Genomic DNA, 144179 nt, shown 5'->3' with positions numbered 1-144179 from the left:
ATCTGGTAAAAGTTTGGTCTGGAATTGCGAGCGTCTTTTAGAGGGTGCTTCTCGTGTCTAACGACGCACCTAAACTTTGGGCCATTAGCGTCCCATGGCTGTGGATAGGGGTAGGAACGCGTGTGTGTACCTTTCTCTGTTTCAGTTCCGTTTTCTTAGCTCTTATTCTTGTTGCACTCACTAACGGGAATCTCACTCTCTCCAACTTCTCCTCGCCTGTCGCTCTGCTTATCTTTCCCCTGGAAGTTTTCAACCCTCCATTTATGTGAGTGTGCACGTGAGTGAGTGCTTGATTACGTGACGGCGAGGTGTAAGAGGGAGAGAAAGATAGGTAGACAGACAGGTAGAGAGAGAGAGAGAGAGAGAGAGAGGAGGGGAGGGGAGGGTGAAATTTAATCACAGACAATCAGAGTATTATTTGTCATTCATCGTGACGCAAAAATACAGAATAGTCTGTCATATGACACAAAAAACAGAACAATATACCTTATCGTCAGTATCTTGATTAGCTTAATACGGGCCGCCTAGAATTCTTCTCTCGTGCATACGTCTCGGGGTTACAATTGCAAGAAAATGGCTCTGAGCACTATTGGACTTAACATCTGAGGTCATCAGTCCCCTAGAACTTAGAACTACTTAAACCTAGCCAACCTGTGGACATCACACACATCCATGCCCGAGGCAGGATTCGAACTTTCGACCGTAGCAGCAGCGCGGTTCCGGACTAAAGGGCCTAGAACAGCTCGGCCACGGCGTCCGGCCTGACAATTGCATCTCACACCTTCATTTATTTGTTGACTGTATTCCAATATCTCTCTTCCCCTGCAGTTTCTACTTTTACGGTTTCCTCTTATAGCTTATTAACTTGTCACGGTCGGGATTCACACTCATGAAGAATTTTTTGAAGGACATCGTATTGGCCGTTGAATGTAGAAATATCTTATTTCGCAACTGCAGTTTCGACCTTCGGGCCATTTACAAAACCCAGAAGCTAAAAGAAAACAAAAATGAAACACAGAATGCATGTACAGAAGAGTGACGGATTAAGCAAGCGTGGGGGCCTAGAAAATCCTAAAAAGATGCCCTTTATTTGCTTTGGGCCTCAGGCTTTAAGAAAAAAAAACGCTTTACTTTGGTCCCAAAACGACATGCACATCTTCTTTGGTTGTCGTTATACGTGCATAGATACATACATACGAACGAGAAAAGAGAATCGGATGAGCCGGCTCTCAGTCAGAAATTATACACTAAGCAGCGGACATCAATCATAAAACAGCGCAAAATAACATGCAGCCCTCTTGTGATACGCTCCACGGTCGGTGTTTGATCACTTTTCCGGTATATGGGGACATTTAGCTCACCAGACACTGTGTCACTGGTGCGTATCATTGTTGTGCTCTATATTATTTTATGCTATTTTATGTTTGACGTCCGTTACTCAGCGAAGTATTAAGGACTGTGAACGCCGGACCACCCGATGATGCAGCTACAACGGAGCAATTGTGCGAAAGCCGTCGTGCCTCTGAATGAAGGAGTGCGGCGGTGCCATTTTCAAAATGATATAGCCAGGCCTTAGCTCTCCTAACTAAAACGTCTGCTGCATAAACAAAACAAATAAGCTTACCTTACTCATCAGAGCTTCTCGTTTTCTAGTAGGCGAATTTCACAATTAGTAGATACAGTCATATTGAAATCTCTTCATATGTTCTAGTATTGTGACGCAGTAGTATTGTATCATATTGAGCGACAGAGTCCAGAAAAAAAATCATGGCACCAAAGAAAGCCAGGAAACGTTAAAGTACAACACATTGAAACTTCCTGGCAGATTAAAACTCTGTGCCGGACAGAGATTCGAACTCGGGACCTGTGCCTTTCGCGGGCAAGTGCTCTACCATTTGAGCTACATAAGCACGACTCACGGCCACTCCTCACGGCTTTACTTCTGCCAGTACCTCGTCTCCTACCTTCCACACTTTACAGAAGCTCTGCGAACCCTGCAGAACTAGCACTCCTGAAAGAAATGATATTGTGGGGGCATGGCTTAGCCACAGCCAGTTAAAATAAATACGTTATCAATTAATTACTTTCTTATTGGTAACCAATAAAACTCTGTTCTAACTGATCGGATTAGGGAAATTTCGCGCAAGTCTTGCGGTATTGTCAAAGTGCTTCACAAATGGTGTAACCGTCGCTAACTTTAAGAATTGAGCTACAATTGACACACTTACTTGTAAATTTGGGCACCACTGTCTTTCAATCGGACCGTAAGAAGAATACCATTTACACCCTCACTTGACAGACTTTTTGTTACTAAGTCTTCCTATCTAGAAATACGTCTCTGTCTACTAGGGCCAACATACTATGATAATTTGACTGTTCATTCAGTTCAACGAAACCTGTAATTCTCCTGCACTTTCACTGAGCATAGCAACGTCATCAGCTTATCTAATCAAAGGTATCCTTCCGCGCTGAGTACTAAGCCCGACCTTGGTAAGTTGATTTGTTTTCGATATTGTCGCTTCGATGTATAGTTTGAACAGTAAGCCCGAAAGAATCCACCCGGATCTTACATCCTTTCTAATCCGAGCCCTACTTTCTCTCTCTTCCATTCTTAGTCTTCTGTCTTCGTTTCTGTATTTTGTATATTCCATAAATCACTACAGCTTACTTCTGTTTTTTACAAAATTTCAATAATCATTCGAATCAATACTTAGAGAAGTTATTTGTTGCACATTTCCTTTGCAGCTATGTTTCCAGACTGTAGGAGCGCCATGCATGAAATCTTTCCACTCTAAATCGTCTTACTGGACAACAGTGAATGATGTGGTGTGCTGTTTTCTTCATTGCATCATACTCCTTGCAAATATTTTGTGCAGTCCCACAGTTATAACAGGATGTTTTGCCTCTGACAGGCCTGGTTGTGATGTGCTGAGACGGCTCCACAACTTTGCTTGGTAGCTGCGTGTTCGTAAGAGGTGCAGCCGCGACAGCCCGACTCGCCGTGCCTTGTCCGACAAAAATAGTCGAATTAGATACTCAGAATATTTCTGAAAGGCAAGGAACAGATAAGGGAGGGCTATGGAGATCAAAAATTAGTTCTTTTTATTTGTGTCTGACGTGACTCAAGTAAGAAAGCATCTCGTTGAGTGATTTTCTAGGAGCTGATATATTGTAAACTTCACTCTATTCTCGATCCAATACCTCACGTGATTCGGGGATAAATGCAAGCGTTTCTCGCTCTAGTTTGTGTCCGACATAATGGCACCGTTTATCAACTGCCGTTTTGTGTCGTTACCAGCTGTCTTAAGATGTTAATAGGAAACTAAGAATTGAAAACTGCACATAATCTCTCAGCAGTCACCTACACTTAGTGCGACATTACATACACCAACTGTTCAGGATACATCCTGCAAATGTTATAAATCCTTGATTTAGATTTAATAGCAGCCACCATTACAGAACATTTATTCTGATGTTTCCATATTAGTTTGTGTTTTGGGTGCTACACGTATTTAGCTATTTGTGATGCTTATTGTCCATTGGCCTGTTATCCATTGGGAAGTATCGAATAGGTCTCGTTATAATTACTTCTGAATTCTGGTATTTGGGGTTAAGCTAAACAAAGTTTTAAATCCGTCAATTAATCAGCATAATATTTCAAAACAATACGGTCCGATATAATTGCCATACGAAATTGCAGCCTAACTGTATGTACATTTATTTAGTAATAGCGGATAGAAATGTCAGCAGTTGATTGCAGAACTCGTTTCTGTCGGTAATAACAGTTTTAACGTAACAGCTCAATGTCGATACCAAAATTATTTAACTCGGTCGCAGGAAGTCCTACTGGCAGACCCAATTTACTGATTTTTAGCCTTTAATTTTGTCTGTCGAGCTTCTGTTTACGTGTGCCGCTACTGTTACTGTAGACAGAATCTGAAACCGGTGTGTTTTTCAGTTTGGACAGAAAACGTCAATACTGGTGCAGTTTTTATTTCTGCATCAGGTGGAAGACAACTCTCTAGCCTCCACACTATCATTTGGAATGACATTAAGTACTTCTGGTTGCCATGATAAAAGCTGAACTCCCTTTCCTTACTGAAATACCTGCACGACGCAATGACAGCAGTAACCAAGTGGGTAGTCCTGTGTAATCGTAATTAAGTAATTATTTGCTAGTGAACAATATCCAGAAAATGTACTCATAATAAGAAACTGTGTCGAATCACATGAAGATAGTAAGCTTTAAATAATACTGTTCACAACTGGTACTTCCACATCTCAGTAACTTAATTTACTGGTAGGCTCCAGGGACTTGGAATACTACTGCCACAGATAACAGATTAACTTAGCCGTATTATCAAAAATAAATAAGACGTTATTTCGAACGAAAGGGACCGTGTAAAATCGTGCTGTTCAGCTCGTCTTATGCTCCGGTACTATATATTGTAGTGAGTGTTCAGCGGAATCCATTCCTTTGATGTACACAGAATAGAATACGCAAATAGTACATAAATTTTGAATTCTGATCCTTATTTGCCATTTGAATATCTACAAATATATCTGAACACTGGACTAAATTTGTCAGGAAAGTTGGCCGTATGGGATACAAAGATAAATATGTTTTCCAGTGCATTAACACATTTTCACACTATGTACACCGCTATTTTTATCTGTGAATTACAATTTATTACACTCGGACCCAATGGCCACTTGCAGCTGCCTCACAGTGGTAGATAATATTACCAGAACGATCACTCTTCGGCGCGAAAATCTACGTCTGAATCTACCTGATTACTCTACAATTCATTGTTAAGTTTCTGGCATAGATTTCATCGAACCACTTTCAAACTATTTCTCAACCGTTACACTCTAGAACAGAACATCAATGGCAAACAGTTACACAGTTCTGTGCGAGATCTGATTTTTATTATTATTTTGTTGTGATCATCATTCTATCCTTTTGGCACCAAGAAAATATTTCAGACCCTGAGGAGAAAGTTGGTGATTGAAATATCAAGGGAAGACCACGCGTCAACCATAAACGCCTTTGGTTGAATGATTGCCAGCCAAATTCACGTATAATATGGGTGGCGCTCTCTCACCTACGTCACGACAGCACAAAACGAGGCGCACTTCTTCGAATTTTTGCGAAGTCCTCCGTCGATCCGATGTGGTGGGGATCGCATACCACACAGCAATACTCCAGAAGAGGACGTACAAGAGTGATATAGTCTGTTTCCATAGTAGACATGTTCTATTTTCTCAATGTTCTGCCAATAAATCGTAGTCTTTCATTTGCTTTAGCAATAACATTATCAATGTGTTCGTTCCAAATTAAGATTATCGTAATTGTATTCTCCAAATCTGTAACTGAATTAGCGAGATTTATTTTGTAACCGAAATTTGGAGGAGTTCTTTTGGTAGCCATTTGGATGACTTTACACTTTTCGTTATTTAGTCACTTTTCACTTTTCGAACCATCCAGATATCCCGCCGAAATCATTTTGCAATTCGGTTTGATCACTTGATGACTTTGTAAGACAGTAAATGTCAGCACCATTTGTAAACAGTCTAAGAGTGCTACTCAGATTGTCCCCTTAATTGTTTATGCAGATCAGGAATAGCACAGCACCTGCTACACTTCCTTTGGGCATACAAGATATTGCTTCTGCTTTACTGGATAACTCTTCGTCAAGTACTACGAACCGTGGCCTTTCTGATAGGAAATCACGGACCCAGTTGCACAACTGAGACGCAGTCCATAACCAGCCAATCTGATTAGAAGTCGCTTATGCATTACAGTGACTGTTAAATGTGGAGCTGTTGTATCAGCATTCTGTGAGAGGAACGTTACAGGCATACTGAAATAACCGGAGGCCTTTATTAAGTATTTAAGCTCGGTTGCTACACCGACGATATCTGCATTTAGTTACTCATATTGGCAGTTGTTCTTGGTTCGAATCTCCGAATATATACTTCGTCTTCTTTGGTGAAAGAAGTTTAGAAAACAGCATTTAGTAACCCTGCTTTAATGGCACTGTCGCCTGTAATAGCACCATTTTTACTGCACAGTGAAAGCATTGATTCAGTCTTTCCGAAAGTGTATTTTACATACGACCAAAATCGGTTTAGATTTTCTGAAAAATTTCGGGATGGAATTTCGTATTCAAATGTATGAAAACAATCTCGCTTTGAAGTACGTGCTACATATCGAGCTGTTGTTAGCACTTCGTCAGTATAAGATACCTTATCGAAATAACCAGCCGGCTAGCTGAGTGTTCAGAGCGGTTGACTGCCTTGTGGAAGACACGGGTTCAAATACCGGCACTAAGTAGGATACATGTTTGATGAGAGACGTTGAAGGGGGTACGAGTACACTCAGCCTAGTGGTGCTAGTTAAAAAGTTACTCGACCGACTTTTAACGGCTTCAAATCAGTAAACCTAGCAAAGCCCGAGAGGACGATGTGCTACCGCACACACCTCTATACCTCATCCAATGAGGCCATTTGAGGCGGATGACGCTGCGGTCTGTCAGTGCCGATGAGCTTTGCGCAAAATAAACATAGTGTGAAGTTCAGAAACTTAGAAAAGTCAGTGACAACAGACCATACATTTACGACTAGATATCAGATTGTCTTTAGCAGGTCACATCTCGTAAGTGTTAAAAGAAATGTATATACCTACCGTCAAGAGATGCAAACAATTTATATTGGTTTTTATTACTTGTCTTTACTTTCGCCATTCTTGCATTTACTCTCAATCGACAGTCCATTACCAGTAGACAGTTCATTTCATTCAACACATCCCGTAATTTTTCTTCACTTCTACTAAGGATATCAACCTGTTCAGCAAATCTTATCATTGATATCTTTTCACCTTGAGTTTCGATCCGACTTTTATTTCAGTGAGGCATTCTTCAGTGTATAAATTGAAAAGAAGACGCAAAAGGCTACATCCTTGTCTTACATTCTTTTTCATCCGAGTACTTCCTTCTTCTTCCCCCCATGAACCATGGATCTTGCCGTTGGTGGGGAGGCTTGCGTGCCTCAGCGATACAGATAGCCGTGCCGTAGGTGCAACCACAAAGGAGGGGTATCTGTTGAGAGGCCAGACAAACGCGTGGTTCCTGAAGAGGGGCAGCACCCTTTTCAGTAGTTGCAGGGGCAACAGTCTGGATGATTGACTGATCTGGCCTTGTAACACTAACCAAAGCGGCCTTGCTGTGCTGGTACTGCGAACGGCTGAAAGCAAGGGGAAACTACGGCCGTAATCTTTCCGGAGGGCATGCAGCTTTACTGTATGATTAAATAATGATGGCGTCCTCTTGGGTAAAATATTCTGGAGGTAAAATAGTCTCCCATTCGGGTCTCCGGGCGGGGACTACTCAAGAGGATGTCGTTATCAGGAGAAAGAAAACTGGCGTTCTACGGATCGGAGCGTGGAATGTCAGATCCCTTAATCGGGCAGGTAAGTTACAAAATTTAAAAAGGGAAATGGATAGGTTAAAGTTAGATATAGTGGAAATTAGTGAAGTTCGGTGGCAGGAGGAACAAGACTTCTGGTCAGGTGACTACAGGGTTATAAACACAAAATCAATTAGGGGTAATTCAGGAGTTGCTTTAATAATGAGTAGGAAAATAGGACTGCGGGTAAGCTACTACAAACAGCATAGTGAACGCATTATTGTGGCCAAGATAGATACGAAGCCCACACCTACTACAGTAGTACTAGTTTATGTGCCAACTAGCTCTACAGATAACGAAGAAATTGAAGAAATGTATGATCAAATAAAAGAAATTATTCAGATAGTGAAGGGAGATGAAAATTTTAAAGTCATGGGTGACTGGAATTAGGTAGTAGGGAAAGGGAGGGAAGGAAACGTAGTAGGTGAATATGGACTGGGGCAAAGAAATGAAAGAAGAAGCCACCTGGTAGAATTTTGCACAGAGCACAACTTAATCATAGGTAACACTTGGTTCAAGAATCGTAAAAGAAGGCTGTATACATGGAAGAACCCTGGAGATACTAAAAGGTATCAGATAGATTATATAATGGTAAGACAGAGATTTAGGAACCAGGTTTTAAATTGTAAGACATTTCCAGGGGCAGATGTGGACTCTGACCACAATCTATTGGTTATGACCTGTAGATTAAAACTGAAGAAACTGCAAAACGGTGGGAATTTAAGGAGTGGGACCAGGATAAACTGAAAGAACCTGAGGTTGTACAGAGTTTAAGGGAGAGCATAAGGGAGCATTTGACAGGAATGGGGGAAAGAAATACAGTAGAAGAAGAATGGAGAGCTTTGAGGGATGAAGTAGTGAAGGCAGCAGAGGATCAAGTAGGTAAAAAGACGAGGGCTAGTAGAAATCCTTGGGTGACAGAAGAAATATTGAATTTAATTGATGAAAGGAGAAAATATAAGAATGCAGTAAATGAAGCAGGCAAAAAGGAATACAAACGTCTCAATAATGAGATCGACAGGAAGTGCAAAATGGCTAACCAGGGATGGCAAGAGGACAAATGTAAGGATGTAGAGGCTTATCTCACTAGGGGTAAGATAGATACTGCCTACAGGAAGATTAAAGAGACCTTTGGAGATAAGAAACCACTTGTATGAACATCAATAGCTCAGATGGAAACCCAGTTCTAAGCAAATAAAGCAGAAAGGTGGAAGGAGTATATTGAGGGTCTATACAAGGGCGATGTACTTGAGGACAATATTATGGAACTGGAAGAGTATGTAGATGAAGATGAAATGGGAGATACGATAATGCGTGTAGAGTTTGACAGGGCACTGAAAGACCTGAGTCGAAACAAGGCCCCCGGGGTAGACAACATTCCATTGGAAGTACTGACGGCCTCGGGAGAGCCAGTCCTTACAACACTCTACCATCTGGTGAGCAAGATGTATGAGATAGGCGAAATACCCTTAGATTTAAAGACGAATATCATAATTCCAATCCCAAAGAAAGCAGGTGTTGACAGATGTGAAAATTACCGAACTATCAGTTTAATAAGTCACAGCTGCAAAATACTAACACGAATTGTTTACAGACGAATGGAAAAACTAGTAGAAGCCGACCTCGGGGAAGATCAGTTTGGCTTCCGTAGAAATGTTGGAACACGTGAGGCAACACTGACCCTACGACTTATCTTAGAAGAAAGATTAATTAAAGGCAAACCTACATTTCTAGCATTTGTAGACTTAGAGAAAGCTTTTGACAATGTTGCCTGGAATACTCTCCTTCAAATTCTGAACGTGGCACGGGTAAAATACAGGGAGCGAAAGGCTATTTACAATTTGTACAGAAACCAGATGGCAGTTATAAGAGTCGAGGGGCATGAAAGCGAAGCAGTGGTTGGGAAGGGAGTGAGACAGGGTTGTAGCCTCTCCCATATGTTATTCAATCTGTATATTGAGCAAGCAGTAAAGGAAACAAAAGAAAAATTTGGAGTAGGTATTACAATCCATGGAGAAGAAATAAAAACTTTGAGGTTTGCCGATGACATCGTAATTCTGTCAGAGACAGCAAAGGACTTGGAAGAGCAGTTGAACAGAATGGATAGTGTCTTGAAAGGAGGATATAAAATGAACATCAACAAAAGCAAAACGAGGATAATGGAATGTAGTTGAATTAAGTCGGGTGATGCTGAAGGAATTAGATTAGGAAATGAGACACTTAAAGGAGTAAACGAGTTTTGCTATTTGGGGAGCAAAATAACTGATGATGGTCGAAGTAGAGAGGATATTAAATGTAGACTGGCAATGGCAAGGAAAGCGTTTCTGAAAAAGAGAAATTTGTTAACATCGAGTATAGATTTAAGTGTCAGGAAGTCATTTCTGAAAGTATTTGTATGGAGTGTAGCCATGTATGGAAGTGAAACATGGACGATAAATAGTTTAGACAAGAAGAGAATGGAAGCTTTCGAAATGTGGTGCTACAGAAGAATGCTGAAGATTAGATGGGTAGATCACAGAACTAATGAGGAAGTATTGAATAGGATTGGGGAGAAGAGAAGTTTGTGGCACAACTTGACCAGAAGAAGGGATCGGTTGGTAGGACATGTTCTGAGGCATCAAGGGATCACCAATTTAGTATTGGAGGGCACCGTGGAGGGTAAAACTCGTAGAGGGAGATCAAGAGATGAATACAGTAAGCAGATTAAGAAGGACGTAGGTTGCAGTAGGTACTGGGAGATGAAGAAGCTTTCACAGGATAGAGTAGCATGGAGAGCTGCATCAAACCAGTCTCAGGACTGAAAACCACAACAACAACAATTTCCTTCTTTGTCTTTTAATCTTATTGTTTCCTCTAGGTTCATGTGCGTATTGTATCCTACACGTCTTCTGATACAGAGCACAGCGGCTTTCCACAGTATTTCCAACATCTTGCACCATTTCACATTGTCGAACGGTTTTTCCAGACCGACGCATTACTTTAACATGCCATGATTTCTCTTCTTTCTTGCAACTATCTGCAACGTAAGAACTTCCTCCCCAATGCCTTTGCCTTTCCTAAATCCCAAATGAACGTCATCTAAAAGATCCTCAGCTTTTTTCCAACCTTTTGTGTGTTATTCGTGTCTTCAACTTGGATACATGAGCTGTTAAACTGATTGTGCGTCAGTTCTCGCATTTATTGACTCTTGTTATGTTTGGAATTTTGTGGATAACATTTGTCTGAATGTGAGACGGTACATCGCCAGAGTCATACAATGTTCACACCAACGTGAATAGTTTTATTGCCATTTCCCCCAACGACTTTACAAATTGTGAAGGAATGTTGTCGATCTCTACTGTCTATTCTAAATTCTGCATCTAATACTGGCTCCCCTGACTTCTGTTCCTCATTCTATCACGTCATCTGACAAGTCCTCCATGTCATACAGGCATTGATTGTACTCCTTCCACGTAACCGCTCACTCCTACGCATTTACCAGTGAAATTCCAATAGCAGCTTTATGTTACGGCCCACGCTTTTAATTTAACCAAAGTTTTCTATGTCCTCACTCAGTCCTTCCACCATCATTTCTTCTTCGATTTCTTAATATTTTACCGTAACCTTTTCCACTTCGCTTCCCTACACTTACAATTTATTTCATTCCTTATTGACATATTTTTCAGTATTCCTGAATTTGCCTGAATAGTTTTGTACTTCTTTTTTTGGTAGATCTGCTGAAACAGTTCATCAGTCGTCAACGTCCTTCCGCAGTTATCGTCATTGTACCTATGTTTTCCATTCGTACTTCATTGATTCCCCTGTCTATACATGACCGTTCCACTTGAACTGAAACGCCTACTGAGCTACTCCTACACGCAACATCTATAGCCTCAGAGAATTTCGAGGGTATGCGTTCATTCGTAGTAGTCCCGGATCTCACTTTCTATGTGCACTAATCTGTCCTGTTTAGTGTTTAAAACGCCAGCCTATTCCTCATTGTTACCAAATAGTAATCTGAGTCTGTTTAAAACGCCAGCCTTTTCCTCATTCTTACCAAACAGTAATCTGAGTCTATATACATTGTTGAGTACGCTTGATAAAAAATATCTTATTTCGTAATCTGAACCTGTCTGTGATATAATCCAACCTCAATCTACCCATACGTTCCTGCCTTCTACGAGTATACTTCCTTTTTGTGTTATTCTTCAACGGAGTTATTTCTACTGGTGGCTACAATTTGCTGCAGAAAATTTTTCCCTTTTCTTCTGTCTTTCCTACTACAAAGCTCACTTTCTCCATTGACCAATTCCTCAATTGCTGCCCCTTCAAATGTATGCCTGTCTTCCATGAATGGTGTATTTTCATCTTGTTTCGCCTACTGAATTACTCCTTCACTATTCTCGTATGCTAGTACTTTGTCTTTTCGTTTTCGGCTTGCAAGGCCTCCATGTTTACGTGAACTATTGTTGCCGGTATCGGTTTTCGTTACGAACGTTGTTAATACAAGCTCAACACCGATTGTAGAACTATTTCATTTTCAGATGTTCGTTTCAAACAACAGTTTTGAACGATTTACGAGGGTGACACAAACGAAGGTGACACGACATTCTCTCCATCGCGGACCGTCGGCGCTCTTGCGATTAGTGACACGCACTGCCGATTTGCTGCGTCGTTGGAACTCCGATGAAACACCTGCCAGGATCTCCTCCATGCAACATGAAACAGAAGACACCAAAGTTTCCCTGTATACATCGTTATCAATAAACATTTTTAATTAATGCGTATACTACTATGACTTAGCTGAGGTCGCTCGAGCGTAAAAGGACAGAGCTGATCACTAAATATGGAGCAACACATATCCTTATTCCGAGATGAGCGACCTCTGATTAGATTTTATCTATTGGGAACACCACACAGGACATAGAATAACGGGATTCGAACAGTAGGATATAGAGAGAGTTACTAATGAGATTAAATGTATTCGCAATTGCGCATAATGACAACCGTCAGCTGTAGAATGGATTGACGACAGTGAAAATTTGTGTGTCGGACCGGGACTCGAACCAGGATTAGAAGGACAATGAATGAAATTAAAAATGGGAAATGTGATAAAAATCAAAGTGAAAGGAAATTTATGACAAGATTCGCTGGTGATAATTCAATGCTTTGTGAAAGTGAGAACGAATTGGTAGATGTTAAAGTCGAGTCTGCGAAGAAAAGAGGAGGGGAAAATATCAGTGGACTGTTGTTAGTAGCTGATGAAGGTCCACAATGAGATTTTCACTCTGCAGCGGAGTTGATAGAGCACTTGCTTGTGAAGGGTAAAGGTCCCGAGTTCGAGTCTAGGTCCGGCACAGAGTTTTACTCTGCCAGGAAGTTTCATATCAGCGCACACTCCGCTGCAGAGTGAAAATCTCATCTGGAAACATCTCCCAGGCTGTGGGTAAGCGATGTCTCCGCAATATCCTTCCACCCAGGAGTGCTAGTTCTGCAAGGTTCGCAGGAGAGCTTCTGTGAAGTTTGGAAAGTAGGAGACGAGGTCCTGGCAGAAGCAGGGCTGTGAGGACGGGGCATGAGTCGTGACTGGGTAGCTCTGTTGGTAGAGCACTTGCTCGCGAAAGGCAAAGGTCCCGAGTTCATGTCTGGGTCCGGCACACAATTTTAATCTGCCAGCAAGTTTCAGCTGATGGAGATGTTTCCATTCAAGTGAAATAATTCACTTTTGATTAACATGATTATATAACTTAGGCCTCGGACAGGCAAAGCGGTATTTTGTTTCTGACCACATCCCGCAAGGTAAATCTTAACTGATTACTATCTCTGTTACTGGACACAATAAAAATATACATTCATCTTTGAGAAGAAGTTCCATAGATCTATTGTGGAGTTTAGCTAATATCACAGGTTCAAATCACCTATCGAAAGCATCTTCAATATTTTTCTTTTCATGTCAGCGCCAAGCTGTGGTCAAAGCGTAGTCTCAATTTGTCTGTTACAATAAAAAGGTACACACACACACACACACACACACACACACACACACACACACACACACACACACAGACACCATAAAACAGGAAAAAATATATTCCGCACACTGCACAACTTCAGGTAGTCACACTAGTTATCTCTTAAGTAAGCGTCTAAACCAAGTAAAAACAACCGAATACGCCGCAACAGCAGGTAATGGAGTGATTTTTAACCACGAGAAAGCTATTCACATGATTCCACACCGGCGTCGCACAAGTAGATCGATTAAAGTCTGTAAAAAGCTGATCGAGAACAACGGGATGCTGTTTACCTTATAAACTCGAGATTCGTACTTTCTGTTGGGCTCAAGTTACTCCAGTGTCCACGCAAGTGGGGAGTGCCCTAAAAGACCCTAGATAAGCCAGTGGTGGGCATCCTCCACATCTACATTTACATGGATACTCTGCAGTTCATATTTAAGAGCCTGGAAAGGGGTTCATTGAGCCACTTTCAAAATATTCGTCGAACGTTCGACTGTATAACAGCTCGGAGGAGAAACTAACATTTAAATATTGTCAAGCGAGCTCTGGTTTCTATTATTGACTGTAATGATTCTATCTCACTACGTACATAGAGTCAAAATATTTTACTATATTTATATAGAAAAACGCTGGTGACTGAATTTTCATGAAAGTATCCCGCCGCAATGAAAAACGCCTTTATTTCAATGATTTATCACTTCAACACTCCCTTCCCTATTTCCCGTTAACACATAACGAACCGGCCTTCTTTGAAGATTTTAGATGTCCTTCATCTATCCTGTCTGGTAGGTATCTCACAGCGTACAGCAATAATCTGGCAGAGGACGAACAAGTGTAGTGTGGGCATTATTTAAAACATGCGGGCTAAGAGGCCGTGGCCGAAAAGCAGAAATTCTTCCACCTCACGTTTCGTTGCCAACTGAGAGCAGCATCTTCCGTTCGCTCACTTCGGAAGATGTTGCCCGCAGTAGGCAACGGAACGTCAGGAGAAAGAATTTCTACTGTTCGACAGCGACCTCTTAGTCCGGAAGCTCTAATTTACGAAGACGCCGGCCGCGAAAGCCTACACATAATTCTGTCATTAAAACGTAGTCTGTGGTTTGCTTCCCCCATAATATTATCTATATGATTAATCCAGTTCAAGCTGTACATTACTGTAATTCCTAGGTTTTCAGTTCTACTGACAACTTTTAATTTTGTACGATTTATTGTGTTACCTAATTATAACCCATTCCTAGTAATACTCATGTGTATGACCACGCAGTTCCATTTATTTACGATCAACTGTAAATCTAAATTATTTTGCACTTCAGTTAGATGTTCTGAAGCCTTTACTAGATGGTAAATGGCAGCGTAATCTCCAAACAATCTAAGAGAACTGCTCAGAATGTCTCCTAAATCATCTACATTAGAAACAGCAGAGGGTCAATAACACACTCTCGAGGAACGTCACACATTATTTCCGTTTTACTCGATGACTTTTTGTCAGTTTCTGCGAACCGTGAGCTCTCTGAAATGAAACCATGAAAACAGTACCACAACTGAAATGTTATTCCATAGGCCTGTAATATTATTAGAATCTTCTTGTGAGGTTCAGTGTCAAAAGAGTTTTTCGAGGATCCCCTGTCCATTGCAATCATTCCTTCATGAGAATAAGAAGCTAGGTATGTTTCACAAGAACAGTATTTCCGAACCCATGCTGACTGTGTGTCAGCATATTATTTTCCTAGAGGTAATTCATAAAGTTTGAACACAGTGTGTGTTTCAAAACTCTACTGTAAATCCATGTCTCTGTTACGGTTATGTAATTCCTCAAATACTCCTACTTTCTTTCCTGAATATTGGAAAGATCTTTGCCACTTTCTACTCATCTAGTACGGATCTTCCGTCAAGCGAGCTGTTGTATGTGGTGTTAGGCTCTGTGCTGTTGAATCAGCGTACACCATATGGAATGTAACTGAAATACATTCCGAAGAGGAAGACTTCCTTTACTGATCATGTTGGCTGCAGTTCTTGCTTCGAATTCTGGAATACTTATTTTATATTATTTGTTAAAGAAATGTCGCAAAACCGTACTAAGCAACTTCACTTCAGTTGCATTGTCATCGGTAACATTACCGACGTTATCACGCAGAGAAAGTATTGATATTGCCTTGATAGTGTGGTTTACATACAACCAGTGTCTCTTTTGGCTTTCTGCCAGGTTTTGACACAGGTAATCGTTGTGCACACTGTTAACACATATCGCACTGAAATTCACATTAAATACTGAGCTTCTATAAACCTTCGCAAATTCTGGTATTTTGCATTCTTTTATGGAATGCTTTTTGCTGTGCTTGTGCAACGGTGTTGTCTGGTGTCTTGTCGACTAGTGGAGAGGAGAAGGGGGAAGGTAGTTCATTTCCGTTTCTTAATAATTTATCTAGTGCGTATCTCCCAGTTGCTGTCGATTCTTTTTTTTTCGATTAAGGTCACAACTGATCTACACATTTGCAGTTAGTTTGGAAGGAATTGAGGGTGCCTGTCTCTTAGGGAGGTGTCAACGAATTTTTATCTGCTTCTCTAATTACATAAGTTTTGCGTTTATTTTGGGATTGTATGGATATTACTTTATTCAGTCTCGCTACAACCACCATGTGGTCACTCACACTCTATTCTGTCACAATATTCCGTATTTGCTCTGGAGTTCGAGCATATTTTCACAAACATGTACACCTCGAATGGGCTCCGGAACTAGTTGTTCAAAATAAGTTGCGGAGTAAGCATTTTGTATGATTTCGAAAATTTGTACCTTACAACCTACTTTAAACATGTGTTTTCACCAATTTCTGGAAAGCTGATTTAGGTTACCACCGTCTAGAGCTGTACGGATGGAGTTCCATTTTGAAATGAAATTCAAGTTTCCTTTTAATTGTTCCGCAACTGTATCTTCTGAGTCGGGAGGTCGGTAAAAACCACCAATTATTAGTTTATTCCGGTTGTCAAGTATTACTTCCACTCACAGAACACAGGAACTGTCTACTTAAATTTCACTACAACATGAAGTTCTTCGAACAGTAACAAACACTCCACCGCCAACTGCATTTAATTTTTTTCTGAACATCGTTAGATTCTCTGTAAAAAAATTCGGCTATACTTACTTACATCTTTAGCTAGTTTTCAGTACCGTTGAGGAGTTGAGCATCATAGCTTTCTGTTAGCTCCTGGAACTCTAGTTCTTTCCGAACACACGTATGACCATTTAATATTATAATACCTATCGTTTCTACATCACCCACGCATTATGTCAGAATTGCACCCTTTGAGATAGAAACCCTTTTTGTTATTACCCGAGACCCTCTACGATCAAAAACCACCCAGACCACTCTATACAGCCTGCAGTGTCCGTGTAGTATTTTGTGTGTAGTGGACATCTCACCTGTTAAACGGAACACGAAACCCCACGAAGTGACGCAAGTCGAGATATCTTCAATCTAAATTGTTTCAGATCTGTCTGGGCTTCTGATTCAGAGCCCCCAGTGGGCTCTTTACCATAAGTCTGCTGTCGGTCCTGCCAACGGGGCTGCAGATGGTGAGCTCTTCCATCATCTCGCAAGCAGTTACTAATGCAGCTAGCCGCCCGAAACCAGACAGAATATCTTCCTATCCAATGCTGCACTCGTCAATAGTACCGACAAGAGCCATTATCAGGACTTTCCTGCACCTCATGCTTTTCATGGCAATGGACCCGTTCCACATCTTGGATGATTACTCCCAATATGCACACAGGATGCACACTAGATTCGTTCCCTTCTTGGCAGCCACATTCCTAACGGGTCCCATTAGGCTCACAACTATCAGCAATCCCACACTCTATAAATGCCCGGATTTTGCAGGCTAAGAGCTTCCTATAAAATAAGAAAAGCGACTGCATGTGTCTCAGGACTGACATAGACAGGACCATCAACTTGTATGTCATCCGAGCGGGTAGGCTTTTCGGTCGACAACTGGGGAAGTCTTTCGCTTCCTTCTACACTATAGGATTATCTCCAACTTGACAACTGTTGAAATATCAACTTCACTTTTGGGGTAACCGAGGCATCAGCAGTAGTGGACCGACCGGAAGACACGGGACTTGTCGGACGTGCGACTCCCTACCCCCCCCCCCCCTCCTTACTAATTCCCGTTGGCACTAACCTTAAGCCGAGTGACCAAAGTAAGCACTGCCCAGAGCTGTGATCTAAGTACCACCGACTCGGCCTGCTTCCGAAAACAGCAATCACTGCACCATCCGTACTAAAGGCTGTGGAAATATACGCAGTTATTAATACGCTAGACTGTGCCCAGTAATCACCAACACACACACACACACACACACACACACACACACACACACACAAGAAACAAAAGAATTATACTAACAACCGCATCGTTACTTAAAAAGTAGTCGCTCTTGCTTGGACAGTTGACAAAACCTGGCCAAGTAGTGCTGAAGGCAATGGAAGGGCATAGTGTCCTTTTGCTGTCAGGACTGCAGTGCAACCCTCTGCGTAACGGCAAAAACTAGCGCCCTTTTCACTCGCTTCTTCCGAAACATTACTGTCACTCAAATATATGTGCTGTCAATAACACAGTGCCTCAGATGATAAAAGAAATTATTGGTGAGGGGGACTTTAATGGGGTTTGTATCCTCTTCCGCAATTTACGGTTCACACGAGATTCGGCGACTAATTTAGATATTTAGGCACAAACTGTTCAATGAGAGGACGGCAGCTACTCTTTCGCTTCTTGTTAATGAACAGTCTACCGAGCTTAGAATACGGATTAATACTTAACTAAAGGAAAACATGGAGAATCACAGAAATGAGCTTAGCGACAAAAGCAGTCTTGTCAAAGAGAGAACCAACAGCAGACAGACCGCAGCAATTCTCTTTCCTCGAAAGGCAAATAACACATGACGGACGAATAAAGGATTACATGAAAACCAAACTCCAAGAAGGAAAGAGAGCTTTCAACTCCAAACGAAATCCACTAATATCAACCTAGAGACAAAAATGTCTGATTATTTATTTCTGTAACACAGAATTGCATGGAAGTGGAGTATGGAACGTCGGCAAACAGTTACAGAAAGACAAATACTACCACGTTTTTGATGTGGTTTTTTACATTGAAGATGAAAAGTATGTGAACTAATAAGAAATTAATAATTTCGAGAAAGAAAAGAAATTTGTGAAAATAATAACTATAAGAAGAGATGGAAGTATGTGGCAGATACTATGATATCAAGGAGTACTCTCCACTGTATTAGCAGGAGCTGTAGATGGCACAAGTTGTGGGAGGAAACATAGATTTGAATATATCTCACAATTAGAAAATGATTTTCAGAGACTGCTAACACTCAAGAAATTGCTTGATTTACTTAAATTACTCAATGAAGTGTTATGTTGCGTGGTAGAAGTCTCAAATTCAGCCTATAATGACAATACAAAAAACAGTAACAAAAGCACACATTGATATAAAAGTCTTTCCTGGAAGATTTGGACATGTGCTGCGGTCATCCTGCGGACAAAGAAGGAGAAAACCTGACATGAAAGAATATCTGTTGTTTTGAAGATCTTTCTAATCATCATTTTAAGCAATCACTCATGTTTTTCAAACGTAATTGATGACCTAGGGTATAAGCGATTTTAAATAACTACTCAGTTTTATATCTAAGGACTCTGGGTGTAAGTTCCACTTTCAAATGAACAAGTATACTCTGGAGGACAAACCATAGATGAAGCTATTTCACACAGCAGAACGACATTGACCAGAGGAAAACTAAAAAATTAAAACAAAGTTTGAATCAAGTATCAGTAATATTAAACATTGAGTAACGTTTAAAAAATAAAAATATTTTTTCCTGAAGTGATAATTAAAAGTTCATGTTTGTACTTTGTATATAGTAGGAACTGGATTATGGGAAGGAATTTCTGAGTTTTCAAAGTAGTAGTCCCAACATTTGTATATGGCCAATGGTCAGCTTTCGTTTGATAAGCTTTGCAGTATTCTGGACAGTACGTTTCCCCCTAGATACAAAATGGGGAACGTCAACCATTATTGAGAAGCACTGTCCAATTCTACTGGGCAGACCAAATTCAGATGCGTGCGATGCTCAACGTAAGTCTTGTGACCACAGGAATATTAATCAACATGTGTTTAGACAACAATATAATTTTTGCGTAAGGCTGAGGCGAAAGAAACAAATTGGGTTATTAATTGACCGTGGAGTGCTTAGGCGATCAGATTCAGTGAATTTAAACTGTACACTAGGGAAAGCTCATGCTATTCTACCCCATTAGAAGATGAAAAAACATGATGTTACTCATCTATGTCACATCGGTAAGAGAATTGTCCAAAACAGTGATTTAAATTATCATGCAGTTACTAGCCAAATGCTTGTGGCGTCGCAACTAGTGCGAGCGCACAGTTTTCTATCAAATATTTACTGTTAAATGTAGACAGACTGTAAAGTAGCCATCAGATGAGCATATGTCCTGTAGCGGGCAGATTACCGGTGTCCGTTCGTCTGACGTCACGACCATATGGCATGTCTGTACCGTGAGAATGTAAGACCTGTGCGCTAACTAGCCGCGTGTATAACGTGGAACTTTCATCTTTAATAACTTCTAACTGAGGAACCTGAGGAAATTAAAAGTTAATATACTAGTTTCTGTTATGAATAAAAATAAGTCATCCAAATTTGAGCTTTGAAACCTGCATATTTTGGAAATTAGAAAAATCTTACAGAAAACGCAAATTTCTACAATTTTCGAGTCTAAATAAATACCATTATGTATAGATCACCTTCAGTGACCATCCAACTATGAAACAAAATCACCTTCCGTGCTTTTGTATTTATTTTGAGAATTTTACTTTTAGAAATTCACCTATAACTTTGTTAAAACCATAAATGTTTTGAATTTTTGTGAACAGTTATTTTATATGAGTAGGTGAGAGTGAATGAGTGTGCCTGAGTGAATGAAAGAGGGACATTCGCCATTCTTTGCAAGTGTATAAAATCTAGGTTGGAACTCGCAAGTGTTCAGACGATGTAACCGTGGGAACAGAGTCGCCAGTGGTTCCCCATCTTAGTGAATGTCGGATGTCCAAGAGTGTATGGTATTGTACAAGCAGCCAGAACGTTCGCGAGTATTTAAATAATTTCTGGAAATAAAGTAAAGTCTAGTATTCCTTTCGGTTTGTTAAATTATACAGTAAATTTTGTGTAACAAGAAATCATGACGTAAATGATTCAGAAGTCATGATTGGTGCGTGCTAGATTTTGGCGCGAGGCGCACCCAAAGAGTTAATTCTGATTGGCTGTGTGATGTGTGAGCCAATGAGATGCGAGGACGGTTAGCAGACTAGGAGAGTGAGTCGCGAGTGGATGAGGAGTCGCGAAGGAACTGTGATCGAGAAGAGACATGCTTGATGTGTCCTCGCGAATAATGTGTAAAATGAAGTCATAAAACGGCTTCATCGGTTCGGTACTGTGCGATTTGAGACTGGAAGAGTCCAGTAACGCGTAGTGTGAGTTTGAGCGAGTTGTGACTTTTCGTTCCGCGAAAGACGCGAGTAACTTTAATAATTAAAAGCGTGGCGGTACTTCGTAAACTTTTACTAAGTGCTTATGGCGAGCATTAACGTTAAAAAACGAACTATTATTGAACATCGACTGCAAACGTGTATGTTAGAAAATCGTCTGTGTTGCAGTTAAGTAAATTCCGTAACTTTGAAAGTTAATTCTGGCGGGGTTTGAGTGTGGATAGAATTGTGAACTGAACTTTCTTCAAACGTAGATTAGCGGGCTGATGATCAGGCTTAAAGACAATAAAGAGCTTAAATAGAATTACCAACTTCGCGTTCTCGTTTGAGTAAACAATTACTACCATTCCAATAACTCAATTTATTTAGGAAGATTGCTCATAGATTGTATTTCAGCAAACATGTATCGCGGCCTCCGGTGAGCGGCTATTAAATTGCAGTTTCTTCAACACTGCTTTTCTGCAATTTTTCCAGTAGCTGCTATCAGGAGAGGCGAGTGCAGCAACTACCTAAGAAACGAGGTAGGTGGATTTTCTTTCAGGGAAAGGAAACTGCGCGATAAGAGCCTGACCCGTCGCAAGTGGTGCACCGGCCGGGAAATAAAAATAGTAAATTCCAGTGAATTTCAAAAAAAGCAGTAGTGACAATTACCGGACAATACAGAAGTGCTCGCTATGTGTAGGAACTGTGTAACGTACAAATTGATATCGCCACGTGAATAGGAAGGACAGTGAAAGTGTCCGTGAACTGTAATGTGTTGTACGGAACGGAAGAATTTTTCGGTGACTACGCGCCGATTGGAATAGCAGTCTACGACGGCGTCTGGCAGACGACGAGCTACGGAGACTACGCAGAGGCGACGACAGCAGTGGCAGTTGGCAGCGCTGATTCGAGCGGGGGCCCGGAAACTGGTACAGCATTGCAGTGTATGGTGAACGGACCCGCAGTTTCATCTAGCAGCAACGCAGCACGCCGAAGCACAAAGTTAAGTACAGTGCTTTTGAAAACTTTGTGTGTTTGTGGAGTCAAACTGAGAAAAATGGCTGAGTTTCAACCAAGTGACAAAAAGGCGGAACTAAGTTGTGATAGTGGGATGGAGACAGGGGAAAATGACCCCATGAATTTTAGTTTAGACGTGTCTCAACCCAATTTCAGTAGTAGTTTGACTGATTCATCCTATGTTAATTATAGTTTGGAGTCAGATCCAAATATGTCAGTGCCCAGTGAGTTACAGTTACCCATGCCGGTAGTTAATGTTAATAGGGACATTGTATCAGCAAATGAGGGGGCGAAGGATAATGTCGCCAGTATGCTGATGAATCTATTAACTAAGATGAACGTGTTGGATTCCAATATGTCAAGTAAGATGGATTCCAGTATGTCAAAAATGGATTCCAGTATATCAAAATTGGAAACTAATATGTTACAAATGGATTCAAAAATGTCTAAATTAGGATCTGATTTAAGTAATGAGATGACTAAAATGGGCGCTGATTTAGATTCCAAAATATCCGATCTCAGAGACTGTTGGAAGCAAGATTTAGCAGTGCTCAGTAGTAAAGTAAATGTTGAAATACAGCAGGTTAAACTAGAATGTACAGAAAATATTGTTCAAGTGCAAAGTGAATTGACGACACGAATCGAACAGGTTACTGAGGATCAACAGCAATTTAAATCCCATGTTGATGCAGAATTAGATAAAGTATGTGAGCACATAAAAGTGGTAGAGAATTCCAATGAAATTAATCATGCCGCCTTAGAATATAAAGTAAATGATACCAAAATTCGGTGTGAGAAACTTGGAGAGCAAGTTGTAAATAAGGTCAATAATTTAGAGACTCACATAAGCCATTTCAGTGAAAGTGTGAATGAGCAACTTTGTGGGCATGAATGCAGACTAACCAAAGTAGAACAGTGTGTTTCTAACCATAGTGGTAGTATAATTTCCAGTGGAATAATTGAATCTACCGAGGTTGCGTATGTTACCCACAGACAGTTTTTAAAATTTGACCCAAGTAAGAACATGCACCCCAGAGAATTTTGGAACGATTTTGAAGACGTTTTGCCGAAAGTATGGAGCGATAAACAAAAGATAGGCTTTATCACTTCAAATTTGATGGGAGAGGCCAGAGTATGGGGGAATTTAGCCTCTGAAAAATACGCGAAATTGTCAGAATTTAAATTAGCGTTCTTTGAGGAATACTGGGGAAAGAGAAAGCAGATGGATGTTCTTAATCGGTTCTGGTCGGGAGAGAAGTATGACCCCAAGAGAGAGGGCATCAAACGATTTGTTCAAAGGTGGGTAACAACTCTGTCCTACCTTAGTAATAAGTTAGAAACAGAACAGATCATATTAGGGGTAGAAAATAAGCTACCGTGGAACTGGAAAACTAAGATCATATCTGCGCCCCGAGATAACATTGACAAGTTCGTACAGTATTTAGAAAGGGTTGAATCCATCCAAAAAGAAGAAGAAAACATGAGGAGGGAGCATCGCCCGCCTGCTAGGCAGAATGACAATCGCGCAGATGTAAACATTAATAGGATGGGTGTTCAGAGAGGCGGCGGATACCGTGGCAGTTCACGTGGTAGAGGAAGAACATATGTTAACAGGTTCAATGAACGCGAGCAGTATGACAGCGGCCGACAGATGTCAGGAGGTGAGGCGGTCAGCTGGAGGCATAGTGATGACGCACCGCGCTCGGAAAACCATTAATTGTCTACGAGTGTGCTGGCGATCGTAGGCAACAGCGTTTAAAGTTAAATCCGCTGGCAAAACCATTCATAAGAAAGCAGCCTGAACGACCACCTAACATAAATGTTGTTGCTACAAAATTTAGGGAGGATAACGTAAAACAGACAGAGATAGTAGCTTTAAGTCAAGTGGAGGTTAATGAACCAATTAACTGTAAGAATAATCATAAGAAGCCACTTATTGAAGAACTAAGTACTAGTTATAAGGGTAATAATCAGAAAGACATTATGCACAGTAAAACTAATGAAGAGCTGTCGGATAGGGGTGAGAACAGTAATAATGGCAGGGTTGTGACTGTGCTTGATAAGATAATTGATGTTGTAGATAGTTACGAAGAAGAGGATAGATTAGAGGAGGAGGTAGAGGTTAATGACGACGCCTTGGATAGGGTCGTAGAAAAGGAGGTTAATGAGAAAGAGGGGGAAACATTGGAAAAATGTTTTGACTTAGCAATAGTGGATAGGCTAATAGGAGCTGCCACTAGAATTGAGGGTGATAATAAGCATGAAATAAACCCTGTAAGTGTGAATGTGATTGCCACCCAAAAGACAGGCTTCGAAAGGAGAGAAATTGTGCAAGATTTATTGGAGGAAGCAGAACCCAAAATAAATAAAGAGTACTTAGGGCAACCGATAGTAGAGCTAAGAGTATTAAATGAACCAGTTAAATGTTTGATAGATACTGGATCGGAAGTCTGTGCAGTATCCCAGAACTTGGTAAATGAACTCCCTAACAGTAAACAGATTGTTAAGATGCCAGTAAGTGGCTTGAACATTGTAGTAGCAACCGGTAAGACTAAGAAGACAGTAAAACAGGAAGTGTTTCTACCCATAGCATTTAAGGAAGTAGAAATAAGACAGAACTTCTTAGTTATAAATGGACTGAGTGTAGACATATTGGTGGGGGCTGACTTTTTGAATAAATATGAAGGATGGGTGAATTTTTCTACCAATGATGTTATGGTAAAAATTAAGGGTAAACTAATTACTATACCTTTCATCGGTAAGCAGCTATGTGAGGATCCTGAGCAGAATGATTTTCCTATATGTATTTGTAAAACAGAGAAATTCTTGGAGGGCTATAATGAGTACGTGGGCCCATTTAGAATCGTAGAGAAGCCTCACCCAAATGCTTATAGACTGGAGTTTGTGAAATCACATAAGGTGTTAGGGCTTAGGAACATTGTGGATTTGAAAAGATATGTTCAAAAGAGAGACGTGGCCAGGAGTGAGTAGATACCTCAGAGAGCTTTGCACTCTTTGCAGAGCTAAGTGCGTGACGAGCACTAGGTCTCGAGTCGTTTGACAATATTTCTTCCACTTTCTTTTCCGTATTGTCAACCTACCTCTTCTTTCATTCAGAACTAAAATTCTATCGTCTTTCCTTCTTCTCTATCGTAGTTTTTAAGTGATAAAGTGTTTAAGTAATGAGTAGGAAAGAACCTCAGTGCAGTATAGGTTAAGCGTAAGGAATGGGTGTAAGAGAAAATCAAAAAGGATTAAGATACCTCAGATAAGTAATAAGTCTCAGTAAAGTAAATGTTTGGCCTAAGGTGTGAGTAATGCCCTTAGAAAGGTAAAATAACTAAGAAATGTAAGAGCCTCAGAAAATATGGTGACGAACATTGAAGCTGTTTGTTAAGTAACAGAACGATATGTTAAGACGTAGCATTAAGCTAATGTTTAGGAAAGGAAATGGAGCAGTACAGCAAAACTGTCTGTTCAATGAAGTCAGAGCCTCAGGAGGTGATTTAGTGGTAAAATGAGTAAAGGTACAGTGCAACAAGGTTGACTGTCAAAGGGGTAAAGGAAGTTAAGTTAAAGGGACAGTGCAGCAGGACTGACTGTCAAATGAAGAGAAATATGTGAGAAAAGGAGAAAGAATGAGCATAGTGTTTGGCTAGCTCGATATTAGGAAAAAGTGAGGCTACGAAGGTGAGTAAATAAAAAGCTTAATGTTGGTAACCAGAGGTGGCGTTTGTTGGTAAACAGAGGAGATGTTTGTAAACAAAAGGAAGTGAGGCTACGAATGTAAACAGAGCTGAGGCGACGTTGGTAACTCAGGAGGTGGATGTACGTTAGAAAGTATGGGTAACGAGGTTTCGCAGATTAGTAGGAAACGCTTTAACAAATACTAACCTGAGTGTGTGAAGTATGAGTATGAGAGTTGTAAATTAAACCCGAATGTGACTAGAGAAAACCTGATGTTGACAAGAAATTGAAGTAACTCCAGATATGTGAGATGAGGAAAGTACCCATGACATCGATTCCATTTTTGACCAGAGACACACAAAGCTCCCCAAGTTTGTCGTAGAGATTAGTATAAGGATTGTAGTGTTGATAAATGAATAAGTAAATATGTATTTTTCAGTGTTTAATTTATGATACAGGACTACAGGAGATTGCCTGGAGACAGAATTGTAATATTGATAATTTTGTGTATTTTTATATTGTTGTGTATTGTACAGGAACTGGAGAGTCACCAGTGCTGGCGGAGATTTATTATGTATTTGTGAACTATTTGTAGGAATTGTTTTTCTTAGTATTTCTTATGTAACCATAACTTGTTTGATTATGAGATGAAGAAGTAATTAAAGAGTAAATGTGCCACTTCGGTACTGCATTAGGAAAGTCAATTCATTTTTCACTTAAAAAAAAAAAAAAAAAAAAAAAATTGAAAATTGTACATACTGTAAAGTAAATTTTATCAAAAATATGAGACTTTAGAGTCAAGCAGATAGCGCCATTTATCGCTGCTGTAGGTTAAGACGTAGCAGTTAGAAAGGGAACTGAGGCCAGCTGATGTTTCAGGTGCGCCGAAGTAAACAGAGGTGGTAGCACGAGACTTGAAATGGACCTCCCAAGCAGGACCCGGTCGAACTACGAGTGCTATCAAAATCTTAAGTGTAAGTGGTAAAAAAGTGACGCTCACCATAGCGATAGTAGTGTTAGTGTGCGTGTGACGTACATCAAGATAGTATTTAGGTTTGTTTTCTCTTTCAGGAATTTGTAAATAGAATTTTGTAATCTGAAAAATTTTTTTGAATGATGATAAAAGTGCATGTTTAGATATAAGATGTTTTGTAGGTCGTCAGCCCTAGGTATAAGTGGATGATTGATGTACAGGAACTATAAATGTTAAATAGCTGTTTGGGTAAATCTTTAATAGAAATTTTTTTTAGAAAACTAAAAGTTTGTCATGAATGAAAAAATTTAGTTTCCTCAGGAGGTGTGTGGCGTCGCAACTAGTGCGAGCGCACAGTTTTCTATCAAATATTTACTGTTAAATGTAGACAGACTGTAAAGTAGCCATCAGATGAGCATATGTCCTGTAGCGGGCAGATTACCGGTGTCCGTTCGTCTGACGTCACGACCATATGGCATGTCTGTACCGTGAGAATGTAAGACCTGTGCGCTAACTAGCCGCGTGTATAACGTGGAACTTTCATCTTTAATAACTTCTAACTGAGGAACCTGAGGAAATTAAAAGTTAATATACTAGTTTCTGTTATGAATAAAAATAAGTCATCCAAATTTGAGCTTTGAAACCTGCATATTTTGGAAATTAGAAAAATCTTACAGAAAACGCAAATTTCTACAATTTTCGAGTCTAAATAAATACCATTATGTATAGATCACCTTCAGTGACCATCCAACTATGAAACAAAATCACCTTCCGTGCTTTTGTATTTATTTTGAGAATTTTACTTTTAGAAATTCACCTATAACTTTGTTAAAACCATAAATGTTTTGAATTTTTGTGAACAGTTATTTTATATGAGTAGGTGAGAGTGAATGAGTGTGCCTGAGTGAATGAAAGAGGGACATTCGCCATTCTTTGCAAGTGTATAAAATCTAGGTTGGAACTCGCAAGTGTTCAGACGATGTAACCGTGGGAACAGAGTCGCCAGTGGTTCCCCATCTTAGTGAATGTCGGATGTCCAAGAGTGTATGGTATTGTACAAGCAGCCAGAACGTTCGCGAGTATTTAAATAATTTCTGGAAATAAAGTAAAGTCTAGTATTCCTTTCGGTTTGTTAAATTATACAGTAAATTTTGTGTAACAAGAAATCATGACGTAAATGATTCAGAAGTCATGATTGGTGCGTGCTAGATTTTGGCGCGAGGCGCACCCAAAGAGTTAATTCTGATTGGCTGTGTGATGTGTGAGCCAATGAGATGCGAGGACGGTTAGCAGACTAGGAGAGTGAGTCGCGAGTGGATGAGGAGTCGCGAAGGAACTGTGATCGAGAAGAGACATGCTTGATGTGTCCTCGCGAATAATGTGTAAAATGAAGTCATAAAACGGCTTCATCGGTTCGGTACTGTGCGATTTGAGACTGGAAGAGTCCAGTAACGCGTAGTGTGAGTTTGAGCGAGTTGTGACTTTTCGTTCCGCGAAAGACGCGAGTAACTTTAATAATTAAAAGCGTGGCGGTACTTCGTAAACTTTTACTAAGTGCTTATGGCGAGCATTAACGTTAAAAAACGAACTATTATTGAACATCGACTGCAAACGTGTATGTTAGAAAATCGTCTGTGTTGCAGTTAAGTAAATTCCGTAACTTTGAAAGTTAATTCTGGCGGGGTTTGAGTGTGGATAGAATTGTGAACTGAACTTTCTTCAAACGTAGATTAGCGGGCTGATGATCAGGCTTAAAGACAATAAAGAGCTTAAATAGAATTACCAACTTCGCGTTCTCGTTTGAGTAAACAATTACTACCATTCCAATAACTCAATTTATTTAGGAAGATTGCTCATAGATTGTATTTCAGCAAACATGTATCGCGGCCTCCGGTGAGCGGCTATTAAATTGCAGTTTCTTCAACACTGCTTTTCTGCAATTTTTCCAGTAGCTGCTATCAGGAGAGGCGAGTGCAGCAACTACCTAAGAAACGAGGTAGGTGGATTTTCTTTCAGGGAAAGGAAACTGCGCGATAAGAGCCTGACCCGTCGCATGCTGAATGAAATTTTAGGGGCAGTGTAACAACAAAAATTATTTAACAACGTCTTACTTCTCCTGGCATTTAACCCTTACATTTGTCGGCATTTTAACACAGATTTCGCAGTGTCAGCGGCAGTCATGTCCGATACCCTCCACGATGCTAGCCCTTACGCAAGGGTTAAAAATCCTGTATCCTATCTGTTTGCTGTTTGTATTATCCACGGGAAAACAAAAGAATGTTTTATTTATAGTAACGAACCTTGTAACTAAGGAAGGACGCGTGTACAAGTCCGGCATTCACCTACTCGATGTCACTCAAATCGATGTCGGCAGGCACACCGGCCATCGTCGTTAATCCTATGCACGGATCGAACCGTGTCGGTGCCATCCCCAAATGGGATGAGACGGGCCAACATGAGCTGCAGACCGGACGGGTCGTAGTGACTGTTTAATACATGAACGGTAATTCCTTTGTGCGGTAAATCCAATCCGAATTGTAAATAATTTAGTTTCTAGCTAAGAGGAAACTGCAATACGAATATATAACTTTAACAAACCGACACGAAGCTGAGAGTGCCAATTATGTTTTTTTATGTGTTCTGAGATCGTTATAATTCCTAACACCTTTCTCTGGAGCATGCCTCGTGTTAGTTTTTTTAGAATATTCGTGTCATCGTCGCGTATGACATGCTAGCTTCTGTTACCCACATATATTCATTAAGACAGTCACATATCTGGGAAGATAGTACTTCGCATCCAGTGTCGGCTATCGGCTGCGGATAACACAGCAGTCGATCTTTTGACAACGGCCTAACCTCAGTGATAACACCGGTTCGTGTAAGGTCGCCGAAGTTAAGCTCTGTCGGGCTTGGCCAGCATTTGGATTCGTGACAGTCCAAGTCTGCCAAGCGCTGGTGGCAAGCGGGTTGCACTCAGCTCTTGTGAGTCTAGTTGAGGAGCTGCTTGAATGAAAACTAATTGTTCAGGTCACGAAAACTGACAATGTCCGGTAAGGTTGACGACATGCACCTCCATATTCGCATCCAGTGTCGGCTATCGGCTGTGGATAACACAGCGGTCGGTCGATACAGCTGGGACTTGGAGGATTGTTTGGATGGGAATCGACGACGTGGTACAAAATCGAACAAATTGTAGAAATGAAGAAAAATGGAACCCACATCTAGTGTCTGGGAGACTTTTGTGTATGAATATTTTAGGCACTGCTCCTCTTGAGGGTTTTTTTCTAACTCTGTCCCGAATTTTTGAATCCAGCTTATTTTCCTCCAGTCAAAATATTATGTTTGGTCTTAGAATGTATCCTACAAACCCACTGTAGTAAAGCAACTATATGGCTGTAAATCTATGCCTCCCTATTTTACTACATTTTGTAACCTGGAATGACCTGTGGTCCTTCCCAATCACGAGTGACGATGCACTTCTCAAAACACAGTCGGTAAAGATACTCACAGGAAAGTCACAAGAAGTACATGTACGATATAAACTGGCTCTGAGGCTTTGAACAGAATGCGACTTAACTTCTGAGGTCATCAGTTGCCTAGAACTTAGAACTAATTAAACCTAACTAACCTAAGGACATCACACACATCCACGCCCGAGGCAGGATTCGAACCTGCGACCGTAGCACTAGCTCGGCTCCAGACTGTAGCGCCTAGAACCGCACTGCCACTCCGGCCGGCCGACTTAAACTAAAGCATCTGAAAGTTGATTATTCAAATTTGAAGCCAGTCGCATAAGAGTGTTGCTAATAGTGCCAGTATGAAGATGCAAATCGTGTTTGCACTTATGACAATACACGCCGTGCGGGCGTGAACGTGGCAGCGGTGTTCACGGGAATGTACAGCAAAATAGGCTCTGGGCGGCCACGTGGCAGTACCGACAGGGAAGGCCATTGTGATCTGTGTAAGGCTTTGGCGCATCATACTGCATCAGCAGCAGCCATTTGAGCACAACGAACTGTTACAAATTCTGTACTTCAAGGACAATTCCGAGACAGAAGCCTTGTAGCGTGCATCACACTAAATCCAAACCACCACCAGTGATGTGAAACGAGAGCGCACTGGCGAGAAGCGTGGAAATCTGTTGTGTTTTCTGATGAAAATTGGTTCTGCATCGGTGCCGGCTATGGCACTGTGTTGGCTAGAAGCAGACCAGTCTGCAACAAACTTGTCTGTGCACTAGACACAATGGACCAACATCTGGAGCTATAGTCTGATGTGCAATTTGCTAGCCAGCAGGAGTAGTCTTGTGGTTATCCCACGCACCCTGGCTGAAAATATATATGCCAATCTGGTGATTCGACCTGCTGTTCCGCTAGTCATGTACAGCATTGCAGGGGATGATTTCCAAGAGGGTAACATTCTCGCCCATAGCGCTGTTGTAGCCCAACATGCTCCACATAGTGTCGACATATTGCCTTGGTCTGCTCTATCACCATTTCTGTCTCCAGTCGAGACGTACTGAACATCATCGGATGACAGCTTCAGGGCCATCCACAATCCGCATTAACCGACCCGGTATTGACCGACTAAGAGCAACAGGCATGCAACTCCACCCCAAAAACTGGCATGCGGCACGTGTTCCACACAATTCATGTATCTTTGACTGCTTTCATTCAACGTTCTGGCACTTACATCGGTTATTAATGTAACCTCCCTCCTAACAGCCGTGAACCACAAAGCTGTAGAGGAACGAAAGGTTCCAAATGATGAGAAATGAGCACAGGTAGTCCCAGTTATGAAGAAGGGTCGTCGTGCAGATGCACAATACTATAGGCCTATATCTCTGACATAGATCTGTTGTAGAAGTCTAGGACATGCTTTTTTGCTTGCGTATCATGTTATTGCTGGAAACCCAGAATTTACTCTATAGGAATCAACATGGATTCCGGAAACAGCGATCGTGTGAGACCCAACTCGCTTCATTTGTTCATGAGAGCCAGAAAATATTACATACAGGCTCCCAGGTAGATGCTATAGTCCTTGATTTCCGAAAGGCGTTCGATACAGTTCCGCACTATTGCCTGATAAACAAAGTAAGTGCCTACGGAATATCAGACGAACTGTGTTGCTGGATTGAAGAGTTTTTAGCAAACAGAACACAGCATGTTTTTATCAATGAAGAGACGTCTATAGACGTTAAAGTAACCTCTGGCGTGCCACGGGATAATATTATGGTACCACTGCTTTTCACAATGTATATAAATAAGATAGTAGATAATGTCGGAAGTTCCACGCAGCTTTCCGCAGATGATGCAGTAGTATACAGAGAAGTTGCAGCATTAGAAAATTGCAGCGATATGCAGGAAGATCTGCAGCGAATAGGCACTTGGTGCAGGGAGTGGCAACTGACCCTTAACATAACAAATGTAATGTATTGCGAATACATAGAAAGAAGGATCCGTTATTGTATGATTATATAATAGCGGAACAAACACTGGTAGCAGTTACTTCTGTAAAATATCTGGGAGTATGCGTGCGGAAAGATTTGAAGTGGAATGATCATATAAAATTAATTGTTGGTAAGGCGGGTGCGAGGTTGACATTCATTGGGAGAATCCTTAGAAAATGCAGTCTATGGACAATGGAGGTGGGTTACAAAACACACGTTCGACCTGTACTTGAGTATTGCTCAGCAGTGTGGGATCCGAACCAGGTAGGGTTGACACAGGAGATAGAGAAGATCCAAAGAAGAGCAGCCACTTAAGTGGCAGACTCTGTAAGGGAGGCGCTCTGATCGCCGTGTAGCTTGCTGTCCAAGTTTCGAGAGGGTGCGTTTCTGGATGATGTATCGAATATATTTCTTCCCCCTACTTATACCTCCCGAGGAGATCACGAATATAAAATTAGAGAGATTCGAGTGCGCACCGTGGCTTTCCGTCAGTCGTTCTTCCCGCGAACCGTACGCGACTGGTAAAGGAAAGGGAGGTAATTACAGTGGCATGTAAAGTGCCCTCCGCCACACACCGTTGGGTGGCATACGGAGTATAAATGTAGGTGTAGATGTAGATGTAGCTACCCGTCTTTAAGATCTGCTATAGCTTATCTCCTGCTTACATCCATCTATGATCTTGCAATGTTAATCAGTTAGGTATGTTACCTATCAAATGTATTTCCGAAACTCCTTCCCTCTAAATTAATTATGTTTTGGTGTTGCAATTTTTTTCTGTCAGTCGTATGAACTGGAGTAAGACCTAACCATACTTCCGTTAGCACCTGTTGTCTTATTCGTTATAAGCGGACTTACGATGCCACAAGGCAATAGAAACTTTGTAATATTTTATGTTTATTATACGTGAAGTTCGTAACCCAAACATCAATCAGCGATAGCAATTCTATGCAAGTCTCAAAAATCCTCGTAAAATTAGATTTTTTTTGAACTATGGTAACTATGGAAAGCGCAGTTGATAGACAGATGGCCTCATCCCACGACCAAGTGCTTGACTGCTAAGTGGACTCGATTGCAGAACATTACAAACTATAAAACAGATATTCAACGAGAATTTCTCTGACAGATAAAGTACATAAATATGACCAAAATTAATTTTATTTTGTTTTAAATTCTAGAAGTCCTTAGTGACAGACTTCTAAATTTATTAATCGGTAGCTAAGAATAGGAAAATTAGATTTTTGTGCATGATGTTAAATCATAATAAAAAGCTGTGTATATTCCTAAAAAATGACAGCTGTGTGTTAATTACCGCATACTTGATGAATTTTATAATTAAAATAGAGAACCTAGCAATGCTTCCCAATCGTTAAATATGCATGGGAAATGGACACACATCGCCCCCCACCATCTTTGCAGTTTCGTTCTCCCATCTCTCTTTGTTCATCTCATACTCTTCCTCCCCTTCTCTCCCTTCGCTGTGCAGCACCTCCTCCACCCCCCCCCCCCCCTCTATCTGTCTCCTTCTCCTTTCTCCCCACGACAATTACCTCACCCACTTTCTGTCCGAATCACCATCTCTCATCTCTCTAACCTTTAATCTTGGGTATCATGATTACAAATGAATCCTTGAGTGGGAAATAAAACCCTTTAAAACGAATGATTAGCTTTCTTGGGATCCTTGATATACAGGCTGTGAGAGAAACCTTTCCTATTGCTGCATAATATTAATTTGTGAATGGGTGGTGTTTCAAAGTTTCACACGATTCAGATTTTGCAGTGATGTTCTAGTTATAAACCAACAATCCATGAACACAATGTTCTTGTCTTTTGTGAAACGGAAGGTGAGGAAGAAAACCAAACAGCACATTTTTCTGTGTTAATTTTTTTCTGAATTATATGTGAGATGACAGAATATACAGGGAGAAACAATTTGCTCTGTGGTTAACACGCACTGCTGTTACATTTCAAATTGACTGTGAGGAATAAAATTAAACCAGACATTTTCAGTACACGGCACAGTTTTCTTTCTCACAGATGGTTTTCACAGAAAACGCTCATATCATAATTTTTATATATAAATATATATTTTGTGTGTATGTCCAAATGTTCTTTAGAGCTTCGTGTAAATATTTGAAGTAAATCACTCAAGAACTCAGATATTTTGGTAACAGCGGTTCCTCATAGCATATTACACATACATGAGTATTTATGAAAATTAAATAAATAAAAACTACGTCTTTCTGAATGTTCATTAGAGTATAGTACAAAAATATAAATGTGACAGGTGCAGAGGGAGAGTGCTATTTATTAACCTAAGTGACGTAACGAATGTGTACAGCAATTTGTAAGGACTGAACCCTCTTGAAGTACTTTGTAGTCGTCGAGTCACTGCTATGAGGTAATGACGATTGGAAGACGTTGATGATTTCTGAAAAATCTAATGAACGTAGTTGTCATACATATTCTAGAAAAAATTATTTCGTAATATGTCACAGTGCAGCAACTGGGAGACTATGATTTCAACAAGGAGGAGAAGGAGAGTGTCAGTGGATATTACATGTACAGTTAGCTTACATAAAAAGATGTGTAAACGACATTTTGATGTTTATAGAAAATAAACTTGGAAAACTGCTGTAATTTTAACAGAATTCAGTATGATTTCTTGCTCATGCAAGTGATGGTCTCTTTAGGTAAATTTCGCAAATTACCTTAAGTTTTTCATGGTAAAGTATTTGTTTTTAAGTGTACTATTGGAATGAGGATTTTAATTTGCTGGACGAATGTCTACTTGATGGACCTGATCCTATTAAACTCTGCTGCAGGTTTGTAGAATGGAAAATTATTTTTTGCAAATTTATTCAATTGTCTGCGGTATTACCTCAGTGACTGAAATGTAATGGCTACGAATATTTACCTATTATGGACGACCTACATAGACGGATATTTTTTTTACTAACCACTCTTTACTGTTCATATAGATCAATTAGCTGTAATTTTGTGAAATGAAAAATTGGTAGATTCTTCTTTTTTTAGAATTTTAACTATTGTATTGGGTGATACTAATAAGCACAAATATGCTCATAGTTCTGTCGATACTGGTGCATCTCACATGCTCATACTGAAGCACATAAGGCATCGGAATTACTGGTATAAATTTTCTCACAAGTATTTCAATGGGTAAACCTTGTAAGTGTTGTTGTTGTTCTTGTTGTAGTCGTCAGTCCTGAGACTGGTTTGATGCAGCTTTCCGTGCTACTCTATCCTGTGCAAGCTTCTTCATCTCCCAGTCCCTACTGAAGCTTACATCCTTCTGAATCTGCTTAGTGTATTCATCTCTTGGTCCCTCTCTAAGATTTTTACCCTCCCCGCTAGCCTCCAGAACTACATTGGTGATCCCTTGATACCTCAGAACTTGTCCTGCCAACCAACCCCTTCTTCTGGTCAAGTTGTGCCACAAACTTCTCTTCTCCCCAATCCTATTCAATACTTCCTCATTACTTATGTGATCTACCCATCTAATCTTGAGCATTCTTCTGTAGCACCACATTTCGAAAGCTTATATTCTCTTCTTGTCCAAACTATTTATCGTCCATGTTTCACTTCCATACATGGCTACACTCCATACAAATACTTTCATAAATGCCTTCCTGACACATAAATCAATACTCGATGTTAACAAATTTCTCTTCTTCAGAAACGCTTTCCTTGCCATTGCCAGTCTACATTTTATATCCACACTACATCGACCATCATCAGTTGTTGTGCTCCCCAAATAGCAAAACTCCTTTACTACTTTAAGTATCTCATTTCCTAATCTAATTCCCTCAGCATCACTCGACTTAATTCGACTACATTCCATTATCCTCGTTTTGCTTTTGTTGATGTTCATCTTATATCCTCCTTCCAAGACAGTATCCATTCCGTTCAACTGCTCTTCCAAGTCCTTTGCTGTCTGTGACAGAATTACAATGTCATTGGCGCACCTCAAAGTTTTTATTTCATTTGCATGGATTTTAATACATACTCCGAATTTTTCTTTTGTTTCCTTCACTGCTTGCTCAATACACAGATTGACTAACTCACTTCGAAACCACTGCTTCCCTTTCATACCCCTCGACTTCTATAACTGCTGCCTGCTTTCTCTACATGTTATATAGCCTTTCGCTCACTGTTTTTTACCCCTGCCTCCTTCAGAATTTGAATGAAAGCATTCCAGTCCATAAAGTCAAAAGCTAATTCTAAGTCTACAAATGCTAGAAACGTAGGCTTGCCCTTCCTTAATCTAGCTTCTAAGATAAGTCGTAGGGTCCGTATTGCCTCACGTGTTTCAACATTTCTATGGAATCCAAATTGATCTTCCCCGAGGTCGGCTTCTACCAGTTTCCCATTCGCCTGTAAAGAATTGGTGTTACTATTTTGCAGCTGTGACTTATGAAATTGGTAACTCGGTAATTTTCACATCTGTCAACACCTGCTTTGTTTGGGATTGTAATTATTATATTCTTCTTGAAGTCCGAGAGTATTTCGCCTGTCTCACAAATCTTGCTTACCAGATGGTAGTGTTTGTCGGGACTGTTTCTCCCAAGGCCGTCAGTAGTTCCAATGGAATATTGTCTACTCCGGGGGCCTTGTTTCGATTCATGTCTTTCAGTGCTCTGTCAAACTCTTCACGCAGTATCGTATCTCTCATTTCATTTTCATCCACATCTCTTCCTTTCCCATAATACTGTCCTCAAGTACATCTCCTTTGTATAGACCCTCTATACACCCCTTCCACATTTCTGCTTTATCTTCTTTGCTTAGAACTGGGTTTCCATCTGAGATCTTGATGTTCATACAAGTGGTTCTCTTATCTCCAAAGGTCCATTTAATTTTCCTGTAGGCAGTATCTATCTTACCCCTAGTGAGATAAACCTATACATTTGTCCTCGAGCCATCCCTGCTTAGCTATTTTGCACTTCCTGTCGATCTCATTTTTGAAACGTTTGTATTCCTTATTGCCTGCTTCAATTACTACATTTTTATATTTTCTACTTCATCATGTAATTCAATATTTCTTCTGTTATCCAAGGATTTCCACTAGCCCTCGCTCTTTACCTACTTCATCCTCTGCTGCCTTCACTACTTCATCACTCACTCTTCTTCTACTGTATTTCTTTCCCCCATTCCAGTCAACAGTTCCCTTATGCTCTCCCTGAATCTCTGGTTCTTTCAGTTTATCCAGGTCCCAACTCCTTAAATTCCCACCTTTTTGCAGTTTCTTCAGTTTTAATCTACAAGTCATAACAAATAGATTGTGGTCAGAGTCAACATCTGCCCCTGCAAATGTCTTACAATTTAAAACCTCGTTCCTAAATCTCTGTCTTACCATTATATAATCTATCTGAGATCTGTCAGTATTTCCAGGCTTCTTCCATGTATATAGCGTTTTTTTTTTATTCTTCAACCAAGTATTAGCTATGATTAAGTTGTGCTCTGTGCAAAATTCTACCAGGCGGCCTCCTCTTCCCTAGCCCCAATCCATATTCACCTACTACGTTTCCTTCTCTCGCTTTTCCTACTACCGAATTCCAGTCACCGATGACTATTCAATTTTCGTCACCCTCTACTATCTGAATAATTTCTTCTATTTCATCATACATTTCTTCTATTTCTTCGCCATCTGCAGAGCTAGTTGGCATATAAACCTGTAGTACTGCAGTAGGTGTGGGCTTCGTACCTATCTTGGCCTCAATAATGCGTTCACTATTTGTAGTAGCTTACCCGCATTCCTATTTTCCTGTTCATTATTAAACCTACTCCTGCATTACCCCTATTTGAATTTCTGTTTTTAACCCTGTAGTCACCTGACGAGAAGTCTTGTTCCTCCTGCCACCGAATTTCACTAATTCCCACTATATCTAACTTTAACCTATCCATTTCCCTTTCTAAATATTCTAACCAAATGCGCGATTAGGCGATCTGACATTCCACTCTCCGATCTGTAGAACGCCAGTTTTCTTACTCCTGTTAACGACATCCTCTTGAGTAGTCCCCTCCCGGAGATCTGAATCGAGGACTATTTAACCTCCGGAATACTTTACCCAAGAGGACGCCATCATCAATTAATCATACAGTAAAGCTGCATGCCCTCGGGAAAAATTATGGCCGTAGTTTCCCCTAGCATTCAGCCGTTCGCAGTACCAGCACAGGGAGGCCATTTTGGTTAGTTACAAGGCCAGATCAGTTAATCATCCAGACTGTTGCCCTTGCATCTACTGAAACGGCTGCTGCCCGTTTTCAGGAACCACGCGTTTGTCTGGCCTCTCAACAGATACCCTTCCATACGGTACGGTTATCTGTATCGCTGAGGCACGCAAGCCTCCCCACCAACGGCAAGGTCCATGGTTCATGGGGGGAGGTTTGTAAGTGTATGCCACACTTTTCTAAGGCAATCCATAAATATACTCCGAATATCCAAGACAATCGTATATGGCACATTGAATGACAGAGGTCACACGCATTATGGTTCTGAATGTAGTTTCCTGAAAGAGAGTGCATTGTGTGGTGTTCTCATTGTAATATATTTTAACTGTTCTTGAGTAGTCAGTAACACCCCTTATATTTTTAACGTTGAACAGTCATTTGTTCTGAATTCTGACTTACGTTGTACCATTCTCACTCCAAAAGCGCTACTTCCTTGCCCCTATATTGTTCATTTCCAAACATTACCGGTAGAGTCCTACAGGAGTGGAAGGGATGAACAGTACATCATAATTTACCATAGTTTATCTCACGAGAACTGTTTATCTTCTGCACCCACAGAGTACAGCTGGCCCACAGCTAATTGAAGTGTATCATTCACGTTAAGAGAGCCTTTCATGTGCTTCTGTTGGAGAAACCCATATTCACAGTTCTAGCACAAAAGTGAACACAAAGTGAAAACTGTGAATCTCAAAAAATATTGCATTTGCATCAGAGCCTGCTGGAGTGGCCGGGTGGTTCTAGGCGCTTCAGTCTGGAACCGCGCGACCGCTACGCAGGTTCGAATCCTGCCTCGGGCATGGATATGTGTGCTGTCCTTAGGTTATTTAGGTTTAAGTAGTTCTAAGTTCTAGGGGACTGATGACCTCAGATGTTAGGTCCCATAGTGGTCAGAGCCATATGAACCGTTTTTGATTTGCATCAGAGTTACTAGTCAGAACAATTAAGTGAACTTACGATAAATAGCTATTGTAACAACTTCAGACGCCGTACATGCTATTAAGCAGGAAAACATAGTCCACTGCAGAACTGAAAACGTTAGGAAACTGGTAATTAATGCCGTCATATAGACTTAAAGTAGAAGAAAACAACGACGAAAACATGAGAACCTGTATGAGCAGTACGTGTGCAACACCACTGGTAAAGCACTATAAGACCCAGTAGGCTAACATATAAGAATTTATCAAAGAAGCCTCAAGTCAAAGAAAAAGATCATAGTTCAAAGAATCTGTTACATAATGAACGTACATATAGTAGAACCACAGAGAGATACAAAAGCACTCAAATTACATTAAAGGAAATACAATAAAAGAAGATGCAGTTGTGTATGAATTTCTATTATATTTCGACACATTGAAGCAAACCAAGCGCTGTATCATGCATGAGATACAGTGGCGAGCGAGTGCGCCGGGACTTACCCCAGTTCACTGCTTAGTAGCGCCGCGTCTCCTTAACGTGTCTGCAGGTAGCGTACAAGTATTGCACCTCAAGTTAGTAAGAAATTAAAAATAAAAAATTATTTTTAAATATTTGTTAAATTATAGTTTAGTTAATAATGTTCCAAATAGCAAGTCTTGATGTTCTAAACTTAATAGTTTACAGATAAATGCCGTTTTAAGAGAAAAATCAGAGGTGCTAAATAATGACGCTAGGAAGCCAGAGTTTGGTCACAAGGTGCAGTTAAAAGTTATCAGTAAGTGATGCTGGTTTCTAAAACCATAAAACAAAAATTAACGCCAGAATCCAGGTTTTTTGGAAAAATCAGAGGCGGTAAATAATGGACTTAGAAACTTGAAAATTTGTTTTATGCTTCAGTACACCCCAAATATAATGACAGAGTGTCCACGTTAACCTATTTTGTAAATAAAATTTACGTAAGTGTGGTAGATTAAGTACTGGAAATTTTAATGATGGAGGATTTTGGTTAAACCAGATGTTCAAATATATCAAATAATAGAGCTACAACAAGTTTAAGACTTGTAACGTAAATAGCAACTGATAGAAGTCTTAGCAAATGTATGGTTCAAAGGTAACCATCTATTGTTAGTTCTACTAAATAAATTCTATTAAGCAACGTTTTCATTCTAGAGAGCTGAAACTTTCTAAGTTTATCTGCGTAGCAGCAAACATTAAGACGTTTCTGGAGTAATTGGTAACTATATTATTAAAGATAATGAGCCCGAAATAGCGGTCGTTTGTAGACTGCCGCCGTAGGCAAATAGAAAGAGAAAACAGATGTTTTCTCGGTAGTCCGCACCGGCACCTTATAAATACAACCCCTGATGCAGTAGGAAGGTTCACTTCGCTCTCAGATACTGTGAGGCCCACGCCAGTTAAACGTCTGGTCGCGCTCTGCCTAGGATGACGTCAGAGCCGAACTGTGACTAGCGCGTATTTGGCAGTGAAAATGGATAGTGAGCTCGCGAGGACTGTACACCGTCCTGGATCGTTTAGAATTCGGTATAATAACTGTTAGTGTGCCGTCCGTGTGAAATTCAATTCCGCGTCGCAAGTGGTGAATTTATTTCCACTTTTATAGTGAACATTAATTTTTCAACATTTATTGCGAACTACAATTGAGTGATGCTAGCCAGGGCGAAAAACAATCTGGTAGGAAGTTACCGTAGAGGTCGCCTCTGAACTGCTAAAGGTGCTGTTAGATTAGGAAGACATGTTTTCAATTGAACATAATGCAATTTTAAGTGTTGTTTGTGAGAAACTTTAATTAAATTAAATCTTGATTGTAAATTTAAACTTTTACTGAAGTCATAGTCCTGATCACGCCAAGAAATGGGAAACAGACACGTTTCTTTCAGTAGGCTTTACCGGAATGTGGCCGTGCAGACTGGAAACTAAGGTCAGTATGTTTCCCTTCTCTTTCTGACTGACCACAAATTAGTTGCCAGGCTCACTTGATTAAAGACGGCATCAAAACTTTAAACCAGTGAAGTACATTACTCGCCGCCCAACAACAATATTATGCAATATAGTAGTCACACGACACAACTACAATTTTATGCGATATTACAATATGACATAATAACAACAAACTAACCATTTGCTGAAAACTAAGACATACGAAAATATAACTATACTTGTTATTACGTCACGTAATATTTACATGATGCTATTGTGAAACCATTATACTATTAGGTTGTATTTTTAATATGTGTCATGCATTGTCATTGAAGGCCTAATACTACCATGACTCTGTAAAGTGAACTCTGACACTGGTAAATCAGCTGTGTTATGTATGAATGAGCACACATCAACAGAACTTAGAAATTTTTCTTTAAAAGCGACTTATACGAAATACCGAGTGACCCCATACACAAACTGAAGCCCAGCTAAGGAAACTACTGAAATCTTCTCTTTTCCTATTATCTGATTCTGATGTACTAAAATACCTTGTCACACATCTGACCACTCCAAAGCTACATTCACAACCTAAGCTTCAGAGGCACGACTGTCACATACATCCTGTATTTAACACAAGGAATACTTGAGTATACTGTATCAACCAGAAGCTAAGAGACATCTGCAATAATTTTTATGCTTATAAAAAGAATTTCTCAATAATGAATAAATATGATTTTATAGAAGATATGAAAGATGTCGCAACTGGTGCCAAATTTCCTTCAGTGGATATTGTAGGCCCTTACACCAACGTACCTATCCATTTCACCCTCCAGACAAGTAACAACTACCTATTAAAACTCTGACATTTATCCAAGACTGAGACAATAAACTCACTGAACCACTAAGACTAACCTATTCACAAAACTATTTATTTCTTAAACCGAATTTACATGCAAGAAGATGGTCTTTTAATGGGCAGTAGTCTGTCAGGAATACTTTCAGATATATACACTAATCATGTAGGTACTCCGTTCTTCAGCATAGAATGTTTATTTAAAGATAAAATAATTCATTATAAAAAGTATGTTGATGATAGCATTATACATACAATGGTACATCTGAAAAACTGAGTACTTTACAAAAGATCTCAATAGCATGCACAACGTTATCTCCACTGCAAAATGATACGTGGTTGAAAGAATCAGTTTTCTTGATCTTACAATCTCTAATATAAGCAACAAACATGCTTTTCGAACTTATCGAAAACCCAAAACCAGTGATAATCCCATAAGAAACTTCTGTCACCCAACACAAAAAGAAGTGGCACTAAGCATATATGCACTTAATAGATTATAAAAAATCCCACCCATCCTTCTTGAAGGTCAAAAAGAGATAAACGTTTTCATGGAATAGCACACAGGAATGGACACAACCCAGATATAACAGAGAAACATCAAAAAGAAATAAAAAATAAACAATTTACACCTCCTAAATCAAACTCACAACTACAGATGTACACATGTGATTGGATCCTGCTTACAGGAAAAGTTTTATTCCAAGTAGGGAACCTTTTCGTGTCAGTGGTATTCAGGTATCTTTCAGCACTAACAACAAGCTACAACAGCACATCATTTAGCATAAATAGCCAGTATCACATTTATTTACTTACATCTGGGTGACAATTGTTCACAATTCTACATAGGCCATACAGGAAGTTATTAGATACCAGGAGTACATGGATACTTTCGAGCTCAATAATTCTTACAGATCCGCTCCTGCAACGCATATGAAAGAACATGACCTCTCAGTCATAGTCACTAAAGACGACCTACTGATATTACACACTATCAGCAAAGAAAGAAACATGAATGTCTTCACGAACTCGAAATTTATGTCCATAGACCCAAATCACCACATCTCTCAGTTAACAGCTTGACCATCTTGACAAATCTTCAAGAAATTTATTTTGCGAAAGACTTACGTTAAGATTTCCTCTCAGACCTCGTTGGAAAATTGTCACTGGATTTTCACTTATTGGTACTTGCCATGGTTAATATTTCATGTGTATGTTTTTTGATATTATTTATTGTGAAAGATGACATAAACATTCTCGGTCTATGATTGTGGTTCGACAATGTATTAAATGTTTTAGTTTGTGAGCTCTACTAGGCACCTTTATTACCACAATAGAGTGCCTTTCCTGATTTGTATGACAAATTTAGAAGTGCTAAGTCATAACACTTCCTTTCAATTACATACTGCTGTAATTTTTCATTGTTGCAGAATACGTAAGTGGCATTTTCCACGTTCTGGCACTCATAATTTACTGGTTGTATGAACTGGTGTTTTAACTGTATAAATGATTCTCTGCGATTCTATTTCTTACGCTCAGTTATAGTTCTCTACTACATATTACTAGTAACCGTTAATATGAAGAGGAAAACTTATTAAATTGATTAAAAGCGTAAAAAATATTTGATTAAGTACCGTGACTTCTGTTAGCAGTTTATGAGAACCCAGGGCGGGTCATAAGTTGATCGCTGAGCAGCCAACAGGATAGCGAAACGAGGACGAAAACATGTGGGCTATGTGGCTGACGATATGGGGTGCAGTAACCGCGTTCTAGTTACATCAGCCGAGGACATTGGCCCCTGATGAGGATAAGAGCAGACATGAGAGGAGAGGGAACCATATTTAACCTCAGACTAGCCCGTCATTGTCGAATGCCGCTGGGCAGTCGAGTAACGCACCACCTGTGCACCAGGCGCCACTGCCATCTAGTACACCGTGACGGAGCTTCGAGCATCCGACACCCGCCGGCCCGTCCGCCTGGCCGCCATCTACGGGGTGGAGCGCTGACCCGCTCACAGCCGTTGACGTCACGCCTCTCCAGACCGCCCCCAGCGCGATAGCCGCGCCCGACAAAGCTAGCGTCCGCGGAAGCTGACCCCCAGTCCATAGTCGTAATGTCATATTCCTTCCATTTATAAGCTGCTGTAATCTTTCAGTGTTTCAGAATACGTAATTTATATCTCCCACGTTCTGGTACTCAGTAACACGCAAGCGCGACAGGCATCTCGCTTTCAGCCTCCGTCCCCGGCGGTGTATTGCGAAAAGATGAAAATTCTTTCCGAGAGAAAACCATCTATTGTAATGACTTGTTACTGAAATAAATGTTTTGTATTTACCATCAGATGTCGTCTGCTGTGCGCAACCACCCACCTCCTGACAGAGATCCCTCGATCCTGACAGTCACGATTTATGCATCTCCTTTTATCCAGACAGTCACGATATGTCTGCCTCCTTTTACAATTACTGTTCCAAAGGCTGCAGGAGGACAGTTATCTCAACAGCAGAACCATATCTCACTTATCATCCTGAAGTCAAAGCTATGTAATTAATACAGTTAGTAAGAAAATCTTTTTGTTGGTTAATCTCACAGATATTATTGTTTTAGGATGAAGTGTTGAAACACCTTTTCCAAGTTAGTATAGGTTTATTATTTTGACATCGATATACGGACTGTGGCAGCAATGTATTCCAGTTCCTGTGTCGGTAGGTGGTGGCGCTTACATTGCTAAATTGGAGCGACAGTGACATACTTGTTTTGGAGCGCCGAACGTCTTCACCAAAAAGCGTCATGTTGTAACCACAATAAAGTCCATATCCGGAAACAGGGTTCTCAGTGAAAACAACACTCAGCACAGAATGAATCATTATTATAAACAACAAAGTACAACCGAAACAGAGCTGACCTACTGGACGGAAAGTGCAGCTATACATACAAACATGGAATATAGCTCAATTGGTTGGGCTGCTCTTCTATTTGCTGTGTGGGAACGCCAAGCTACTGTGAATAAGGTCCACTAATACGATGATGATGATGATGATGACTGTAAGAGAGGCACACACGTTACTCCCCATGAATAGCACCGAGGTGGCTTCAAAGCTTAACGCCCTATCCAATGGACCGACCACCATCAACAGTATCATGTCCCTTCGCATTGTCAGACACTGCAGAATGGTTTCGTATTTAAACGAGGACAATGGCGCATAGTATGGGGATCGTGAACTTTCCATCAACTCTCATCTCCTAGCAGTCCAAATACTGAGTGTGTGCTGGCAGGATTTGAACCGCCTTGACCCTGGGACAAGTTCAACCAGACAAGCGTGCATTAACTATCTCGTCCATGGCGGCTCGATTTTATACATTCGCATAAAATATTCTGTTTACACAATGTATATAGTACGGCACTAGAGGATGCACTTACGTTACACTAATCTTGACAGACTATTACAGTGACCTAAAACTTTGTATTTGTGGGGTCCACGGCCTCTAGATGCTTATGGAACGTAAACATAGTCAGCAGTACGCGGTTAATTGTTTTTTACTTAATCATGTGATTAGCTAATTTCGACTACTTGTCATTGTCAAGCATTTGAAAAACCAACATAGAAAAGCACTACCCTGTCTGGATACATCGCCATGTATACACAACTCTTCAACACATTACACACCTCAGATTAAGATAAAATATTGCTGTACAAATTTCACGTGGTAAGTGCCAGCAGCTGGTAATTAGCTGTCACAGAGTCATATTCATCCAAAGACTTTAAGATCACTGATAGCACATATCATAGGCACATTACTAATATTATTTCTAGACTTACTTGACGTCATTTATAAAACAGTAAGCGACCAAAGAATACATTAAGGGCGTAGAAATGGACATAAAATATCACATGCAGCACATGGCATATCACCGAGAAAATTACATTATTTAAAACAACACATTAACAAAATATACGTGAATTACGTATAAAATTACACAAAGAATAGAAATAGAATACTTCATCAATTGCTGTCTTGCAGGTATAATGACTAGCTTATATTGTAAGTCATCAGTGGCTGAAATTTATTTTCAGAAAGCAGACACTTGATGTTCCAAATGCTGGATCATACATTTCATAACGCAGGTGACACTTGGTTTCAACCTTTTCACACATTGCGTGATGGTTGCTACTTAAGAAAATTCTGTGTTTTATCTTTCCATACAAATTGTCAGGTCTGGCTTCTGCGTGTATAGAAAGTTTTCAGGCACAGATAACTTACGATATAAGACAGTCGATATGCCTGGCATTCCAGGAATTGATGCAGCATTCTATTTCTATTTTTTGTGGAATTTTGTATGTACCTCATGTATATTTAGTTGAAATGATGTTTAAATTATGTAGTTTACCTGGTGATGTCTGATGTACTGTCTACAACACTTTATGTCCATTTGCATATCCTTGAAGTATTCTTTGGTCACTGGCTGTTCTTACACATGGCATCAACTACGTCTGCCACGGAAGCAGTATATGTAATGTGGTATCAAAGATCTTAAGGTCTTCGAATGAATATGAGTCAGTGACAACAAATTACCAGCTGCTGTCAGTTACCATGTGGATGTAAGAAATGTTTACTTTTATTACAGTCACAGTAGAGTGATATCAATACTGTGTGTTTCAAGTAATTATAGTCCACTAGCACTCACTCAACATCTCTATAAACGGGAAATTTTATTTAGTATTGCATAGTTGGTCTGATGAGATTTACGTCCATAACCATTAGCTTTTTTTTAATATGCCATGAAATTTTTCACCACTTTGCTACAGTTTTATTCTGACAAATTCTTTTAGGTCGGTGAGAGATTATATGTGTTGACGAAGTAAATATATTGAGTCCTATTTTCGATTCAGGTAACATGTTTGTTCAACGCGTTTATAGGTCAGCTGTTGTGAGGGCATGAGCATATAGTTTTAATTTGATGCAACCTGAAGGTAATCTTTTTCATAGCAATTTGTAGGTTAACTCAGAGGTGTATAATTCAGTGTTACTATCTAACATAAGAGTATTCACAACTGTTTTTGTTTCTTAACAAATGTTAGTATCCATTCTCTTACAGTCAATGATAGTTCAGGCTAACATTCAGTGCAACGAGTTATCTCACTACGTTTAGTGATAAACGTCGTGCACAGGCAAACTAGAGTGCTACATTAGCAGAGCTCTGTCGTTCTACGATGCTGATCGTAACTCGTATGTGTAATTAAGCTGTGAACGGTGTTGGAAGGAGCACACTTCGCTTTACGGATGCATTGCCATAGGCTATGAGATGTTGGTATCATGCGTTATTCAATCTGCAGCTTCCTATTTCATGTGGATTGCTATTGTAGTTTGGAAGTGTCGCGAAAGCATTCAAACCCAATTGCTGCGTAACACATACCAGTATACAGCTAAACAGACTGCTTCACTGCTTAGCCATTGTTCTGAAATTCAGAGCTCGGCATGTCAGCAACGCCAAAATTGCCCAGTTTGTGTGATACTTACGTACTACTTTGAGCGAGGAAATATAAGCGTCCATCTCACATCTCGTCTGCTCAGCTATCATTGTACGGCAGAATGCAAATTACGTGGATTTATCACTTGCCACTAACAAGTAGAGCTAATGTCCGTGTCAATGTGTTTCATCACAAACTACTGAAAATACGCTGGTATAGTCCAGTACAAAAAGGCTTAATGCAACCCTTAGAACGTGAAACTTCGTCCTGAGCGTCAGGAACCAATAAATTGAAAACAGGTGCTAACAACGAGAAAAAGTGCTTGCCATTGAATATTGGGTATTTAACGTTGCACCACTTTAAAGAGATGCTCAAGCTTCTTTAGGTACAGTATTTTACAATATGGTGTTGCACACTTTTGAGCATAAGAAATTGTGTTCAGATTACTCCTTTCCGGAAAAACACTCAATTTCATACATTTCATCTTTAGTATATGACTGTTTCTATGTACCACGTAAGCCATATCGCTGACCTATTGCCCTCAATTGGACCACAAAATTATCTTTGCTCAACTGGCTACAAACCTGCTGCTCCACCGATGTTGCGAGTTATGTCCTCTGGACTATCACTATTAGTTTTGTACTATATGATACCTATATAAAGATGGAAGCGTCCTTCCCCAGGTTTTGGTTAATTCCATACGGGATTTGGGCGAATTAAAGGATGTAGCCCGGTCAACCACACCTCGGAGAATTCCCACCATTCGCCAGTATGAGGGTGTGAAGGAAAATTTATTTTGTAACTTACAAGTCACCTCCTCTGAGGTATAGTATACAAAATATTTTTACCTGAGACACTAGAAACACTGTAGCAGATTAATCATTCGACACTCACTATCATGTCAAAAATACTGTCATTTCAAATGATCAAACAGAACATTTATAAATAGATAGACATATCTGTAGTTTTCAATGTAACTGAGTATTAAAATTATTCTTTGTGCCATACGACGTAAATATTTGTTGTGGAGTCATGCACACATCTTCACCCACACACCAACCCACACACCCACCAACACAAACACACACATACACATACATATATGTACAAACACACACACACACACACATACACACACACACACACACACACACACACACACACACACACACACACACATATATATATATATATATATATATATATATATATATATATATATATATATATATAAGCTGTACAATTAGGTTCACTAAGTAACAACACAAATTACTTCAGTGCTGCAAACTTTGTGTAACACTGCATTAGGTAAAACTTCCGGCTGAGAGGCCGTGGTCGATCTGTAAGACTTGTTCTTCCTGATGTTTTATTACCAAGCGCGGGCAAGAGCTTCTGAGGTGAGTCAACGACTGGCTGCAGGTCATGGAGGTTCCGTATTAAAGAGCGCATAGATGGCGCGGGGCCGACTGTAAGTCTATTTCTGATTAATGTCGTTGTTCTCGGTTGACGGTAATGGATTGTCACGTCGTTTGTGCAAATTCGACTACCTTTAAGCCTACCGCTTTTATATTAAAATTATTGTGGTGTTTCTGAATATCTATAGCCTCTCCATACATGCGTGCATAATAATGCAATTTAGGTATGCAATACTGTTAAGCAAAGGCTGTTCTGCTAGGCAAGCTAGAAAGCTTAGCCACTGAGAAAAACACACTAATAACTGTAAAGTTTAATAGCCACTAGAAGTCAATGTAACAAGAAATAATCCTTCCTTCGTGGGGTGCCGCCATCATACACAATTTTTGAAAGAAATTTCTGCTATTTGCCTCTTAACTATTCATTTATCTTACACAATCATGACTTTGACTTCATACCTATTCTCAAGTGCGTGTTCAAGTGTTAAAATATGTCTTCTCTGTCTGTCGCACGCCATTGTCCAAAAACCACATTTCTCGTCTTATAGACCAGTGGTCGTGTCATGGTATAGGCGTACAGATCGAAGATATATAACGCGGCTGACACGGTGCACAGTGAAAAATCCATTATCACAGAGTATGGTGGATTTAAAAGTTAAATATGTTACTGTGACCTGTATGTGTCACTTCTCTTCATCATGACATAAGTCGCAAACAGGAGACAGGTCAGACGTATTTTAACATCTCGACATGCACTTGAGAATCTTGATGTGAAATCATGACTGTGAAATGCGTGAAAAATTTACAGTTAAATGTTAGAATATATTTCTAAGAAACGAAAAAAGAAAACAGAAAGTACCCAACTGGATGCAAGAGAACGAAGCTCAGTCAGGCAGTAGAAAGTAAATTATCGCACTTGGAACAGCAGCAGCACACATGAAGTGAGTTTGCCTTCCATGCAGTCATGAAAGAAACTGACAAATCCATCGGTGCCATTGTTTCTACTCAGCTTAAAAGCACAGAAATGGAACACGAACCTTGACTGCACACCATAGAAACTGAAGATAGTGATGTAAGGAAATCTGTCGACCAGCACACCAAAGAATTGCGTGAAACTATGCTAAAAGAAACTAACACAGTACAACAAGAAAGACAAAATGAAAGATCAGGTAGAGAGTGATAACTCACGTATGATATCAGTAAACCATGTATTCGAGCCCATCGGTACTTCTGTGCCACGAGGAGGGCATTAGCCAAACATTCCTATTGACACGCTGTAACGATTAGGTGCAACATCTCTCACTGCAAGTACAGTGTTAGTGGGAGACATGATTCTCTATAGGCAGTTCAACGTGTTTAAGCAGGAAATGAATTCCAACCATCCCATGGCATCTATTCAGTCACTTACTGAAATATTACCTCAGCAATGAAGTGATACCCAAAAGATGAAATCTGTCCTTGCGTTCACTCCAAACGTCGCAGCTCTATGGGACATGGAGGAGGGGCATACAAGAATCGTTACGGAAGGAAGTATTTAGGCCGGAAACTTTTGAAAACAACAAGGACGTTGTCACCAGTAAGTCGAAATGTATATACGGTAAACAGGCTACTAATATGAAGCCATTACGACTCACAATTTATTGTGAATACTGAAACCCAAGTTAGAACTCATCCTGTGTTAGAAACCACAGAATGCGCCAGAGGAAGATCTCGATGCATTCCTATTCATTATTGATAATATTGATTTAATGCACAAGGGTGCGAGAGCAGCAGAGAGCACGCAGCCTCCACAGACAAATAACAATATTCCAGAGTTTTACACCAACAAACCACATTCCTGACCACTACTGCAGGTGTGAGTGGTATCCGATCAAACAAATTTCAATCAAGCATTCACAGCACATTTTCTGAACGTATGTAAATCACAATGACCAGCGCCATATGGTCAGGTGAGGATGAAATAGCGATTTCAAATAGTCAAACCGACGTTAGTACAAGAACTGATTGAGCTGAGAAGGTGACTAGTCTTGAAGGAAAGAATGTGAACATTGCGATGTTCACTTGCATGATGTTCCCATTAAATGATCATACTTGATTAAAACGTTTGTAGACCCTCTGGTTCAGCTTCACTTAGTCATTGGCTTAGGGAGCGTGGGTTACATTACTTAAAATTCAGTTCTTACGAACACATGAGTATGGAGTGGCCGAAAAAATTTCGAGCTCAAACTCCTAAAAATTATCCACAGTGAATGAATTAATTCTTAAAAATTTACTTACACCTTTGAAGTTGAATGGTATCAACAATATTTTACGAGCACATGCCTAAGATTGCTCAAAACTATAATTTCGAAAGTAGCAAAAGTATCTTACTTACTTTAAAAAAAAAAACTTACGGAAACGTCCCTCAACGACATGAAAACTTCCTTAGAGCTCATTCTGCATCAGTATCACTTCTACTTCGTAAAACTATCTCAGTAGGAGAACAGTTAGTAATTTAACTGCACACTCTCATGAAACAATTAACATATGTAACTGAAATTAATTTATCTTTCACGTTTTATTCTATTAACCGATCATTGCGCTTACCTGTTGAAATTAAAACTGAAAATGTGGACGTTACGGTTCAAAATTTAGAAAATGCATCCACCACAGAATACATTTTACGTGTGAGAAAGTTTTCATTTAATAAATCTGCCACCTTGGATACCCGTCCTGTCACCTCAACGGGTGTGCAGTGATATCAACGGATGTTTAGAAGTTACGACTTAAAGTAACTTTCGCATAATGTATCACTGCCAAGTAACATAGCTAAATGAAACTTGGATCTTATGTATACAAGGAAGTGCTACGGTTTACAGTACATGATTATTAATATAAATAGTTATTAGGTTAACATAAATGACACTTTTATCAAAACAATAATGATACCGAACTCATCGCGATTTGTGATTCTCCCCTGGACATGACAACAAGTGGGACATGGTTATTGATAAGATGTGTGATCACCACGAATGGAGATGCTTGCTCTGCAAAGTGCTCCCACGACGGCCGTGAAGGTCTTGCGGTAGGCCGTTTCATTCATCCAATAACGCGGGTGACTAACTCTGTCTGATCGTTGGTGCTCTTGGAAATGCTATAATATATTTTTTTTTATTTATTTCATATTTAGCCTGACCTCTTACATGTGATCTACAATAACATTTACCAAATATATTAAAAAAATGGTTAACAGGATTAATAGTATAGACAGTAGTAATAATAACGTTTAAAGGTGTTAACAATAATGAAAATAATAGTTGACACTGGTAATAATAATGATAGTAACAGTAAAGGGTGTTGAGGATGATATAGATCAATTCAGCACATTTGAATACAGGTTTAGTATTACAGAAGCGGAAGGAATAAAGAAAGAGAAGAAGACTGAAATTACTGGGACAGTGGCTTTTAGGGAAGAACAGAGTTTAAGAACTCTACCAGTATGGGGGAGGGAAAAGATGTGGGAGAGTGGAATGTGATGAGATTCATTTGCAGAACAGTATAGGATAGATGGCTGTTGTGACAGAAGGTGGACCATTGACTGTCTTTTGAAGTCTGGAAGGAATTTAATGTTGAAAGCCTCGCCCATGCACTCCATGGAGTTTAAGGCGGCGTACGGACACACCAGTCTAGTCGCCTAATGTCGTCGCTTTCCACGGGCACATTTCGTTGCAGTCGAGTACTACCATCCATAAAAATGAAGTTATTGCTGAATGCAGACTTGAAAAATCACGCATGGAGATGCATTGCATTGTCACAATGACGTTGGCATGTGAGCGTACGTTGTTTAAAAATTTAGGTGTCAGAACATTACAACTCCACTGACAAGAACACTTGTATCATTAAAACGAAGTAGTTCAACAATGCTCATAGCTACAGGGAGCGATTCAGTCTCTCGCCATATTACATGGAGTCCAGTGTTGTGGGGCATGATCGTTTTGGTAGTACAATGATGAAGCACCTATTACTACGTGTGGCTGAAATTCGTCGAGCGATGTTACTTGGCAGTGACACATCCTGCAGATATTGCTCTCTTCCTTACGTTTAGCACACCAGCGCAATACCTTACACTTGCTGTTAGCTGGCTAGCTTATTTATCTGAAATAGGGACATTGGTTATTCTCAAAAGTGGGTTCAAATGGCTCTGAGCACTATGGGACTTAACTTTTGAGGTCATCAGTCCCCTAGAACTTATAACAACTTAAGCGTAACTAACCTAAGGACATCACACACATCCATGCCCGAGGCAGGATTCGAACCTGCGACCGTAGCGGCCTCGCGGTTCCAGACTGTAGCGCCTAGAACCGCTCGGCTACCCCGGCAGGCGGTTATTTTCATATGTGATCAGACTTATATCGTGATATTCAACTGGTTGATGATTAAATCAGCCTTCTTATTATAAACGTTAGGGTGTATTTCGCACAACTGTTTCATTTTTTTATATTGTCCTATTTACATTTAATATCCTTAGAAATTTTATCAGCCGGTATTGTTTCACTATAACTGCAGACTGAGAGCGTACAGTCTCCAGAATACGTAATATATCGACCTGTATTAGTAGAATTAGTACAAAATGATGCTTTGACAATACTGTTCTCGAAAATTAAAATTAATGTTATGTTCAACGAGGCCCATCTGCTTTGAAAAGAGGGAAATCAAGTTTCTGTCTGTATAGCGCGCTGACAATGTCAGATATAATAAGGGCGCTCACTACAGACTCCGTAATGAGCAGGACACGACACTGCCTTTGTGCCTGCCTCCCGATCCGTCGCTAGCTAATTGTGTTGCCTGGCCGAATTAAGACTCCCCTCTTGTCGTTCAATCCGGAATAACGAGGCTAGCGTACTCTTCGAGGGCACACTTTGGTCCGTTTTGTTGTCATCATTATTACTGAAGCGTAGAACATTTTATAGTACTACAGGATTCGTCAATCCTTTTGCTTTGTTGTGTACACCCAAATTCTTTCCGTTAACTTGATGTATAACACTTCTTTCATCTTCAACATTTAAAAGGGAACTAAAAATGCCTTTCTTGCAAAGCACTGATCAACGACGTGCACCGAAAAATGAAGTTGGAATCACTGGCATGTTTAAGAAGAAACGTCACACTGAAACACTTGCATCGAGTATGAGGAGAGAGTACTATAAATCTTCTAATGAAATATTTGTATGGCGCAGAGTGATGGTTCATAATGAATTTTCCTTCGAAAATAAAGTAGTAATGCCCTAGATGACATTTCATCATTTTTGGTAAATACTGTGTGAACTTCATCAATAAGCCAACGGATGTCGAAAGGAAACAAAGGGAAGGCGGAAACGTTATTAAAAATAGTGTGAAAAATCTTAATTCTCGTGAATTTTGTAAGTACGAGAAGTAAAAATGACGATAGCTCTTAAAATGTTTCTGCAGGCCTGGAGTAATTTATTTTGTAGTAGGTATAGGCGTCATGATGCGAAATTCCGTGTGAATAACACAGTCGTAGCGGACAGTAATCATGATCACAAGAAATTCAACACTGCAATATAACAATCTAGAGTTTCTTTTGAAGTGATTCTTATGGAGGGCTCTATCTTTTAACATGGGCTGACGGGTGGTCCTAATGTAACAGACACGCGAAAACGTCTCACGCTAAAACTTGCGGGTGGTAGTGGCCCTTTTTGTGTTACTGTAAGATCTATAGTGTTTTTCTGGAGGGCTCTAGCTTTTAACATGGGCTGGGGGGTGGTCCTTGACGTAACAGAGACGCGAAAAAGTCTCACACTAAAACGTGCGGGAGGTAGTCTTAGCGGTAGGCTACCGACGGTAGGTATCCAGTCACGGAATCTATGGCCTGATACTAAACAACAATTATGTAACGGATGAACCCTATCGATATGAAGATTGCTCCCTGTGACTCAGATGTGCTGTGACAAATTGTTCGCAATGGAGACTAGCTGAGTCGTTGGTATGGGTGCTGGTGAGCTTAACGGTGATGGGAACAATAAGGGGGCTCATCAACACACATATACTAAACACAGGTCTACATGACAGAATTTTATTTTAAAAACATTCAACAGCGGATACATCACATAATTAATAAATACAATTGTTAACTCTCTCGCCCAAGGAGACGACTGGAAGGTGGAATATAATATCCGTATGAATAGTTCAGTTGGCAAAAACTGAGGGACAATGTCCTTGTCTATGTCCACGCCATATAATGTAAATCAATGAAATACACCATTACTCAACGGTAATGATCACTGCGTCGATTTTTAGGGTGTATCGTAATACATGCACAGATCCCAAGCATGTAACTAAGTCACGGGTAAACCATCAAATGCTATCCGTAATTTGTAACAACGTTTGCAATTAGTTTAATTTAAACACGCGCCAACTGCTGCGTCATTACTAAAATCTCACCCCTTTGTGTTGCCAAAACCAATCAAAACTGTGTCGCGAGAATGTGTGGGCAGCTAACTCAGCAATCGCAGATGAAGGCCGCACGGCAACTATTGTCTCTGGCTGGTCTCCATCCAGAAATCGGTATCGAAGTGTCTACATGAAGCCAGGAAGTGTTCTCTGTTTCGCGCCGATCCCCGTCCGCGAGTGAAGTGCTCTTTAAACGATGCCCGCCATAGTTGTGTGTTAACAGGTGCCGAACATTAAATGGCACTTGGCCACTTTTTGAAGCACCTTACAGTCAACACATGGCGAGCTTCGTGGACCAACGCTCTGACCAGTAACCTTCCATTCTTGGTTACATTGTGTCCCGGTGGTGAAATTATCAAAGCGGGCCTCACTTGTGGATATTTGCACTCACACGTCCCTCGCAACACATTATCTGCACAACAGACCACTGGGACGCTGTTCTTTTGTGTCTTGTGCCCGTTCACTCATCAGCAGTCTCCGCATGGGCAGTTTGGTGTAAGAGAAACTCTGCCATTATGAAACGCACAGGTCTCCCACAACTTTGTCTTTATGTTCAAGCCGTTGGCCAGCATTTCGTGTGAGAATGAAGACGCTACCGCTGTATATTGCATCAGTCGTTCTGCGAGATAGGTGGGACAGACTGTCTGAAGGTATGGCATTAGGTTTAGAGAACACCAAAGCCTGAGGAGTTCAAAGTCGGCTTTAAGTGAACACTTAGGTGAGGTTGGCCACTCCGTAACAGGTGTATCTAAGCGTTTCAGAGTCTTACACAGATAAGTAAAGGGGTAGACCTGAAACATTGCTGGAGAGATAGAATTAATGCGGAGTGTAAAGTTATACCCCCACCACAACATTTGTACATATATAACTAGGCAAAGTTAAGACATTACAGTACACTATCCAACTCTGTATGACTATCGAGGATGTAATGTCATATTAGAGGGTAGTAAAGGTCCGCAACTCAACGAAGCGACCGCTGCCCTCCGTTTGGACATCGAAAACGCAATTTTAGACTGCTTCATTCTAAACATTCATGGTGGTATCTGTTTGTTCTATATCGTGTCTCCTTACCACTTTCGCGCAACGACGCTCTGAGCGTGTTTTGTAGGGAATTGACTAGTTAGAACCTGGGACCTGTTGCTGGTAAGGAGACGCCAGACCACACATGACATGTAGAGTTCAGAAGAGTTCAGTGAAACTAGCGATGATATAACCAAATACTAAATGATCTGAGCGTCAGCTCCACTGCACTCCCTCTAAAAGAATCTTAATACTAACTAAATATAGTAGAAAGGGTTCAAGGCTTTCCTATTTTTAGTTAGCTGGTAAAATAACGTCGAAAAAGCAGTTACGTTTAGCATTGGATATTTTATTCTACTCACAAAACATCGTTTATAAATTGCACCATTGATAAAAGGAAATGTTTTAATACAGGATGGAAAAAACCAACTGCGTTCAACAAAAATGTGAACTAATATTCCCTGAATGGTTTTCCAAGTTCTACAATCAATCGAAGGATGACCTATGCCATATCACATTTATAATCTAGGTTTATTTTAAGTTTCACAAAAGAGAAAACTATCAAAATGGTCTACAGTGACCCTCAATTATCTTTAATTACTTAACTAACTTGTAGTAAATTACAGTGGCTGATGTGGCTTCTCAATAACTATATAAAAGAAAAATCATCGCGTTTCAGATCTATTCTTCAAGTGGCAAATGTGAACACCATGAGTTTTAATTAACGATCGACACTAGTATTACGCAAAAAAGGGGGTGTAACTGATGAGACTTCTGCAGTTCTGAGTGTAGCCTTATGCGCTCAAAAATGCGGCATCGTGTGCGTTCATTGCCTTGTCGGTGTTTAGGCAGCGTCAGGGCAGCGGCGGGCAGCACAGCTCCGCTCACCTCGCCATCTCGGAAGCAACTCCCCTCCTTACTGCTTTACTACAATTTACAGAAGTTGGTTTAAAAAAACAATCTGGCTGTGTTTTCATCTGACCAATCAGGGTCTCAATGTTAACCTTAAGCTCCGCCTACAAAAATACTGTCTATCCAATGAGAAACATTATACTTTTCATGATGTGGTAATGTTTTTAAAGTTTGCGACCTATCAGCGATGAGAAAAAGTCTCACCCTAAAACCTGCAGCTGGTGTGGTCCTTTTAGCGTTATCGTAAGATCTGTACTATTCTTCTGGAGGGCTCTATCTTTTAACATGGGCTGACGGGTGGTCCTAATGTAACAGACACGCGAAAAAGTCTCACGCTAAAACTTGCGTGTGGTAATGGCCCTTTTTGTGTTATCGTAAGATCTATATTGTTTTTCTGGAGGGCTCTAGCTTTTAACATGGGCTGGGGGTGGTCCTTGACGTAACAGAGACGCGAAAAAGTCTCACACTAAAACGTGCGGGTGGTAGTCTTAGCGGTAGGCTGCCGACATAGGTATCCAGTCCGTCTCTTATCGTAGGGCCTTCTAGCTTAACACGGTTCTGCTCTCGGCTTCTTTTCTCGTTTCTCCCCTCGGAACTGCGTCGGTCTCACAGTGGGAAGGTACGACATGCATTTAGGCGTTCTTGTGTTAGTCTGTGGTATTCCATTTGCTCACTCGTTACTTGTATTACTTTCGTTAATTTAATGTTACGATTTATTCGGAGCTATGTGACATACTACTGGATTTGCTTATCATGTCAGGGTTTTCATGGAAGGTGTAGGATTTGCCTGACACTTTACATCATTATTGGTCCTGGAATTGTTGCCATATGCTCTTCACCTGGGCTGTTGTGTTTCATCTATTTTTCGTGGTGACATATTTAGCTAGTGTTTGCCAGGGAAGCTTCAGTCTTTCTCATCGTACTTGGATACGAGGGCAAATCTTTGTGTAATGCTGCTCTTACGTGTGGTGGCACTAGCATCCTCTGCCCTCACACACAAGAGTACCCTATCAATGTGACCGAGAACAGCGAGGCTACTGGAAAGATGCTGTCCGCCGGAAATGAGTTTTCTTACCGGTCCTGCTTTCAACGTTACTATCTGTTCTTTTCGTTGTAGGTCAATGTGGTTTTAGTACGGTAGCTTTGCAACGGTGAATTTGATCTGTGACTTCCTGACTTTTGCGGGTAACCAATTAAGTTTGAGAAAGATATGTCCCACCCCCTTCCCATATTATCGGCTTCACACTGACTTTTGAATATTTCCAACGAATACTTCTTACGAATACACGCTTCCAATGTGCGTCCACCGCGATGTCGCCTGGATGTCATGTGGCTTAAATTATGAAGATGTGGAGTCATGCGTTGACCACAGTACCAGGTGCGTGACTTACGTCCTATCGATACTTACCTGAAAGAGATAATATGAGAAATACACTACTGGCCATTAAAATTGGTACACCAAGAAGAAGTGCCGATGTTAACGGGTAATCATTGGACAAATATATCATACTAGAACTGACATGTGATTATATTTTCACGCAATTTATGTGCATAGATCCTGACAAATCATTACCCAGAACAACCACCTCTGGCCGTAATAACGGCCTTGATACGCCTGGGCATTGAGTCAAACAGAGCTTCGATGGCGTGTACAGACACAGCTGCCCATGCAGTTTCAACACGATACCACAGTTCATCAAGAGTAGTGACTGGCGTATTGTGAAGAGCCAGTTGCTCGGCCACCATTGACCAGACATTTTCAATTGGGGAGAGATCTGGAGAATGTGCTGGCCAGGGCAGCAGTTGAACATTTTCTGTATCCAGAAAGGCCCGTACCAGACCTGCAACACGAGGTCGTGCATTATTGTGCTGAAATGTAGGGTTTCGCAGCGATCGAATGAAGGGTGAAGCCACGGGTCGTAACACATCTGAAATGTAGCGCCCTCTGTTCAAAGTGCCGTCATTGCGAACAAGAGATGACCAAGACGTGTAACCAATGGCAACCCATACCATCACGTCGGGTGATACGCCAGTATGGCGATGACGAATACACGCTTTCAATGTGCGTTCACCGCTATGTCGCCAAACACGGATGCGACCATCATGATGCTGTAAACAGAACCTCGATTCATCCGAAAAAAATGGCGTTTTGCCATCCGTGCACCCAGGTTCGTCGTTGAGTACACCAGCGCTGGTGCTCCCGTCTGTGATGCAGCGTCAAGGTTAACCGCAGTCATGGTCTCCGAGCTGATAGTCCATGCTGCTGCAAACGTCGTCGAACTGTTCGTGCAGATGGTTGTTGTCTAGCAAACGTCCCCATTTGTTGACTCAGGGATCGAGACGTGGCTGCACAATCCGTTACAGCCATACCGATAAAATGCTTGTCATGTCCACCACTAGTGATACGAGGCCGTTGGGATCCAAGACGGCGTTCTGTATAACCCTCCTGAACCCACCGATTACCTTTTCTGCTAACAGTCATTGGATCTTGACCAACGCGAGCTGCATTGTCGCTATACGATAAACTGCAATCACGATAGGCTACAATCTGACCTTTATCAAACTCGGGAACGTGATGGTAAGCATTTCTCCTCCTTACACGAGGCATCACAACAAAATATCACCAGGCAAAGCCGGTCAACTGCTATTTGTGTATGAGAAATCGGTTGGAAACTTTCCTCATGTCAGCACGTTGTAGGTGTTGCCACCGGCGCCAACCTTGTGTTAATGTTCTGAAAAGCTAATCATTTGCATATCACAGCATCTTCTTCCATTCGGTTAAATTTCACGGATGTAGCACGTCACATCCGTGGTGTAGTAATTTTAATGCGCAGTGGTGTACGTAATACTGTACTGAGAGGATTCGTCTTATCTTTTGTTTTCTTTGAATCTGACTGTCTACGTTCACACTGACATCACCATCAATCGCATTTAAACGTTGTGCTATTTTGAACTTATACTTAAATACACTGTAACAAATGCATACATTCTGCTGTTGTGAAATCATACTTAAATACACAGTGACAAATGACACCAGCTCGAGACACATTCAGTCTTTTCAGCAAAACAGTTTTTGCCTTCTACAGTTCAATCTAGTATTATGGAAATCATTTCCTCACTGCTTAACAGACGTCCTATCATCCTGACCAGTCTCCTTATCAGTGTTTCCCGCATGTTCCTTTCCTCTCCGATTCTGCACAGAACCTTCTCATTTCTTAACTTATCAATCCACCTATTTTCAACATTCGTCTGTAACATAACATCTCAAATGCTTCGATTCTCTTTTGTCCCGGTTTTCTCACTGTCCATGTTTAACTACCGTACAATGTTCTACATTCTCCGAAATTTATTCCTCCAATTAAGGCCGATGATTGATATTAGTAGACTTCTCTTGGCCAGGAATGCTCTTTTTGCCATTGCTAGTCTGCTTTTGATGCCCTCCGTGCTCCGTCCGTCACTCGTTATTTTACTGCCTTATACCGCTGTCCTCTTTTCTGCTATTTCTCATTACCTTCGTCTTTCTTCGATTAACTCTCAATCCATACTATGTAAACATTAGATCATTCCATTCAAAATATCAATGTCATCAGCGAATCGTATAATTGATTTCTTGTCACCTTGAATTTTAATTCCACTTCTGAACCTGTCCTTTATTTCCCATCATTGTTTCCTCACCTAGCGGTGTGGCGCAGTGGTTAGCACACTGGACTCGCATTTGGGAGGACGACGGTTCAATCCCGCGTCCGGCCATCCTGATTTAAGTTTTCCATGTATTCCCTAAATCGCACTAGGTAAATGCCGGGATGGTTCCTTTGAAAGGGTATGGTCGACTTCCTTCCCCGTCCTTCCCTAAAACCGATGAGACCGATGACCTCGCAGTTTGGTCTCTTCCCCAAAACAATTCAATCCAATTGTTTCCTCGATGTACAGGTTCAACAATTGGGGCGAAAGACAACATTCTTGTCTTACACCCCTTTTAATATGAGCACTTCCCTCTTGGTCGTCCACATTTTTCCCTCTTGGCTGAAGTAGATATTGTATATGACTCGCCGCTCCCAATAGGTTACACCTACTTTCCTCAAAATTTCTACCATCTTCTACCAACTTAAACTGTCGAACACTTTTTCCTTGTTGACAAATCCTATGAATGTGTCTTGATTTTCCTTTAGTCTTGCTTCCATTGTTAACCGCAACGTCATAATTGCGTCTCTCGTGCCTATATCTTTCCTAATGCCAAACTGATCGTCACCTATGGCATCCTCAGGTTTCTTTTCCGTTCTTCTGTATATCATTTTTGTAAGCAAGTTAGATGGATGAGCTGTTAAGCTGACTGTGGGATAATTCTTGCACTTGCCAGCTCTTGCCGTCTCCGGAATTGTGTGGATGACGGTATGTCGTCAGACTCATAGGCGGCCGCGGTGGTCTCGCGGTTAAGGCGCTAATTCCGGAACCGCGCGACTGTTATGGTCGCAGGTTCGAATCCTGCCTCGTGCATGGATGTGTGTCATGTCCTTAGGTTAGTTAGGTTTAAGTAGTTCTAAGTTCTAGGGGACTGATGACCACAGATGTTAAGTCCCATAGTGCTCAGAGCCATTTCTGAACCAGACTCATACATTTTACACAACAATGTGAATAGTCATTTCGTTGCTAATTCCCCCAACGAATTAGAAACTCTGATGGAGTGTTGTCTATCCTTTCTGCCTTATTTGATCTTAAGTCCTCCAAAGATCCTTTGAATTGTGATTCTAATATCGGGACATCTATCTCTTTGTAAATCAAGTCCTGTAACTTCCTCTACCACATCAGGCAAATTTTCCCCCTCATAGAGGCTTTCAATGTATTCTTTCCACCTATCCGTTCTCTCGTCTGCAGTAGTGGAATTATCGTTGCGCTCTTAATGTAACCACCCATGTTATTAATGTCACCGTAGGTTGTTTTGACAGTTCTGTATGCTGAGTTGGTTCTCCCAACAGTCATTTCTTTTTCGATTTTTTACATTTTTCATACAACCATTTCGTCTTAGGTTCCTTGCACTTCCTGTTTGTTTCATTCCTCAGCGACTTGAATTTCTGTATTCCTGAGTCTCCCAAAACCTTTTTGTACTTCGATAATTTGAAGTATTTCATGTTACCCACGGTTTCTTCGCAGTTACCTTCTTTGTACCTATGTTTTCCTTTCCAACTTATCTTATCGCTCCCCGTAGGAATATCCATTTTTCTTCAACTGTACTGCCTACTGAGCTATTCCTTAATGCCGTGTGTATAGCTTTAGACAACTTCAAGCATATCTCGTCATTCCTTAGTACATTCGTATTCCACTTCTTTGCTTAATGATTCTTCCTGGCTAATGTCTTAAACTGCAACCTACTCTTCATCACAACTATGTTGTGATCTCAGCCTGTATCTGCTCCTGCTTACGGCTCACAATCCACTATCTGATTTCGAAATCTCCGTCTGACCATGATGTAATCCAACCGAAATCTCCCCGTATCACCCGGCCTTTTCCAAGAGTACCTCCTCCCTTTTGTGAATCTTTATCAGAGTATTCGCAATTACTAGCTGAAGTTTGTTACAGAACTAAGTTAATCTTTTTTCTTTCTCTTTCCTTGTCCCAAGCCCATATTATCCAGTAACCTTTTCGTGTACTCCTTCCCCTACAACTGCATTCCAGTCCCCGATGACTATTAGATTTTCACCTCCCTGTACATTCTGTATTACCCTTTCAGTACACTCACACACTTTCTCTATCTCTTTATCTTCAGATTGCGGTGTCGACATGTACATCTGATTTAACGTTGTCGGTTTTGATTCCCTGTCGATGCTGATAAGAATAACCCTATCACTGAGCTGTTAACAGTAACACAGTCTCTGCCTGGACTTATTATTCATTACGAATCCTAATCCAGTTATATCATTTTCTGCTTCTGTTGATATTACCCTATACTCATCTGACCAGAAATCGTGGTCTTCTTTCCACTTCACTTCACTGACCCCGACTAGATCTAGAATGAGCCTTTGCATTTCCCTTTTCAGAGTTTCTAATTTCCCTACCAAGTTCAAGCTTCTGACGTTTCACGCCCCGACTCGTGCAATGTTATTATTTCGTTGATTTTTCAATCTCTTTCAAATGGTAGCTTCTCCCTTAGCTCTCCACTCCTCGGATCCGAATGGTGGACTATTTCAGAGTCTTTCGTTAAAGGAGAGATCATCTTGACACTTCTTCAATTACAGGCCACATGTCCCGTGGCTACACGTTACGTTTCTTTAATGGAGTGATTTCCATTGCCTTCAACATCCTCATGCCGTTGATCTTTTGTAGATTCTTCGGCCTTCAGGGACAGTTTCCCACCCAGAGTGACCTGAACCTCTGTCCACTCCTCCACCTTCTTTGACAAGGCCATTGACAAAATGAGGGTGACTTCTTATGCCGGAAGTCTTCGACCACCACTGCTAATTAATAATGAAAATTTAAGCAGCGGTCGGATTCGAACCCGGGGCCGAAGGTGTCTTGATTATGGATCAAAGACCCTACCCAAAGCTCACGAATCATATACACATACAAGGCCATAAACACTTTCGTGAAATCCGCATGTGACTCGCAGCAAAATCTCGGCAAATCCATGTTGATGCTGGCAATCATATAAAGATAGATGTACATCAAGTTCCATCATTGCTCCATAGGCAAGGGCGAGGAAGAGGAGTGACAAAACTAGTAAATCCTGGTCTTAGGATGCAATCACCTACCATCATATCAGAAGGTAAAAAATTTTCAGACAGTCACGTAACGTCCCTAATGCATGGGCTCTTCTTTTGACGACAAGAGTGCAAACTACAGATTAATTATGATACGCCTCATACTCAATCTGCGCCATTCCTCGTATTTTTTTGACAAGCTAATCTGTAGCTGCTCTATAGCCCCGGACAACCGACGTTTAATGTTCTCAGACTTTTGGCTCATTCTGTCTTCTATTTCCTGAAACTAATTTGCTATCATTTGTACTCAGTCTTCCCGTAAATTTGAGGCTGCTTAGTCTCACCAAATTGTTGTTGCAACTGGGGACTTGGTTCACTTGCGGGCAATCCCACCAGCCCTTCCCCCGGTTTGGCTTACATTTTGTTTGTAGCTTTTTCTCCACCACTGCCGACGTTTCCTTCATTTCTAGACCAGCCTTTGTTACTATTTCTCTCGCTTCTTCCTGCACATTCTTCATCTTTCCTATTCATGATGCTTCTTTGCCCACATTCGTCACCATTTAAATGACTCCATCCTCTATATTATTGTCATACATATTGTTCACTATTCCTTCCATTTTTTCTGTCCATTTTCGTCTCCAGTTCCTTCGTTCCTTGTGCTTCACCTAGCGTTTCTTATGTCATGCTTCGTACCCTGTATCACAGGGGCCTCTTCCTCTATGAGGGCATAGCGGAATACGTACCGGGCTTGTTACGTAGAGCCTAGCACTACTCTTTAATCTTAAACTTCAGGATGTACATCCACACTCCCAGCATTCTTTTCCACTCATGTTCATGCAGTCATCCATTTGTTCCCCTGGGATACCATTATTGCCATTCAACCTAACTAGAGCTGATGATTCCTCTAGATTAATGTGTGCCAGTCCAGCAGTTTCAGGTATACAGCTTGCACAATGACCACCCAGAGTGCATCTCGACTGACCACCAGATAACGGGCATATCTACTTGTTCAATCTCATGTTCAACCAAGACATTTCCCAAGATTCTAGAGCAAAGAGGCAGTATCTTCTGCATACTGCACAAAAACCAGGCGTAAAGTGATTTCATATCGCATCAAACTGCACAGGGCACAGTGAAGGATCCACAGACCATGCTCAATTACTCTGGTAAAACCTCTAAATTCCTTATAGACTCCGTCAAATTCTTTATCAATGGCTCCTAGCTTCAATCTTCCGTTACTTCAACTTCTGTTCTGGGTACAGTCGTAAATGAAGAATGAAACTGACAATGATACTGTTCTCTCAATATAAACAGCCTATCAAAGTATATCCCGTACATTCCATCACAAGATCAATATTGCAAACCCTGAATGCATTATGAGCGCCGGACAGACTATACAAATCGATAAGGCATCAGCACATCAAGAAACGCCAAAAAGAAGCCAGCAAAATCACAAATGAAGTAAATGAATGCACCAGCCACTTAAATTATTTATCACCCTGAAGCGAGATTCTGCAATAAAAAACTAAGAATTACTTTGTCTTTTAAATAGAATATCATTAACTTTATATAAAATATTTATTACTTTGAGTTCCTTTAATAATTCTGGAACCTAAACCTCTGGTATATGCAGAGGTAAAGACATCTTGGTAACCATCCTATCACAATCATCAAGTCAACCATACAAAAACTACAGCAATCGTTATATACGAAAACTATAAAACTAACATTTGTTAAATGCAACAAGACTTCCCTGACTAAGTAACAATCGATTTAATACAACTTGCGCCTTCTCTGCTCGATTGGAAGAGTGCCTATTGGAGTGAATACTTAGTAGGGTCTCCTAATTAATGCAGGTTGGCTGATACCGTGGTATCGATATATTGTAAGGTGGCGGTACTGCTCTGATCTGAAGCTCTTTGGCACGCAACGACGGTGCACTAGTTCAGGATGGACTGTCCCGAGACGTCACGCGAACGCAAGAGAGAGCATAATAGGGCTCAGGTGGTACATCTGAGGGAGTTATCCCGCAGCCACACGTAGTTCCAGCTTGTAAGCAAGTTTACCTGTTTGTAGGTGGCTGCATAATGGACAGCGGCAAGTAAACTCTTTAGTCCGTCAGTGCCATTTACTTATTACTTTGGAGCATTTGCATGAGGAGGGCTGCTTATAATTCCACCGGAAGTCACTCATGAGCTCCCATGTACTGTATTACATCTCAGTGGATGACAAAGTATATGAACTTATTTTCCCCTCATTCTATGTTGACACTGTTAATGGAAGTTTAGTTGCCTCAGAATTTGAGTGTACCTTTGTTTAGAGTTTCCACATCGCACTGCCAGTGATAACTTGTGTGTGACTCGGATGTTTCTAGTAACGGAAAATCTGAACTGTGTGGTGGCACCTCACATTATGCTGTTTTGGTGCTCAATCGTTTGATCTGGCACTGGGCTCACTTGGTAGATTCATTTACATCCTCAAAAGGTAGGTGGAAAAGGGGTGAAAACTGGCTCCTTATCTAAGGTTATATGTATTTACTTAAGATGCTATTTTATGTATCTTAACGTTGTTGCTTTTCTGTTTAAGATCTCTAAATATTACCCTTATTCCATTCATTTAAAACTAGTGTTACATTCTCTGGCTTCCGACGCAGGACGTAAATACCGTGCTGCGATCAAGTTTTCCGGTTGAGCCCTCTGAGTACTTCTTCAGTAATCACTAGCTTGTAAATTAATTAATTGCACTGTTGCTGTTTATAAAAATAGCGTCGTTTTACGGTGCATTTGTAGTATTATTGGAAATTTGCATTACTGGTGTCTCTAAAGTAATTCTGATAAGTGGTCTAATCAATTTCGGGTGTATTTAAATACCAATATCGCCAAAGTGGCTCCTCTCAGGTACTTCGTAATTACAGTTGTTTTAAAAATAATTTCCAATGTGAGATCTGAGGTCTTAATATTGTTTTTTATCCGAAACCTGCAATAAATTGACTTTTGGGACATTACAGCGCAGTAACTGTATCACTTCAATAAAGGTTCTCATGTTACCTGCGATTGTGCTTCATGTACGGTTATTGTACTGAGATGAAATTGCTCAATTCTTCGCCCAGAAGTTTACCTCTTCCAGATATCGACATAATGAACGATTTCATTTGTAGCAATTTCTGTGGTTTATCAGTGAATGAATGATTACACATGCTGTTAATGAGAAAGTGTTGTTTTCTGTAACATTCCTTTTACTTTTTTTACATAATATATGGTCGTGATAATAAAAAGGTCCTAAGATTAATGCAATTAAGGAAAGCCTCTTTGCAGTATGAGATCTGGGGTAGGCAAATGACAATGGTTGATGTCGGCCGGTATGCATTTCAACTACTCGTCCCGTAAAGCTTGCCATGGGGAAAGTTGGTGAGGTAAGTGCAACATATTCCGCTTCAGCACACTGCTCTCTGCTGTACAGCAGTACAGCAGAGTGTTAGCATGTTAGTTTATGCCTCTCCATCTCACAGGCAGATTTTTCGCTTACAACTGCTCACGGATATGTGTCTGGTTAATATAGATGCCACGATTCTGCTGGACATTCAGGCATTGCAAGATAAAGTATTGCTATTGAAGCAAAGAATTTCGTTTATTACCTGTCATTCACAGAGTGAAGTAATTAACATTGGTCATAAGAAGAATTTAAATTCACTCTAGTGGCTGAGTAAAAAGCTGCTATGTGGAAAGAATTTAGTAAATTCCCAAACCCACTGATTGTGATGATTTTGATTGTTCAAAGGTCTTCTACTTAAAACACTAATTTTGTTGGGGGGATTACTGGGGTTAACCGTCAGATTGCATAAACAGGCTTGTGTGATGACAATTCTGCATGGCATTGCGTTCCAAGTTACTTAGCCATTAGGCGTTTCCCGAGTAAGCCTTCTAATGGCTGTAGTTCTGCAGATTAATTGCTTGCTAGGTGAGCTCTGGAGGAAAATTTGGGGACCTGTAAACCATAGGAATCAATGTCGACATTTTTCCATGATGCAGGTGGTGAATGACTCTTTAGCTGATTGTATTGAGAGTATATTTATGAAAATGATGGCTCTCTGCTTACATTTTTGGGAAGACGAGACGATGATTGGTGGGGACGTGAGCAGAAGACGGGGAGAGGGTTCTATTTTCTAATGAGCCACACACGTCTGTTCATTTAGACAAAACGATTGTCTTCATTGGCAATATCCAATTCAGTGAGATATTGGGAGGCTTAGTACTTTCATATTTTGCTGTCGCATGGTAGGTTATTGGGTTAAACTGTGGAGAGCCGTTGGATTGCCGCTCAGGAAGCTGATGCTGCACCTTTCTTTCGTTTGCACAGCCCTCATTTTGGAACCAGTTTGTACTATGCGTGCCGGCCGGGGTGGTCGAGCGGCTCTAGGCGATACAGCCTGGAACCGCGCGACCACTACGGTCGCAGGTTCGAATCCTGCCTTGGGCATGGGTGTGTGTGATGTCCTTAGGTTACTTAGCTTTAAGTATTTCTAAGTCCTAAGGGACGGATGACTTCAGAAGTTATGTCCCATAGTGCTCAGAGCTGTTTGTACTATGCGTGATTCCGGCAGTATTTTTTCTTCAATTGATTACCACTGGTACTGCAGTTATTGCAGTGGTATAGTCTGTCACCCAATGAGATGAATGGAAAAATCGGAGTATGATATCAGTGTTATTAATAAAATTGGCAAAATCTGAGCAGCAGAATCTGCCATGAAGGGAAGAGAATAATCCACTATCTAACTCCTGATACAGCCTAAATACAGGGTGTTTCAAAAATGACCAGTATATTTGAAACGGCAATAAAAACTAAACGAGCAGCGATAGAAATACACCGTTTGTTGCAATATTCTTGGGACAACAGTACATTTTCAGGCGGACAAACTTTCGAAATTACAGTAGTTACAATATTCAACAACAGATGGCGCTGCAGGTGTTGTGAAAGATATAGAAGACAACACAGTCTGTGGGTGCGCCATTCTGTACGTCGTCTTTCTGCTGTAAGCGTGTGCTGTTCACAACATGCAAGTGTGCTGTGGACAAAATGGTTTATTCCTTAGAACAGAGGATTTTTCTGGTGTTGGAATTCCACCGCCTAGAACACAGTGTTGTTGCAACAAGACGAAGTTTTCAACGGAGGTTTAATGTAACCAAAGGACCGAAGAGCGATACAATAAAGGATCTGTTTGAAAAATTTCAAGGGACTGGGAACGTAACGGATGAACGTGCTGGAAAGGTAGGGCGACCGCGTACGGCAACCACAGAGGGCAACGCGCACCTAGTGCAGCAGGTGATCCAACAGCGGCCTCGGGTTTCCGTTCGCCGTGTTGCAGCTGCGGTCCAAATGACGACAACGTCCACGTATCGTCTCATGCGACAGAGTTTACACCTCTATCCATACAAAATTCAAAAGCGGCAACCCCTCAGCGCCGCTACCATTGCTGCACGAGAGACATTCGCTAACGATATAGTGCACAGGATTGATGACGGTGATATGCATGTGGGCAGCATTTGGTTTACTGACGAAGCTTATTTTTACCTGGACGGCTTCGTCAATAAACAGAACTGGAGCATATGGGGAACCGAAAAGCCCCATGTTGCAGTCCCATCGACCCTGCATCCTCAAAAACTACTGGTCTGGGCCGCCATTTCTTCCAAAGGAATCATTGGCCCATTTTTCAGATCCGAAACGATTACTGCATCACGCTATCTGGACATTCTTCGTGAATTTGTGGCGGTGCAAACTGCCTTAGACCACACTCGAACACCTCGTGGTTTATGCAAGATGGTGCCCGGCCACATCGCACGCCCGACGTCTTTAATTTCCTGAATGAATATTTCGATGATCGTTTGATTGCTTTGGGCTACCCGAAACATACAGGAGGCGGCGTGGATTGGCCTCCGTATTCGCCAGACATGAACCGCTGTGACTTCTTTCTGTAGGGACACTTGGAAGACCAGGTGTACCGCCAGAATCCAGAACCAATTGAACAGATGAAGCAGTACATCTCATCTGCATGTGAAGCCATTCCGCCAGACATATTGTCAAAGGTTTCGGGTAATTTCATTCAGAGATTACGCCATATTATTGCTACGCATGGTGGATATGTGGAAAATATCGTACTATACAGTTTCACAGACCGCAGCGCCATTTGTTGTTGACAATCGTAACTACTGTAATTTCGAAAGTTTGTCTGCCTGAAAATGTACTGTTGTTCCATGCATATTGCAACAAACGGTGTATTTCTATCGCTGCTCGTTTAGTTTGTATTGCCGTTTCAAGTACACCGGTCATTTTTGAAACACCCTGTATATCGAATACACAGTTTCACATCGCTCAGTTTCATTGCCTCAGTCTTACAGGGTACAGAAAGTTTCATGCAGGAGTGTCAAGTACGCATGTGAGCCATGCGTAAATCATCAACTGCCCATGCGTAAGTTGAACCAACATCTCCACCGACTCGTGTATCATTACTAACATTTCGTGTCGTTTTGCTGTCTGAACTCACACCAATGTTTCACAGGAATATCGGCTACTACGTTAACAAACGCAGGAGAGATGTGCATTGGAAGTAGTGCCTCAAGCCAGTCGCCATACAGGAGTCGAATTCGAAACCTCTGCGTCAAGCCCCACGTTCGAAGTGTTCTCTATTCCGCGTCGTTTCCCGTCCGTAAGAGAACTGTTCCTCACACGATGTACGTCTGAGTCGTTTGTGGGGGATCGTCTATACTGTCAATGGAATGGCACATGGCAACTCTCTTCCGATAAGTTTATTATTACCGGTTCTAATGTCTTATTTCTTCACCGTCCGGAGTGGCCGTGCGGTTCTAGGCGCTACAGTCTGGAACCAAGCGGCCGCTACGGTCGCAGGTTCGAATCCTGCCTCGGGCATGGATGTGTGTGTTTTCCTTGGGTTAGTCAGGGTTAATTAGTTCTAAGTTCTAGGCTACTGATGACCTCAGAAGTTAAGTCGCTTAGTGCACAGAGCCATCTGAACCATCTTATTTCTTCGTGTCAAAAACTTTCTAAAGCGAAGACCGTACAAATATTTCTTTATTTTCAAACAACCAATTCCGACAGACGTCGGTGTTATCTTCTGCTCTTCAAAAATTATGATTATAAAACGGGTTCATTCGGGTTGGTAGCCACTCCAATTTGATATGTAGACAGAATTTTATCGTACTGAGAGATTAGAAGGTGCGATGTGTTTCACTTGGTAAAATAAATTTTAAGTGAAGAGCGCCAAAATATTTCTCTTCTTACAAATAAACGGTTTAGATAGGCTTTGCTGCAATATTCAGGTCTTTAAAAATTTTAGTTTCACTTTAGCAACCATATTGTAGGAGGCCCCTGCTCCGGAAAAAGTGAGAGACTGGGCCAATGAAAGAAAACTCATGCTTCCTCGTCTTCGAAATGCGATGCTGACGCTCCCACTCTAATTTTTATGGTACCATTCAGACAGAGCTCGAGTCAAGAATTGCCCATTTTTGGCAACAAAGGGCGGTGTCAGTGAAATTTCAAAACAAACCTGTTTAATGCGTGTTTGTGCTCCCACATCACTCGCAAGATCTTATCTCTTTCTGTGACGCAATATGAAATAGCTGTAAGAACATATTGGATGCTTAGATGGCTTATGACTGAGATTTATTTCCACTAATTTCTCCTCACGCTATCGATCAAAGTATGTATGGGTACCAGATTTATTTGCTGAACATTTTTCTTCCACTTACATGCCAAACGTTTTCATCTAATCATTTATGCATCAGTTTTTGTCAAGTCGGTGTTGCACTTTCTCGCTGAAAACCAGTTTTAATTAGACAAAGACAAATGGAGGGATTGATGATAAGAATTAGTCGATGAAAGGTTAAGTGATAAAGCATCATAGTCACACAGATAGTGATATGAGATTGAGGAAGTAGTTCTTGAACGTGATCATATTGTTGGTTGAGAGAAGGATGTTGAAGCAAGTCGGCCGTGCCCTTTCGAAGGAATCATCCGGCATTTGCCTGAAGCGATTTAGGGCAATCACGGAAAACCTAAATCAGGATGGCCGGATGCGGGTTTGCACCGTCGTCCGGCCGAATGTGATTCCAGTGTGCTAACGACTGCGCTAGTGCTCGAAAGGACAACAACATTGCATTGGGTGCGAGACATTCACCATGTTAAATGTAAATTGACATAATATTTTAAAATCGATGTTTTCTACACAAAGCACGCGAGGAAAGACGACTAATGGACACCCCTAACAGATGGACGCTCATATTAGTGGGACGTCTGCTGTGGCATCCTAGATAAGTTAAGGTGTACCTCGACGGAGGAGCAGGGGGAAAATTAGTAAGGGCAGACAAATATTAGAATTTGCATAACGGAAGTTACGTAGAGATGAATAGATTATCACAAAGCAGGGAAAACACTGATGCATAATTTAGGTACGACAGCTGCCATCTTGTAAAAGCAAGGTTCCCCACGATGTCAGATTAGCGAGTAGCAAAGTGGCACCAAATGGATAGACTTTCATTGGAGATCCCCACGAAAGGAACATCTATGTTTGTGCGATAGCTACACTGCCAAAAGAAGTAGTACTTTTTTGAAACCCCATAGTTGTCTCCCCCTTTATGTCGGTAATGGGAGTGGGAGGGCAGCGTGGAGCTGTGACTGGTCTTTTCCCCTTGCTAAAATAACTTTACTTTATTTGAACCACCTTTAAAGATTTATTTGCCCATAAAGTAAATTTAAATAAATTTTTGATCAGTTACAGTGGCCAGAAAGAGAACAAGTTCACTACTGATTAGCAAGTCAACTCCGTAGCAAAAATAGCCAGATACTGGGGAAATAATTCAAAAGACTTAACATACCTGTACACGATAGACGAAGTAACAATGGTCTTCTCAATTAAGAACAATTAAAATTAAATTCACTGTAAAAGTTACTCAGTACATCATTTCAATCTTGACAAAAGAATTCCCGGAAGACTTTACAAGTGCCGCAATAGAATATGTCTGCGCAAGGAATTTACAAAAGAGTACCAACACAACAGCACATGCTTAACCAAACACGGGGCTGTTAAACACTCTGTAATAACTTGCTCAAAATGTGTCTGTAATTTTCATCAGACATGAAAACCACTGTGCAAGGAGCAACTTTTATTTAAATTTGTAAAATGAAATGCACAATAATTTGAAAAAGAAGTACACAGTAGTCCAGGTAAACGACACCTGACTACACAGGAAGACATGAAATGGAGCCCCATAGGAAATGTGCAAGTGGTCAAAATCTTTATTACTGCAGCCGCTGCACTAGGAAACCCATGGAAAACTACAGATAGAGCTTGACAATAAAATAATGAGTAGATTGATTACAGAAAACTTGGGTAAAAGATAAGATGACATCAAACTGAAGTGAGGCCAAATGAATTGGCAACTGACGACCTTGGATACTTCGTCTGGACAGTTCAGACACGCGTAAACAAATCAGATAGCGAATGCAGGTAATACAATGTGAGTTGGTCAGTGCAAGGTACCTTTAGTAGAAACAGCAGCCGACAACTGACATATTGTAACATAAATAGACACTGAATCAGCAGAAAATTCTTCCGCCTTACAACACACTCGGAAAGGCAAATACGATGTCTCCGATTTCTGTATTTGGAAAAGACCATCCAGCACGCCCGGAAGCAAAGCGCTCTCAGCCTCGCCGAGTGGTACGTATTCCGCGGGCTCGCTCTTCCTTGTTGAAGTCCACAGCACTTCGTCTAGTGGCTAGGTCGCTGCCTTAAGATGACGGTGTCCGGGTTCGATTCCCGGCCGGGTCAGGAATGTTCTCCGCCCTGGGAGTGGACGTCTCTGTTGACCTGATCATTCCATTATCGTTCGAGAGAAGTGACGTGACTGGACTGTGAAATGTTTGGGAATTGGTACGGGGGCGTAACACCCAAAGAGATTTCAATTCCACATTGGCAGTGGAAGCGGCAAATGTTGTTGTACGTTGAAATTTAACCGTTTCTGTCTATTTAACTGTTAACGTCAAAATGAGACATTGTGCCGAAATCGCGATGGGGCTCGGCAGTTGTGGATTCCGTCTCTCTGCCTCACTTACGACTTCAACATCGAAATGCTAGACAACTGAATGACATGCTCGTTGTATATTATTTAAAACAAATTAATAAAAATCTCCGAAACATTGTCACCTGCATTGCAACGAATATTCCGTCATAGTCATAAAAAAATTGATATGCTAATAACTAAATATGATTATGATTTAACAGTAACCTAGTTAGGTTACAGTGTACAATGTTAAGGTAAAAGGGGCATATGTTAATGGTGCAGGATACCTCCACAGAGTTTTCTAAGCTCAGAGGACTCATTTCACATGTAAATTTATCGATGTAGAGAATTCAAAGTATAAAGGTTTTAAAGGTCGGATACTGGTTGATGTACTACAAGATACATAGTTAAACGTAATGCACCAAGGACCATAAGTAATAAAATTCCACAGTCTCACAGAATTATTCGAAAGAAAGTTCCGCCATTTGACTGTTAAGTGTTCATTTATTTTACAGAATCATCATTTTGGCCCTTGGAACCATTGTTAAGTACACGTTGAAATGCTAGAATATGTCTGACCTGTCTGTGATATGCCATCGGCGAAAAAACAAACGTCGTGTTCTATCAGGCCAGAGATATGTGTTTTCGACCTATACAATAGTGGTTTCAAGGTACCTTTCCTTGTTTTTCACAAGGTAAGAAGAGAAGTTCACTGTGTTTTTTTTTTTTTTCGGGTGGAACCGCACCCCTTAGATGCACAATTCCTTCCTGACACGACTCACCTCAGATTGAGCGAGGCAGCGCAGTGATTAGCACTCCGGATTCTCATGTTGGAAGACGACGGTTCAAATCCGCGTCCGGTGATCCAGATTTAGGTTTCCCGTGATTTCCCTAAATGGCTTAAGGCAAATGCCACGATGGTTCCCCTGAAAGGGCACGGCAGATATCCTTCTTCGTCCTTTTCTAATACGAGTTTGTGCTCTGTGTCTAATGACCTCACTGTCGACGAGATGTTAAACATTAATCTACTCCTCCTCCCATGATACTTCCAGAAAACACTTTATGGCGACACTAGCTTATAAACATCATAGAACAACTACCTTGCTGTTGCTACGAGTGTCAGTGCCTCAATAAGAACCTTTGCAGATGATGGATTGTGAGAAGGGCAGGAGCGCCGGCGGGGTTCACATGGTATCCTGTAACGGCTTTTGAAGGAAAGTGGTGGAGGGGAAATCCATTACCTGCAGCCTGCTGCCTCGGCCCGTTCTAAACGAAGAGCCATCATGCCATAAAGCCATAATGGAACTGCTAATATCCTCCCGTCCCACTCCCCTTTTCGCGCCAAGGTGCCCTTAAGGAAGGCTCCCGTCTGTATATCTCTATCTGAGGTTCTGTGCACCAGACGGTAAATTCGTCACACATGGCAGTCCTCTGGAAGCTAGTCTGAAACTCCTTTCAAAGGGGAAAATCGCGTTTGTAGACGAAATTGGCGGCCAAAGGCTAACTGCAGACGCTTCCGCGAAAAGCATCATCTTCCGCGCCAATCTACTCTCACTAGAGCTCGCTTCCCACCAAGGCAAACTGAAACTGGAACCTTTCTCCAGAGCTAGCCACCCTTGTGCTTTCCACAAACCTAGCTAAAAACGTAGCAATTGTGTTTTGTTTCCGACTAAATGTTTTACATTACCTTTTACGCGTAAAGTAGTTATCAGTAATGGAAATTAACAACAAAACTTACTACCCATTTTGTAGAGACGTAATTGTCTGTTTACCAATACTATTTATATAATATTTTTTACCAGTGGCTCCCTTGATACCACCAAATTTTTGTCGAAATTATAAGTCCCTGTACTATTCTAGCTTCACAGGGTGTCAGGATTTCCTGAAACACTCCAAATGCCTTTTGGCCTTTTGTCCAAAAAAGAAAAAGAAACAAAATAGGAAGTAGCTGAAACTACCAGGTTGGAAATTAACTATCGTAACTGCCTTTCTTTCAGCTTCTTTCAGTACGAAGATATAAACGGCAGTACCGCTTTTCCAATTAGCACACTACCTTTCGTCTTCTGTAATCCATCGTCTCTCTCTACAAGACTTGTTCAAAAATCTATCATAGCGCAGCATTCCCGTCCATATCTTATTACAAACGTTACAGAGAACTAACTTTGAATCTACTCTACTGGCCGACAGTTACTTGGGCTGACCTAAATAGTCCACTTGCAAGAAACAAATGGCTTTATAACGAGAAACGACAGTGGACATTGAGCCTTTAGTTGAAGGTTGGTTTGAGCACCTGCTATTGCACCAAAGAAGAGAAAGTACAAATGATAAATAATGTTTACAAGTACTACAGTACTCTTCTACCTGTACCGGTATTAGTGAGACGCTAGTATGTGAAGGGTTTATTTCAATAGTGGTTCAAGGCCACTATCTCCACTTTTCTGTCTATAATACTTCTGAAATTAATGAGCCAAACAAACAGAAAGAAAGGTTCATCTCTGAAGCCATATGCTTGAATATTTCTGGTATCTCAACTGCAGACTTTTCACCGCTCATTTAACTTGAGGACTCTGTATCTCAATATGAATAAAAATGGAGTTGTACCACTATTGAAATAAGCCCTTCATATATTCTCCGTTGCTGCAGTCTACACTCACACAAACCTTCAACTGAAGACAGGTGGCTGAGTGAACGGTGGACGTTTCTTGTGTAATGACGAAAAGTCATAACAACGACAGAGAATAACCGAAAATTATTAGAAAAATTACTGCACTATTTCCCGACTCGTAGCTTGAGACAGACGACCTAGAAACTAACTCTAAAAAAGTCACAGATAACATGTAAGACAAATGTAGGGTAGTGGCCGAGCAGTTCTAGGCGCTTCAGTCCGGAACCACGAGGCTGCTACGGTCGCAGGTTCGAATCCTGCCTCGGGCATTGATGTGTGTGATCTCCTCAGGTTAATTAGGTGTAAGTAGTTCTAGGTTCTAGAGGACTGCTGACCTAAGATATTAAGTCCCATAGTACTCAGAGCCATTTAAACCATTTGAAATTTAGGATAAGACGCCTACAGTTCCACAGTCACCTGTGTGGCATGAATGAAACTTGCTACTTTACCAGCAATCCTTATTATGCAGGCAATATTAAAATAAAAGGGATAACATCTAGAGTGCTTTATTCATGTGTTGGTAATTATGTGAGATTTCCATGAAAGTGTTTAGTTTCGTCCTTCGGGTAATCTTTTGTACGCCGCAGGTCCTTCTTCTTCTCCCCTGAAAAACTGTTGATGCAATTAAAAGCCTGCAAAAGGAAGATATATTGTATAAACTCGTCATGAAAGCATTACTCTCTGTCCACTACTCCCAGTCTACTGTTCAAATTCGTTGAAGCTTGTGCGAGTCATCTCTATTACAGATTTGCACGTAGTAATTTTGATCCACTGAACATTGGAGATCTGAAGTGGAAGTTTTAAACGATATTCTTTAGAAGCCGTTTCGAAGTCATATGGCTCAGGTGGGTCCATTACAATTGCAACGTATCGATCGTCAACTCTTGAGGAAGCTATCACTTTCATTAAATATAAGGGTACATGAGAGTTTCCAGAGAGTTTGCGTTTTCAGAAAGGGACAAAATGTCGATCACAGGGTAAAAGCACAGCATCTGACTGTCTGCTTTGGTAGCAACAGTGTAGCCAAGGTAGCTTTCTCAGTCAAGGCAAAGAGATTTGTAATATATCGGTAGTCATTCGACGGAAGCTAAGTTGGATGTGGGAAGAACCCCTCTGGTCTCTTTCGGCTGCGTGTGGGAAGTTCGTTGCAGGGAGATCTTTCTCTCGGCCTTGGTGTGTAATGAGGTAAAATTAAGAGCGACTCGGCGCTGGTGAGTATGATGGGGTGTAGTTATTCCAACTTACGCACACACTTGATCTGATAGTTCATTTTTAAGTTCGTTGGTCGAAATGTTGATGCAATTAAAAGCCTGCAAAAGGAAGCAATATTATTTAAACTCTTCGTGAAAGCATTTTTCAGAGATATTTTGCTGTAAGTAGTAAATTTCGCGTAAGCACAACACATTGTGTAGGAAGTTCGTTACTCCAGCTCAGGTTTAAAATTCAGTTGTCTGACTTCTGTTGCAACTGGAATATATGTGTGAACCTTGTGTCTGTGTGACTTATTTCTTCTACTGTCCATTTCGTTTAAGTTTTAAGATTTCGTAGCTTTTTTGTACCATGTATGGTAATTTCATAGTGTGTAACTTCAGTACAATCCTGAATAACTTTTATTTTTAATTACGAGTGATACTTTATTGCCATTTGTGTAAATGTGTTTTATAATTGTATTGTTGACGTTTTCACGAGTAGAGATAATTTTGCTTTTTTCATGAATATTGTGGGAGTGTTTCACGCCAGCTTACCTTAGTTTGATGCAGATAGTTCGACGCACCTTACGTGATCAGATAAATTTCTTTGTCTGAAAGCGTTCCACAGTATTCCTACTCACAATAACTCACTCATAGTGATACGTATGAACCTCAAAGCCTCTGACTTTCTGTGAATGGAAAATTTTTTTTTATCTATATTTTTGTGTTTGAATAGAGTATGTTTTACCATGCACCCCGAAGATTTCCTTTTCATTTATCACCGTAATGTACCGCAGTACTCAATAATATAATGACGTGAGTTAATCAATTACATAAGAGGCACAGACTCATCATTGTTTAGAAGTATTTTGTGAATTTTAAATATGATATTCCATTTTAGTAAACTATGTTGAAGTGTGATTATTGTTTCCCCTTGTGTAAGATTATTTTTAATACAACAAACCAAGTGTTTCTGAAATTCAAAAGGCAGACTTTTATCTGTAGACTTTGTCTGATTATCTTATTATTTTTGTTGAGGTTTAAGCTCCTGCTTGCTCATAATTATTTGATTTAACGGTTGTACTTAAATTGTTCCCATATTATCATTCCATATATTAACTGTTTCACTTTATTAATATTATCACGTTAGTTATTCTTTCAAATTCAATGTTTATTCAGTTAATATATTAAATTTTCCCTATTTAAATTAAATTTGGTGGCGCCCCAGAAAACTTTTGTGGCACATAAAACTTACATTAGACTGCAGAGTTCAACGATGGCCAACTTCTCCCAGTTTCTGTTTGCAGATCACTCTCCAGATAATCACTCGTCGATTAATAATCATTTATTATTATGTGCAATATTGTAGTCACTTCGCCTCTTTCATAGTCTAGCTGTTTAATCTGCTGGTCAGCCTTACACAGCTAACTTCAGAAACAGTAATTTTAATACTTTCATAAATACTAACAAATAATATTAATACAAATGACATAAAATTGTCGACTGAAGAGCCTAAAAGCGCTCGGCCACAGCGGGCGACTGTGTCTTTTCTTTTTCTACTACGTACGTTCAGTATCACTCATTTTTTAATAACAACTCTGTCCGGTATAATAACTATATTTGGTGCTCACAGTATATATTCGAGAAACGAACCGCCTAGCTTACTGCAAAAATGGCACGGCCATTCTCGGGTGTACAGAATTCTATAGCACAAACAAGATGTAAAAGAGGAGTGCGTTGGCGGAGCTGTCATTTATACACACATGAATCATGTGAAAAGGTTTACGACGTGATTACGGCCACACGACTGGAATTATCACATTTTGCATGCCGAATGATAGTTTCGGCAAGACGCACGCAACATTCTACTTCGAAAATGGTTAGAAAAATCAATATTTCTAGAACCACAGTGTCAGGAGCGAGCCGACATTATAAAATTTCAGGCCTTACCCTTCACTACGGACAAGGCAGTGGCCGGTGGCCTTCAGTTAACAACCAAGAGCAGGTGCGTACGTGTACAGTTATCTGTGCTAACAGACAAGCAACACAGGATGAAATAACCGCAGAAATCAGTGTGAGACGTACGACGGACTTACCTGTTAGGACAGTGCTGAGAAGTTTGGCGTTGATGAGCTATGGCAGCTGACGACCAACCGGAGCGCCTTTGGTAACAGCATCACGTCGTTTGCAGCACATGTCTTGGGTGCGTGGTGTTGCCGGTCGGAGTCTAAACGACTGGAAAACTGGGGCCTGGTAAATGATCCCCAATTTCTTTTGGTAAGGGCTCATGAAATGGTTCGAATGGGGCACACACCCAACGAAACCACGCATCCAAGTTGACAACAAGACTCTGTGCAAACTGATAGTGGGTCCAGAATGGTTTTGGTTGTAATTACATGTGATGGATTGGGTCCTCTGGTCCAACGAAACCGATCATTAACTAGAAATGGATATTTTCGGCTGCTTGGAGCCATTCATGGACTTCATGTTCCCAAACAACGATGGAATTTTTATTGATAAGATTTAGTCAAGTCACTGGGTCACGATGTTCCGCAATTGGTTTGAAGAACATTCTGAATAATTGGAGTGGATGATTTGGCCACCTAAATCAACTGACATGACTGTCATCGAACGTTTATGGCATATACCCAAGAAAACTCCTTCACTGGTAACACCGTCTTGATTACTGACGGCAATAGAGAAGCATAGCTCAGTATTTCTGCAGGGCACGTAAAGTGACATAAAGAGTCCATGCCGCGTCGAGCAGCTGCGCTACGCCTGAAAAACGAGGTCCCATGCAACAATAGGAGGTTCCTATGGCCTTCGTAACGTCATTGTTACATTAGGCCTTGCTAGTAACTAAAGGAAATGAACATGGCCCCATATATCTGGGAACAGCGTTGTTCGTCGGCACACGCAACACCTTTGAAAACGTTTCGGAAATTCTTAGGTCTGGTGTCGATTTTCCCGGTTAATATGCAAATAACTGTTATTTTGTATGTCAAAAAATTAAGATCTTTGTTTTTGTTCCAAGAATGAAATTTTCACTCTACACCGGAGTGTGCGTTGATATGAAACTTCCTGGCAGATTAAAACTGTGTGGCGGACCGAGACTCGAACTCGGGACCTTTGCCTTTCGTGGGCAAGTGCTCTACCAATTGAGCTACCCAATCACTTCTTTGAAGTTTTGAAGGTAGGAAACGAGGTACTGGCGGAATTAAAGCTGTGAGGACGGGCTGTGAGTCGTGCTTGGTTAGCTCAGTTGGTAGCCGGCACGGTACCTGAGCGTGTTCAGTCAGGGATCTGCTTGGCCTCTGTAATGAAAAGAACTGAGTGGAAGGATCAACAAACCAACTTTAACGAATGTCATGTGACGTCTGTACCGACCATACCCAACGATCAATAATAAAAAAAAAAGTTGGTGGTGCACATGTCCACGAAAGGCAACGGTCCCGAGTTCTAGATTACGTCCGTCACACAGTTTTAATCTGCCAGGAAGTTTTATATTTTTATTGCTTGGCACATCATATATTAAAACTCTTCACATGGCCCTTTCTCACTCTCCTGCAAAGGAGTTTTGATCTACGTTAGGCTCTACGGGATTTATCGCACACAGAATAACAAGAAACGATCTAAACGTTTAGATTCCAGACAGGAGCGACTGCAGAGGGAAACAAAAAGAGGTCTTCCGACTGTTATCTTAAAGCTGATGGTATGCTTTACATCACCGCAAAAGAAAGAAAAGGAATACAGGCGCTTTTGCCAACTTGCTCAGGAGCTTCGTCCACTGCTTTCCAGTGAACATTTATTCCGCAGTTGAACTCGCATTCTCCCTGAAAGAGGAACTATGGCGACAAAGAGGATTAATAAACCACGCAAACGTTGAATTGTGAATTCGTAACCGCGCTCGTCGGGAGTTTTAGATGGCGCTTTTCCCTCGCCCGACGGTGGCGGGTAGACACAATGGCGGCGGCAGGTTTTGCACGCCGGCAGGCGCGGACCGCGGACTGTATTTCAAGCGCAGCGCCCACAGATAAGGCCTCCTCCTCATATGGCGCCGGCGCGACCACGCCGTGATTGGTGTTCGAGGTCAGCGCCGCGGGTAGCCTAGCGCCGCCAGGAGCAGGGGCCGTGCCGCGGGCAAAACCCGCTCCAAGTTCCTGCCGCCGCGGCCGCCTGCCCGATAAACGGATTTATGGTTCTCGTTCACACGCGGCAGCGCCGCTCACCTAGCTGCCCGCACACCACCACACACGTTCCCTCTCCCACCGCCAACCCCTCCCTCTGCCTCCTCCCCCCTCCCAACTTCCGGCCAGAAAACAAAAAGCAGTATCCGGCGAGCGAGGCGCTGTGCTGCGCTGCCGGAAAAAGTGGACACCGCCCACGCCGCGCTACACGCCACCCCGAAACCGCAGTAGCCTGTGTCGTCCGTGCGGAGTCGCGGCCGGTAGAGGGAAAACCTCGATACTGCACGACGAAATGAAATGGCCGTCCCGTGTTGCTCGTTGGCGTCCTCAACGTGTATTTCATCCAGCTACACTTATTGAAATTCCTGTACCCTTCTCCTCACTGTGACGTACCTTGTGCTCATTACTCAGAAAAACGTTGCTACGCACTTATGAAGAAGAACGTGAGCTAAACATTATATCATAAACAAAATTAGTACACCATTTTAGAGGTTTCCAATTCGTTCAAGTTTTATTGCTGCAACAGTGCATATAGGGTATGTGGAGCGGCGGGTGGAAAATTTATATCTCCTATTATTTGCCGTTCCCAACACAGGTTCTCCAACTACAATGCTGGCAAGCACAAAGTGATTACCAAAAACGTCATGCCTGCAGTTAAAGTTCACTGTGCCCGCTCTGATGGAGATTAGAGTTATTGATCATTGAAATTCATTACGCTAAGGATATAAGATGATGCCTGGGATTAATAGAAAACGCAGTTTCCTATAACAATTTTCACTATATTCTGAAAACGATAAAGAATAAAATTCCAGACAAATGCTACTATCAGCTACTGTACTATCGGAGCTGTTCAGATTCTATTGCGCAGATCCTATAATTCCTAGATAACGAAACTGTTCAATTGCCGTTATCGATGTAAATGTTCAAAGTGAATGCTCGCCATAATTTGATTTTAATACTCATCAAATGCCACGCTAGTAATAATAGAAGGTCTGTCCTGCGGCGACATGTAAAAATACGGCATACGCAAACTGAGAATAAATCACTGGAGTCGTTCCGCAATTAACACTTCACGCCAATGCGAACTCATAGTTACGTGCATACCGAGTTACGTAAATACGGCATCTAGGCTGTTGCTTGCAACCGCTCAAAAGCGACGCGGCTTCTAACACGGAGTGCGCTCTGATACGAATCTAGAAGAGCACTGGGGTCTGGCCTAGCTCGCAGTGCTCTTATTTATATATCCGTGGTGCGGACTGCCAAAGCGCAGCCAACAAAATTTGTCTTTCTGACCAGCCGGACGGGCTAGTAAAGCACCACTTCAAGTTACTAAAAGATTAATTGCTTCACTCGCAGCAGGCCAATGAAGCTCTCAATTTAATTGAGCCATCACCACACCGATAAGTATCTATAATAATGTTATGTGGCTACGTTAAATACTTTTGGCGAGAGAATTATTTTAGTTGCACTTGCCCTTTGCAGAGATGCTAAAGCTATATTTTTATAGTTACCTTTAGGAAACTTCTCACATCTTTGTTATTACAGCGTATCTCAATTCTACCAGAATCTAAACATCCTAGCTTTATCTAATCACTTACTTAATCTATCTTGCTTCCTTACTCTTAGTACACAAAAACAGAAAATCATGAATTTCAATCAAAATTTTACTTTGTGAGATCCAGCATGCTGTTTCTATCAAATTACAGTGAAAAAGGAATCCGAATATAAATTTTGAAGTTTCTACCTCCTTCTTGTTGCTCCGATGGTGTTAACATAAAATGTCCTAATTTCGAAAATTGTTAAAGTTACTAACCTGAAACTTAACACATTGTCATTTTAGCATCATCCCTGACATGCTATTAACTTTTCACATTATTTAATTTTCTTTTAAGGTATTGTGCAACATTCATGGTGACATAGCTAGTTACAGTGGACTGGGTTGGCACACAATGTAAAGAATATGTATTCTATGTGGTGTGAGTAGGCTGCTTCCCTACAAGTACACCAAATTGTTACATTTAGAGATCAATAGCACAATCCGTTCTGAGGTACTAGGCAGCAATCCATGCTACAATATCCATAAAAGCACATGTTGTAGCCTAAGAGCGGCACTAGGCAGGTGTTGGCATCTGTTCTATTGTACAGGTGGCGAATGCTGTCCTGGGATACGTTATGATGTCCCTGCTCGAACAGTTGATGTAGTTCTGTAAGAGTTGTTGGTTGACGAGCTGCATGAATCACATCTCGTCCCATGGTGTCTCACATGTTCTATGTTGGTGATTTGTGCGCATATCGTGCTGCCAGGGAAATTGATTAACTTCATGCAGAGCATAATATCCTGTTGGAACAACGCATGATCTTCCTACTCCAAAAACTGCAAATGAATGGGTCTAGAAACATCCTGCACATACTGAGCACTGATTAGCGCCCCCCCCCCCCCCCCCCCAGAAGCAAAAAAGGTAACGAGAGTTGTAGCTTTTCACCTTATCGCACCCGAGACTATAAGACAACAAACACGATGTCTATGACGTACGTGCAAACTACCGCACTTGCACCCAGGCTGGATCTTCTGTAATCGTTCAAGATCACGGTGCATCATTCCATCTTTCAAGTGAACGTTTGACGGCAACAGTCGAGCTGTGCACGTAGATGCTGTGCCATAAATGAAAGCCTGGCTAGAGCAGTGAGTGACCATAGTTCCATTGCTATTAACCAGTTCGCAATAGTTAGTTTTTACACGTCTGGACTCGCAAACCGTCTTATGTGTGCAGCCTTAACTGTACGATATGCCACTGCCGCCCTCACAGTATAACGATACTGGTGGGCATCTGTGCTGCGTGGACGCCAGTATTTCGTCCACGGCTGTTACAAGCTTCACGTAAATACTGACACCAGCATCTTTGCTCAACTGACGCAGCAGTCCAATTTGTACGGTAATTCTCCTAAAGGACTCTCTCGCCACTCGTAAGGCCAACGTTTGACGCATTTCAATTTCTTAGAGATGAGAGTAGGAACAACGAGTGCGTCTCCGTAGAATGGATACTTCGTTGCTGCGCACGTTTACACCGCACTGAGCCTTCTGGCTGTGAGAATTCCCTGCTGAAGGGTATGCACAGATGGCGCGTTGGTAGCTGTGCCACTACGCTATTTGTTGGTAAATGACATTTAAAGTATCATGAGTACATATGCCGGTTTATGCCGGCATCGGTTCAAAATGGACGTCGTCTTTCGACGTGCACTAATTCTTTTTCCCGACAGTGTGAAAGTGTTGTTAGTAAAAATTCCCTATTTAAACAAGACTGAACTGCATGTGAATGCTTTAGTCTTTAATAAAACCTGCATCTGACTGCGTATTTAACTGAACTGAACTTTATTTGACTGCATGAAAATGTTGTTGGAAAATTAATACTCAAAATACTCATCTGACTGCATGACGGTTTAGTGGTAAAAATAAATGAAAGTCACCAACCTGCATCTGACTGCGTTTGTGGACTTAGCTCGTGCACTCCTTCCCGTTTAGCCGGTAATAAAACATATATTCAACTCAGCCGTAGTGCAATGGCATAAAATTGTTATTTTAGATAACCGTACTCATTTTGGCCCTGTTTGTTACTTAATAAAAATTATGTCCTGATCTGAATAATTTGCCAACTGTACATTAGCGTATAGAATATTTTACTCTAATAAATGAAATTATTAGCTTCACTCATGGGAACTTTACTTTAACGTACCTTTTGGTTCAATGCAAGCACAAGATACGGAGAACGACATAAGGTGTGAGATAAAACTCTAATTTTATCTAAGAAATGTTTATTGTTCAAACTTTTAAGGCACATGTGAAAAAATAAAAAATAAAGTCTATAGCATGGATTTACGAGAAAGTTTCACAAAACGCTTATTGCATCAACAATGGAATTACTATCTAGCTTTTAGACATTATTTAATTAATTATTCTAGTTTCCCCAGGTATGTGCCCAGTTTCGCTCAATATACAGGTTATTATGTGCGTAGCGCCAATTCTTACTTTGATGCTGTCACGACCCGGCTGCCTCCTTTAGGCATCTAGCTCCGACTCGAAACACGTCTGCTGTCTCTGCGCATCTCCTCACCACTGATCAAACTTTTACCGCATGCACCTAGCTCTGTTAGCTGTCAAAGATCTTACTACTCGATGATGTACTACTCGTCCAACCTTGCTGTTGTCTCTATCCTGATCGAATCTCAGCACATACCTTTCACAGCCCTCTGGTCTGATGGACCAGAATTTTATGGGAGATCTGTGCAGTTAGCACAGATTTCCCCACGAAATTAGTAAAAAAATTACAATGGAAGATACAATATAAAATATACATATTGTTCTCATGAAAAGTGTATTACAGAGCAATGAAATTGATCAATATTTCTAGGATGTTAAGTAAAATGTATAATACCATGAGATTTGCTATTCACAGTGAAACAATTAACATCAAAATGTACAAAACGAAAACATCTCTATACAGGACAAAAACATCACACATATAGGGTATTAAGTGAGGCGTATAAAATGAAACTTTACCAACAATCAAGGTTTGCAAATCACAGTGACTCAAAGAACATCGAAATGTACAAAACTGAAATACCTGTTACATAATACCAAATGTTACCAAACACAAGCAGAGACATACGAGGGATCATACCTCACATAAAATGAAACTCTACCTAACAGATATGTAGAATGTCAGAAAAAATACGTAAAATAGCGAAATACAAGTGAATCATCAATGTCACACAATATAAATGTTAGAAAATGGAAACATAGAAATATAAGGAAAAAAACCTCGAAAAATATCAAAGTTTACCTAATAGTTACATCATATAAACTTGAATGTTACCACATGGAAGTATAGAAATATGAGGGAAAAATACCTCAAATCATATCCAAATTTACCTGATAGTTATATAGAATACGAGAAAAAATACATAAAATATGCAATAAGATACTTTAATTAACAGTAGACTTAACTATTACGTCTTTGTCACGTTAGTTGACAGCATAAACTGACTTTCAGTCACAATCATTATCTTCGAGTAAACCTCAGATACATGTTGACTGTCTTTGATAATAGTGAATAAACGGCATCGGGAGATCAGACACCCTGAGACCTAAATTAGGTCAATTGAATAGGACAGGTCACATCAGGTGGGAGACCACACTGACTTATTATTGAGCTGTAGTGCAAGAAAACAGAAATATGTGGCCTCAGGCGATGGGACACACTGAGAAACCGATTAGGTCCATGTACACAGCATGTCACGTCAGCTGATGTAACACACTGATCCCAACAATGAACTGTAGTACAAGAAATGAGAAGAATTCAGGTGATGGGACACACTGAACCACTACTAATGTACATTGTACCATCTTGTCATGTCAGGTGATAGAACACATTGACCCCAATAGTGTCGCCAATCTCTGGAGTCGTATCACTATTTGTCCATATGTGGGTAAGAAACAAAGAATGGCGTCAGTGTTACGTCTGATGGGAGCTGAGACTGAATGAAGTTGGTTTCGTTAATATCTTGTTCTGCTTCGACAACTGTTTGTGGAAGTCCGTAAAGAAGCAAACTCCATCATCACCGAGACGAATGAAATTATCTTCAAAATCTAATATTGCTTTATACTTGTTCACAAAATCGATCCCCAAAATGACGTCTGTAGTGAGGAGCGGAACTATTAAAAATGTTGCATAAAGACGGTGTGTGTCAACTTGAAATTCCAGAAAACATTGTCGTCTGATATCTATACTCTTGCCAGGTACAGCACCACTGATCTCGGTATGCGTAAGCGGAAGTGTTGGAATTTTTGAAAGGCGGCTTCCCTGATAACAGAAACGGGAGAACCCGAATCAAGTACAGCAGAGAATTTTTGTGTGCCAGTCGAAATGTGAATGACCGGATGATGAACAATAGGTGGCAATTCGGTTTTTTCCAGCAGAAGATCCTCTAGTATATCATCACAACGGGTAACGTGTGACGTTGAATTTTCTGAAGAATCATGGCACCGCCCGCTCTGCGGAGAGCATTAAGTAGGCGGAGCAGTTAATTGCTATTGTGTATTCTGTCTCACGCTTCGTATCTGCATTATTATGTGGGTTTGGTGGACGAACCTCTACTAACTGTACGGTTCGACCGAGTGAATTGTTGATATCTGGTCTGGGGTGGAACTGGGAATTTGGTTGATGAAATGGTACACGTCCGTCACTGTCGTAATTCTGTCGGCTGTCACTGGTTGGTCTCCGGTCCTGATTTGCTTAATTATAATTACGATTTGGGAAATTCTGTGGACTGTGCTGATGAGTGGGTGGATGGTTAAGGGTTTGTCGTCGTTGGTAGTCATTATGGTTTCCGTACTTTTGCTGGCGGTTCTGGTGGCACATTTGGTTTCTTTGTACGAAAGCAGAGTAGGATTTATTCCGCTGATTATCCCATGCTCTCTGACTATTACCTTACCGCCGATTATCTTGTGGGGTATCATTGCGGAATGACATTGAGGGAGAGGTGTGATAATTTTGATTCCTTGATGAATAGGCATTTACATCATTCTGCTGATACTGGGATTGAGGAAGAAACTGTCTTGCATTTCCATATTGCGGTCTGTTATTCGGAAACTGCCTACCGTTATTACGGAAACGACGGTCTCTATTCTGTTGCGTTTCCGCGAAAGAGTGTTCACTAGATTGTGAATTATTAGTTTTGTCTAGTTCAAGAAGCTGCAAGACGTTACGGAAATTTTTCAAGTTTTCCGTGCGACTCCCAGTCAGCAACGGTACTCGCAATGATCTTGGTAATTTGAAGATACAGAGCTGAATGAGACCAGGCGGACTGTAAGGTTCTGTGAGATGTTGGTTTTGTTGGATCATGTAATCAAAATATTGCGTCATGGTGCGGAATTGTAAGTTATGGAAAGGTGGCATATTTAACAACTGATCTCTTACTGCACGCTGTGAAGTGGGATTCCAGTAAGCATCCAAAAATTGTTGTTGGAATCATTGGAAAGACAAGCATTGTCGAGCAACGTGTCGCATTCTCGTTGCAGGTTCACCCTCCAAGAAACTACAAACAAGTTCTAACTGATGTGCGACTGGCAAATTCAGAGGAACCGCGAAAGTAAATTGCTGAATCCAATAAAGCGGATGTAAATCGTTCGGGTTATTCCGGAACGTTTTGAATTTCTTAATTGATATAAAGTGTTTATAATCGACATTGTCCTGGCGGGGAAAGGGAGAAACATCATGGGGTAGGGAAAAACTGCCTGGGAAGGTACTACCTTGTTGAGGGTAATCCTGTGAAAATGGAGCCTCTAAAGATACGAAGGGGGCTGTTGTTGAAGATAAGCACAATTATTTCCCTGGTGTTCTGGGACCAAATTACGAGGCGCACTGTCGTCCTGGAATTGTTGCTGAATATCAGAAAGTGTATTCCGAATTGAGTTGAGTTCTCTTTTTTGCTGTTCGTGAATAGTGACTTGCTTGCTCTTAAATTTGGCCAGGGCTTGGTATTCAGTTGTTTCTGAAAAATGAACTGGGGTTATATGGTCTGATTCATTATCTGCGTGCGTTTCCAAAGCAGCTGTTCTTTCGGTTATGTTTTCTAACTGAGATTGGACTTGTTCACCCTGTTCACGGACCTTAGTTTCAAGTTGAGTGACGTCAGATGTCAGGGATTCTGTACATGAGTGTAAGACCTGTATTTGTTTTGAATGAGTGGCAGACGTTGTTTGTAACTTGTCAATAACCTCTATTGGAAATACTGCATTGATTCTGGTTGTAAGATCAGTCATGTCACGGTTATGTGTTTCAATGATATGCTGTAATTTCCTGGCATTTGCTTCCTTGTATGTTTCAGTAGTGTGTGTCAATTCCTGAGCACGCTTAGCATTGTCAGTACACAAGGCGTCTAATCGTCCCGTTAATGTTTTTCATGTTCCACAATATCTGCACGGAATTGCGCAAATTGTTTGTCACGCTTTGCGTTCTGTTCTTCGCTCTTAGCGTCACGTTCCTGTAGTAGTCGAAAATAACGGTCAAATTTATCTGCATTTGTCACTGGGGGCGTCGCCTCAGTATTTGAGTATGGCAACCGATATTGCTGGCTAGGGTTACTAAGGACTGTTTGAAAACTCTCAGATGGAAGAATTTCTCTATCTGTAGAAGAATTTGGTAAGAGAAATTGATTCTTGGAGCCAACTACATTGCTTGTGCAGGTTGATTAAGCCAAAAGGACTCATGGGCTCATGGGAAACTGTGGCGTACTGTGTTCTGAGTATCCGAACCCAGAAGAGGAACCGATTCGGAAATTTGTGATTCTGTTGCATCTTTACTAGCTACAGTTTTATTCGCAACTTCTTGATCGGTTTGTGCCGTAGGTAGATTAAGGGGCAAAACTGGGTCAATGTCCGGTTGTTGTAGCTTATGCGAGTTTGACGAACTGCTTAGTTTTACTTTATCGCCCTGTCTATTTGTTTCAGACATCTTGAAAGAGGCAATATGGCTATCGACAATTTTAAAATGGACATAAGTCACAGGACGGTATTTTAGAGACAAAAATAAGAAACATTGTTTAGGATGGACACACGAAATCCAAAAAAATGGAGAAAGAAAGCTGAAATGAATGTTCACAAGCGTAGCAGCAAACACAATATTACGAAACTAGCAATTGTAGCACACAAGCATAGCCGCCACAGTAATATTACGCAACTAGCAATTGTAACACACATCTGAAAGAACGGTGGCAAAAAGGAATGCTCGAAACCAAAGCCCACAGTTACGAAAAAAAATGTCCAGGAACTTCACCACAGAAGATGACACAAAGTGAAAGTGTTATTAATAAGAATTCTCTATTTAATCTAGACTGAACTGCATGTGACTGCTTTACTCTTTAATTAAACTTGCATCTGACTGCGTATTTAACTTAAGTGAACTTTATCTAACTGCATGAAAATATTGTTGGAAAATTAATACTCAAAATACACATCTGACTGCATGAAAGTTTAGTGGTAAAAACAAATGAGAGTCACCTACCTGCATCTGACTGCGTCTGTGGACTTAGCTCGTCCACTTCTTCCCGTTCAGCCGATAATAAAACATATATTCAACTCAGCCGTAGTGCAATGCCATAAAATTGTCATTGTAGATAACTGTACTGATTTGGGCACTGTTTGTTACTCAATAAAAATTCTGTCCTGATCTTAATAAATTGCCAACTGTGCAATGGCATATAAATTATATTACTCCAATAAATGAAATTATTTGCTTTACTTATGGGAGTTTCACTTTAACGTACCTTTTGGTGCAATGCACGCACAGGATGTGGAGAACGACATAAGGTGTGAGATGAAACTCTAATTTTATCAGAAAATATATTTATTGTTCAAACTTTTAAGGCACATGTGAAAAACTAAAAAAAAAAAAACATCTGTAGCATGGATTTACGAGAAAGTTTCACAAAACGCTTATTGCTTCATCAGTGGGATTTCTATCCAGCTTTTAGACATTATTCAACCAAAGAAAACGTATTTTATTAATTATTCTTTCTAGTTTCCCCAGGTATGTGCCCAGTTTCGCTCAGTATACAGCTTATAATATGCGTAGCACCAATTCTTACTTTGATGCTGTGACGAGCTGGCTGCCTCCTGCAGGCATCTAGCTCCGACTCGAAACACGTCTGCTGTCTCTGCGCATCTCCTCACCACTGATCAAACTTTTACCGCATGCACCTAGCTCTGTTAGCTGTCAAAGATTTTACTACTCGAAGATGTACTACTCGTCCAACGTTGCGGTTGGGAACTATCGACATTTTTCACTGGCTCTATCCTGATCGAATCTCAGCACATACCTTTCAAGTGTATAACAAAAACTTATAAATAATTAATATCCAACGAGAGACACCATGCATGACGTTGGAATATGCAGAAAATTGGAACCTCCTGGCAAGTTAAAACTATGTACTCGATGGGACATGATCTAGAAAGCTTGCATTAAGGATGCTCACTCTTACTTTTACATCCATCGATGGCTGTAGTCTATCCTCTTATCACCAAGAGTTTTGCTTACATCGGCTCAGTCATTCAGGTCAGAACACAAAGGTCAAAAGCTCCATAAGATGGTCTTTTTCGATAGTTATATTATGCTACCTGGGAAGAGAATATTGCAAGATAAACTCTTTTTTGTGCTTTAAAGAATAAAAAAGGTCGTTATTCATTTTAATAAAAAGTTTCTATGTCAAAAACGTAAATTTATTTACTTTCTTGGGACTATTACTCACCTTGGGATCTAATACTTTATGTTGTTGTTTATACGAAAAAATATGTTTCCATTATTACTCAATTCTCGATCTAATACTATATGTTATCGTTTATAAGAAAGAATGTGTTTCTTAGTCTCGTAATGATAGTTGCTTGTGTCTGTAAAATAAAATGACATGTTACACTGTAATAAAAATTTTCAGTTCCTGGTGTTGCTACTATCAACTACTGGGAATCAGATAAATTATATATCTAACAAACATTTATTTATTGATTTTTGTTACACGAATAACAGCTTAAAGCCATATTTCCACAACTTACTAGCTCTCCACTCCTACAGTTGTCCTTTACTCTTCACACACACACCGGATACACACACACATTCACATTCACACACACACACACACACACACACAAGCGCATGCAAGCAAGCGCTTACAAATGCCTTGGTAGTTTTAATATGCCATCAGTTTCGAAACTGGCTTCAATACACTGAACAATGAGTTCTTTAATTTACTAACAGATCCATAGGCTCTGTTTAAGCAATTTGTCTGCTACATTTTTCTTACCACTGGTGCTAGTCTTGCAAAATATACTGAAACATGTATGGGGAAAGGTACGATTTTAATTCAGAATATGAAAGCGGGTCATGAGTCTTGGATGGATAAGTTGAGTCCGGAATGTAATTCTTCGGTTCGTTGACGAGTTTTCATCTGTTAGGAAACTCTAAAACTTTGCTGAGATTTTAGATTTCTCAGCAGCTTTTTAAATATGGTGGATCTCTACAAATTTTTCGATAGTGTTAGTTAGGTATTATTGGTTGGTGGAATGCTATTATCCTATCTAATCTGTCTTTCTGCTCCTAATAAATATGTGCTGAAAAGCCTGATTCCTCTTGCGGTTAACTTCTTCCTTAAGCAGTATCAAGTAGCAAACTCTCCTAAACTTTTCACTGACTGTGAGTTTTTCGCTGCTATTGAGACCAGTTACGAATGTCAATGGTTCATTTTTTTATTTTTAGCTCATGTGATACATGTAAGTACTTGAAATTTTTAATCCAAAAACGCACACGTTAATTACATACTGGCCACACGGATCCAGCTGGCATGTGATACACGTTTTACGTTGACGTTTGAGTATTTTTAAAACTACGAGGATTGTTCAGACAGTAATCCACCTCATTTTATTCATCAACAATTCTGTATTGAATGTAATGAGAGTTACACACACGAAAAAAAGCTGTTTATCTATACTTCTTATTTTTCCACGTAATCTCCAACGCGTCGATGGCCTTCCTCCAGCGCGAATCAAGAGCATGTATTCGTGTCGGTCCCAATCCTTGTCCTGGCGGTGGAGCTAGTGCTTCCGTGTGTGAATCACTTCCTCATCGTCATCAAAATGTTTTTCAGGCATGGCATTCTATAATGGCGCAAACAAGTGGAAGTCCGAAGAGGTCAGGTCAGGTCTTTAGGGTGAATGGGACAATAATGTCCAACCCTGTTTTGCGATGTGTTCAGCAGTTCTCAGACTTGTGTGGGGCCGAGCATTATCTTGTTGCACCAAAAAATCTCGTGGTTTGCTGTGACGCCAATGTCACCGGAAGCGCGTCTTGAGTTTTGTTAATGTGTTGAGGTTTTCTTTTTGTGCGTCATCAGTCCCCTGACTGGTCTGATGCGGCTGGCCACAAATTTCTCTTCTGTGCTAACCTCTTCATCTCAGAATAGCACTTGCAACCTATGTCCTCAATTATCTGCTGGATGTATTCCAATCTCTGTCTTAATCTGCAGTCTTTGTCCTCTACGGCTTCCTCTAATACCATGGAAGAGGGTCTCTGATGTCTTCGCAGATGTCCTATCACCCTGTCACTTCTTATTGTCAGTGACTTTTACATATCATTTTCCTCTCCTATTCTGCTCATATCCTCCTCATATCCTCCTCATCATTCGGCTGCAGCACCACATCTCACATGCTTCGATTCTCTTCTGTTCCGGTTTTCCCGCAGACCATGTTTCACTACCGTCCAGGACTGTGATCCCAACATATATTGTAAGAAATTTCCTTCTCAAATTAAGGCTTATGTTTGACAACAATGGACTCCTCTTTCCCCAGAATGCTACTTTTGCCAGTGTTAGGCTGCTTCTGATGTCCTCATTGCTCTGACTATCATTGCTTATTTTGCTGCCTAGGAAGCAGAATGAATTAACTTTGAAACTTCTTCATTTAAATGAGTGTGTCTGCACTTAAATTGATGAGTGACTGAGACCCACAATATCCTAGAGCTACGCAATCTGACTGTCCAAAAAATTTATAACCTGACTTCAAATAATTAATTCAGAAGAATGAAAAAGAAATCGTAGCAATAACCTATACAGTTACCTCACAAACATTTTCATTACACGAACTACTGCAATACAGCGAGCGTCAATACTGCCAGATAAATAAAAGATTTTTTGTACTAAAGCCACTAACTACTAACAGTCATGTGGTTAGCAAAGGAAAGATTTAGTTGCAAACCAAATAACGTATTTTTACCTTAACAATGTGATGTCTAGTTCAAACGCGAACATAAATCGTCATTGACAACCAGTACACAGGTATATAATTATGAATAACATTCAGTCTCCAAGTCGAACATGTAAAGATCGTTAGCCGACGCTAACACTTCAGACCTGTACACTCCATAAAATCTAACTTCTCACATCTAACATCCATCACTGCTGGCTGTTCACCCCCAGATGCCCATCAATGCTGGCGACTAACTTCCAACTGCCCAACACTACTGGCGAATGACTTCCAACAACGTTCCCGACCAGCCACAGAGTCTCTTACAAGGAAAGCGCAGAGATCCAATGCAAAGCGCTAGACAGCGCTACTATCACAGAAGCAGCCCACTTACAACTTCGTCAACTTCGAGACCATCAGTCCAGATGTTAAGGTTCCCGATGTTCTCATATCTTCGATTTAGTCTCAATCCTTATTCTTTACCCATGAGACTGTCCATTCCATTTAGCAGACCATATATTACTTCTTCATTTTCACTAAGGATGCCTATGTCATCAGCGAATCGTATCATTGATAGTCTTTAACCCTAAATTTACATTCTACTCCCGAACCTTCCTTTTATTTCCATTATTGCTTCTTCGACGTACACACTGACAGTGGGGATGAAAGACTAGATCCTCCTGCCTTATACCCTTTTTAACCCAAGCATTTCATTCTTGGTCGTCCACTCGTTTTATTCCCTCTTGCTTCTTCTACATATTGTATATTATCCGCTTCTTAGTATAGCTTACCCCTACTTTCCCCAGAATTTCGAACATCTTGGACCAGTTTACATTGTCGGACGTTTCTTCTAGGTCGACAAATCCCATAAACGTGCCTCGATTTTTTTCAGTGTTGCTTCCATTATCAATCGGCATGACAGAACTGCCTCCTTGGTGCCTTTACCTTTAGTATAGCCAAACTGATTGCCATCTGACACATGTTCAATTTTCTTTTCCATTCTTCTGTATGTTTTTATTGTGAGCAACTTGGATGCTTGAGCTGTTAAGGTGATCGTGCGATAATTCTGGCGCTTGGTAGCTCTTTCAGTCCTCGGAATTGTGTGGATGAAATTTTTTCGAAAGTCAGACGATATGTTTCCAGACTCATACATACATTCTGCACACCAACGTTAAAAGTCGTTTTGTCACCACTTCCCCTAATACTTTTAGAAATTCTGTAGGTATTTAATCTATCCATTATGACTTTTTGATCGTATGTCCTCCGAAGGTCTCTTAAATTCTCATTCAAACCCTGTGTCCCTATCTCTTTTAAATCGACTCCTGTTTCTCCTTCAGTCTCATCAGACAAATCTTCCCCCTCATAGAGACCTTCAATGTACTCTTTCAACTTATCTGCTTTCATTTCTGCAACTAGCAATAGAATCACTGTTGCGCTCTTAATATTACCAACGTTACTTTAAAATTCACCAAAGTTTATTTTGACTTTCCTATATGGTGAGTAAGTCCTTACGACTATCATTTCTTTTTCGATTTCTTTAAGTTCTTCATGCAGCCTTCTAGTCTTAACTTTTCTGCATTTCCTACTTATTTCTTACCTCAGCGATTTGAATTTCTGTGTTCCTCAATTTTCACTGAAAATTTTTATACTTCCTTTTTTCATTGATAAGCTGAAGTATTTTTTACTCATGGTTTCTTTGCAGTTACCTTCTTTCTTTCTCTTTGCACATTCTGTGATTGTCCATTTTAGAGATGTCCATTCCTCTTCAAATGTACTGCCTATTGGATTATTCTTTGTCTACAGCCTTAAAGAACTTCAAGCGTATCTCGTCACTCCTTAGTACTGTCGTATCCCTCTTTTTTACGTATACATTCTTCCTGACTAAACTCTTAAAATTCAGCCTACTCTTTATCACTGCTGCATTCTGATTTGAGCCTAAGTCTGCTCCTGGATACTCCTTGGCACCGCTTCTTGGCATCACATCAATGTCAATCATACCTTCACAGTCTCATAACTCAGTGATCGTGATCTTTCCGGCGGAAGCAGTAGCTTTGAAATTTTTCTTTCTTGTGTGGTGAGTGGGAAAGGTCCCATCCATTAGACTGTCGCTTTGTTTCGGGCTCTAAATGATGAACCCAGGTGACATCGCCTGTCACAGTCTGGGACAAGAAGGCCTCCCCCTCAGCCTCAAAACATTGGAACAAATCAAGATACATTTTTTCTGTGCGATTTGTGATGCACCGTTAGGCATCGTGGAACCCATCTTACACACTCTTTAGAATATCCAAGAGAGCGGATAATTGGATCCACACTTCCTTTGGTGACTGACAGATGCAGCGCCAACTGCCGAGTCGTAATGCGTCTGTCCTCGCAAATGACAGCAGCATGCTGCCACATGTCAGATGTGACAGCCGCGGATCGTCTCCCCAATCGATGAAAATCGGGGATCTCCACCGAAGCACATTCTAATGACCCTTCTCTCCGTGCTCAGCGTCTGGCTGTACTTCTGTCGGCAGCAGGAACTCCATAGACTTTGCAGAAGCCTTTGTCAATATTCCTCAGTTTCTTTCTCTGCAGTGAGGGCTTCAATGAATGCACGTTGCTTGAACCGTGCATCACGTACAGACACCAATTTTAAACTGTCCCACAGCTACGCTATTTGTCGGAAGTGACGGAAACTTGGAGGGCCGACTCAGGTGACTTAAAATAACATAACTGCGTAACATTTCGCATTCGTAGAATTGTTTTCGTCAGAGAAAAAAAAGTACTTTCTGGGCAGTCCTCACAGAACTGGTCCACACTATCTACTTCTTGGCACTGTTCGCATTAGTAATATAAGCGATCATAACGGTTTCCAGTTACCTATAGATGTAGGAGCATTGAGATTTCAAACGACTGCTTTTTCATCTCTAAGTTTTTTTTCCTTTTTTTTTTGTGCCGCGAATAGACTACTTGATATTGCTGTTTAAAATTAAGACACTTTCCTAGGGTAACACAAGAAGCCAGAGGCCCCATTCATGACGGACTGCTAGACAGAGGTTACTTAAGGGCTACATGCTGATGTAGCGAGCACTGTTTCTGAAGTGCCAGGGTCGTTGCTTCGTGTAGTTCCCAGGCAGAGGGTCCACTTGCGTAAGTAGTGCTGACGCAGCAGAAAGACAAAGGCCTAGACGACTCGGTTACTTTACACCAGAGGTGTGGACTTCTTGAGATATACGTGACCAGACCAAGCGCAGTAGCAAAACAAGTACGCACCGAGCCACTGTAAATAACTCTGATCGTTAGTCAAAGTGATTGCAGTCCAGCAGCCACTATCTACGAAGAGGAGTCTATGCCAGTTCACGAGAAGACATGGTTTTACAAGCAGCCATCTGGAGACATAGCCTCCAATTACTGCGGTTCTGCCAACAGCTCCAAATCCGAAGCTATAGAATTTGCGTTGTCCGGCGGGTGTACCACATGTGTGTCGGGTTTCTGCCCTGAGCTGCCCTGGGCTGGCAGAAGACCTCCAACCTCGCGAACATACTGTCGCTGCAGGCCTCCGCTGGCCGAAGTTTGCACTGGTGCTGAGAACTGCCATCCCCTACAAGGACCGCATTGTGTCCACTCCTTCTGGTGCATCATTTCCTGAGCTGCAAAGCTGCGCCCAGATGTGACACGCACTGACACACACACACACACACACACACACACACACACACACACACACACACACACACACACACACACTGCACGTTAGAGCTCCGGCTGGACCACTGGCGTCCAACATGGCATGAGCCGCTTGCTACAAGTGTGACTTAGCCTGTTGCATACTCCCACGTTGGCGTGGCGCCACAAAACGTCTCTAAAAGTGTTGCAGATAGTTCTTTAATAAACGTTGCGACTATTAATTGTGTGTCTCTGATCAACCACGAATTACCATCCTATCAACAATCCTCCAGCTCAACACTGCCACTGTAGAGATAATGCTCGTGTGCTCTCTACTGCCACTTAATTTCAGTGATGGTGAATATAACTTAATGAAAGAATTAATAAAATAAATCCCACCTCATTTTGCTCTATAGACTCTAAATATATTGGCTGTTACTTTATATTCCATGGTTAGAGCGAAATATGATTTATATGCAGGTACATGGTGCTCTTCACATCTCAGCTTATTACTACAACCTTCAATTCTGGTTTTGATTCTGCAGTTCCCTATTATTCACTTCGTTGCGTTTGCTAAATGTCTGAACTTGCTGTTTCATGACAGACAGTTGTATATTAGAGGCGTTTTATTCTATAATGTGTGCTTTATGACTCATCTGTTCATCCTCAGCATCTGAACAGAAAACTATAATCTTTACTTTAGGCATGTATTTAGTTACTAGTTTGCAATTATGGTTTACAGTATGTTTAAAAGACACTTCTAAGCCAACGTCATCATTCAGAAGTTGGTACATATTGTAAGGAATAACCTGGGGCTTTTTCTGTATGCTTTTCGCACGTGAAATATTCTCTGTTATTTTTGGTAAGTGAGAGACCACAGGAGGGCTTACGAAAGCATCCTTTTACGAAGTGTGAATATTGATGCCATATTCCTGGAGAATCAGCCTTGGCACTCTGGTAGAGAGGATCAACTTGTATCCCCGAAGAAGAGTATGCACCTAGTAAAAAGAATTCGTTTCACACCGCCATATAGAATCATAGAGAGCAGTTCACGGACAGAGAGAGGTGGCGCAGTGGTTAGCAAACTGGAATCGAGAGGATGACGGTTCAATCCCGCGTCCGGCCATCCTGATTTTGGTTTTCTGTAATTTCCCTGAATAGCTCCAGGCAAATGTTGGAATGGTGCCATTGAAAGGGCACGGCCGACTTCCTTCCCCGTCCTTCACAACTTCGATGAGACGTATGACATCGCTGTTTGGTCTCATCCCCAAACAACCCAACCCAAACCTAACTAATTCACGCAGACTAAATGTATTATTATCTAAAATCTATAATCTTTGCCGTAGGTGACTGAGAGTTGTGAAGTCATATTTCAGACCTTGTCGAATTTTGATCAAACGAGAGTTTAAAACATACATACTCTACACACAGGTATTTACTGCGTATGGGGTTGTCTACAATTGTTTATAGACACTTGTTTTTATGTGGGTTACATATTTACTGTAAAAAGTATTGTGAAAGGTGTTCTAAAACTGTATCTGATCATCTGAACTACGTAGTTACTGTGATATGTTTACAGACTGATCTTTTCCCTAAGGAAAAGCAATTGAATGAATTCATCTTTGAAGAGACGATAGACGCACTAAGCCACAGATAGCGTAGTAAAACTATTTTTGGGTATCGTCCAGGCCAGTTGTCTTCAAATAACTGTAGAACAACGAATACAGAAACTGCCGCTGGTGGTTTTGATTTGCGGCACAGTTTTGGTTAGACATGTTGTCATGTAGTTATCTGTATCTACTTCGGGCAGAAAATAACCTGACTGCTTGAACTCCAATATATTATTTCCCAGCAGACTGGATTAATCTTAAGATATAGTAATTAACTGAATAAACAGCTGGTGAACATTTTTGGTTCACGCTAGATTAGCATAAAGAGAATTGGAGTATTTTGTACATTTGTGGTGAACTGTTAAATGTTGACAATTATTCCAGAAATGTACACAGACGATGACCGGTGGATTGAGCCTCCGAAAGGGGGGAGGGGGAAAGACTGTGCGCCACGTTTCCGCCTGGTGAAGCAGATGGATCTAGTGACCGACTGCGCAATATGGCAAGAGGCTATTACAATACTCTTCAGTAAGCAGGTGTACTGGCACCAGAAAATGTACTTAGAGAGCTAACATTGTGGACGTTACCTTCCAGGATTTCTAAATGGTGAAACTGTGACACCATTATTGGTCTGTCAGTACTGTGCAGTTGCTTATATGATTTAATAACTAGAGCAGTGATGTCATGATTGCTCAATGGACAGCCCTCTCATATATTTTTGGAAGATAAAGCCACCTACTTTTCAGAAACGATAGTGGACGAAAACAGGCTACCAAACAAATTTAGTCTTTGTTTGAGTCATTGCCAGCCTTTGGTGGCGAGAGAAGGCTTCGAAAAGAGATCTCTAGGGAAACTGCCACTGTGAGACCGTCTCTTCACTATCTGGAGGTCGCTGTCTAACAGCGCCTACTTGGTGCTTTCCACTGGTGGTCTTCGAGCTTGGTCACTATCACGTGCTGCCAGTGACCTTCCTGATGGATCGTGACTCCATCGTGGGCCATCCAGATGCCGATTCGTCACTATCCAAGGGGACAAAAGCTGTCGCTGTTCATCTTCCCACGCGGACACTCGCGGTCACTGTTCAACATTGTCCTGTGCAGGCACACGCCCCTGCCATCATCAGTGCGGGTGGTTGTAATTTGAACTCCCTAGCCCGGTACACTTTCTGCTGAGCAATGGGCGCAGATTAGCTGCCGCGGGCGCTGCGCGCTGTCTGACGTAAGCTGGACCACTCTCTTCCAGGCACAGTACTGTGCAGACTGCATCTTCTTGAGGACTGCTGCCACATGCAGTGCATCTGTCGGGCCGCTGCTGAAGCCAGCACGTTTCATCGGCTACGTAACGGAGCGCACTGCTCGCCTTTTCAGTACCATTTTCATTGCTGAAATTTGTTACGAAGTCAGGACGTTTTCTCCAACCAGTACCGTTCCCACGACGGATCACCATCAGACAGTTGTCATCAGACAACTGTAGAGACGCCTAGCATGGTGAATTTCTGACATCTGACCTACCACAGCCAACGTCACCACTAACCATACTGATAACACTCTCTAGCCGCTACGGTCAATTGGAGGCTGATGCCTACTTTACGAGAGCTGCACAACAGTTTTGCAGTCGTAAATCGTAAATTTTCATATTTACTGTTGTTCGTTTCCCAGGTTTGAAGAGCATATTATACATTTTTTCGAGGTAAATTTGCAATGCCTTGACTCACGTATTTTTATTGTTGTAACGGATTAAGTCATTTTCATTTCTGGACGTAAAAAATTATAAGATTGCTCTCGCGCCTAGCTCACAAGATTCAAAATTAGAAGCAGATGCATAGCTTTTTATCACAGAATGTGGTGTCGTTCAGAGAGACTGAGCAAAACCATGTCACTCACGAACAGAAGGTGACGTTATTATATCTTTCAATTTACCTCCTATGTAAGAAATCGTGCAGTCTCCTACCTTCTTTATGTTGCAGCTCTTCTGATGCTGTCCTCGCAGTCGGTAACTATGTCGTGCTATGTGTCGGTCGTGCCAGGTTTGTGGTTAGCTATCACTAATAATGAAAACACAAAGATATCTATACAGTGAGTTTATTCTATGTAAATGATGCGACCTTTACAGAAAGACGCTTCATGATTTAAAATGCTAGTGATACTGCACAGATGTCTCGTCTCATCATGTCTAAATGTCGCCTGACTGATTTGGAGTACTACAAGAACAGATATTCAGTGTCGTACTGTTTTGTGGACCGTTAGACTTCCGGGAAAATGTCATCCACGCTATGACGAAGATAACAAAGGCACATAAGAGCAAGAAATATCCCTCCATCAGCTTAACAGCTCATGCATCCCAGGTTCTGATATGAATAATATACAGAAGGTAGAAAAATATAATCGAAGACCTGTTGGATGGCGGTCAATTTGGCTTTAGGGACGATAAAAGCCACAGGCAGGCAATTCTGACGTTCCGCTTGTTAATGGAAGTGAGACCAGAGTAATCAAGACACACCATATGAAAGTTTGTGCAGTATGTATCTAGATCTAGATCTAGATCTGTCGACGTGGAAAAAGAGTTGGTCAACGTAAAATGACATGTGGCGCAATTCGGAGAAACATACGAGTACGCGTATAGAGAAACCAAGAGGGAATAGGAATATTGGAAGTCCAAAACCGAAGTGACTTGATTAAAAAAGGTTTAATGCAGGTATGCAGTTTTTCACATCAAATTTTCAGTTTCTACGTGGAAGAAGCAACGCCGGAATTCAAATGAAGGTTCAAGATTGAGATTAAAATTCAGGGTCTAATGGTATCAATGAGTAGATTCTCCAATGAAATATATATCCCCAGTGAAAGTGAAGAAGAATTGCAGGATTCGTTGGATGGGATGAACAGTGTAATCAGTACATAAGACTGCTTGAGAGCAACCGGTGAAAAACAAAAGTAACGAGAAGTAGGAAAAAAGAGAACAGTAATGAAAATAAAAAGTTTTGTTGACGAAGCTTATCAGCCCATTGGTTTATGCAGCCAGTTCAATGCCAGTCGAAAGTACCAGTTTTGTTTTTACACTGACGGCTGTGACACAGGCGGGCCAAGCAGCTACAACATCTGCATATTGTTTCTTCTTCTCGGTTAACAGATGAAATGTTATATTCCATTGGAAAGCAAAATCGATCTATTTGGTGGTGTGCAACACATATAAGAAGGCTGTTTAGGTTTTTATATTGGTAACGCCACGTAACGCTCTGTATGAAAATCACTGGCTGTGCTGTGTGCAGTCTGTGGCTGGTTGACATTGTTGTAATATTCGCTATTGTAGTGTTGGGCAGTTGGATGTGAACAGCGCGTAGCATTGCGCAGTTGGGGGTGAGCCGCCAGCGGTGGTGGATGTGGGTAGAGAGATGGCGGAGATTTGAGAGCGGATGATCTGAAAGTTTGTCCATCAGAGACAGTAAATGTGTAAGACTGGATGTCGTGAATTCATATATAATGACTTTTGAACACTATTAAGGTAAATACATCGTTTTTTCTCTATCAAAATCTTTCATTTGCTAACTATGCCTATCAGTAGTTAGTGACTTCAGTACTTATAATATTTTATTTAGCTGGCAGTATTGGCGCTCGCTGTATTGCAGTAGTTCGAGTAACGAAGATTTTTGTGAGGTAAGTGATTCATGAAATGTATAGGTTATTGTTAGTGTGGCGTTCGCTGTGTTATTCAGTGGTTGGCATTTAAGTAATTTGTAAATGGAATTGATAATCTTATTGTATTACATTGAGTAACTGCTAAATAATTTTTCTCCCGGCTAAAGATTTGATCAAGTTGCTAAAGAACTCCAAGTTAACGTCGTGTTAAAGTGTTGTCTGTAAGTTGTATAAGTGTCGCTAAATCAAAGTTCATACAACAGATTCTATACAACTATGGATTATGATGGAAACATTTATCTTCAGCAAAATTACCATTAAAACCACAGAATATCAGCCACGCACAACACTGACGCATTTTACCTGAAACAATATTCTTCGCCACTCGTGCGTAATTAATTTCGGTTCCATACATCAGCTACAAAAGTTTGTTATAACGATCGTGCTATGAGTGCTGTTTTTAAAGAACCAATCTGATTTGAATTATTTTCATTAAAATGAGTTTGGGACCACCGGTGCACATTTATTTTTACACATTTGTATTACGTTCAGCATTTATGTCTGCAGAGTTGCGTAATTTGAATTTGTGATAATTGTTAAGATGGCGGCAGACAATTGATAGAGACTTTCTATGGTAGGAGCAAATAAGTGAATATTATAAATGTTTATTAAACACTATAAACTATACTTTCATATTGTGCCGTATTTAGACGTCATCAAGCAAACATTTGATTTGTTTCTAAGGAAAACACAGACCAAAACGCGATACAAATCGCAATCATCAGTGGCTGCGCTCGTTTCAGCGGAAAGAAATAATTAACACAGATAATGCTTACCGAGAGAGGAATTAAATTTGCAGATAATTATTCACTCACATTTATAATAAAAATGAACTCTATTTTCAAGTAATAATTAACAAATAATTTCAATTTCTTAACAGACCTCAGTTTGATATGCGTGTGCAACTTACAAAAGCCAACCAACAAAACGTAAAAACAAAGGAAGACAAACACAGACCATAAAAGGAATTTACAATTATCATTGTCTTTGTGTGATACATACCGATATGTGCAATTACATAATAGACTATTATATAAATAATTAATTCACCATTTTTTTCACATGTCGAATAGATAATGTTTATAACTGTTACAGGCGAAATTTCCTCCCGTCGCACTGTAGCTAAAATTTTATCACATGGATGTGACATTAGTCACGGCCATTATTTTGTAGGGATTATTGGAAGTCAGACTGCGTTGTGCTAAAAATATTTTGAGTCAGTTCATTGATGACTTGAATAAGTAAAGAAAGAAATGTCTGTACACGTTCAGTTTTGCTCAGCTGTTTGAAAATCAGATAACATAAGGGTTTATCAGCACAGTAAATGACTAATTTTTCTAAGGGGAGGTTTCACACACTCGATTTCTTTTGATATCTTGCCGGTTATAATCATTCTATTTAAGGTTTTGTTGGGTTTGTCCCCCACAATCTAGTCAAGAAACCGCGCTCCATAAATTGAGTAGTGTGCAAAGCAATGAAGAATAAATTTTGTACACGGTTTGGGTGCGATAAGTGCCTAGTGTCTTCGTACATGCTTGTATGTTCTCTCGTATAATACACTAACAAAAGCTTCTAAATCAGTTTTGTCTGCACTCCTCACACTTCAATAAATATTAATGATAGACGTAAAAAGAATTCCTATTAAAATACGAAGGCTATTTTTTTCCAACCTCTAATAGGCTATAAATAAAAATGAAGTTCACAGAAAACAATTATTTTATTACCAAAGTTTTGTAGACTTATGGTTATTTTTGAACATAATCACTGAAAATATTGAGACACTTATCGTACCTGTGGACAAGCGTTGCAATACCCTCTTCAAGAAATGTTGTGTCCGATGATTTCAAAGGAGTATTGACGTTGTTTTAAAGATATTCTTTGGTTTGAAAGTAATGCCCTCCTAGCCACGTCTTCAGTTCAGGGAAAAGGTGAAATTCGCTGGTTACCAGGTCAGGACTGTACGGCGGATGATCGAAAATGTCCCTCTGAAATTGTTCAAGCATTTGGTTTTTTTCCCTTCTAGGACTTAACTGATAAGGTCATCAATCCTGAGCTGACGCCAATCGGTGACTGTAGTGAGGCTCCGTCAACATTTTGGAACTCTGCGAGCACAAAGTTTTTTGTAACCTAAATGTTCAGTAATGATAGAGTGTACGACAGATGTTGAAACTTTCGGAGTTTCCGAAGACAAAGCAGTTATGGTGAACCTACGATTTTCTCTAACCATTCTGTCAACTCGTTCAACAAGGTCGGCTGTAACGACAGACATGGGACCTTGGCCCGTTCAACATGCCCGTCATTTCAACCATCTTTAAAGTTTCGGCACCATTCATGCATCATTAAGTTATCACCGTATACTCTGCTCATCCTCCGATGAATTTCTGCTGCACTATTCCCTTCTGTTTGCTGGAACCGAATTAAAGTTCGCAATTCACACTTGGTGCAAGGACCAATGACGGCAGCCATGTTGACGTGGAAACGCCGACTGATGCCTTGACGTCGGCAACGGCGAAGTGTGTAGTGCGAGAGTTGCGCAATAGCCTACAGCGCATCTCCTCTTTCTGCCGCTCGCGCAGCTTCTATAATAAGCGATTGGAGGTTGAAAAAAATCCTACTAAATTTCATTACAATATGCAAGACAATGTGCAAGACAATATACATTGATTTTGATCAATTTAAATAGTAAATATGGGGTTGAGAGTGGAGAAAAATACCTGTATTTCAGTAGGTTAATAATCCAGATGGAAACTATATAACATTAAGTGCTTACTGTTTCAGCAGAAACTTCGCTATCTCGAGATATGAAATGGGAACAAAAAAATTCATTTAAGGGGGAAGAACTATGATGCGTGCCTTAAAATTACAAAACGTATAAAAATATCCAGGTTGGTCCATCTGAAGTTGCTGATGAGGTTATCTCGAAAACTACACATCGGGTAAAAATAGTGGGTAAGACGAGTTGGTAAGCTCAAAGGGGGACCCTTGGGTGGGGCCGGGGGAAATTTCAAATCTAAGATGAAAGCCCACATTTTTTACTGCAGATACGGACTCTCCATAAAAAAGTAATCATGTTTTGTCTGAAACATTTTTTAACCATTGACAGATGGGGCTGAAATCGAGAAAAGTTCAAATTGGGGAAGAACTCCGATTTACTTAGAATGATACGAGAAAGATGCATCAAATCGATGCAAAATATGCACCAATTCCTTCATTTCGCCACGTTAAACTATTTTTTTACAAAATTTATCCTACCTGTCACAGTTTTTGATGGAGGGTGGCGGAATTGTATTAAAATCTAATTACGAACTCTTCACAATTGCATTACTCACCCGACTGTGGTGATACTGTGGCCAAACTGCGAACTATGGCTCAGTGTAATGGTCATCAATGCGATCAGACGTGACTCCTCTTTCAGACTGAGAACCGTAAACATCTACTGACGAAAGTAAACTATTCTTTAACGAAAAATGGCTCACTATCCTCCTACAGGTATTGTTTATATGGTGTTAATTTTAGGTGAATGCCATAACTACTACGCTGCAGCTGTGCAATTGTATGCGGATCGTTTCCCAAACACACGACATCCAAGCGAAAATATTATTCTAAATTGCTGGCAACGAGATCGAATTGGATACATGCACCGTCCACCTCGTCATCGGGAATACAATGAAAACGACGCTCGTACCCTTACCGTTCTCGTCCGTGTTCAACTGCATCCCGATATTAGTACTCATGCGATTCAGAGACAAACTGGAACACCGAAATCAACTGTTATGAGGGTTTTGAAGGCACATAAATAACACGCATATTATATCACACTGAACCAGTCATTAACGACGACAGATGTGAAAATACGTGTGCATTTCTTCAAATGGGCCTTGGAAATGATAAGAGGTGACAATGATTTATTTAGATACGTTAATTTCACGGATGACGCCATAGTCAAAACGAATGGCGAATTAAATCGTCATGATTGTCATTATTGGACCCCTGTCATCCATACTTGCACTGCCCCGTTGACAATCAACACAAACGATCGTTAATAGTCTGATGTCAAATTTTAAACGGTTAGTTGATAGGACCGTATTTTTTATTTATTTTTTGATCGAAATGTTACTGGGGAATTTCATTTACAACTTCTCCGAGATGATTTGGAAGATGTTGATTTACAAACTAGGCAACGAATGTGGTTCCAACAGGACTGAGCAACTTGCCATTACGCAAAAAATGTGTGGAACGTCTTAAATTTACGGTAGCCTAATCAGTGGATAGGACACGGAAGTACAATTCAGTGGCTTCCACGTTCACCAAACCTAACATCTCCTGTTTTTTACTGTGGGGTTGTTTAAAAAATATTGTTTATGGAAGACAGCCCACAACCCGAAACTATATGGAGGAACGCATTCGAAGAGCGTGTGCAGCCATGCCACGGGATGTGCTGCCCAAAACTGTGGACAAGTTTCTCAGACGATAGACTTTATGCGTTGAAGCAAATGGGGATAATTTTGAAAAAATTCTTCGTGGCTAATTTCATTAATTAAGCACCCCACATTGTGAGAGGCAAGGCGTTCACACTAATGAAGTGCACCATGGGAACATCATTCTCCTACGTCCAAGTCATTGTTCCTGGGTAACACTAAAAATAGGATACAGTACATTTTGTACAAAAATAGCTTAATTTGGGTTAACGAAAGCGTTAATGCACATTTCTTATTGATTTGATGCTTCTTTCTCAGACAATTCTAATTAAATCAGACTTCTTCCACAATTTTTCTTTTTTCTCGATCTCAGCGCCATCTGTCAATGGTTTAAAAAGTGTTTCAGACAAAACCTGATAGCTTTTTTTTTATGGAGAATCCGAATCTGCAATAAAAAAGTGGGTGTTTCCACTTAATACTTTGTCCATCATAATACTTTGGAAGTGTAGCATAGCACACATCTGTACTCATACATTTTCAACTTCAAGTGACATGATAAACAATTTTGTTCCCGATGTATAATGAAACCATGTAACTGTAGCCATTGCAACAAACTAAAGCTTTCGCGCCTGCCCAAGACTGCATTAGAGCAACATTCTTCATTGACGACTAGGCATAATGAGTTGGGGTGAAATAGCGTAGTTTTCTCCGGTATCAGTTAGCAAGTCTGAATTTGTAAACTTTTTGGTCTGCGTGAAGCATGTCACGACCCTAATCTCCCTGAAACCAACCACGAAAAGATATAACATAATTTCAAGTAAGAGCACACTTGTTTAAGACGAATTTCAACGATGGAAAGTTTTGTCCGACACGGTATCTAACCCGGTACCTACCGCGGTTGTTTTTGTATCCACGAACTGTTTGCTGATCAATAGTGTGATGTGTGCATGTTCGACTAGAAATATCATGCACCTATCGCTGTTGTTGACAAAGTATGAAGTGGCACTGAAAATTATTTACCACTAGTATTTCGGTGTGTATGTGCTAGGGCTTCAAACGAAATCTTGTATGTTTTTATCCTGAACCAGGTCTCCCGTGAAGCCTGTCAAGAACCCACCAAAGTGGACTTCCAGGAGATTTAGAGGAATCAATATTTTTGGGTAAAAACAACGAAATGACCGAACAGTGTCCTTCCGTGATGGTCAGATACTACGCTTGAGGAGATCCGAATTCGATCCCTGGTCCATATGGCCTTAAACAGACATTTACTTATTAAATGAAAGAATAATTTCTACTGTAAGGAACCTCACTAGCGACAGAGTTTCTGTTTGCCTCACCTATGTCCCAACCTATAGCTGCTCTGCCCCAGAAACTGACATTGCATTTGCTACGGTCGCAAGTTCGAATCCTGCCTCGGGCATGGTTGTGTGTGATGTCCTTAGGTTAGTTAGGTTTAAGTAGTTGTAAGTCTAGGGGACTGATGACCTCAGATGTTGAGTGCCATAGTGCTTAGAGCCATTTGAACCACTTTGTGTTGAATTACCTCATGTACTTGCGCTTAACGACGATTACGATGCTTCTATGATGCTAAACCTGGCGATAAAAGAAACTTTCAAAGCAAGAGGATATTCGTATAAGTTTCAGGACTCTTACATTATTTGTGCATTCAACGCTAAAATAGTTGGTGCTGGATTGGGATTCGAATTCGGATCTTCTCTTTCGTGCTATATGACCTACACGAACCAATATGCTTCGATCATTTAATGGGATTCCCGAAGTTTGCAGATTTCTCTATCTCTCAATGAAAGGCACATAGGTGGTTTCCAATCCCGCTCCAGCACAAATTTTTTTCAGGGTTTCATTTCAAGCCCTAGCACATGCACACCAAACTATACTGATCAATAATTTCATGGTCTCTTGTCAACAGCAACGATAGTAACGTTGTTTCTAAAGAAACATACACACACCTTACTACTGGTAAGCAAACAATTCTTGGATCCAAACCAACGGTGGTAGGTTTCGGATTCGATTCTCGATCATGTAAAAATTTGTATCCTCATTTCGGATACCTCTCTTTTGGTGATAAAACTCTAAATGGAATGTCTTATTTTTTATTTAATTATTTTCTTAAATTCTAGGTTCGTACTTCCTTTTAACAACGTGCAAACTTTCATGGTTTGTTAACAGGTAGATAAGGATCCTGACAAGCTTCCAGGCAGAACATAAAACTTTTCAAGTTCAGATTTTCTAACTGTTACTGGTAAGAACTTCGATATTCCACCGACTTTTTATCCCTATTCACCATTGGCGAACGTTGCTATGATTGCGTTTCGGACAGGCACGAATGCTTCGTTTGGATACCATGGTTATAGGTGCCTGGTTCCAATCCAGATCGAGAGCAAAAGTCTGTCGTGTCGTCTAAAGTTCAACCATATGCACAAATATTTGCTCAGTCGTGAGTACAGAGAAATTACTTATGATATGGTGCTAAATTTGAAGTGCTAATGCTGTTAGTCTCGTTGATTTTGAAATGTCAGTTACTGTATCAAATTGATTTTAGAGACGTTAAAGACTGTCTCTCCTCTAATGAGGCGTGTTCATTTGCGATATCGATGTGTTCATCTACATCTGGACTGATTACCTTAAACTACAGTTTTTTCTAGTAATCTCCTGTGTTATCCGTTTTGTAAAGTCAAACGAGTATACTGAAGGCGACTGGAGGATCTGCAAGACAGCTGTGTTATGTGAGAAGCTAGTAAATCATGTTGGTCAGATACTCTTGGATATGACAATACATCACTGGTAATGAGTCGTTGCCCGATACCTAAGATCACTAGGTAATCGAGACGATATAAAATGACAGAAAAGTAATGAGTCCGTATGTGGTTTACATACATACAATCAATGAGGAAAAAAGAGTTTAACAGATATATATAAAAAAATACAACAAAACACACGTAAGTAAATTAATTTAAAATGCTACGTTCCAGCAAGAGAAGTTTCATTGTATAAAGACTATGTACTCCTATTGGAAGTGAGTCGTAACACACAAGTACGGTCACTGAGTAAGGATAAATATATTAGAATACTACCACTAAAGTCCAGCCAATATGTACGGTTCCCCGACGTCTGTATCTTCACAGTCAGGTGCGCCATTGCCAGATGTCTATGTTTACAACGAAAGACAGACGACGAATTTTACGCATTTTTGTTTTGTTTTCAATACTCGTCGGACGTTTTACATCACAGAGCACTGATGTTTCAATAACGGAATAAGCTTTATACTAGAGGACACGGTGCTCGGCACGAAGCTACCAAAAGAATTCTGTGGATGTCTTACTACACGAGGAAGATGTGATATATCGCTCTTCACTGTCAGCAGATAACGATAAAAACAGCAAAAAAAGCGTTTATTGTGACTCAACTTCTTATCCATGCTGTTTTGATTGAACTGTGAACTACTTAACATCAATGTTAAGTAACTTGTAGCCGGCTGTGCATGTTACGTGATACATAATCTCTATTATATTTTTAAAATGTTCTTATATTGTACAGCTGCTAACATGGAAATCTTTTTCTCTTTTTTTACCTCACAATCTCCAATTACCTATGTACAGTCTGCCGAAATTAACATGTATAAAACAAACATAATTTAAATCCTGGCCCTCAGAGAGGTATATGTCAGAGCTAATTACCAAAACGACATTTTAAGTCTAATTATCAGACCGTAGAAAGATGACAGTGTTTGTAACATAAAACACTACGCCATGAATCGACTATAGACGTTTCGTGGCAGTCGAAGTATTATCCAGGGCTTGTACAGTACGACGCCACAGATCGTTTACAGACACACCCAACTCACACGACATTTATGGGCACGTAAATAACATTGCCCTGGGACTGAAATGGAATTGAGGTTAGCATCACTGGACTCACAATCCTAGTCAAGATAGATTTCTGTGCTCGTAAATAACCCTCTTCCCAACTCTTTATCGACGCGAACAAAGCAATTGAAAGAGTTATTGGAAGAGTACTGCGCAATTACCAGGACGAGAATTGCTGAAGCGTACGTCTCCAGTACAACTGATTCAATTGTGATGGATATGCCAAAGACCAACAAATGTTTCATGAGGATCTTTTGGAATCATAGCTTTCTTAACGGATCAATAGTAGTTCAGAGCTCACGTAAAAAAGGAATGCTGACGTCAATTTTAGTGCACTGTGTTTATATCTGGAATGGCTATTTCAGTATATTATCAACTTATTCAACAGTCACTTCTCAATAGTGATCACTCTTGATGACTTAGGAAATTTCTATCAAAAATAGTACAAAGCTACACCTGCATTCTAGTAATCGTTATTTTTCCACATATTTTAGTGACGATTGTACCAGTCGACTAAACAAAATATTTTGATTCGACCTTTAGGATATGGGCATTCGTGTACTTTTTTCCTCATTCCTGTTTATCATCTGGTATAATTTTCAGTTACGTAAGTTGAATATTTTCTGCACTGCACAGGAAAAACTGGAACCCATTCTCGAACATGCCATGTTGCTTCAACCAAATTCTCGCGTAGTTCCTTCTGTTTGATCTATCATCCGGACTTCGACAAATGTCAGGAGTGTGCAAACCGGTACTACGGCAATACCTATCAAACCTATGCGAAAAGCATGCCCTCACAACAGCTAAAGGTAATATGTGAACTGTCGGTTTCAGACTACTGATGCTCCAAAGCGATAAACACCCAAACACTGATTTCGCTTTTCGCTGTCTGCTCTGTTATTGCTCCAGCAACAACAAATATATTGATAAATGGATGAGATTACTATGTTTCTACGAAAAGAGCCCAGATATACTTTTTAGGAATGCCGTGCTGTGACTTTCTTTGGTTAATTAATTTTCAACAAAACAAAATGTATTATGTTATTATTATTCTGGATCTGGTTTTCTATAAAGGGAATATTGTTTCGTTACTATAACTCGCAATAAAGTTCAACATATCTTCTTACATTACAGTTATTGGAAAGGTTACTGAAAACTATTTCGTTATCAATACTGATGTTACAGTACGCAATGTTTGTTCAACATCAAAATTTTGCAGTGGATTTTTGTTAACAGTAAAACACCAATAAGTACCACGACTAACACGACAACATGAGACTATTATCAGAGAAAAAATGTTTTTACTATAAGGTTTGACAGACTAGAACTACGCACAGTAAAATTTCTTTCATTTCATGAAGGTATATTATCTTTTTTTTCACTGTTAATAATATATTATTCACAGCCAGCGTCAACCTGTAAAACACATCATAAAATCTGCTGCTCTGCCCTACACTCCCGAAAGCTGAAAGAAACAATTTTAGTTCACTCTCACCTGTCCGCTTCTTTGCGATATGATTGGTTTCATTTAACGCAGTTTGAATGCGCCGCGACAGCTGCTCGTTCGTTCGTAGCGCAGCTGTGCACCACGAATAATATTTAAATAGCTGAAAATGTCTAACAAGGATGGGATAAAATACCAGGCAAGCTTATTACAAATTATAATGCAAGTTTTCACTAAGTAACTCCATTCAAAGCATTTAGACTGATTAAATTCTTACACACCTTCACAAATCAATGCCTAATTGCGTCCTTCTCTCAATCTTGACAAAAGAATGCTACACAAGCATACAAAATAGCGTCACAGGCTCTTCCTACTAACATAACACCAAAACGACGGCAGAGAAATTAATGCTCGGCCACCACTATTTATGCTCGTTTGATATATTGTAACCTTTGATAAGTATCGTCTGTGGCGGTTTCAGTACTCACCGACACAGATATTATCTTAAAAAGAATCGATACATAATTCTATACAATTATAAAACATGACACATAATGGTTTCCCTTTATACATAAAGATCATACAATCATTTCCCATACAGAAATAAAATTACAACTATCCAGTTCAAACATTTTTTTTTTCTTTTTTACCACAAATAATGTTTTGCCAGGAGGCGTTACACACTTTACATCGGTACGAATGCGACAGCTTGTGCTACAATTATCTTCCACAACGCGGCACTTAAAAATGGGATTTTTTCCGCGGTTCATACCTCGCGTTCTGTTAGTGATATAAACGTAGCGTCAAGTGTGTAAAATATCTCTTCGACTATGGACAATTTGTATACCGAACTTTACTCTAAATTTGTTACAGTATAAGCTCGAAGTTTCAGTAACACGCGTCTCTTCCAGGTTATACAATTTGAGCTAATCGGTTTGTTCTTTTTGTATTAGATGTGGTGTATGTTGTGCCTTAAGGGGACTATGGAGGCACCACATTATTCATGGGCAGTTATTGTGGAAACCTAAAAATAGCATTTTTCGATGTCGGCAGCAGATATCTTAATAACTGACCACAGAAAACTGGTCAAATTTTAACGCTATAATAACCTCCATTTATCTAGAAATACCATTTCCCATTTTCAAAAATCTTCGTCCTTTATCGAGAAATACCCCTGAAACAAAGTTTTTAGGTACCAGAACCGATCCGCGGATTTCAAATACGAGTAAACCCATCATGTGGCTGGAATTTCTACGATTATAGTCCTAATATTCCGATCTCGAACGACCTTAAAAACTTTCTTGATGTCTTTATCCTTTAAGCGAGATGAGGAGATTCAAAGTTACCATACTTGCACTCGTAAAGTACGTACGTAAAATCAAGTGCGAGGCGAAATCGTCGTCATTAAGTTAAGCGTTTTTGTTGTTACTGTTGTTATCTTCAGTCCGAAGACTCTTATGATGCAGCTCTGCACACTACTCTATCCTTTGTAGGTCTCTTCATGTCCGAATACCTACTGCCACTTAGGCCTTTTTGAATCAGCGAAATCTCTTGATTTCTCTCTACCTTTTTTACCTACCACACTTTCCATCAATATTAGATTAGTGATCCCTTCATGTCTCTGTGTGTGCTGTCAACTGATCCCTTCTTATAACCAAGTTTTGCCACAAATTTCTATTTTTCTCAGTTCTGTTCAGTACCTTCTCATTAGTTAAGTGATCTACCCATCTAACCTTCAGTATTCTTCTATAACACCACATCAGAGAAGCTTCTATTTTATGCTTGTCGGAACTGTTGATCGTCGACGTTTGACTTCTACATATGGGTACATTACATACAGATACCTTCGGAATAGACTTCCTAACACATATATCTATATTGTATGTTAACAAATTTATCTTCTTCAGAAATGCTTTTTTTGTCATTGCCCGTCTACATTTTACATTCTCTCTACTCAGCCAATCATCATTTATTTTACTGCCTAAATAGCAGAACTGGAGGAGAGGAGGAGATTAGTGTTTAACGTCCCGTCGACTACGAGGTCATTAGAGACGGAGAACAAGCTCGGATTAGGGAAGGATGTGGAAGGAAAGCGGCCGTGCCCTGTCGAAGGAACTATCCCGGCATTTGGCTGAAGTGATAGAGGGAAATCACGGAAAACCTAAATCAGGATGGTCGGATGCGGGATCGAACCGTCGTCCTCCCGAATGCGAGTCCAGTGTGCTAACCACTGCGCCACCTCGCTTGGTAAATAGCAGAACTCATCTGCAACTTTAAGTCTCCTGTTTCCTAATTTGATTCCCTCAGGAACACCTGATTTGATTAGACTACATTCCATTAACATTCTCTTGCTTTTCTTGATGTTCATCTTATATCCGCCTTTGAAGTCACTATCCATTCCGTTCAACTGCTCTACCAAGTCATTTGCTGTCTCTGACAGAACTGCAATGCCATCAGAAAATCTCGAGGGTTTTCTTTCCTCTCCATGATGTTTAATTCCTTCTCCTAATTTTCTATTGTTTCCTTTACTGCTTGCTCAGTGAACAATGGGATTAGGCCACTTGTCCTACTCCCTATTCAACCACTGCTTTCTTTTCTTGCTCCTCGAAACTTACAACTGCCGTCTGGTTTATGTACGTGTTGCGAACAGACTGTCGCTCCCTAAGTTTGACCACTGCTACCTGTAGGACTTCAAAAAGGATATTGCAGTCCACTTTGTCAAAAGCTTTCTATAAAGCCTGGGTTTGACTTTGCCTTGTGTGTGCCCACATTCACTCGAAATTCAAACTGACCTTCCCCCAAATCGGCTTCTAATAGTTTTCCTTCATTCCTCTGTAAAGAATTCGTGTTAGTATTTTGCAGCCTTGATTTTTTAAACTGACTGTTTGGTAACATTAATACCTGTAACGGCCTATTTTCTTTAGAATTGGAATTTATACATTCTTCTTGAAGCCTGAGGTTATTTCACCTGTCTCCCATATATCTCGGACATCAGACTGCAGAGTTTTGGCATGGTTGGCTCTTCCAAGGCTGTCATGACGGAATGTCACATACTCCCGGGGCCTAGTTTCGACTAAGGTCTTTCAGTACTCTCTCTAATTCTCTTGCAGCATCATGGCTCCCAGTCCTTCTTCATCTACCTCCTCCTAAATTTCTGTAATACTGCCTGCAAGTTCTTCTCCCTTGCACATACCCTTTCACAGACTTTCCACCTCCCAGCTTTCTCTTCTACGTTAGAACTGGTTTTCCATCAGAAGTATAAATATTCACACAGTTGCTTCTTTTTTCTACAAAGGCCTCTTCAATTTTCCTCTTGGCAGTACCTGCCTTTGCCCTAGTCATACATTCTCTTAAACACTTACATTTGTCCTCTAGTCATTCTTGTTTAGCGATTTTACATTTCCTGCCAGTGTGATGTACCATGGATAAAGATGTTCTAAAGTGTATGTGTTATCATCAGAAGTTTTTTTGAACCCCATGTTGTGGTACGCAAGCACATGCAATACTTTTGTGCTCGTAAAATATGGTAGGAGTTGCTGAATTAGTTTTGCTTTATTTCAGTCGCACCTAAGTATACTACGAAACTTTTCTGATCCATAAAGTTCTTTTCATTAAATTGTCATGCCCTGCTGTTGGAAGGAAAAGGAGGGGACCAACAGAAAATTGCTCCTATTGGAGCACAAAAAAGGTGAGTGCGCTTCTGTTTAAAAGACTCTGGCTGAAAAATGTTGTACCTGTGGCTTCGTTCTCATTTCCTCACCTTTGTAAATTATCCGAAAAACTTTTGTACGCGAACATAATGCCACCCATTTATGCAGAGAGAAATGGTGTCAGCGAGAAGCGAGAAGGAGTCGGAAAAGAAAGGCTGTCAATTCGACTAAATACGTATATTACGAGCAACTTAAATTGGAAAGACCACATATATAATATTGCGGAGAAGGCGAAACATAGATTGCGCTTTGTAGGCATAACACTTAGAAGATGCGACAAACCCACTACAGAAACAGCCTACATTACACTTGTCCGTCCAAATAGTTCAAATGTCTCTGAGCACTATGGGACTAACATCCGAGGTCATCAGTCCCCTACAACTTAGAACTACTTAAACCTAACTAACCTAAGGACATCACACACATCCATGCCCAAGGCAGAATTCGAACCTGCGACCGTAGCGGTTTCGTGGTTCCAGAATGAAGCGCCTAGAACCGCTCGACCACAACGGCTGGCACTTGTCAGGCCTCTGCGCGGTGTGGGACCCTTACAAGGTAGGACTGATGGAGGACATCGAAAAGTTGCAAAGAACGGCAGCTCGTTTCGTGTTATCGAGCAATAGGGGTGAGCGTATCACTGACATGATACGCCAGTTGGAGTGGCAGTCACTGTCAGAAAGGCGGTTTTCTTTACGGCGAGATCTATTTACGAAATTTCACTAACCAACATTCTCTTACGAATACGACCATATTTTGTTTACACCAACCTACGTAGGGAGAAATGAGCATCATAACAAAATAAGAGAAATCAGACCTCGAACGGAAAGATTTAGATGCTTCTTCTTCCCACACACCATTCGAGACTGGAATGGTAGAGAAGTAATATGAAAATGGTTCGATGAACTCTCTGGTAGGCACTTAAGTGTGAACTGCAGAGTAACTCTGTTATTAATTAACATAGCTGAATACAAATTTTTTGTCGCAGTAGAGCAACTAAATTTAAGAACTAGTTTCCCTTGTGGAGTTTTCGTATTCAGGTTACCAGTTTCTGAATAGAAATTCGCTTATGGGATACAAGGATTTGTCCAAGAGAAAACATTTTAGGTTCGGTTTAAATGTGGTTTTGCTAAATTACAGACATTTTATACTATTCGGCAGATGAACAGATATTTTTTGTTGCGTATTGAGTGCTTTCTCAGTTTCATTTACTAGAGGTCGGTAATTCTTACCCATTGTCGCTCACTTCACATAATTAATTTATTGCTCGTACACTTTCGAGTGTTCTATCTATATACTGCTATATTCTTAATAGTCAGTTTCTATCGGGTAGGCAGCTGAGGAAGGCCAACCATAGTGTATCCGTAACTAGTGAACTCGTGGACGTGCTGCTTAAAGGCAGACAATATGGGAAATTTTCTGATGCATGCAAGTAATCTTATCGTTTGTGGCCGCGAAAAGACGGTGCCTTGCTTTTGGTATAAATATGTACTTACTGCTGTACCATTTAGAAAATATTTCGTAGAGTACTTCAACGACGTAGTATTTGTAACACTAGATCAAACGGTAACAATATACCTTAAACCACTATTCCATCGTCTGGAGGAGAGATCCAATAGTCGTCTGTTATACCGCACCAAATGAAGGAACATAAACATTTAACGTGCGTTCTGTGTGATTACTGTTATAACTGTCACAATAAGTGCCCAGACTTTAATCTGTGAGTTGATACGTTCTACACAGCAATTTCGGGCTGGCAATACTGCACGTCGAGATTATTTTGGATTAATTACGTGTCAGGTCATTATTATACTGTATGTCATGTTTCCGGAAGTCTTCTGTGTTTGTGTGACCTGCGCAGACCATTTTCTGTTTTCCAGTCCAGAATTTTCCAAAAGTTGATAAGGTCATTAATTATCCGCGCCGAATAATTTGAGCGGGATAACCAACCAAGTTATCACCCATTACATTGCATTACGATGTGTAAGGGTTCTTTCAAGTACTGTGGCGGCATGTGTATTGCAGACTTTAGATATTAGCGGCTATTTTTAATACCATAAATAAAACAGGCATTATCGATACGATTCTTGAAAACTCGCTCCGGATGTTGAAGGAGACAGGTCAGCTTCTGAACACGACTCTTAGGAAGTTTCTTTTTTTACGTAACCAGTGGCTGCTATTGAGAAAGCTGACTGTCGAATATTTAATAAAAGACCTTTCATCCATAAACAAAATACTGCAAATATATATACGGAGGAATATGATCAATTTTAAAGCCTTTTCCATGAAGCTACTATTCGTGGAAGTTGTCGTACATAAGATCCGTGGAACATGCAAACAACGTTAAGTTCGAAGAGGACGCCTATGGTTCATCCTGTACTCTCATTCAAGCTCCCTCGAAGTGACACGCGGACTGAGTGTCACAGCAGCTAAAATGAAGGCTGAAGTTTCTTACTACTCGCAATTCTTCTCTATTGGCCTGTACTATTCCTCATTTTTCCAGTTTGTTGTTATTTTTTAAAATATTTGTAAAAAAATTATGGCTTTGTGGCTGTTCAGGATGCCTTTCTTCGCACAGTCGCGGCGCAGCTTCTGCCGCTTGCTTACGGCAACTATAAGTGAAAAAAAGATGTTTTCGATTTTCGTAAACAGTGTGAAAGTCTGAACAACTTGACAAGCTCGTTTTCTGATCGCTGTGACACCAGATCACAGGCTGATGGTCCTCGGCCAAACATCTTAATACACAAATTGGACCTGAGTTGCGTGTTTGCTTGTATTTTGGTACAATAGGGCACACATTTCTGGGACATAGCCTTCTGACAGCGGAACCAAGACCTGCGAGTCTCATCGTGTTACTATTTGCTGAAATTCGAAATACGTGGTTGACGTCTTCCTCGAATCAGCTTCATAATTTGAAACACATAAATATTACAAATTCTCCACATCATCCTTTATAACTTATCTGGAAACGAATCTCGACATATTTATTCGTCCTGAATACATTTTTGATCTCATGCGAGTTGTCGTACATAAGATCCGTGGAACACGCAAACAGATAAACTAAAAGCAGCGAAATGTGGGAATGATAAACAGCGTGGAAACGTGTGGTTCGACGGAGACGCCTACGGCTGATCCTGCATTCCCATTCAAGCTTCCTCGAAGTGCCATGCCGGCTAGGTATCTGTATATGAAGTTGTTTAAGAGAAAATGCGAAATGAGACTTTTGGGAAAAGTAAGAAATTCACATGAAACAGATTGAAAGTTTATTACTAAGCTGTATTTCCGAATAATGCAATGTGAGGATCGAAATGAATGAACCGAGGAGACCCTTTCAAGCGGTCAGATTTCAACAGAATGCTAAATGACTAGAGCGTAAATAGGCCACCAGAAAACGAGATATTAAGCAAAACTAAGCTATATATTCATGGATGATCTACGACCACATATGTTGCAGTGTTTAAATGAGGGATATATCGGAAAGTCCTTCTTTAATTCGACGCTTATAAGCGAAGATCAACCTAAGACGAAAGTTTCAGAGCTACGGAATGAACTTCAGCTTTGATTGAGACATGGTTAACGTACGATACACGTATTTTATAGGTGCACTAATGAAAAGTATAGAAAATACGGGAGATCATCGCAGCAATATTAAAACTAAGGGAAACGTTTGCTGCAGAGTGCTAGCCATCTCCAAAGCAGGCTTTATTGTTCAACAGACAACACATTTACCTCGTGCTAGGGAACCGATAACTAATTTTTTTGCAGATGAGGGTTCAACAATAATTACAAAACATTTGTAAGGTCAGTGTGTGTGTGTCTTAAAATAATGAAAAATCTAGCAACCAGTCGAGGTAAGATAATTTATTTATCTTGTTGCAAATCGATTTCGGCTGATATTAGTCATCATCGGTTATTTTATAATATAAATCTGCCGAAGACAGTACTTCTACTAATGGCTTGTATAGGTGCACCGATGATGACTGATATCAGTGGCAATGGATTTTCAGCAAGATAAATAAATTATGTATCCGTGACTGGTTTGCTACATTCTTTATAATTTTATATACCACGGTCGCTGCACAGAAAGGGAACCTTATGGAGCCCAACAATCAAGAGTACATCTTCGCACGTACTAATGGAAATATTGTTTTAAAAATTGTTAGTGGCATAAATGGATAAAACTGTTACAGGTCTTGGAAAAGGCATTAATGGACCTAGAAATTATTTTGTATATTTGGTAGGATTTTAATTACGTTATTCGTTAAATGAAGGTGATAGGGATGTAACCATGATTTTGCCAACACAACTTCCTGTTCTCGTGTTTACGAACATGAAAAGTTATTAGTGTGTTGTTTATTAACGCTTCACTGCTACAGATAATCCAAAAAATTGTTGATAATGATCTCCTTCAAGTTTGTTCATGCTGGTTATTTTAGGAGCAAGAGATATTCAGCAAAAATCACACGAAAGATATCCAGTACGTATAGGAACAATATTATTGTACGTATTTACCACCTCCTTGAAATGCGGGTATCACTTTTATTTTTGATGGAAAACTGAATTTGAAGAATTTCACATATCTGATATTCGATAAGCATAGCAAATAGAAACGTTCCATTCATAGAGAACGGTATGCAGCGGATAGTTTCACCACCAGTAATAGGGATTTACGTGTATGTCCCATTAGCTTCCTGCTGTCCACAGCTGTGAAACGCTCGAAGCTCCGTAACGCTCCCCTGCAGGCGACACACATCCGCCATTAGGCGAACATGCGACAAGAACCCGAGCCATCCACTCAACGTTACGTGTCATTCGCCTCCGCGTAGTTTGGATTTCTCAGGGCCGGTGCAAATTACACACCACTAAACGAACGATCTTCACTAACTACGGTTCCTCCTAATATTATCTTCTTCCTGCCCCATTCCGTAATGAAGAACATTGATCTTTCTTACTGCTATGTATCATTTCATACTTCTGTTTCAGTTCGTATCTATAAACTTGGAAAATAGTAATGGCACTATTCGTTCTTTTTCATTAAAATAATTATGCTTGTTGAATAATATTTTCATTATGTAGCCAAATGTTTATTTGGCTTCAGACATCATGGCAACAGTGCGTGGACCATTCGGGCAAATTCTGTATCTACTGAGCTCCTTAGGAATGATCCGTAACTCGCCCTCACAGCTGTACCTCCGACAGTGCTTGTTTTCTGCGTACAATGAGGAGTAAACCTTCAGGCAGAAAGTAAATTTCGCATGATGCGTCACTACCAAATAACACAGCTTGGTGACAAGAAACATGCGTTGGAAGAACACGGTTTACTACAGAATGTGAGATTCGAGCTCGCAGAGAGATTCGAGCGCGCACGGAGGCTTTCCGGCAATCGTTCTTCCCGCGAACCACACGCGACTGGCACAAGAAGGGGACGTAATGACAGTGGCATATAAAGTTGTTCAAATGGTTCAAATGGCTCTGAGCACTATGGGACTTAAGATCTGTGGTCATCTGACCCCTAGAACTTAGAACTACTTAAACCGAACTAACCTAAGGATATCATACACATTAATGCCCGAGGCAGGATTTGAACCTGCGACCGTATAAGTCCCGCGGTTCCAGACTGAGCGCCTAGAACCGCTCGGCCACCGCGGCCGGCGCACGTAAAGTGGCATCCGCCACACACCGTATTGTGGCTTGCAGAATATAAATGGAGATGTAGATGTAACTGCATGAAGCACTCAGTGATATAAAGACCAATGACACTTTTATTCAAAATCAATATTTACACTGAAATCAAAGTGATACACTGAAGAACTAAAGGAACTGGTACACCTATCGAATATTGTGTAGGGCCACCGTGAGCACGCAGAAGAGCCGGAACACGATATGGCAAGGACTCGAATAAGGTCTAAAGTAGTCCTGGAGCGAACTGACACCATGAATCCTCCAGGGCTGTCCATAAATCGATAAGATTACGAGGGGGTGGACATCTCTTTTGAATAGGACATTGCAAAGCATCCCAGATATGCTCAATAATTCTCACGCCTGGGGAGCCTGTTGGCCAGTGGAAGTGTTTAAAATACGAAGAGTGTTCCTGCAGCCGCTCTGTAGCAATTCTGGACCTGTGGGATGTAGCATTGTCTTGCTGCAGTTGTCCAAGTCCGTCGGATGCACAATGGACTTGAATGGATGCAGTTGATCAGATAGGATGCTTACGTACGTGTCACCTGTCAGAATCCTATCTAGACGTATCAGGGATCCCATATCACTCCAACCGCACACGCCCCACACCGTTACAGAGCCTCCACCAGCTTGAACAGTCCCCTGCTGACGTGCAGATTTCATCTGCTCAATACAATTTGAAACGAGACACTTCCGACCGAGCAGCACTTTTCCAGTCATCAACATACCAACGTCGGAGTTGACGGCACGAGGCGAGACGGGGAGCTCCGTGCCGTGTAGTCATCAAGGGTACGCTAGTGGGCCTTGGCTGTGAACTCCCACATCGATGATGTTTCGTTGAATGATTCGTATGCCAACACTTGTTGATGGCCTAGCATTTAAATCTGCAGCAATTTCGGAAGGGCTGCACTTCTGTGAGGTTGAAGGTTTCTTTTCAGTCGTCGTTTGTGCCGATCGTGTAGGATATTTTTCCAACCTCAGCCATGTTGGAGATTTGACGTTTTCCGGATTCTAGATGCTCACGGTACAATCGTGAAATCTTCGTACGAGAAAATCCCTTCTTCATCGCTATCTCGGAGATGCTGTGTCCCATGGCTCAAGCGCCGACTTCACCACCCGTTCAGACTCACTTAAATGTTGATAATCTACCATTGTAGCAGGAGTAACCGATCCTAGAACTGCGCCAGACCCTTGTTGTCTTATATAGGCGTTGCCGATCACAGCGCCGTATCCTGCCTGTACATATATCTCTGTATGTGAGTACGCTTGCCTGTACCATTTTCTTTGGCGCTTCAGTGTATGATGCCCCCCTGGTCGTTACAGACATTACAAAAGATGGCTCTTAATAGCGATGGTAGCCACAGTGAACGGCTACGCATGTTCTGCAACGTGTTTCCATTCTGGCTACGAGGTCTGCAAGGAGTTCATGTTGTGGGCGTTCCAATCTTCCACCATCGCCGCTGATGACTGTTGGGCAGTCGTTCCTGCAAGTGCCACTCTACCGCATCTCATACGTGATTGAAGAGACTTAAGCTGCGGGAATCCTGATGTTCCAGGCTCCCCTCCAGATGCACAGTTAGTCGAGGTCACGTACCGTCATCCATAAAAATGAAGTCAGATACTCATGAGCAGACGCATTTGGAGATGGAGTACAATATCACAATGAAATTCGAGCGGTGAGCGTACCATGTTCAAAGATTTGGATGTCAATACTTCCATGCAACATTATGCCTTCCCACACCATAACACACGGACTAACAAAAATACTGTAGCGCCCCCATAGTTTAGTATAGGGAAAGTTAGTTTTGTGCAGTATTCTGAGCACAAGCGACAGCCAGGGCCAGATTGCAGTGAGTTACGCGTACAAACAGTTGCGCAGTACAATAGAGGCCACAGCACCGTAAAATAGCTGTAAGAGTATACACAGCGGTTTTGCATGTCGCAAATCACAGGCAGAAGGATGGTTCAAATGGCTATGAGCACTATGGATCTTAACTTCTGAGGTCATCAGTCACCTAGAACCTAGAACTACTTAAACCTAACTAACCTAAGAACATCACACACATCGATGCCCGAGGCAGGATTCGAACCTGCGACCGTACCTGTCGCGCGCTTCCAGACTGTAGCGCCTAGAACCGCTCTGCCATCCCGGCAGGCCAGACAGAAGGATCCCACTGGCCAACCTAGCGTGCTATGAGTGCGTGACGCAAAGCGGGCGTATGGCAAAACAGAGGCGCACAGCCACGTATAAATATGTGTGGGTTTCTAACAATATTCATTCAAGGGTGGCAGCTCTCCTGGATGGAGAGGCATGTCACACCACCAGCTACACGCAGCAGAAGATGGGGCGCCAGCGTTCCAGTATAGGGCGGGTCGCTGAGGTCCATAGCGAGCCAGCGGAGGCCACTCCACGTTCGTTACTGCGGGCAGTTGTCCTGGTTCCAACACATGCCAGAGGCATCCCGAAGCGAGGGCATCAGATTCGGACACTGGATCGTGGGAGCTTGTTGTCACTGTCACCTTAGCCACGCTAGCGAGAAGCATGCAAGTGCAGCTCACACAGATTGGCGCTGAGTCGGCTGGGACGCAGACCCCTGAGTGAACTGTTCGCATCTTGACGACGCCGCATCTCCGCTGCCGTACAAGGCCGACACACAGCAGTGTTTTCACGGGTCGCTGAGGCAGCCATTCCACCAAGCCGTTTCGCAAAGTGGTGTCCTCGGCATTATGGGACCCAGTGACGTAGATGAAGCGGAATGGGGGGACTGTAGTTCGAAACAATAAATCACTTAGAAAGCTCGGACGAGTCTTGATACGTTTCCTTCTACCCCTTCCTGCTACATTTGGTGTTGCTGTTATATTTGGTGGCAGAAGTTGCCGCTACTATACAGTGCACGACAATGTTATTGGGTGTATTACATACTCCCACCCCTTGCCACGACTAAAACTGTCGTGCATAACCGTTTTGGTGGTTCCGTGGTTCCGGTGTTATGGAGTAGGGAGGCATTATGTTGCATGGGCAAACGGACCTCCAATTAACTGAACACATGAACTCACCCATCACCATGTGCGACTTTCCAGGAATGTCGCACAGACCTCACTTTTATGGATGACAGTGTGAGACAGCGTCATACTGTGCATATGGAGTAGCTCCGGAAATGGAAGGATATTTGTGAATGGACTGCCTTGTCACTTACCCGATTAAATTCCATGTGGAGCACATGTTGGATGCAGTAGTGAGGAGAATCGCAGTACGTCCACTTACACCACAGACTTACCTGCAGTTGTCAACCGCTCTGATGGAGGAATGGAGTGCCCTTGAAAGAAAACTGCTTACCGATCTTGTGCCGGCATGGAAGCAGTTGGCAGAACGAGCACTGCCGTCGGTGGTGATCAGATACCTCAATAAAATTAATATTCCAACTTTTCTAAATTGGCACGCGTTCACTGTAATTTTTGTGTATGATAATGAAGAATTTCTATTTGACGCACCACGTATTTCTTTCAACTACCTTCCGTGTTATGCTATAATAGTTCTTTCTAAGTATTGTCCTAGTTTCATCGAGCTACATCTTGTGAAAGTTCCTTTCGTCCAAGAGTTTCACACACTTGTCTATTCCAATCTACACAGAGGTTGTACTGCGAAACTTGAACACTGTGAATAAATGGTTAATGATTCAGTATTATAGTTCCGGTCCATTACACAGTTTTTTCCTACCACAAAGTTCTCTTCATGTACTTGTTTATTTGTCGCACGCATCTAGATACAGATTAATTTGTAAGTAAAACTGTTCTGTTTCGGTAACCTTATGAGACTTTGTTGGATTTTAAAAGAAATACCGCTGCCAATTACAGTCCTGTCAGCCTACACAGGGATAATGGCATACAATTGCTATATTTCCAAATAATAACAAAAATCCGGACGTATTCCGTCTCCGGCAGTTTTAAAGCAACTGATACATTTAGCGATAGCGTATCCATTATTTCCTCAGACAGTTTTGACTCTGTATATCGCAGAACCAAGTTTTAGGAGCACCATATATAACGTTCTCCCACTGTCTGCCGAACGGATTATTTCCTCAAGCGCTATTGTATGTTTACGAGTTCTACGATGCTGCGTACAACACTTAAATCAAAGATAATGGGGCCAGAAGCCTGATACAGTCGATTATCTGCTCATGCATATGAGTATCTATAAACCGTCCACTGCTGAACGGTGTATGCTAAGTAAATATTAAAGTGTTGTCAGTCATACAAAGGAACCTATATTTTTGCCCATGTACGTGAGTACTGCTTTGCCGTTAGTTACCTGTTAATACCGAGACAAAAGAGAAAGAAAAAAAAATAGTTTGTAGCTCATGTAAGTCTTTGCATTGAATGTAGTCACAAGACCACTCCAGACTGTCATACAGCTCTTGGTTTTCCAACGAGACGAGTCATTTGACAGTGACTGTTAGGAATACAACAGAACTGTTGCATTTATACAGTTTAAATGAGCTGAACTAACAGTGTTAATGATGACATATTGGAAGACTGTCCTAACGTTGTCAACATCAATATTAATGACTCCCTTTCTAATCTACAAATGGTGTATGATGTTGATATTTGGTTTGCGGGCCGTTCAGCTGCGTGGTTGTAATCTCCCGTACCAATTACCAATCTTTGCATTGTCCAGTCTCGCCACTTTCCTGAATAATGATGGAATGAACAGAAACCTCCTCATCCCGTGCGTAGAAAATCCCCGACGCGGCTGAGCATCGAACCCGGTACCCCGTGATCTGGAGGCAGCTATGCAAAGCTACTAAACCACGAGCCGCGGTTACAATGGTGTATAATGCAGCCGGTATCGGAGGGCGTATTTGCCTTCTCTGTGCGTTATAATAAGTCTTTCACCGGTCGCCTCAGAATCTTACAAATTTAGTCACCTAAATTATGAACTTGTACGTATCTTTATCTGCATCTGGTTCCACATTTGTGCAATGGGATTCACTATGTAGTGGATAAGGAAGTGTCGTTGTTAAGTTACTAACGGGTGACAATTATTGAACTAAATGAAATAAAATCGTCATAACTTCCGAACGGTTTGCGTTAGGGCGTGAAACTGCACGGTGGGTCAGAGGGTATGATGGAAATTAGTAGACGCTGTATGGTTTGGTTTAGCGATAAAGCCCACTTTCTTTTTGATGAGTTCAGCAGTAAGCAAAATTACAGCATTTTGGGGACTGAGAATCAGCATTTCGCGATCTACAAGTCTCTTCACCCTCAACAGGTGACTAACTGCATGGTGTCCAATGTCCAGTCACGCAATAATCGATGTGGTATTCTTTCATGGCACGGTAACCAACGAATGGTTCATGAAGGTTTTGGAAGATGATTTCATCCCCCTTGCACAACGTGATACTGATTTCGACAGTATGTGGTTCACGCAAGACGGAGTTCGACCTCATCGAAACAGGAAAGCCTTCGTTGTCCTGGAGGGGCATTTTGGGGACCACATTCTGACTGTGGGGTAGCCAGAGGCCACTAGCATGGGTGTCGACTGACAGCCATATTCTCCGTGAGCCTTGGCGCCATTGAGTTAGTAGACCGTTCTGTCTGGCGCCAATGACTCAGGTGTAGTATCGACTATCCCTCTTGCGCCCCCATTGCCAATATCTGTGAGGAAGATTTGGTATCTGTGGGTTGTTTAGTTAGAAGGTCTTCGCCTGACGATATATATAAACGGGGTTCGCTGGCCCGAGATGGAGCACTAAGTTTGGGGATTGGCGGTAGCGTCGCTACAAGAGATAGTTACAAGGTCAGAGCGGCCGAAGCCATGAGCTGTGCAAGGAGGGCCTGCGCCGAGCGACGATACCGGAGTACTTCACCGGGATCAGCGTAGCCTACAAGCAGCAGGCGCCAGATCGTTGGCAAGATTCGTGTCGGACGACCGCCCGTCGTCTGGCTGTCCTCTTCTACCTGGCTTACTTCGGCACCACTCAGTAACCGCTGCGGCGCACCGTGGATCCATTTAACTGCTTGCTGATTAAGGGGAGTAACACTCTATAATCTTTGTGGTGATTTTCATTGTTCTCTACCTGCCCTCCTTACATTACCTTTCTGGTTTTTACCCTATTATTAATGTTGTGATGAATCAGCTTCTGATCGTAAATACAGCCGGAACAATTGTACTAAGGCACATGCCGTTAAACCAAAGAGGGACGTTGTGATTAGATTTAGATGTTAACCGGTTCAGTTTTTTGACTGTAATTGCATTTCTCAGGCCCTCCTTACGTTACCTTTCCTTTCTGGTTTGTACCCGATTATTAATGTTGTGATGAATCAGCTTCTGATCGTAAATATAGCCGGAACAATTGTACTAAGGAACATGTTGCCTTTAAACCAAAGAGGGACCTTGTGATAAGATTTAGAAGTTAACCGGTACAGTTTTTTGACTGTAATTGCATTTCTCAGGTTTTAGCTATAATCTGAACAACTTATTGTACGAAGTTGTTTGTTGCTGTGTTTGAGAGACCGGGTTATAACTGGTGTATTTTAGCAGGTTCTTGTGGTTCCGCCGGATGGGTTCTGTGTTCACAAGTCATTTTTAAAACGTTCCTCTTGAGCGGCCTTACTAACTGACAATCAGTTTATCTTTGAAAATATTATCAGACACTGTCATCAGGGCTTTGGTGAAAATAAAATTGGAAGAAGGAACGGGCTGGTTTCCCGTCGCACCTTGGTTGCCAATTAAATTAACAGGTAAGCCTTGTCTTTGCCGTATTGGTTCCTAATCTGCTCAATCTTTAAGCGCAGGTGTGCATCTTAACGCCGAAGCTTTGGACATACAGCTATCAAATTAAAACTTACCTTATCAGTTATGAGTAACTGAATCACTTTTGTCAAAGAAATGGTACAAATGGCTCTGAGCACTATGGGACTTAAAATCTGAGTCCATCAGTCCCCTAGAACTTAGGACTACTGAAACCTAACTAACCTAAGGACAGCACACACATTCATACCCGAGACAGGATTCGAATCTGCGACCGTAGCAGATTGTAGCGCCTAGAACCGCTCGGCCACCCCTGCCGGCTCACACTTGTCATTAATGGTGTGTACATAATTTTCATGTGTTGCAGAAGGGTTATTAATAAGACTGTGTCCAGCATAGTAGTAAACACTGCTGTTTCACCCGAAAACGGGCGACTGCATGTCCGGCCGTCTTGTTATCATTGTCATATTGTTTGCCGTTTTGCAATACGGCACTTCAGATTTCTTTTTCAAAAGCTTATTCAAGTTAAGTTTTAAGGTAAAAATAATTTTGCAAATTTGTTCATTTTGTTACAGAAAATTTAATGGTCATATGTTGTTAAATAAACATGTACTGTTTAATGAAAGTCATATTGGTGGATCCTCCCTTCCACGGTTTCCTTAATTCCTATTAATACGTATCACCCCGAATCCAAACACTTGCGAGTCCTTTTCGTGGGGCTATACTAAAGACAAGGTGTACAGCAAGAAATAAACCCATAACCAATGCTGAGCTGAAAATAGGCATTCAAGAGGTCATCGAAGTCTTCGATGTCTCTACACGTTAGCGGATCATGCCCAATTTCGCTATTCGTCTCCGCCACCTCATCGCCATTTATGACAGCCTTATCGAACATGTCATAAGCTAAATCCGAATATCTGTAGTGACGTTTACATGTTGAATAAAGTGTGTGCACGTCGTACTTTGTAACTAATCGACATTTTTTAAATAGTTCAATAAACGTCACCCTGTATTTGTTTCCTCCCGTTCCACTCTGTGGTATCGATAGCTACGATGCCACGGCGTATGTTGGCACGGCGACACAGACACCGACACCGACGACAACGCCCTCTAGCAGGCACTGTCCAGATCTACTAGCTCCGCTCCAGATTCAGCTATTTCATCAAGAGCAGACTGACTGGAAACATCGCATCAGCCTCAGCTTGCTATTGTGACTATGTACATTCACGTAGAAAGCTGTACCGCGAGTCTTACCTCGTCTGCTCCTGATCTCTTGATACATTCGTCCTACACATTCAATTTACAGGAGCAGACCCACGCGCCGCCTTCCAGGCGGGATACAAAACATTCAAGGTTGGCAGGTGAGCACACTGAATGGCTCTGAGCACTATGGGACTTAACTTCTCAGGTCATCAGTCCCCTAGAACTTAGAACTACTTGAACCTAATTAACCTAAGGGCATCACACACATCCATGGCTGAGGCTGGATTCGAACCAGCGACCGTAGCGGTCGTGCGGTTCCAGACTGTAGCGCCTGGAACCGCTCGGCCACCCCGGCCGGCAGCAGAATGAAAAGGTGTAACGAGCTGTTATTTGCCTAATTTTCTCTTCTCAATATCGAGAAATGCGAAGTGAGCATTAAGATATTTGTAGGTATTGTACTCAAATACAATTCTTTACATAACTTTCTTTATTTTTCATCAGTCAAAACAACAAACGGTGACCATTCACACTAGCGAACTTTGTGTTTGTTGGATGTTTGCTGCTAAACTCTTCTGGGGCGCATGAAGCTGCAAATATTCATTTTCGGTAGCTCTATTGACACATCGCGAGCACCTTTTGGGTATGATTCATACACCTTGGTACGAACTTCCCTTTTATTTTACTTTGAACCACTGGTAAGAAACTATATAAAGACGTAAGAAGAGAGGTACATAAAATTTTATCTTATTACTCTGACTGAGGTTATTCATAATTACCAAAATTCAGCCCACTGATAAATGACAAGTGCCCCCTACAGAACAGAGTTATGAACCTGAATCTGAGGTTGTGTAATAGAAACAGAAGTTAGTACAGTGAGAACGTTAAACTCTTCACATGTTTCACTGATCTATACTTTTTCCTGCTTTTGTGTATTGTAAGCCAACGATTTCTGAGTTACAAATCTCCACCTTCAGGGAGGCATATGATTATGCACTCACTTGAATGTGGATTACAGTGGGCAATTAAAACAGCGTGCATATAGTAGACACATTGTGAAAATCCCTAACGTACATGTAGGTAGCGACGACATTACATACGTGTATACTGATGTCGAGATACATATGCCTATTGTATATAAATATTACTTCTTTGATTCCTTGCTTCCTCGTCCCACGCACGTCAGTCAACTTTCGGTTACCTAAAACATAGCAGAGATTACGCTCTCACTAGTGAATAAATTATCGTCGTAAAATTCAAAGTAGAACGATATCTGACATTCTGAAATATGTGTTAGTTACGAAGTCTAAACGAAGATTCCATAGTGTTCTTGTAGTATAATCCTATACTCATTTACGACATACTTTATGTTTTCAGATGTCTGCACTGTGGATATAGTTGCAAAGTATAAAGGGGCTCGGACCATACATAAAACAATATTTAGACAACATGTAAAGGAAAAGAATAAAAATCATCCTACTGAAAAAATACGCAAATCACAGGGAGAAAGGGAGCAAAAATATTTTTAAGATTTAAAAACCTGCATACAAATAGTTAGCAAAGAGACAGATATGAAGACCAACCAAATAATACCGGTTTACGGTCAAATGAGAAGTAACTTGCTCATCGAAGTCAACAAAAACTTAAAGCTGTAAACTGGAGCTGTACAACTGACAAGGAATGAGTTACAAATCAAAGCCAATCAAGTTACAGTTGGACCAGGTCCTAGCTATTGTCTGTTACAATCTCCGCAGTGGAAAGTTACGTGTTTAGCTTTTCCTGCGTTTTTTATCGTGCATCTTTTACTATTTAAGACGTTTAGGGTTGCGTTTTGTAACTGTATGTGTAAACTCATTCTGTCTGTAGGGCAGTAGTTGCTCATTAATTTTGTTTTGAAAACAAGCGTACGCTCATTTTAAGCCAGTCGGATCTTCTGCCCCTTGTTCACGTCCTTATAGCAGCAATTTACTATTTGGATAGTAGTCCATTTCCTACATTTCGTACGTGTTTTCATACTTAGGAAATTTCATATTGCAATTTTAACTATATGTGTAAACTGAATTAGTCTGTAAGCAGTTTTCATCTCTTTTGGACAAATAACTACACAGTTTAAGGCATCAGCGTCCGCTGGTGACACGTAAGGGGGCTAACATGTTGCATTTCTAGGTTTTTGTCTGCGTTTGTCATTTTCTTATTTAGTTAGTGTGACTAGCATGAGTAGGATATGTCCATATTGTTTCGGGATGCAGGAGCAGCGGACCAGAGTTCGCAAATAGCTGAATGCGATTTTTGCCACCATCCGCCGACTTCAGACGCCTGCCTGCCTGTCGGATGAGATACCTCAGATGTCGCTTGTTTAGCCCATGGGGTCTGCAGCAGAAGCACATCGTAGGGTATCAGATGCATTGGATTCGCCTCACAACAGTGGTTCAAATGGCTCTGAGCACTATGGGACTCAACTGCTGTGGTCATCAGTCCCCTAGAACTTAGAACTACTTAAACCTAACTAACCTTAAGACATCACACACACCCATTCCCGAGGCAGGATTCGAACCTGCGACCGTAGCAGTAGCAAGGTTCCGGACTGCGCGCCTAGAACCGCGAGACTACCGCGGCCGGCTCACAACAGTGTGAGTGGGAGGTTGTAACAAGTACGCGTCGCTCGAGGCAGAGGGCCGATGTGGAGATCGACATTGTGGCCTCGCCTATTTGCGCATTGAGTGAACAGGAGCTTGTTCCATCAACAGGTCGGAGCAGGTACACATGGGCAGGGAAGCTGCAATGTTAGGCACGTAATGTGCAATCAGTACGTCTGTTGCGGAGGGGGAGCCTCACCTGAGATGTGAAAGGGGGCTTGCCTGCTGATATCGAACGTTCAAGTTGCCGGTGTCTGCAAGTTGTGCGTCAAATCAGAGCCAACGACGCCTGTCGTGGTTTCGAGGCCACCATCAACTCATAAATGCAGCTGGCGGAAGTGGTTAAGGCTGCTGGGGTCATGCATGATATTCAAGCAGAGCTCGCAAGTTTCAGCACTATTCCCCTGAGTCCACCAGGGTGCTTGGCCGAGTGGTGGTGTAAAATAAATAAATAAATAAAATAAAATAAAATATTTATTATTAATTATATATGATATTGATTGGTTGTAACTAATATTTGATTATCTGGAACGTGCACGTTTAATTATTTGATATCAGACGCTTGACAATGGCCTTTTCGTAAATGCAATGTTATTCGTAGTTGACCGTGAAGTAAGACTCAAATAAACGGGCTTCGTAATTAAATCGTTTCCAAAGACTGCTGCGGTAGGTGCGGACTCAAAATCTAAATCTAAATATTAGAATAATTTGTCAGCCATGTCAATACGTCATACAGAGGTGACTATCGACTAAACATAAAAAAGTTTACGCAGTTACTTAAATCAGATATATTCAACGAATAAGCCTACAGTTAAATAATTCTACTTACTTTCATAAATATAAATTCTTTACATAATCGAGTGCCTAGTAAGGTTGCAACTCGCAGTGTTCTTATGCAACATCAAATATGGCGGTGTGCCAGTTAATAAAATATACGTGCTTCCCGCACCAGCTATTCTACTCCACCTCCTTCTTCTTAATGAAACATAAGAGTGTCATAATTGTATTTTGTTTTATCGGCGGCATAGCGCTGCAGTTCTGTGCCATAGGCTTTATTTATTTGTCAGATATTAATTATTTAATTAATATTTCGCGTTTCAGAGGAAACTCACGCACGGCACGCAAATGTGCCTTTATACTAGATCTCAACCAAAGGCTTCGTCGACTCTGTGAAGATCTAGGCACCAATTTTCTTACCGTGCTTTACCAGGTAAGGAATCGCAGGACTCCACCTTGATACATCAGTGATAAAATACAAAATAAACAGCTACTCCGATAACAAAGCACTTGTGGACTCTTAATAGAGATTTTAGGCTAGTCCTTGGGTTCCGACTTATCAACCACTTTTACAACGATCTGACTTTCATTAATCACTGACTTTTAAATAAATATATATAGTACACATGGACATAATTTCATTCCAAGCGAAAGGTTCAATACTCATAAATTAACTTAACCATTAATTGCTAAATCCTAAAGTTACTCTAGGGGTGATTTGAAAGTTAGACAACTTGTAGACTTGGTTGCAAAGCAGACTAGCAACAAACTGCATGAAGAACAACATAGTAATCCGGTTCTGAGTATGCAGGCACCTGCTAGCCAAATAAAATACACCATGCCCCATGTCAACGGACCATTCGCTACACGAGAGGTCGAAGCTGCTTGCAAATTTCAATGCAGACAAGGTTTTCCCTGATACTAGAATTGCTGAAAAAGAGACATCGAAAACTAATCAACACAAAACCTGGGCTGATGAATTGGATGAAATGAATCAAGATGAAGGATTGAATGAAACTGGAGGAACGTAACAGACTCCTGCCCCAAGAGATCAACTTAACACGATGGATACATCAGTGCCAGAATACACATGTGAAAAAGGATTTTCTTCCGACAGCACTTCGTATGACGAATATTGACTTCGGTAATGAATAGGACAATATGAACGCACCACAAGCCTACAAAATCACTACGTTGAACATTAATAAGATAGGCTCCTCTCTGCATTTACATCATCTGCAACATCAGCTGACATTGATATACTACTGTTACAGGAAGTAACAGATATTAAATTGGAAAACATACGTGTATACAACGCCATAATAAACCCCAGTATCGGTGCTGAGCTGGGAACCGCAATTCTCACGAAAGAAGGCATCCGTGTCACACAAATAGCAAAACTTGAAAACAGCAGAGGGGTTGCAGTGACTGTTAATAATGATCGCATCATCAACGTTTATGCACCGCCAGGCAACAATAACAGGCGTGCTAGAGCGGATTTTTTAAAAAGTGAAATCGTTCACCTATTCGGTACACGTCAAGATTATATAATTCTAACCGGTGATTTTAATTCTGTACTTAGCCCGAAAGAAAAGACACCGAATTTCAACAAGTCCTTAAAACTGGAAAGAGTAGTCCACCAAATGCAGTTAATCGATACCTGGGAACATTCCCATGGCGCACAGCCCGGTTTCACATATTTTACCAGTCACTCAGCAAGCAGGCTAAACAGAATTTATGTCTCGTCCAACCTTAAGAAACATGTACTCCAGTCTGAGATCTGGCACACTATGTTTTCTGACCACGCCGCGTACATCACCACAGTAACTTTGGAAAAACAAGAGACTTACCGAGCGAGGGGCATATGGAAAGTGAACATTACACATCTAAAAGATGAGGAATGTCGCGTAGCATTTACTAATGTGTGGCAAGAATGCGAGAAACGATTACCGCTATAAAGTTCTGCCATAGCTTGGTGGTTACAATGTGCGAAGCCTAAAATAAGAAGAATGCTGATTGATTACTCACGACAGAAAAGTTTCTGGATTAAAAAGACGACTGAATTTTATTTTAGCTGCCTACGGACCTGTACACCTTGGACACACCATTAATGGAGAACTTTAGCCGGATTGAGAAAGTTAAAGCAAAACTTTTAGCACTGAAGCGACGACAGTCAGAAGGTTTTAACGTCAGAGCGAGAATACACAACATTGTAGAAGGGGAAGAAACAGCTATGTACCATATAATGGGTAAGAATAAGAGAGGAAAAAGATAAATACTGACAGAAGTTAAGTTACCGGATGGGACCGGGCACACAAAACAGCATGAAATTCGAAACCCTATTCATAAATATATCTCCGATATGATGTCCACCAAACCTACCGTCGACGAGGCGCTGCGTGATGTTGTTAGAAACGTATCAGGACGAATTAGTACAGAGCAAAAAGAAAATCTCACGGCTGAAATAGGACGAATTGGAAGACGCAAAAGCACAGAGTCCTAAAAATAAGTCTCCAGGACCTGATGGTATCCCGGTGGAATTCTACCAAGTGTTCTGGCCACAAATGAAAAGCAAGTTGCTATGTATGTACAACGAAATCATGAATGGCACTGTTGCAGCTTCCAAACAATTTCCTGAAGGGATCATCGTTGTAATTCCTAAAAAATCTCCTAGCAAAGCAATTGAAAACCTTCGCCCAGTAACATTACACAACAGTGATTACAAAATTATGGCCCGCGTATTAGCAAGAAGAATAAAAATGGTTATTAACTCTGTAAGTGGCACGTACCAAACATGTGTAGGCAACGACAGAAACATATATCTGAATATATTTGAATATAGGGATATAATATCAACCGCAAATCTATGCCGAATAAAATGTGCTTTCGTGTCATTAGATTTCGAGTAGGCGTTTGATAGAGTAGATCATAAGTATATCCTGTGTATCATGGAAGTAATGGGATTCCCACCACGATTCGTGAGGATTATTCAACAAATTCTGAACAACAGTGTAGCACGAATCATGATAAACGGACAACTAAGTAGAGAGATAGAATTGACTGGATCCGTACGTCAAGGTTGCCCAATGTCAAAGGCCCTTTTAGCAATAGCAATAGAACCTCTCCTGGCGACACTCACACATCACCTGCAAGGATTGTGTATAAACGGCAAAAAATATAGTGTACAACGCCTACGAAGATGATGTGGGCGTCTTGGTTATAAATGAAGATGAAGTGGTGAAATCTCTTCAGATTGTACATACATATGAACTTGCTTCTGGCGCCAAACTAAATAATAGGAAGTCCGGCATCATGAACGTAGGCAGAGGAATATGCATGCTAAATCGGGGACAATTGACGGAAGTATCCACATTGAAATGTTTGGGTATTGAATTTAGGAGCAACATCCAATACACTATTGCCGTCAATTATAAAAACTTCTTGCAAGCTTACGAGCATCTGAACAAGAAAACAGTATGAGGCAACTGGACGAGATACAGAAAACCAAACTGGTAAATGTGTATATAACATCCAAACTTTAGTACGTTGTCCAAGCTTTTCCGATGCCATTAGAAACAGCAAGAAAAATTTTATCTGCGATAGGAAGCTTTGTAGGCCAAGGCAACATTTTCAAAGTGAAGTTTAATACACTAACACCCCCAACAAGGAAACGAGGTTTAAACCTTGTTGATGTCAGTTACAGGTCATGAGCGTTATATGTGTGTCGAATGGGCAAGCAATGGAAACAGATGCCCGACAGCTTAACGGCCCACTTGCTGAATGAAATTGATCCAGCAAGCATGCAGCCGCCAATAGATGTGAAGCATATACCTAAAAACGTTTCTCGTTGAGTACAGTGATATCTGCTCGAGGCTCTCAGAACAGCAGTTGAAGAGAGTAAAGGACATCTATACATATTTGATGGAAGCTAAGGAAGGAAATAATATTGAAAGAAAATACCCCAACAAGGACTGGTCTGCAATTTGGAAAAATATCCACGGTTGGAACTTACCCTCTAAGGTGAAAGCAACTTGGTATAATGCAGTCAACAGGAAAATAGCAACTAATTCCAAACTGTATGCTATACATCTCACAAATTCACCCTTGTGCGCGTCATGCAACCTTCTTGACACTTAAGGAACACCGACTCGTGTGTGAAAGAGTAAGAGACATATGGCATATAGTTACGCAGAAATTAGCGACCGTCAACAGAATATCTCCAACCGTTTTCACCGCCTCAGACTTTCTGACTCCAGACGCAGTGCCATATCCTAACACGAAAAGACATGCAGTTAACTGGCTAAAAGGGCACACAGCGCACTATATCTTGAAGGCAGAAAATAAAAGCAAAGAAGATTACTGGGTATATCTAACGACTCAGTACCATCATCTCATGCGGAAAAAAGACTACAAAAAAAAATTACTCATGCTTCCTAAATAGAATCATGGAACAATAACAGTTTAAGATTGGTACGGAATTCAGAGATTTCAGCCTTGCACGATTACAGATAATCTGGAACCGGAATGTCTTCGATTCTTTCACGAGCCACTACAGAAAAGAAATCAAGTCCGTGGCAAGAAGCACCGGACTCCATCCTCATGAAGAAATTAGACATCAAATTTATGTATTTTATTTTTTTAATCATCTTATGCCACACGCAGAGAAGTTTTATGTTCTAAAAAACGTTTTTCAAGGGATGCAAGATTTTATGTTTTCCTTATGAACATGAGAGACTTCACGTTTCAGTTTATTTTAATTTACTTGTCTTTCCATTAGCAGGAGGAAGATTCTTCACCTTTAATTAATGTTAAGAAGAAATAAGCATTCTCATTTATGTTAGCTAAGGTAATTTAGGCATTCAGCTTAAAAAAAAGCCGAAATAAAAAAATTAAAAAATACAAAAAATATAAAAAGAAAAGTGGGCGAGTACTTGCAAAAAGTAAGAAAAGTGAGGAGTTGGCATCAAAAACATAAAAAAGTACATAAAATAAAAAGCAGAAATAAGAAGTTGGTAGAAGGATGGACTCTTAAAAAAAAGAAGAAAATAGTTGGTTGAGCACTTGCCCGCGAAGGCAAAGGTCCAGAGTTCGAGTCTCGGTCCGGCACACCATTTTAATCTGCAAGGAAGTTTAAGTCTGTATTTGTATTTATACTTTAAATAGTCTTATATTGAAAATTACTTATTGCTCAAGTATGAGGATAAAAAGAGTAATATAGCCATGGTGGCATTATTTGATTGCACATGTAACTGCTTTTAATTTAACCTAAAACCATTTAACGACGAAGATTTATAACATTCCTATACGTTCACTTACACTTAATGTGGGTTCTAAGCTGCGTGGGGTTAGCCGAGCGGTCTCAGGCGCTGCAGTCATAAGCTGTGCGGCTGGTCCTGGCGTAGGATCGAGTCTTCCCTCTGGCATGGGTGTGTGTGTCTCTCCTTAGGATAATTTAGGTTAAGTAGTGTGTAAGCTTAGAGACTGATAACTTCAGCAGTTAAATCCTACATGATTTCACACACTTTTGAAAATTTTTTTGTGGAATCTAAAATCGTTGTCTCTACAGAGAGATTGCGAATCCAACTGCTAGTGTTCAAATGGCTCTGAGCGCTATGGGACTTAACATCTGTGGTCATCAGTCCCCTGGAACTTAGAACTACATAAGCCTAACTAACCTAAGGACATCACACACATCCATGCCCGAGGCAGGATTCGAACCTGCGACCGTAGCGGTCACGCGGTTCCAGACTCAAGCGCCTAAACCGCACGGCCACACCGGCTGGCTCCACGTCAATTCAAGCGTTCTTTAACCATCTTCTTGACCTTGTCATCCAAAGAAAGATGATGTTCCACCTGGAAGACGTCATGGGTATCAACTCACTTGGGCTCATTCCTACAGAAACACTTTTCCAAAAAATTAATTTATTAATGAGTAATTTAATACAGTCTTGCACAATATGAACGTTGATATCAGACAACTGGAGAGATAGGTTTAAACCAGTAATTTTTGAGAAAATATCTCTCAAATAAGCTTAAGCCTGAAACCAGATTTTACCTTCCATGCACTTTGTGTCATTAAAGGCACGGCTGCTGGGAAAAACGTAAAGCTCAGACACTCTGGAAATAGTTCTACTTCGAGATACCTACCTAACGTAAAGGTGAGAATACACCCATTAGTGATTTCCATTTCCTCGCAATGCATTGCAAAGACTCGAGAAGTTTTAGATCAAGCCTTAATAAAATTAACTATTTTCACTGCATCTTCTAGCACAGATTTGAGTTCAGGAGACATGCTTTTAGAAACAAGAGCCTGTCTATGGACGTAACAGTGAGTCCAAGAAGTGTTCGGATTAACCGACTTAACTTTGGAAACAAACCCAGCATAACACCTTGACATAGATTTAGCGGATTCTGAACACATGGCTACACAGTGTATTGAATTTTCACAGAAGTTTTAGCCAATTCACTTCAAAATATCTCCTCTCGTAGCTCTCTGTTTTAATAGTCTATAGGCTCTCATTTAATATAACGAACTAAAACTAACAAAATGGTTACATTGACATCAGTCGATTCGACAGGTTGGGTAACAAAAGAAGAACTAGCGTGAACTCTTTCCTAAATTTCATTTTTGACATAATTTGACGTGTCTTTAAACCGGCGGTTGATCGTATTGTCGGACTGTGGTACCATATTGACTTTTTTGTGGAAGAATCTCCAAGCTTGTACTGTACTACATCGTTTATACATGGCCGCACTAAATCTTTAGCTGTTGATTGAGGTTTCTATCGCTAACGCGATACGGTGCTTCAAAAGTATTCTCATTGTTACTGTTCACAGCGGATACAAAATAATTTAAATTACTTAGCTACTCACTAGCAGTATGCGTAAAGAAACGAGCAGATTTGTCTAAATAGGTGGGGTGTTTGGTTTCAAACTACAGTTAGCAAGAGTGTGGCCACAAGCAACACGCAGTGGTCTTGGACACTGCCTTTCACCTGTATTTGGAAATCCAGACATAATGTAATTGTCATCTTATTTTCTTTTTCTTTTTCATACACAGTTCTGTTTTGTCGGAATGACACGCACCAGTAGCAGCTGTGATTTTGTTAAACCCTGTTACCTTTCTATATTTTCACTTTTCGTTCTATTATTTATTTTAGTGATACTCAACTGACAACTTACTGTGTTTGCCACAAGGAAAGAAGAAGTAGCCTCTTGCTAAAAATCAAAGGCCTCACCACCATGTAACACTTCATTAATGAGGTCGCAGTACTGTTGTTAGTATTGTTAGAACACAGAGAACATTGCACACTAAACTTCCATTGTTGCGAAATCAAAGGCATTCATAACGTAAATCAGGCAGTCACAGTAAATATGAAATTATTGTGAAAATAGTATGATAAATTTCTGATGTTACTCACATAACAACGGCCGTTATAGGTTTAAGTTAATTTTAAAATAACAGTAATTTTTATGATTATTATTACTATTTTAGTCTAAAATATCCACATATTCCATTATTTCCTGGAGTCTGGTGTATATAAGTTGTCGTGTACTAAATGTAGTGCTATCTGTATCGGACAAACAGGAAGACAAGACAGCTAGAGGTGAGATGACAATGTGGCATTAAAGAGAAATGATTCTACCGCAAAGGTCTAATACCGTGACACATATGGTTGCTACTGTGCATGCTGCGACAGATATAACATCATACATTAAGCTGTTACACAAAGGGGCCAAAAACAGATGTCTCGGTGTCCTCTAGGAGGTGGAGGCATTCTACTGCCCTACAGTGTCCTGCTCAACTAGCAGATGATAAGGAGGAGCGCCAGTTTTCGGCAGCGCTTCGTCCGCTGGCTGACTCCCTAGTTTTAAAAGTGAGACGTTTCTGAGCCCCTAGGAAGATTGTCAAACACTTTTTAGTGAAAGCTTTTGTAGTCCCACGATAGCTGCTCACAATATAAGAACGTTTTCTGCACTGATTATATGTACATATTTCTTTTGATAGCTTGGAACTCGTTGAAATCCTAATAATTCCTAACATCAATGCTACTGTATTTCTGATAATGTACATATTTTCATATAAAATGTTATTGTTAATATCACGAAAAGCACACTGCATCGATACATCTAGTGGTCGGCATCTGCAAGTAGATAAATTTAAAACAGTTTTGTCTATAATACAAACGGATTTATTGAATCAATAGAAAGTTCTGCTTGTGTAATTTTCTACACTGTTATGTAAATTGCTTATAAAATGATACTGAGATACATTTATTTGGATTTGTTATGGCTTTCAGTTGCAGGTGGACAAGATATTTTTATAAGAAATACATATGTTTTAAATATCTGCTGCAGTTTTATTGGTGTTATCGTAGTTTCATTAACGCATATTTCTAGAAGAGACAATTATTTTGGTACACAAGCAATTAGGAGTTGTTTGTGATTCAATTCGAAAATTTAGTGTGCACTAGTAACGTGCGTATGTTCTTCCTCTATGTATTTGCACTATCGTACAGAGTATCATTAGAAATATGTGACTGGTGAAACGAACATGTGACTAACAGACCCACGTTATGTATACTGGGCGATGAATGTTCCACACCAACGAAAGTAACATCGATTGTGCTGCAGCGACTCATAATAGGCACTTAACGTTCTCAATATCTGTAAACAATTTATTAGATAGTATCAGTGGGACTATGTGATTGTTCGCTAACGATTCCGTTTTGGGCAAGAAGTATTGTAGTTGGATGATTGTAAGGAACATGAGAAAATCATCGGCCATATTTACAATTTGTGTAATGGATATCGGCTCTCCTACTCTACATTTGCTATTAAAAAAAAAAAAAAGGTCTACGTATGCTTTACATCTCCTCCTAAAGTACTGTATCAATTTCTGAAACTACAGATATTATCCTCTGTCTGGAAAGAAGAACTGTGGTGGGACAGACTCACCAAACCTCAAGAGATAGGGGTGCGGGTGGAATACAGGCGTAAATAACTCGCTAATACCCAGAAAACAATCTTACAATTTTTGAGACTAAAAGCATTTAGTAAATTGCAACAAACATTACACACAATTTCTAACTTTTGCGAAAGCTTTCTCGCGCTGTCCCGCGCAATCCCCTCCCGCCCCCCCCCCCCCCCCTCCTCCAACTGCCCAAAACTGATGGGATGAAGAAAACTTTATCCACTATAGTTTCTCTGTTCATGCAATTAAATGGCCTCATCAGACATTACCTTTTATGTTATTATTTCTTTACTGCTATCTTCAGACAGGTTCACATATACAACTGAATGTGCTTGTGAAATTATATAGTTGTACGACACACAGTTCTTACGATGTATCGTCATGAATACTGAGATGCGTGAAAACAGCCGCTTCAGGCATGACTGTCTAATTTATTACTTCTATACTCCCAGAGCTATTTGCAAGGCATTCTCCATCCACTATTCACAAGTACCAACGCTAAATTGTGTTACCTTAACAGTTGTTGTCCAGAAGATATCACGCTATACCTGTAAACACTGAGACGCGTGAAAAATAAGGTTTTCTTCAACTGGAGTGCTAATTACCCAGACTATGTGCATCCATTGTTTCATAGTAATGACACTCACTGATTTCTATGACATTTTAATAAGCTTTTAGTCGTTTACATACTTAATGTCAAATATTTATCACACAAATCTGTGTATAAAGTACTCTGACATTTTATGTCGTATTATGCATGCGAGTTCGATTCATTGGTGATTCGTGTGTTTATTGCATGCTTAATACCTTGAAAACGCAT

The sequence above is a fragment of the Schistocerca gregaria genome, chromosome 5 (genome assembly GCF_023897955.1).
Source record: "Schistocerca gregaria isolate iqSchGreg1 chromosome 5, iqSchGreg1.2, whole genome shotgun sequence".
Taxonomy (NCBI): Eukaryota; Metazoa; Arthropoda; class Insecta; order Orthoptera; family Acrididae; genus Schistocerca; species Schistocerca gregaria.
This window is presented reverse-complemented; position numbering follows the sequence as displayed.